Source organism: Canis lupus, chromosome 9 (genome assembly GCF_048164855.1).
Source record: "Canis lupus baileyi chromosome 9, mCanLup2.hap1, whole genome shotgun sequence".
NCBI classification, from domain to species: Eukaryota; Metazoa; Chordata; class Mammalia; order Carnivora; family Canidae; genus Canis; species Canis lupus.
In genome coordinates, this window is record NC_132846.1 from 8498727 (window position 1) to 8642905 (window position 144179).

At 34.3% G+C, this 144179-nt stretch overlaps 1 long non-coding RNA gene and 1 pseudogene across 2 annotated transcripts; both read right to left on the reverse strand.

The window, feature by feature from the left end:
* Positions 1-7025: 7025 nt before the first annotated feature.
* LOC140639751 (uncharacterized) lies at positions 7026-102842 on the reverse strand. Of its 2 annotated transcripts, none has more exons than XR_012036367.1 (3): positions 102663-102842; positions 8059-8177; positions 7026-7627 (listed from the first exon to the last, which is right to left on the reverse strand). It is a non-coding gene; the product is annotated as an uncharacterized lncRNA (long non-coding RNA). The 2 variants fall into 2 exon arrangements; XR_012036366.1 differs by lacking the exon at positions 102663-102842 and adding an exon at positions 13509-16679.
* Positions 86955-87894, reverse strand: LOC140639750 (GTP:AMP phosphotransferase AK3, mitochondrial pseudogene; annotated as a pseudogene).
* Positions 102843-144179: the final 41337 nt, after the last annotated feature.

Consider the following 144179-nt stretch of genomic DNA (forward strand, 5'->3'; position numbering starts at 1 on the left):
TCTTTCCAATCCTGAATCTCCATTTTTTAAAACTTTGTAAGATCATCTTTTTTTAGAAACACTTTCCTAAAGGCAGCCAAAGTAACCAACACTTATTATTCTGCCTTTTCCCAATCATTTTCTCTAGAGCAATAGTTTTATTAGGTATATGATTTGCCTTCCAAGTCATGGCAGATGGAAGTTTCATCACAGTGTAACAAATCTCTAGAGTTTTAGACTGTGTTATCTGTTTTCTTGCCTTATACAAAAGCCATGCAGTTTAGTTTTTAATGGCAGCACACTAATTATAGTTAGGTTTTTTTTTTTTGTATTATTTAGGGTATTAATTGTTTAAGGTAAGTATTTTAAAAACACACCTCTGAATTTTAGTGGCTCAGCAGATTATATTCTTTTCTCACTAAAAGTATGGTGTGAATATTTCCAGTGTTTGCATAGCCTTGGACTTGGTCATCTAGACAGACTCCTTTCATATTTGTCTTTGCTATTTTCTTCTAATCACTTGACTGCTTCTGGATGGCAATTAGGGAAAGAGAAGGTATGGAATTACTTGGATACATTTGTTTTCTGGCCTAGTCCTGGAAGTGATGTACTTTTTCAAAGAAAATCCTTTGGTCAGAACTTGGTCATAAAGCCACATTTAAGTGTAAGGGACGCTGGGAAATGTAGTCTGGCTTCTCTAGCAGACAGTAGAAACATATTTCACAAACACAGAATATCTGCTAATAGAGTCTTAGTGTTTATGTATTTTTCACTATGTATTATAAAAACTGTAACAATTATCATGTGACATCATTGCCATTGACAAATTTCATAAGCACCTTAGTTTTATTTCTCTGCTACAATATTCTTATATTTTCAAAATAAGATATGCAATATAGGGGTGCCTAGGTGGCTCAGTTGGTTAAGCATCCAACTTTTGATTTCAGCTTAGGTCTTGATATCAAGGTCATGAGATCAAGCAACGCATCTGACTCTGTGCTAGGCATGGAGCCTACTTAAGATTCTCTCTCTCCCTCTTCCTCTGCCCCTCCCTCCCACTCCCACCCCCATTCTCATGTGCACACGAACACTCACACTCTCTTTCTCTTAAAAACAAATAATAATAGATATGCAATGTATTAAGCAAGTATGTCATATCAAAAAAATTCGGTGGCAACTATATTAACTGGTTAAGGATAGGGACAAGCAGTGTACTCATATCCAAACAAAATGATTTTTGGAAAATAACTATTAACTCCTAGAGTACATATAGAACCAAATTTTACTTTGTTTCTATTCTCCTGAAGTGTACTCTCTAATTACATTTAATAGTCACTAAGTAAATACCATGTGAACTGGAATCTTCTTTAAAGGAGAGAAGCAATCACATATTCACACTGTAATGATGGGGTATTTGTATGGCAATTACCAAGCCATTATATTGCCTTTCCTTTAATCTAGTCAACTTCATCTCCTAAATCTTGTTCAGACAAAGTGGTTAAGCTAAATAACTTTTAACTATCAAGGTGTATATTTCTTAAAGCAGTTGTCATTGGCATTTTTGTAGTTACTCCAGTATTTTTCTTATTTTAATAATTTCGGAAAAGAACATTTTATTTTTTTAAAGATTTTCTTTATTTATTCATAAGAGACACAGAAAGAGAGAGAGAAGCAGATACATAGGCAGAGGGAGAAGCAGGCTCCACGCAGGGAGCCCAATATGGGACTCGATCCTGGGTCTCCAGGATCACGCCCTGGGCTGAAGGTGGCACTAAACCGCTGAGCCACCCAATAATTATCTACATTCACTATGGAAAATTGAATATTAAATTATAGGTAAAGAGTACAATGAAATTATTCTAAAATACAAACTTACTTGAAAGTAAAACCAAAAGTTAAATTATAAAATAGTTCTTTTAGTTATGTGTCTAAGTGTCATGTTACTTTTTAAACTAAATTTCAGGTTGAAATATAACATGTATAGAAAAATACACAATTTATACATTTATAGATTGAAGAATTTCCATAAATTGAATTTACCCATGTAATAATTACTGATATTGTGAATAGAACATCACCGACATCACAGAAACTCCTTTCATGCCCTATTCCAATTATCTTCCTAAAGTTAATTTCTCTCCTGATTTCTAGTGCTATATATTAGTTTTACTTCTTTTAAAATTGTATTAAGTTGGAATTATATGATTGTAATATAGTGGATCCTAAGTTGTACTATCCAAATCCCCTTTGAGGGGATCCCTGGGTGGCGCAGTGGTTTAGCACCTGCCTTTGGCCCAGGGCGCGATCCTGGAGACCCGGGATCGAATCCCACGTCAGGCTCCCGGTGCATGGAGCCTGCTTCTCCCTCTGCCTGTGTCTCTGCCTTTCTCTCACTCTCTCTGTGACTATCATAAATAAATAAATAAAAAAAAAACCAAAAAAAACAAAAAAAACAAAAAAAAACAAATCCCCTTTGAACTTGAGATGCTTAATCTCACGGATGCAAAGAATATTGGCTGCTGACTGTACATATATGTGTCCCTTCAGAGAAATGGAATCATCAGGGACTTCTGTTGCAACATATTATTGTTGAATATCTTCCTGTACTCATATTAGCATCCCTCAGTCCCTTCAAATATTGTTTCTGTTTCATCCTCCAAGAAACCTCTGTCCTGCAAATCTCTACCTCAGAGATTGTTCCAGAGAGTATATCTAAGACATTTAGTAATGGAAGTGTTTCTAGGAAGAAGTCTCTAACATGGGATTTTTAAAACTAATGGTGTAATTGTCAAAACTCTTATTAGTATTGAATGAGATAGAAAATAATGCACTATCTATACAATGTCTAATGTATTAGAGAAGTAGGGGGAAGAACTAAAGTATTGTAGAATTGAGCTGCTACTGATGGGTGCTCTCAAGGCATTGAAGAAAGAGGATAAAAGCGTGAGCTTGATTAATCACCAATTAAGAAAAAGTTTGAAAGCCAGAAGTCCTTTTTGGCAGCTTGAGGCTCTCATTTATTACAGTTGGATGCAGAAAGAGGTTGAGATGAGTTTAATTACAAAGGGAAGCAGAACTTCAGACGGGATGAATTCTCAACTCAAGTAGATCTATTCTAAGAGGGCTTCTTATTGAAAAAATAGGGTTCATCACATTTGGCATGAAAACATCTGGATCAGGTTATTTGAGAACTTTTAAATCCTGAATCCTCATTGTACTTTGGATCGTATCACATTTAATGTCATAACAGGTGATCCAGTTGTGGGGCACAAAAGGAAGGAGTGAGGCTTCAAAGCTATGAGCAAACATGAAAAAATGGAGTCAAGATCCTCATTACAGATATTGAACTTATTGTTGAATATTTGTTATTTTTAATGTCCATGTTAAATATGAATATTTGGGTTCTCCATGGCTCATTACTTGATTTTATAGCCCCAAACTCACTTGTAATCTTAATATAATTTGATCGATGTGAGTTTTGCCCAGTTAAAGGGTTTCTGACTGACCCTATGGTATTTTCAGGGATTGCTTTCTGAATTCCTATTTTGTCACTTCAAAATGGTGAAACTGCTGAAAATCTCCATTGTTTTAGTTTCATTTATATTTAGATTTCGGTTTCTTATTTCTCTGGTTGTTTTTTATATATTTTGAATTTGGAAAAAAAACCAAAATAAAGGATTCATCTTTCTTTCTTTCATTCTTTCTGAACAGGAGAGAAAGAGAATGTGAGCATGCACTTGTCCAAATGGGAAGAGTAGAAGGAGACACAGGCTCCCTACTGAGCAAGGAGCCTGATGCAGGGCTCAATCCCAGCACCCTGGGATCATGACCTGAGCTAGAGGCAGATGCTTAATCAACTGAGCTACCCAGCTGCCCACCATGCTTCTCTTCTCTTTAGGAGCTTGGCCCCATAGGTACTAGGTGCTTTTGTAGCCCAGAACTCTAATTTTTGCCTTCTGAATCTTATAAGTCTGCAAAAAACCTCTGTTGGCCCATCTTTCCCTTAGTCGTAGCCTTTTGCTTAGATTTGCCAAAAACAGATTACAACCCTTATGGCAAAATTGACTTATTTATGGTTGATATCCTATTTTTCTGAGATCTTAGCACTCTAAATCTTTGATGTCATCAGATCTCCAAGCCTTCATTGTATCTTTCTATCTATCTATCTATCTATCTATCTATCTATCTATCTATATCTGTGTATATTCAAATATTAATATGATTGTTTCAGTGAGAGTGTTGGACTTCCATTGTTAATTAGTAATAAGTTATCAATTAGAAATGTTAATTGTTTCATTGTCCATTGTACCTAGAAAGTCTTTCACTGATATTTTATTTTTTTTAAATTCTTTTTTTTTTTTTAAGATTTTTATTTATTTATTCATGAGAGACATAGAGAGAGAGGCAGAGACACAGGCAGAGGGAGAAGCAGGCTCCATGCAGGGAACCCGACGTGGGACTCGATCCTGGATCTCCAGGATCCTGCCCTGGGCTGAAGGCGTCGCTAAACCGCTGAGCCACTAGGGCTGCCCTTTCACTGATATTTTAAAATTAAAATTCCCTGTGTTCTTTTTAAGCCTAGATATAGAGGGAGATATGAAGACAAACATTGTGTCTAAAAAATAAATGGGTGAAGTCAAGTACAATTTATATAAAATACTATGGTAAGTCGGGCAGTTATAAGTTTTGTAAGTTGTTACCATCATTTCTCTATTCTTATATTTGGTACTGTAGTTCTACCTATTTTGTAAATAAATTTCTTTTTCATAACTAAGTGATTTTTTTAAGAAAATACCATGATAATTCAGTTGGTTGAGTTCAGCTCCACACTCTTTCAACGCAAATCTTTCTATTTTAGCACTATCTCTAGTTAGGTAGATTTCATAATTAGGTACTGTATTTTAGCATCCTGAAAGTTAGTGAATGCATTAATCTAACTTTAAAAATAAGTTTTTTTCAATACTACAATACTTTTTATTTACCATTTAGTAAAACATTTTGTAAGTAGAATCTTCTCATGTTTAAACTCAAAATAGCTTTTATATTTATAACACTAATGTACTATATTTCCAACCTACAGAGTCATGTCATTCACTTTCTAAAAACTTTATATGATTTTTTTGTGTATTGTTGTATAAAATGTTTGATCTTGGTCTACATTAGTTATCAATTATCTAGCAGAAAACTAAAAATTTTATTATCTTTTTAAAAAAAGATTTTTATTTATTTATTTGACAGAAAGAGAGTCAGAGGGTACAAGCAGGGGGAATGGCAGAGAGAAAGGGAGAAGCAGGCTTCCTGCTGAACAGGGAGACCAATATGGGGCTTAATCCTGGGACTCTGGGATGATGAACTGAGCCTAAGGCAGACACTTAACTGACTGAGCCACTCAGGTGCCCCTGTCATCTTATTTTATATTGGAAGTCATACTACAATATAGCACTAACTAGGGATGTGGGAATATTATGTATGCCTTATGGGTCTTTGTATCAAGATAAAAATATGCCTCAAATTATCTGAAATGTTTTAGACTTCGTAGCTTTTTTGACATATTTTAGATACTAAGGGTACAAGATATTTTTATTATCTTAAGATCTTAAATTTTTACCTTTTGTAATATTTTGTGGAATTATAGTAAAACTTACTATAATATGGAAAATTTCAGTAAAAGCAGTGAATGAGATTCTAAGGACTTGGTAGAAGGTAATTTGTGGGTTTTTTTTTTTTTGTATTTTCTCTTAAATTATTTTATTTATTATCATTGTTATTTTACTTCATTTTTTTGTTGTTGAATTTGAGGCATAGGTGTTTTGTTCCCTGTTGTTACACATAGAAAATTAAGCTTTGTTTTTAGGCCTTGAAAATAAAGTGGGAATAGAGTAAATTTAAAAGCTGCAGGGTACCATTAGAAATAAACAGAGGAATGTGAAATGTTGATTAAAGATCAAAGGATAGTAGCAGAATTAATTATCTGGAAGCTGTGAAATCACTTATAAACTGCATAAAGCCAAGGCAAGGGAATTGAAAACTTATTACTAATTAATTCTTAAAATACATTAATAAAATGGACAAGGCATATCATGATATTTTGGTGGAAATCTGACTTAGTGTCCACAATCATTTTTGAAAGGTATATGAATCAAGTGATTAAACTATTAAAAAACTAGCTTTAGAACTTGCACATCCAACCGGAAGACAGGTCATAATACAAGTGTAAGTGCTATGGAGTTACTAGGTTTGGGTGTAGAAATTATGAGGGAGTTAAAGTATTTACTATACTTGCATTTTGCTCTTCTTGTCTTCCAGGATACTGAAAATCAAAGTATATTTCCTTAATAATTTATATAGGGCACATCTAAGGAATTGATGGGATAGATTTTTCAGGAATCTTATATGAGGACTTATATGATGGCCTAGAGCCTTGTAAAATATAAATTTATTTAAAAGAAACCGTTCTACACATTTAGAGTATTACTCCAGATTTTTTTCTAATCCTGCATTAATGTTAAGTCATTACTATGATTAGGGATAGTGCTACAGAAAAAAGATGACCTATCTTTTTGGGGGTGTTCTTTAGTGAGTTCTGCTCTACAGTTGCATGTTTTGGAGGTATCTTCCTTATTCCTTATTGTCTCCAGTTTATTCCCCCAATTATCTTTTATCATATTATTCTTAGGCAAATTATTGGTCTTGATGGAACTTACTTCTCCAAATATTAATAATAAGGACAGCACACCATAAAATAGCTCTACTGATAGATAGTAGGCAAGATAAATACAATGGACAAAATGTAGATAAATGGTAAAAATAATATACATAGAATTTTCTATAACACAAGAATCAAATACTACCCCCATCATAAAATAGAAAATATGACTCTTAAGAAAATGAAGGCAATGAGAAATAATTGAGAACCAAGAAGAAAGAATATGATAGTAGGAAATAATAAGTTTTCACTTTAGTGAAAGATATTTAAAATCTAAATAAAGACATAAAATAAATGAAACAAATTAGAGCAATAAGGGTTAGGAAGGAAACACCTTAAAACTGAGTTAAGAAAATGGTTGCCAAGTTTGAAAAATCATATAATTTGCAGTAGATGAAACCTAGATTGATAAGTAAATAAATACATGTAAATAAATACATGTACCATGTAAGAGATGGTGATATATAAAGAAATTAGGCAAAAAATTTTTACAATTTTGGCATCATTGACGTACCTAAAAATTATTAACACTTATAGTGTTAAGGTAAAAATCTTAATCTCCATATCAAATGGCATATTTGTCCAAAGAGAGTAGATAGAATGCTCTGTGCTTTATCTGATATCCTTGTATAGTATTGAACTAATAGAGTAAAAAAGTATGTCCTTGGAAATCTCAGAGATCTCTACTTTCAATTCTCACCAAGGTAAAGCAAAAGTCCTATGAGTATTCAGGCAAAAAAAAAAAAAAAAAAAAAAAGGAAAAGATCTATATTCAATATAAGGTGACTAAGGAGCTTACACGTCTTAAGGGAAAATGATCATGAACCAAGTATTTCTTCTTTTTGAAGGAGTTGAGGGGAGGGCAGCCAAGTTCTCATTTAAGTATAAAGAAGACAGTTGCAAACACATAAAGCCCTCAAAGATGGTATCATCCAAGCATTCCTGAAAAACAAAATGAAAATGTTAAAATTCAGCCAAGTGATGTAATATAAATTTAAAAAAGTCAGAGATGATAAAATTATGGTATAAAAAGAAGTATTTTCAGTAAGCATTGCATATATTTAATATATAGCAGAATGAAATATATTTCTATCAACAGGAAACTAGTGAAATAAAATATAGCAAAATAAAATATTGTACAGCCTTAAGAACAATGAACTATTTTTTTTTCATACTAGTATGGAAAATTATCAAGGATGAATTGTTAAATAAAATTTCATCTTTCCATGAAAGTGTGGGTGTCTGAAATTCTACCATATATAAACTATGGGCATGTGTATTAGATAAAGTGACATAATCTACTTATTGAAATATATTGCCGAGAAAGTGGATAATGAACCAGAATAGACTTTTATGATTTGTGATATAACTACCCAAAGATAGATCAGCGGAAAGAGTCCTCTATGGTCATTCAGGAATGGATGCTGTTGGAGTCTTCTTTGCCTTTCTTAGCATGTGGTCTCTGTGGTCAGCATGAGCATTTCTATGCTACCTTGACAGAGAAAGAATAACACAGAGAAAATCAAATAATTTTATGGTCTAGAGCCTTAAAATGATACACAACACTTTCATTACCATTTCTGGATAGTAATCAAGTCTTATGCCTGCACATACCTGCAAATGAACCTGGGGAATGTATGTTCAAGGAGTAGAGAAAACAGCAGAAGCTGTTGGTTTCTTCCATGACATTCATGAAAAATAAATGAGGAAATATTTGAAAACTAAAAAAAAGTTATTGAAATGTGATCAAATCAAATTAGTTTTCCTTTTATGACTAGAAGGGAAGAGAGTATTAAGGCCATAGGATACAAGGGTACTATTCTGGAAGATGTGATGGAACATGTGGGAAGGAAAAGTTGAATGAAGAGTTCAATTGCAAATTTATCTGTTTTGGGTTTTGCAAATGCTGCTGCCACCCCTAGGAGGCACAACCACACTACTGGGTCACCTAACTTTGATCAACTCCATCATGTTCATCCCCAACATCATAAACAGTGAGTCTTTGGACCATATCTCCTTTGGGCTCAGCTCAAAGTCAGTGTTCTAAAGATAGCAGAAAACTTGTGCTCTGAGTACCAGGAAGAAAAGTTCTAAGGATTCCTGATTTCACAGTAGTATTCTGTGGTTTATGTGCCAAGGTGGTGACTTCTCATACCCTAATGGCACTCTGGTGGCAAATCCACCTGTGGGGAAAAATTTGATGAGAATTTCATCCTGAAGCATGGGGTCCTCCCTGGCATCTTGTCTATGGAAAATGCTGGACCCAACACAGTTTCCAGTTTTTCATCTGCATTGTTAAGACTGAGTGGTTGGAATGGTAAATGTGTTCTTTTGCAAGGTGAAGGAGTACATAAAATGCTGTCGAAGACATGGAGCACATTGGGTGTTACTGAACCCAAGTATGGCTACTGGTTACTTAGAAGATCATTACTCAAGAGACATATTGTGATTGGAAAGGAATTTAAGCTTTATTCAGGATGCTGACCTCCTCGGGAGAATGCAGACTCTTGTCCAAAAGCCATCTCCATCTCAGGTTTGTGCCTGGCCTGGGAGTTTATAAAGGGGTTTAGCCAAGAGACTGCAGTGTCCTATATAACATTTCTTGATCATGTGCAGACTTAATGATGCCAGATACAAACATTATCTCAGTGCTCAAGGGTTGTGAAAGAGGGTTCAATTCTTGTTTTGTGATGTACAGGAATAATCTGTACTTTCTGCAAAAGAGGACAAGGTCTACAGATACACAAAGGGAGGTCAGGAAAATCATTTGTGTCACCTAACAGAAAAAGACATTTTGCTAAAATTTTTTTGCTGGGCTAATCAGAAAGCTGAGGCAAGTTCAAACAGACTTGTTTTCCTCTGTGGTATGCGAAAGTTCTAATTCTTCACTCCTCAAGGCCAGCAGTCTCCAGATCTTAAAGAAAGTTACTCCTGTTATGGATCAAGGGCGTTAAGTCAGCAAGTTAACCCTTAAGATTGGCTAGAATGCTGTCACAAGTTCATGAATGGCAAGATCAGCAAGATCACTGCTGACCACTATGACCATCTCTAAAAAATTTGACTTCTATTTTATCTCAGCCATCAGATTGTTCCTTTTGTGGCTCAGGAGAGCACCCCTCCACCTCTATCTGCTCTCAGTAGTCTATCTTTGTGCTGTCACTGCAGTTCTTTGGGTTCCATATTTTCCTTATTTCCCTCCAAGTCTAGCTAGATTGCAAGAGTTAAGTTTGTAATTAAAAAAGATGAACTAAACAACAGTTTAATTTTTTTAAACTATTCTGCAGTTTATACAAATCTGATCAAAGTACAAAACCATCTTGCAAATACCTCAAGCTATTTTGTAAAACATAAATTTTTGAATGAGTTCAATTATTTTGCTGTATGAAGAGAATTACTTGACCCTTTCCATACTATAAATTCTGAAATAGAGACATTGAAATTTATCTATATGTGTATGGATATTCAAATGATGACTCACTTTTTATTTATAGTTGATTTTCTTCTTGTGGATGGATGGTTTTTCAAATGCTGTATTCAAATATCAGGTTTGATCCCTCACTAAACTGAGAACTTACCTTGTAGGGAAATTATTCTTTCTCTTCAGCAGAATATCAATGTAGACAGTATACCTGCTGTTTAAAATCCCCATTTCTTACTCCTTTTTTTTGTCATTTATATCATATACCCATGAAAGTAAAATTATTGAACAACATAATTTTGAGCCCTGTTTAAATATAAGAAACTTTTTCTGAAAGATAGGATTTAAGGTACAAAACCATCTAGAGACTTAACAAAACATTAACATATTTTACATTATATCATGCTTTATTACTGCCTAGCACCTTATTTACAATAAAAAATAATGAGTTTTAGAGATATCTATTAAGGGATTTCATGAGAAATGACTTCATTCTTACTCTGAGACTAAATGTAGACAGCAGCACAGTATTCTTCAGGATAAATGAGTGTTTGATAGGATGATTATACCAGGAGGGATAACCTTCGCTGTGGTGCACAAAGATTCTTAGGCTCAGAAATCTAGTCAAATACAAATAGAAATATCCCTGAGAGACCTTTTCTGGCAATGGATGAGAGCTCTTTCCTTTAGGACATTCAGAGGTCACTGCTTACAATTTCACCAGCAACCAATGTCTATTTAAAGTGTCCCTTGTTAGAGAAATGATGGGGATATAGATTCTCCTCAAATGTAATTCCAAAAGATAGAAAGCACTGTCCAGAACAAGCAAAAAAGAATGTGGCAAATGTGTCTAACAGTATAAAACTGAGTACTTCTATATACTTGTAAATGAAGACTTCACAAATAAAAATGAATTTGATAGTCAAGCAGAAATGAAGACCTGAAGCTTAAAACCAAAAATATCCTGTGTGCTGAGAATCATCTCCACCCTTTCATTTCTAGAAGTGATCGTATATGTGACTTAAGTCTGAAGGATTATTTTGCAAGCCTTTTGTTGTTCTCTTAATTTTAAATTTTGGAGTATTAATGAATTGAACTGGGGATAAATAAGAGACTGCATATAGTAGCAAACCTAGGTACAATAAACTGTTCTACAATAATTACTTTGAGAAACTTTACTATTCCTAAAATTCACATGTGTATATAACCCCAGATCATTTTTAGAGTCACTTAGCATCCTTATACACCTTGGAGAACTCAGATAAGATTTTTTCCCCTGAAACTCATTAGAAGATATATAATGTGCATTTTGGGAGCTGAAGATCCAGAAGGGGGCTAGGTAAGAAGTGCAGCAAATTTAAAGCTGTTTCTAAAGCACTACTGATATGTGAATTCACTTATTGCAGTAGTGAGTTTACAGGCTATGTTGCAGAAAATTAGGACAATCTCTGGGGAATGTGAAAAGGCTCAGTTGAGGACTCCATTTTTCTTAGTGCCACATAAGTGACATCTCCATTATTTGCATGTAAACTACTGATCTTTTAAATTTTAATCAAATGATAATTGGAAAAAATTAAATGAACAAAAGTTTGTGTGCATGTGTGCGCATACATATATGTGTATGGCAGTGTTGCCAAAACCATTGATGAAAGACTTTTTTAAATTGAATATAGTTATCTGCTGTACTCAATAGAAAAGTGATTTCTTAACAGTCATTCCCTTAAATCCATATTTCTTTCAATGTTGGAATTATTACAAATGAGACATTTTACATCATCTTCCTCCTGCTTCCACACTAGGAATTGAGTAAACATTTGACAGGTAACAGGAGAATCTTGCATTCTTTTCAGTACAGTTATTCTAATACTTGTCTGTGATAATTATAAGTATTTTACCCAGTTTCCTAGACCTAGTTATGAAATCCTTCTTCAGTTGCACATTCTCACTGGTTCTCTTTCTCTCTCATTCTTATGTTGACTTTTTACCGGCTTTACTCTATATTCTCCAAATCCAAATCTAAAATCTATTTAAAATAATTGGGTCGGGCATATTTTCAAACTATTTATTCTCTCTGTACATTTTATGTAGAACTAGCAATATAGACATATTGTCTATGTATACAAAACAGGGTTAAATCAGAATGTTTCTTTTGCTTATAAGACATCTATTCAATGAGGAATGATCTAAGTTGGTCAGAAGGACCCAGAAATCTCAGAGAATGAATAATTCTTCAGAGTATCCTCCTTTACTTGAGAACTCAGCACATGTTTGAGGTCAGGGGCACGTGGATCTCTAGCTCAGGAGAGTTTAGCTCAGACTTAGAATTCTCAATTGATGGTGATCCTTTGAAATAATAAGCATGGGGAAGTAAAAACATTTCCACCTATTTAATTAAGATGCATTTCCTTTACTGCAAAAAGGTAAATTTATATCTAATAAAGACAGGCACTTTCTACTGAGAATTTCAACTATCATTAAATTTCATAAATGCTTTCTAATTATTTTTTCAAATTTGGATTTTCTAAATGCATACCATTTCCCCAAACTGTGTATATTTGTAATTTTTATAAAGTGTTATTATAGGGAACTGAGTGAGGAAAAATTAGAGAGGAGACAAACCATGAGAGACTTCTAACTCTGGGAAACGAGCAAAGGGTTGAGGAAGGGGAGGTGGAGGGGCATTGGGGTAACTGAGTGATGGGCACTGAGGGGGGCACTTGATGGGATAAGCACTGGGTGCTATACTATATGTTGGCAAATTAAACTTCAATAAAAACAAATTTAAAAAATAATAAAATTTTGTACAAAAAATGTTATTATAGGCTTTCTATTTTGTTCTTCACAGATTGGAAGGCAAATGTAATTCTGTTCATTTTACAGGTGAATAAAAAAAGAGAGAGAGAGGGAGACTCAGCTTAAATAGTTGATCATGGGACATACCTAAAAGACACTTAGCCTGATTCCAATTCACTGCTATTTAACTATGTAGTTATTTTCATTTCATATTCTGATGTTTACTCATGGTCAATCATGTATTTTTAAAATAAACTTGTAAAAACATAAAGTAATATAAAAGGTAATGAGTTCCTTAAAAATATCTAAGTTTTCCTATGTATGAGGAAACATGAAGGAATACACGAATAAAACAATATAGATTCATTCTGGGTAGGATATATGTCAGTTTAACATGAGACAGGCCTTTTAGGAAAGTTCTGTTATATTCCTAGTCCACGCCCCCCTAGCAGAGCATTTGATCATTTGCAGTATGAAATATGCCTTCTTTGAGGCCCTACCCGTAGTAAGCAGCAGAACAGGGCGTTGTGGATGCTGGGTTAGTCTCAAACTATTCTTAGAGAGATTCATTTTATCTATTATTTTGTTTGCTTTGTGAACTGTTTGTATTACCTTTTCTTTATCATTTAAAATCTTCAAGGTTCAAAAATATGTGAACCCATTTTGTGCGTTTCAGCATTACTCAAGTTCTGAAGCTTTTAGTCATGTCATGTTGTCCATGAAATATTTGATAGATGTGCTTTTTTCTTGAGCATCATATTTGCTTCTACAAACATATCTGAAAGAATGAGGAAATTGTAATTTTCATCATAACTGACAGGACTGGCAGACACTTCTCTCAATTGACTCCGTGCATATTTTTGATACACATAGTTTACGAAAGCAGCATTTATTTGTTTATAATCTTAAATTCTCAGATCAGCAAAACAGATTATAACAGACTTGTTCAAAATTAAATGAAAGTGGGGCAGCCCGGTGGCTCAGCAGTTTAGCACCTGCCTTCGGCCCAGGGTGTGATCCTGGAGTCCTGGGATTGAGTCCCGCGTCGGGCTCCCTGCATGGAGCCCGCTTCTCCCTCTGCCTGTGTCTCTGCCTCTCTCTCTCTCTTTCTCCCTCAAGAATAAATAAATAAAATCTTTTAAAAAAATTAAATGAAAGTGGCATTCAAATTATTTAAGAATAAAACACTCCGTATTTTATTGTACGAAGTTGAAAGTATTTGAAGCAACAAAAATGATGCAGTTAGAAGAAAGCAAAGCTGATAAACACTGTGAGTTAAACACTGTGTTAATAGTGTACACACTGCTTTAAATACACATTACTAAGCTGCCTTAATATCAAAGACTATTCTGCTTTGTAGGTTCAAGGTAGTATACTGCTTTATGTTTCAAGTTTCAGCTTGGTGAAAATTGAATCAGCAGAGTTGCAAAATCAAATTTATCATAAAAGTGATAACTGACCATTAACTACTATGTAATGCTGTAAACGTGACCCTATCACAAAACTACAAGATGGCCTCTTCTAGAACATGACAAACAGTTAGGAGGAACAGGAAAAGTCAGTGTATTTGTCACTAGGAACAAGAAAGATAAAAGGAACATGATCTTCTGCTGTTTCATTGTTTTCTTCACAATTTTAAGACACGCACTGTGCTCTTAATGGCAAATGCCTAGAGGAATAGTGCCTTCATTTTAAATTACAGCTATGTACGTTTAAGACATTGTATCGGCATTTTAAAGGAGTTACTTTTCTATAGTAGATATTTTGTTTTAAGTGCAGCAAAAGGCCAAGCTCAAATTCATTCCTAATGAGCCATGTGTTAATGTCAAAGTCTCTGCTGTCCACTCAAATGCCAAAGAACACATCTGACTTTATAATGAGCCAAACAGTTGTCTCTTCATAATCTCCGTTAGCCTTCTGTTAGATAGCTGCATCCAAAATTTATAACACAGTGATGGAGATTGTTGCTGTAATGGCTGAAAGCCAATCAAAGATGTAAAACTTCTTATATTATGTCAGTATTACTACCAGGTCTTTACCATTCTATCTCAACATCAAATAAACTGACCCAACAAATTCCAAATGAAATCTTGCCTGCTTTTAATCTACTCTGTATACTAGTGGGGGAGAGATCAAAATCAGATGACAGGCAACAAGGCAGTCAGCCAGTGGCAGGGTGGTTGGAATATAGGTGAAAGTCTGAAATGGCACTTCTAAATCTTTCTTTTCTCTGGAGAACACCCATTCCAACTAACCTCCTAATTTCTTAGACTTTTAGGTCTTAAATTATTTGGTTCCTGATTGGACACTTGCTGACATTCAAAAAGTTTAATGTTTATCTTTTTTATTGTCTAGATAATATGTCACACCTGCTTAACATGAACATAAATGCCTTTACATAGTCATGGATAATGAAAAGGATATCTAAAAATAAGGGGGTTTGAAAGTGTTCTGGGTGACATGTCATACATACACAGAGTTGTGAATTGAAATTAGATATATAATTCAGGCAAATCTATAAAATTGAGGGATATTCACATTTTTGTTTCATTGCCTAGTGAGTCAGTCTTATTGATATAAGTTTCTGGATAGATTTTTCAAGTATTTACCCTTAAGTTTAGTAGGGAAATTAGAGTATTCATACATTAAGTTGAAAAATATTTTACTTTAGTAGTGAAAGAAATACATAGAAACACATCAAAAGAAAACCAAGAGATGAGTAGAAAAACTAACATAAAGATTAAATGCAGTTAAATGTTACTGTCTTTGATTGATGAGACTATAAGAATTTTTACTTGTATTTTCTAAATTGTCTGTAATGAGACTGCATTTTTTAAAAGTTTCAGTTGAAGTAAATGAATGTTCAACCTCTGGCACCACACAAATTAAGCCTGATAGTGGGTTCTACTCAATGAAAAAGGGGGCAAGTATATTAAAATAATGTCACTGAGTACCTTTGCTATGTGTTTCAGAATCTTAGTTTTTAAACAAGATTTTTTAAAACGTGTTTTAGTAAAAAACTTACCAACTAAAATGATAGCTTATATACAATTTCTTTCATGTATATGTTGATAAAATATGTAATTTTAAATAATATCAAATATAACAAGTACTTAAGAATTAATATAACAAAAAATATGCAGAACCTAAATTTGTAGGACAAGCTACTTCTAAAATTGGTATGAAACTGCAAAGGAACAAAATAGCAGAGATGGTTTTGAAAAAGGCAAAAACTAGAGATTTATTTTATCAGCTATCAAAACTAATCACCAAACTATTGTGATTATGGCAGTGTTGGCAAAGAACAGAATGTAATTGTTGAAGAGATCAATTTACTTCAAAGCTGAAATGATACATCTCCAGATGAGGAATAAGGGTGAGTGAAGGGTAAGTGAAGAGTGAGAGAGACTTACTCTCAAATCTGTACCTTTGACTCTGATTGTTCCCTAGAATTACAGATTCATATATCCAGGCTGTATATTAGGCCACATCATTTTGTTATCTAATATTCACCTCAAATTTAGCATGTTCTAAAAAAAGAACTTGATTTCTTATAGTTTTCTTTCACATCTATATTTCTCTCAGTAAATGATTTTACAGTCCCATTCAAACTGTCCCCTTTACAGTCTTATTTCCTTTGTTTTTCTCATTCCATCAGTTTCTATTTCTTTCTTCTCTACCACTGCCAGCTAGTCAGAACTACTACATTTATCTTTTGCATAAAACAAAGCAATTGTTTCCTAATTGATTTCCTGATTCCCCTCTTGCCCATCTTTTTACAATTTGTTCTCAGCATAACAGACTTGCATTTAAAAAACAAAAATCACACTTCTGTACAAAATAATAATAAACCTAAGAAAATAATTATCACCTTTCCAACCTCTACACCCTCTTTCTCTTACCTTTACTGTACTACTAATACCAGATTCAGTATGATTTTTTTATTCTTTTTCTAATTTCATGAATATACATAGCTTCTATCTTAAATCCTTTGAACAAGCTATCCTCTTTACCTGGAATATCCTTTACCTTGATCCTTATTGGCTGTATCCTTATTGTTGTGATTATAGCTGTCATGTTATTCCCTCTACCTGGTTAATCAATTTAAAGTAAAATCCTGTATACCTTGGCAAATAAGAAAAAGAGTCAAACCAAGATAAAATATTAGACCAGGCACACTGAGAAGATACTTTCTCTGAAAAGGCAGATGCCAAAGGGAAAAACTTATTAATAGTAGTATTCCTCTTTTGGAAGTTTGTCTCAGATTGGAATAAAATAATTGCAAGTTTTTCACATATTTTTAGTAGCTGTATTGGCATAGGACCTTGACACCAATACTTTCTATTACCATACTAACCTGAGTCTCTTGTGTTTGGATCTTGATTGTCCTTTTGCCTTTTGTTCAAATTATAATAGTTGTAATGAGTACAACTTTTGATCTTTATTCTAGCTGGAATTTATATAGTCAGAATATTTTGCTTTAATTGAATCTCCTTTGCAACTATATTAATGAAAAATAGTATATAGCAAACACTACTTACTTTTTTTTATTAGGAAAACCACAGCCTATTCAAATAATGTAGATTTATTTACAGCTTATATTGCCACTATTTTTTTAAAATATTTTATTTATTTATGCATGAGAGACAGAGAGAGAGAGGGAGGCAGAGACACAGGCAGAGGGAGAAGCAGGCTCCACGCAGGGATCCTGCAGCAGGCTTCCGGGTCTTCAGGATCATGCCCTGGGCGGAAGGTGGCGCTAAACCACTGAGCTACCGGGGCTCCCCTATTGCCACTATTTAATATATTCTAATAATTGCTAATAAACCAATATTAAAGCAATAGAAGAATAAATGTTTCAGGATAAGCAGCATTCTAATTCTAACTATGATTCAAAATTATAATTCCGTGTTTGTAACTAGTTCCCTCTAGGAAAAAAAAAACGGTTTTTGTTGTGTTATGACAATGCAATGTAAATCATATTAAATCTGTGTTTTAGATTTATGTTCTAATGAATAACTTGTGATAGAAGACAATTAGACAATTCAAGAAAATGCTTAGCATCAATTATAAAAGTGTAGTAAATATAAATAATTATCAAGTACATCTAATATTTTATCCAGCACTACATTTGAGGATACAGTAGAACTATTAATCATAATGAGAAGTTGTAAATTACTATTTGATTTTCTTTCTTTTTCCTTTTTGCTTTTTGCCTAGCAATTGTTTTTGTATTCCCATCCTGAATCATTCTGCATATTCAGACAGTCCAATATGAATTGTTCTTCTTTTTTTTTTTTAATATTTTATTTATTTATTCGAGAGATAGAGAGAGAGAGAGAGGCAGAGACACAGGCAGAGGGAGAAGCAGGCTCCATGCACCAGGAGCCCAACGTGGGATTCGATCCCGGGTCTCCAGGATCGCGCCCTGGGGCCAAAGGCAGGCGCTAAACCGCTGCGCCACCCAGGGATCCCTGAATTGTTCTTCTTATATGAAGATTTAAATATTTAAGAAATGAAGAATGAGATCTTACCAGCTCTCTGTAATACTCATATAAGTATATGCATATGGATCTATTTAATTACCATAAATATTTGTGTATTTACCACATATCTTTAAAACAAGATTATAACACTTTCAAAATATCAGTATTTTTATAAATATTTTCTCTTTAAACTAAGAGCATTTAGGATAACATTCTTAAAATACTCTAATGCAATAATCATGTATTAAGTAACATTACTGAGCAATGTAAATGATATTTGGTAAGTAATTTTGCATTTTATGCTGTTAAAAATTTTCAATGCACTATCCTTTCCAAAAATACCCTAAATCTCATATTTTAAGTTGCGGCTACTTGATGGTATAGCTCATATTTTACATTTAAAAAGCATTAAAGTTCAGTATAACTATTTTATGGGATGGATCAATCACTTAAGAGTTTTGATGTGGATTATCATCCAAATACACTTCTTTAGAATCAAAGGATCAGCCTTGGCAAAAAAGTTGTTTTAAATCATATGCAGCAATTAAAGATACGGTATTTAGATGTATGACTGTCATATATACTTAAAAAATCCTTTTTTAAAAAATATTTTATTTATTTATTCATGAGAGATACAGAGAGAGAGAGAGAGAGAGGCAGAGACACAGGCAGAGAGAGAAGCAGGCTCCATACAGGGAGCCCCATGTGGGACTCGATCCTGGGTCTCCCAGATCATGCCCTGGGCTGAAGGCGGTGCTAAACCGCTGAGCCACCAGGGCTGCCCATATACTGAACAAATCCTAACAAACAGTAAAAATATCAACCTAGATCTATATTAATGATATACAGAGTAACCACTGTAGAAGACTAGAGGAATCCAGTTACATCTGTGCTATATTCTTGAAATCTATCTCAGCTAATTTTCCATCTATTCCCTGAACTATACTGGTTGAAAGCTGAAACCCTGGACTAGGCTTCCCTATTTCAAATCTCTAGTCTATTACTTAATAGTTGTTTTATTTTTGATAATTTACTAATTTTTCTGCAGTTCAACTTTCCATTTATAAGGCAGAAATAACAATGGTGTCTAACTCTGTGGTTTGAATATTTGTGTCCCCCTCAGAATTCTTATATTGAAATATTAACTCCAGAAGATGATGGCATTAGGAGCTGGAGCTTTTGGGAAGTGCTTAGGTTATGAGAATAGCTCCGATTCTTCCATAATGTTGGAAATTTAAGATCATAAGACCCCACAAAGAGAAGATGTTATAATGTCTCACAAAGGATGAAATAATGCAGCTTTTATATCCTGTAATTTTCCTCCATTTGGTGCTGTTTCTTATATTTAGAAAGGGCAGATATCATAGGACTAGGAAACTATCATTTATAGCTTTTAGAAAGCTTATACAATTGAGATTTAGGTCTAGTTATATTGTCATTCGCATAATATTTCTTAGGCCATAAGTCATTCAACTTTTTTAACATTCTGTTAGCTAAACAAACAAACAAAAAAACCCTGTCTTATTTTATTTTTCTCATTGTGATAAGTGTACTCCTCAAATCCCATCACCTATTTCCCAGATCCCTCCATCCACCTCCCTTCTGGTAACCATCAGTTTGTTCTCCATAGTTAAAGTCTGTTTCTTGATTTGTCTCTCCCTCTTTTTTTTCCTTTGCCTATTTCTTGTGTTTCCTAAATTCCACATATGAGTGAATCATATATTCATCATTATCTGACTGGCTTATTTCACTTAGCATTATACTCTCTAGCTTTTTCCATGTTGTTGCAAATCGGAAGATTTTGTTCTTTTTTATGGCTGAATAATATTGCATGAGATAGATAGATAGATAGATAGATAGATAGATAGATAGATCTTACATCTTTTTCCACTCATCAATTGATGGGCTTCTTTCATAGTTTGGCTCTTATAAATAATACTGCAATAAACATAGGGGTGTATGTATCCCTTTGGATTACTGTTTTTATATTTTTGGGGTAAATACCTAGTAGTGCAATTACTGGATCATATGATAGTTCTTTTAACTTTTTGAGGAACCTCTATACCGTTTTCCACATTGGCTGCACCAGTTTTCATTCCTACCAACAGTGCACCAGGGTTCCTTTTCCTCCACATCCTTGCAAACTCTCATTGCTTCTTGTATTGTTGATTTTAGCCATTCTGACACCTCTGATTTGCAGTTCCCTAACGATGAGTGATGTTGAGCATCTTTTCATGTGGCTGTTGGCTTTCTATATGTCTTCTTTGGAGAAATATCTATTCCTGTCTTCTGCCCATTTTTAATCGCATTATTTGATTTTTGAGTGTTGACTTTTACACGTTCTTAATAAATTTTGGATGCTAACCCTTTATTGGATATGTCATTTGCAAATATCTTCTCCCAATTCCATAGGTTTGCCTTTTAGCTTTGTTGATTATTTCCTTTACTGTGCAGAAGCCTTTTGTTTTGATGTAGTCCGAGAGTTTATTTTTACTTTTGTTTCCTTTTTCTCAGGAGACATATCTAAAAAAATGTTGCTACTGCCTGTGCTCTCTTCAAGGATTTTAATGGTTTCAGGTCTCACATTTAGGTCTTTAATCTATTTTGAATTCATTTTTAGTGTATAGCGAAAGAAAGAGGTCCAGTTTCATTCTTTTGCATGTTGTTGCCTATTTTTCTGACTTTTTAAAAATATGTATTTATTTATTTATTCATGAGAGACACAGAGACAGAAGAAGAGACACAAGCAGAGGGAGAAGCAGGCTCCATGCAGGGAGCCTGAAGCAGGACTCGATTCCAGGACCCCAGGATCATGCCCTGAGCCAAAGGCAGATGCTTAACCTTGTTGTCTATTTTTCCTAGCACCATTTGTTGGAGAGACTTTTTTTTTTCCTATTGTATATCCATTCCTCTATTGTCAAAGATTAATTGACCATATAATGATGGGTTTATTTCTGTTTTTTTAATTCTATTCCATTGATCTTTGTGTCTATTTTTATGCATACCAGCATACTGGTTTTTTGTTGTTGTTTTAAGTAGGCAGCATGGTGCCCAACATGGAGCCCAATGTGGGGCTCAAACTCATGACCCTGAGATCAGGACCTGAACTGAGATCAAGAGTCAATGCTTAACCAACTGAGCCACCCAGGTACCCCAGTACCATGCTGTTTTAATTACTCCTGCTTTGTAATATAACTGAAAGTCTGGAATTGTGATATGTCCAGTTTTGTTTTTTAATTCTGTCTTAATTTTTACTACTCTGGGACCTTACAATCTATATTTTGGGTGTGGTAAGTCATTAATTTTTACATCGATGGCATCAGCTGATTGATTTTTTTTTCTTAGCTCATTTATTTCTTAAGTATGCATGGCAATTAGGAGATTCCAAGCTCCATAGAAAATTGCCCGCAACACAAATCTACAATGTTCAAGTTAATAATGTACCTTGTGAGGATATATGCATATAAAGAAGCAGTGTGGTTATCTACTCACAACATTTATTCATATATTCAATGATTGGTTTTTGATAGGCCTATGATAGGCCAAGCACTGTTAGGCATATTGCAGAAACAACTGAAAGCAACAACAGTACAAACAAGCTCCCTGTCTTCTTGAACTAGAGAGAGAAGTATATAAGCAGATGCATAAACAAGATCATTTCAGTGTGATGAGTGGTATGAAAGATACTAGAGAGGGTGACTAGAAAGGGAGAAGAAAGAAAAAAGGAAGGAAAGTTATCTTCAATGAGGTTTAGGTCAGACTTCTTTGAAGAGAGAACATTTGAACTGAGAACTGATTAATGAGATGGATCTAAGTCACATGAAGATTTGGGCAAGAGTGTTCCAAGCTAAGGGAACACTTAGTCATGCTAATAAAATAATAATAATGTGGATAAGGGGTATAAAGAAGCTATTTGTTCATTGTGGCTATAACAGAATGGGGAAGAAAATCTTAACAGGAGATGAAATAAGTGGAGTAGGAAGAACCATATTTTGAAGTCTCCTGAGCTATGATAAGGTCTTTGGATTTATTCCTAATCATAAGAATATTTTAATTTCCTGGAACTAGATAGATAGCTCAATTTTAATTAATTAAAACAAATAGGTAACATGGAACAAAATTGCTTTAAAAAAAAAAAAAAACTTTCTTTCACAGTCACTAACCTTGACATTATCAATGGTCAATGAATTGTGGCCACTTCATATCTTCAAAAATTGCCATGTATTCTGACAACTATTTCTGTACCTTGCCAAATTCAGCGCCAAATGCTTCTGTTTCTCTTACACATTAATAAAATTAAAAACATCTGAACAACTTTTTATCTTGGATTCTTTTTTTTTTTTTAATTTTATTTATTTATTCATGAGAAACACACACACACACACACACACACACACACACACACACACACAGAGACATAGGCAGAGGGAGAAGCAGGGAGACCAATGTGGGACTCATCCTGGGACTCCAGGTTCAAGCCCTGGGCTGAAGGCAGCGCTAAACCGCTGAGCCACCCGGGCTGCCCCTCATTTTTGCCATCATTATTTTTTAATTCCTAACTGCTCCTTTTTGCCCTGTGAATATTACGTTTTTATGTAGCATACTGTTTTAACCTCAGGAATCCAGAAAAGTTGGATTTCTGTATCCCCTTTTCCAATGAGGATGTTGAACGCCTTTCAGAAACATACATACCATAAACCCCCTGCCCCCACCAACTAAGAGCTAAAACACTAGTCTGGGTTACTGGTGAAAGAGAACCTAACTGACTCTTAGTTTGGAATTTCTAAAAATTTGAACAAACCAATCTAGAGAAGTATTATAAAGGTTTTTGTTGGTAGTGGTAGTGGTGTGTGTTTTAAGCTGTTTCAGTGGGTAACTTCCACAAGTAAGGACTCAAACTTAAAAATTTTCATAATAGTATTTTATATAAAGTGTCTTTCATAGAGTACTTGCTCAGTAAATATTTGAATATATAAGAAAATATATTTTAGTTCTTACACTTCTAAGGCGTTCCTGATTCGTTCCTTGCCTGCCTTTTGTAATGCCAAATTATACCTGTAGTTGTAGTGATCAACAACTGTTCATGTAGTTCTTGCTCAGCTGAAAGTCCTTACCTACATTTTTTGGCTGTCTTCTTGATATTGACTTCTATTTTAGTTTATTCATATTCACATTTAATATGCTGATGTGACTGACCATTCAAATTTTAGAGGCATGCTCTTATTTCATACTTTTCTATGGCCAACATTCAACAAATACAGGTATAGTGAAAAGATTTTATATGTTTCCTGTTTGGTCACTAGATGGTTTTGGCTTAGTTCTGTTTTTGCTAGATTCTTATCTTGCTAGGATTAATTGAGGGTACTATGCAAATAACTTTAAAATAAAAGATGTATCTGGGTTTTTTTACCCAAAATGAACACTTGAGAAACATAATGATTTTGATGCATTTGTTAATTACAATATATCTTTTAAGCCATTGTTAACTAGACTACCTTTAAGATTTTCTTCTTTTCTGTCAAAAATTTAGCTGAGCTTATGTAATATATGTAATTCTAGTAGGAAGTGAAGAATTTAATTCTGTAATTATCATTTCCTCTGACATTTTAATAAAAATGTTTCACCTGGGCACTTGTATTTATGGCAATCCTAATTATAGCGCTTAATAACCATTACTCTAAGTAGTCTGTTATATATTAATATTCACTCATAGATTGTGAGCATCTTAATGGTCTTCATCATTTGTCCATTCTAGTTGTGCCAATAAAAGCATTATATTTTTCTGGAACATAAAGTGTGCTCAGTAAATGCTGGTTGAAGATGTGAATGAATGAGAAAACCATATTAAAATTTACATCAATATTGGAGGAAAGTTACATGGCATTCTATCTTTAAAAATAATGAATACTTTTTTTCAGAACTTCAAGGACAGTAACTTTAATCCTTTCTAAAGACAAAGTGCAATATATTGTTTTCTCATCTTTTATGCATACTGATATTTTCAACTATTCATTACATGTCTTTGTCAGTTCTCCACTAGCATTCTAATTCTCATCGATATCGGCCAGGTGACTGGGTGTACCTGGGGAGATACCAACAATGGACACTTCAACCTCGCTGGAAGGGACCTTACATCATGATCCTGACCACTCCCACCACTCTCAAGGTCGACAGGATTACTCCCTGGGTCCACTACACCCACGTCCGGCCAGCTGACCCACACGCTGTTCTCAAGGACTTTGTTCCAGAATGGAAAAGCCAACCGAACAAGGACAATCCCCTAAAGCTAAGACTGCGCCGTTCTCACTTATTTCCCACCTCCGAGACTCCCTAGTCTGAGGTTGTCTTTCAAAATAGAAGGGGATTAGACTTAGTCTTCTTACAACAAAGGGTGTGTGGGGGGGATTATGTGCTGCCTTAAACGTAAGATGTTGCTTCTTACCTGGAATGTAAATGGGAGCGAGAATAGCAACAAGGTTGGTTAGAATCCTGGTTTAATCATTTCCCCTGGCTCACTCTGAGAGCAACCTGGACCCATGATTGGGTCCTTCCTTAGGTTCCTCTGAGAGGGGGAAATGTGGAGGCTGAGAAAATTAAGGCCATTCCACTTTAAGTTCAATGTTATCACAAGTACAGCCATCCCAGGCCCCTGTGAATAAGAGCTGAACTTTACCTTACTTCAGTTACAGGAAGAAAACAGCTTACAGCTTAACGTCCTAGAAAGCCCCTATTAGAATGAGAACAGAGCCCAAGCCAAGGGCAGGAAGCCCCTATTAGAATGAGAACAGAGCCCAAGCCAAGGGCAGGAAGCCCCTATTAGAATAAGAACAGAGCCCAAGCCAAGGGCAGGAAGCCCCTATTAGAATAAGAACAGAGCTCAAGCCCTTGAAAGCCCCATATCAAAATGTAAACAGAACTTGAGAAATTCCTCCACCCCTTCTGAAGATCCCCTAGATCTTCAGCCTATAAAACTAAGCTGAAACCCACCTCGGGGTCCAAGTCCCTGCTCTGCTGTGTTGGGTACACTTGGACCCAACTTGAGCTTGTAAATAAACCCTTGTGTGTTTGAAAAAAAAATTTTTCTGATAAATAATATCTGGTCCTCTTGATTTATTCTAATTTCTCATCTGGCTTTATAGTTTCATTTTTTGAGAATTTTGATTTTGCCAATTAAATATTCAGATTTTTCTTAAAATATACCTTTGGCATAATAATTTCAGTATTTTATACAGTATTTTCAGTATTTATAATTTCAGTGTTATTTGGCATAATAAATTCAGTATTTACAATAAAAGGCATATATGTAACAAGTTTCTTCTATAGTCAACTCTCATCATTTTTCTTTGATGCATTAGGACCTAAATAAAATACTATTTATTATTATTTCCAGTATATGGTAGTCCTTTATGTAATGCTGTTAAAATTCTTTCTGAGCGTTCATTTTTCTTCATTAATTTAACTTTTTTGAATTTTTGTTATGTATTTTTGGTTTTTTTCTTCCAAGTTTTTATTTAAACTCAGGTTAGTTAAAGTACAATGTAATATTAGTTTCAGGTGTAGAATTTAGTGATTCAGCACTTCTATGTAATATGCCTGGTGCTCATCATAAGTGCCCTCCTTAATCCCTATCACCTGTTAACCCATAGGCTGACTACCTCCCCTCTTGCAACCATCAGTTTGTTCCCTATAGTTAAGAGTCTGTTTCATGGTCTTCCTCTTTTTTCCCCTCCTATATTCATTTGTTTTGTTTCTTAAATTCTGCATATGAGTGAAATCATATGGTATTTGTCTTTCTCTGAATGACTTACTCACTTAGCATAATACTCTCTAGCTCTATCCATGCCATTGCAAATGGCAAGATTTCATTCTATTTATGGGTAATACTTCATTTCATATATTTTTATGTATGATTTTTTAATTTTAATTTTAATTTTTTTAATTAATGCCAGATAGTATATGGGGTGTGTGTGTATATATATCTAGATAGATAGATAGAGATATATATATACACCACTTATTCCTTATCCATTCATCAATTGGTAGACATTCGGGCTCTTTGCATAATTTGAGTATTGTAGGTAATGCTGCTATAAACATTGGGGTGCATGTATCCCTTAGAATTAATATTTTTATCTCTTTTAAGTAAATTCTTTGTATTGCAATTGCTGGATCTAGGGTAGTTATATTTTTAACTTTTTGAGGAATATCCATACTGTTTTCCAGAGTGGCTGCACTAGTTTGCATTTGCACTGCAGGGCAAGGACAGTTCCCCTTTCCCACATCCTCCCCAACATTATTGTTTCTTATATTGTTGGTTTTAGCCATTCTGAAAGGTGGGAGGTGATATCTCATTGTACTTTTAATTTGTATCTCTGATTTAATTTGTATTTTAAATTATTTTAAATTATTTTAAATTAAATTTAAATTAAATTGATTTAATTTGATTTTAATTTGTATCTCTGATATTGAGCATCTTTTCAAGTGTCTTCTAGCAATCTGGATGTCTTCTTTGGAAAAATATCTATTTATGTCTTCTGCCCATTTTAAAATTATATTATTTTTGGGAGTGTTGAGCTTGATAAGTTCTTTATATATTTGATATTAACCCTTTGTTGGATAAGTCATTTGGAAATATCTTCTGCAATTCCACAGGTTGCCTTTTAGTTTTGTTGATTATTTCTTTTACTGTGCAAAAGCTTTTTATTTTGATATAGTACCAATAGTTGATTTTTGCTGTTTCCCTAGTCACAGGAGGCCTATCTGGTAAGAAGTTGCTATGGCTGGTGTCAAAGAGGTTGCTGTCTATAATCTCCTCTAGGATTTTAATGGTTTCAGATCTCACATTTAGGCCTTTAGTCAATTTTGAATTTGTTTTTGTGTATGGTGAGAGAAAGTGGTCCAGTTCCATTCTTTTGCATGTTGTTGTCCAGTTTCCTATACACCATTTGTTGAAGAGACTGTCTTTTTCCCATTGGATATTCTTTGTTGAAGATTAATTTACCATAGAGTTCTGGGTTCATTTCTGGGTTTTCTATTCAGTTCTTTTGATCTGTGTGTCTATTTTTGTGCCAGTACTGTACTGTGTTCAGTACTACAATATTATAATATAACTCAAAGTCTGGAATTGTGATGCCTCCAGCTTTGCTTTTCTTTTTCAAAAATGCTTTGACTATTTGAGGTCTTCTGTGGTTCCATACAAATTGTAGGATTGTTTGTTCTAGCTCTGTAAAAACTGCTGTTGGCATTCTAAAATAGATTGAATTAAATGTGTAGATTACTTTGGGTGGTATAAATATTTTAACAGTATTTGTTAATCCAGTCCATGAGCATGGAATGTTTTTCCCTTTCTTTGTGTCATCTTCAATTTCTTTCATAAGTATGTTATAATTTTCAAAGTACAGATCTTTTACCTCTTTGGCTAGGTTTATTCATAGGTATCGTATTCTTTTTGGATCAATTGTAAATGGGACCAATTCCTTCAGTTTTCTTTCTGCTACTTCACAATTGGTATATAGAAATGCAGCAGATTTATGTATGCTGATTTTATATCCTGCTACTTTACTGAATTTGTATATCAGTTCTAGCAATTTTTGGTGGAGTCTTTTGGGTTTTATAGAGAGAATATCATGTTATCTGCAAAGAAAAGAAGTTTGTCTTCTTCCTTCCTGTCTTCTCATCTCTCTCTCAATTTTTTACTCATTTACAACTCATGCCTTTTATTTCTTTGTGTTGTCTGATTACTCTGGTTCGAACTTCCAGTACTGTATCAAATAGTCTTGGTGAGAGTGGACATCCCTGTCTTATTCCTTTCCTCATTAATTTAAATTTTATTCTATGTTTTGTGCTTTTATCTATTTCTGTTTTCTTGATTTATAAATGTCACAAACATGGGTTTGTATATTTGTGTATTTTTAAAACAGTCTTCTTCAAGTTGTTCTCTATCACTTTGTGTAGGAGAACCTTTGTACAATGATGTAATTTTAAGCACCTAAATGCCATGCAATAGCTGTCTATTTCTTACTCTGCCACTCTTTTGATTTCCTCAAAACAAACAAACAAAAACAGAGAAATCCAAAAAACTGGTAGTAGAATTTCTCTACTATCACTAGAGATTCTCAAGGGTACCTTAATCCACAATAACTCATTTTGATCTTGAAATATTTTTAGAGCTAAAAAGGAAGAAAGAGATTTATTTATATTCCTTTCTTGCTGTTGCTTTTTATTGTCATGACAACTAATAGGCTTGTATTTTTTTTGTTCACTCTTTTCTCATTTCAATTTGTACAATTAAAACTCCTATAAAACATATATCTATCAAAGTAATAAACAAAATCCTGATATTGGAAGTTCCGACTCTTGGAATGTTTTAGACTTTAAATACTGAAGTATTTGAGTTTTTCTTTTATTATTTACATGAGGGCAGGCGCAATTTTTAACTCATTTACAACTCATGCCTAGCTTAGGTCTTGTTACATATTAGGTGCTAAATAAAAGTTTTTCAGTAGTGTATACATCTAGATATTAATAAATCATATGACCATCAGAATTCTTGTTTTAATTTCAAGCATTTAATCAGGCTTATAATTATAAGATAACCAATCTGTAAGTCATCTATTGCTGTATCTTCTATGATCTAACATCAATAAATATGAAAACAAATTAAAATTATATGATTTACAGTTACTCTTTAAAATATTTAAGAGATTTAAAGGTCTGTGCTCCTTGGTTAGTCTATTAGGAGTTTAGTAAATACTTTATCAAAGAGAAGCAGCGGGGCATTCCTGGACTTATTTCTCCAGGAGAGAGAGGTTCTCTTTTAACTTCATTTCTTTCAGTTTGCATATTTCAAATGTTCTTCCTTTTTTAGTTGTTTTGTATTAAAATTCCAACTGCTTCTACATGGGGTTACATTTTCAACCTTCACTTAACTAAAAGTTTACTTTCTACAATCTCTATTTCTAATATTTTTTTTTTTTATTTATGACAGTCACACAGAGAGAGAGAGAGAGGCAGAGACACAGGCAGAGGGAGAAGCAGGCTCCATGCACCGGGAGCCCGATGTGGGATTCGATCCCGGGTCTCCAGGATCGCGCCCTGGGCCAAAGGCAGGCGCTAAACCACTGCGCCACCCAGGGATCCCTCTATTTCTAAATATTCACAAAGTTTACTTTGATTTTTCTATACTTATTTTTTTAGTTCACATTTTCAAGGTTTTATTAGGCTCAGGGAGTATGTGAACATTGAATTTTATTTATGTATGTTTTATTTACTTTTATTTTTAACAGACTAGGTTTGATTATAACTCTTTACTATATTTGATCCACATCTCATCAGTCCCTCTTATCTTCTTAAATAGTTACTTTAGTAGAAGTCTACATGAAATAATCTAAAAAACATTCTATAGTATAAGTATAATTAACTAAATGTGATTTTTTTCCATAAGCCCATTCCAAATTTTATATTCCAAAGGAAGAATAAAATTGAACTGAATTTGGAGAAAATTGTAGTCACAAGGCAATTATGTTATAGTAATTTCAATATATGAAAATATTCATTATTATCTATATAAGGCAATATATATAAAGTTAATAATATAATGGAAATTATGCAGTATAATCTAGTAACTCATTTAAGTACAGTGGTATACCGCAGTGTTTTAAAAGCTAAGATCTTTGTTATTTACCTATAGAGTTTGAAACTCAAAGTGAAACATATTTTCTGCATCTTCATGTTAACTGAATTACCACCTCTCCACTAGGAAGATAATGTATAAGTGTAAAAACACATTCCTCTTTAAAAATCCTAAGTTCTAGAACTGTTTTGTGGGCAGCCCGGTGGCTCAGCAGTTTAGCGCAGCCTTTGGCCCAGGGCATGATCCTGGGAGCCCTGCCCATGTCTCTGCTTCTCTCTCTCTCTCTCTCTCTCTCTCTCTGTCTCTCATGAATAAATAAAATCTTAAAAAAAGAAAGAATTGTTTTATTTAATATTGTATCTTTAACTTTGATTTTGTTGAAAACAACTGACTTTTCCAACAACAATAAAATATGTGGATGGAATTATGTTTCAAGCACAAAATGCTAAATATTTGACTGCATTTCTTAAATTCTCTCTCCTCCCCCAAGTGCTTTAAAATAGCGACATTGAATTTAATTCTATAGCTTGATATTTAAACACATGCTCTTTTAGCAAAGACATTGAAGGTTCTGAAAAGAAAATCTGTACTGTTCTTCTCATTCCACTTCCACCCTACCCACTTTCCATCTCCAACCTGCCTTTCTAATGCTGCTAATTGCTGTTTATATGATTCTATACATTTCTTTGATTATATAAACATTTATGTACACAATATTTAATTGATATTATATGCCTGTTTTCAAGCAGTATATGTTATACTCAACTAGAAATAAACACTTATTGCCATGGCAGTAGTTACAACGAAAGTCTGTATTTTCAATTCAAAGAGCAGTTTCCCATTTGCATTCCTGATAGTTCCTCTGAAACAGCCAGTAAGAATACTTACAATTTATTACTTCTGCATAAATGACTGCTTCTGTTAGGGAACATAAAAAATAATATATTGAAATAATAGGTATGCTGGAGCATTGAAGAAAGTTTTAGGCCAAAAGTTAAAATCACAAAGGCAGAAAATAGAAAAATTAAGGCTTAGCTACCAAGGTTATCAACATTGCATGTATTATAAAATGAAGTTCGACCTGAAGATGTGAATTGCTGAACAATTGCATATGCAGGTCTTTCAAATTCAAAGTGACTACATAAAGACAAATCAGTATTTCTTTTAAAAGGTACATGATATATAATTTATATTTTTAAACAATAAAATGCTTATGTTTGTTTTTTGTAGATATTAAGATAATTTTTTTAATGTAGCAAATACATGGAAAATTAATACAATTACCAGCATTTCCTATTATTTCATTTAACATTTTGGAATTTCAAATAGCATTCATGCAGAATAGGAGAAGTCTAATCAACATATAAATGTTTTGAAATGAATAAACATTGAAAATTTGTTTAGGATATACAGTAATGGAGATTTTAAAAAGTAATTATATTGAGAAATTTACCACCCTATTCAAATGAATATCTTCTTTGGAGTAACAAAAATGATTAGTAATAACAAATACCTATTTTCCTGGTTCTATAACTCTAAATTGACTAAAGAAATAACATTGAGAATTCTTACCCCAAAACAGACTATATATATGTCATAAATCTTTAGGAGGCTTCCTTATAGGAAGGGAGCATTCATGGAAAATTATAAAAGCAAAATACACATATGCATATATAAATAACTAAATATGTAATTTTTGAATATATAATTTGTTGGATTTATATTTATTGAATAGTACTATCTGCCAAATATTAAGGAATATACAGGACAAGATAGGGAACAAGGAAAGTCTAAGTTCTGGAATCTTACACATATAGTCAATATTAGGATCTATGGATGGAAATAAAGTATTTAAGAGTTTGAGAGCTCTAATGAATCTAATGAAATGTTATTAATAATATCACATACCACTGGGGGATATTATATGCATTTTTCTTTTTGACTTTTTAGATCTCTTTGTTGGCAGTCAGTTTTTTGAAGGACAAAGTCTGTCCCAAGAACATAATAGAATTGTCTCTCAAAAAAAAAAAAAAAAAAGAGAATTGTCTCTCATATACAGAAACACTGTAGATAGTATGTATACCAATAAAAAATACATTTGACATAAATTTTCCTTTTTCTTATAATTCTTCATATTCGGCATCTTTTCTACTCAATCAGTTGGTACTTTCCAATAAATTCACTTTTGATAAGATGTGATAAATGACATATGCTACCTATCCCAGGGGGATTTTTATTTTTAAAGTAAGAGAAGCTCTTCAATGCCCTGTTGCCCAAATTTTATAAGTTTCTATGTAATTACCTTTCTCGACCAAATTTTGAAGAAACCCAACCAAGTCATTCCTATCAAAGAAACTTAACTAATGCATAAATAAATCACTTAAGGTGAATTTCAAGCTTCTGTGCAGAAATAAATAAATACATTAAATAAATCAACAAACAAATGTATAGGAAGGGCTCTTTGCAAAATCCCTCAAATCAAGCCTGTGAAAGCCTGGCTACTTTATGAACTGATAGAGTCAGTCTATCTTGTTTTCTTCCAAGAGGGAAGTCATAGAAAGGGCATTCTAGTCCAACCAGTGAACCCAAACTGGCTAGACAGAGTTTGAACCAGAGTTCAAATCTATAAACAGAATAGTTAGACCAGAATGGCAAAATTAATGACAGGTCTTCAATACTGAATTTGTTCATTTTGTGTACATTTAACTCCTGGACTACATAAACTGTGGCCATTAGTTTTTTTGTGTTTTTTTGTTTGTTTGTTCATTTGTATGTTTGTTTCAGTTTCTTGCATATGGTCTCATTTTTTAATCATTGAGAATCCATAGCATTTAAAGTTCCATGTTATATAGTGGTGAACACAGCAGACAGTCCCTGCCCTCTAGGAGTTCAGTTTAGGACAAAGCATTAAGAAAGAAATGTACTTGGGACACCTGGGTGGCTCAGAGGTTGAATGTCTACTTTTGGCTCAGGGCATGATCCTGGGGTTTGAGGATCAAGTTCCATATCAGGTACCCTCTGAGGGGCCTGCTTCTCCCTCTACCTGTGTCTCTGCCTTTCTCTGTGTGTCTTTCATGAATAAATAGATGAAATCTTAAAAAAGAAAGAAAGAAATGTACTTAAAAGCCAATTTGCCAAATGCAATGATAGGAGTATAGATCAAGGTTATCAAACCGAGTGTGATTTATTTAATGCTTGATTTAATTTAAAGGAATATTAGTGCTTGACTTTTCCCCCAAAAATGCAGTATTTGAAAAGGTTTCAATGCCTGCGGAATTCCAGTAAGTACAGAGTAGGTGGTATAAAGCAAAATAAGGAGGAAGAAAGTCTAGCAAGAAGAGGGCCATGAGATTTAAGATCTTAGAAATGAGAGAGTGAATATGTGTTCAGAAATTCTGAGGCTTAGGAAGTACATGATAAGCCTTACATGATAAGGAAGTTATTCAAGGTATAAAGAAGTCCTTGAAGAATGGTGGAAGCCTACCTGAAAGTACACAGAAGAGCCAGCTTGAAGGGACCCCCACTGGCCAAATCTGAGACAATTTTGGCAACAGAATGCATAATGAAGTGTAAAGGATTGTAACTATAAGTAAAACAATATTCCATGACTTGGTTATTGATACATGTAAATGAAAAAAGAAAACTCTTCATTGAAGTATCATTTCAAATAAAAATGTAGAAAGCACGATAAAATTAGAAAAATCAGTTTAGAAAGTGCCATAGCAATACTTAATCTCAGGCAAATTTCATCAATGGATATTACATTTAATAAGCAAAAATATCATAATATATTTACATATTATCGAAGTAAATCCTGTAAGTTATTAATTCAAAGAGAAAAATAATGAGGTCTGACAGCACTTCATGCAGTGAAATGAGCAGTGTGTACATCACCTGCAATGTGACAAATCAGTATTTTTTTTTATTGGAGTACAATTTGCCAACATATAACATAACACCCAGTGTTCATCTCATCAAGTGACCCCCCTCAGTGCCTGTCACCCAGTCACCCCCACCCCCTGCCTACTTCCTTTTCCATTACCCCTTGTTTGTTTCCCAGAGTTAGGGGTCTCTCATGTTCTGTCTCCCTCACTGATATTTCCCACTCATTTTCTCTCCTTTCCCCTTTATTCCTTTTCACTATTTTTTATATTCCCCCAAAGAATGAGACCATATAATGTTTGTCCTTCTCTGATTGACTTACTTCAGTCAGCACAATACCTTCCAGTTCCATCCACACTGAAGCAAACGGTGGGTATTTGTTGTTTCTAATGGCTGAGCAATATTCTATTGTATATATAGACCACATCTTCTTTATCCATCCATCTTCTGATGGACACCGAGGTTCCTTCCACAGTTTGGCAAAGATGCAGATGCAGTAAAATGGCAGGACACCTGCAACCCAATGTTTATAGCAGCAATGCCCACAATAGACAAATCAGTATTATATGCCTCTTGATATGGTGCCCCTTGAGGGATACATCATTTCTATGGTATTTCTGCTAAAAGTCCTTAACCTATTTCGAATCATGATGACATCTCAGGCAAATCCAAAATGAGGGACATTGTACAAAATGACTTATCTATACTTGTTAAAAGTATTGAGGTCTTGAAGAATACCTGAGGAAATGTTTCAGATTAAAGGAGAATGATGAGACATGAAAACTATCAGATGTGATTCTGGATTGAATTTTGACTACATCATTATTTCTTTTTTCTTTTGCTATATTAGTTTAAAAATTGTTGGTATTTGACTAAGATTTATATTGCATCGTGGTTAATTTCCTGAGTTTGATAGTTATATTTAGTTATATAAGAGAATGTCATTGCTTTTAGAAAACTCATTTTGAAGTATTTAGAAGCAAAGGAGGATTATATTTAAAACCCATTTTCAAGTATTTCAGGGAAAATAGAATAATAAAGCAAATGTGGCAAAGATTAACACTTGGAGAACCTGGAAAAGGGGTATATAGGAGGATTCTGGCTGGCTCTGTTGGTAGAACATGTGACTCTTGATCTCAAGGTTGTGAGTGTAAGCCCCACATTGGGTGTGGAACTTAGGGGGTAAAAAGATTGTATAGGGAATCCTAGAGCTATTTTTGCTTTACTTTTTTTATAATTCTAAAATTATTTCAAAATAATGGCAATTGTTTTAAAATTTAAAAAGAGAGAGAAGCAAACCATAGAGGCTATTAATTATAGAGAACAAATTAAGGTTGATGAAGGGAGGTGGGGTTGGGCATGGGCAAAATGGGTGTTGAGTATTAAGGAGGGCACTTGTGATGAGCACTGGGTATAAGTGATGATGAATCACTAAAAAATAATAAATAAAAATTAAAGAATAAAATGAGATTAGTTCTAAGCTTAAACTAGTGCCTTTAAGGTCATTTGCATGCCAAATTTTTATGTTATTTTCTATTAAAGGAAAATGAAATATTCATTACTTATTAAAAATCCTGCAATTCCTTATTTCCTTTTTGCTGTCTATTTTTTATTTTCCTATTATTTAATTGTAGTATAGTTGTCATATAATATTATATTAGTTTCAGTCATATAACCTAGTGATTTATCATTTAACACATTATAAAATGCTCACTACAAGTGCAGTTGCTATCTGTCACCATACAAAGTTATTACATTATTACTGACTATATTTCCTATGCTGTACTTTTTGTTTCCATAATTTATTTTTCACTTTTTTAATTTTTATTTTCAAGTTTTTATTTAAATTCTAGTTTGTTAGCATATATGGTAAAATTGGTTTCAGATGTAGAATTTAGTGATTCATCACTTACATGTAACACCCAGTGCTTATAACAAGTGCTATCCTTAGTATCCATCACTCATTTTGCCCAACCTCTATCCATTTTAGTTTTTTTATTGTTTCCTTTGCTGTGCAGAAGCTTTTTATCTTGATAAAGTCCTAATAGTTCGTTTTTGCCTTTGTTTTCCTTGCCTCCAGAGACATATCAAGGAAGAAGTTGCTATGGCTGATGTCAAAGAGGTTGTTGCCTGTGTTCTCCTCTAGGATTTTGATGGTTTCCTATCTCACATTTAGGTCTTTCATACATTTTGAATTTATTTTTGTGTGTGGTGTAACAAAGTTATCTAGTTAACTCTTCTGCAGTTGCTGTTCAGTTTTCCGAACACCATTTATTGAAAAGACTGTCTTTTTCCCCCATTGTATATTCTTGCCTTTCTTGTGGTAGGTTAATTGATCATATAAGCATGATGTATTTCTGGGCTCTCTATTGTGTTCTGTTAATATATATGTCTGTCTGTGTGCCAGTACCATATAGTTTGATTACTGTCACTTTATAGTATATTTAAAATCTGGATTATGATACTTTCAGCTTTGTTCTTTCCCAGGATTGCCTTGGCTATTTGGGGTCTTTTGTAGTTCCACACAAATTTTAGTATTATTTCTTCTAGTTCTATGAAAAACACTGTTGGTATTTCAATAGAAATTGCATTGAATGTGTAGATTACTTTGGGTAGTCTGGATATTTTAATAATATTAATTCTTCCAGTCCATGAGTATAATGTATCTTTCTACTTATTTATGTTGTCTTCAGTTTTTCATTGATCTCTTATATTTTTCAGAGTACAGGTCTTTCATTACATTTTCCTGTAAATTCATGCATTCATAATTATATGTATTATGTATACATGTATACATTATATATCCAAAACTATTGCACATATACATATACACATACAGATTTCTTAGCCAAGTGAGAAGGTAGAAATCTAAAAGGATGACTAACTCAGGTAAATATATAGTAAATTATAATAGGAATATAATGGATGTATAATTTTGGTTGATTGCTTTTGAAAAGAGAATAGAGTCAAGAATAAAAGGCCTTTGTGGCTTGCATCATTAATGAGCTAAGTTCCATTTTAAAATAAACAGATCACAGAGACCTACATCTTGGTTTTCCGTGACCATCTGAGTAGGGAAATAACCTCTTTTGAAGATCAGTACTCTTACATCATTCTTCCCCTTTATTTTTTTTATAAGATTTATGCTTATTTTTATTTTATTTATTCATGATAGACATAGAAAGAGAGAGAGAGAGAGAGGGAGAGGGAGAGGGAGAGGGAGAGACACAGGCAGAGGGAGAAGCAGGCTCCATGCGGGGAGCCCGATGTGGGACTCGATCCCTGGACTCCAGGATTGCGCCCTGGGCCAAAGGCAGGCGCCAAACCGCTGAGCCACTCAGGGATCCCCATTCTTCCCCTTTAATACAACAGTATTATTAGAATAAGAATGCTAGAATTTATACTACAAATAGCATTAGACTACAAATTAATATGTCCTAAGTGCAAGTTCAGGAAGATAAGAATGTACCATCTTATTGACTGTTAACCCCTCTGTAGAAATAGAGGAGTCTGTCAAAGATATTTTATCTTGTGTATATCAAGAGTACTACTTTTCCAGACCAATTGAATATTGTGAGAACTTAAGAAGAATATAACATAAATTAGATAAAAAAGGAAGAGGTATATATATATTTTTTCTGAAACATTACATTGTTTTAAATGTCTACATTTCTCCGAGTTACCACATAGGAATCCCTATGTGCCATTTTAATCTTAGTTTGGACTACATATGAAAAATAACACCTTTAAAAAATGAACTGAATTAATGTAATTGAGTGTATATGTGTATGCATGCATACATTTATGTGTACTGAATATCTTTGACTCTTTATAAGATAAAACAATTCATAATAGAAATTTTTTTGTAACTTGATGTCAGTCTTGAACTGCTCGTATTTGTATGTAATCTTGAAGAATAATAAGTCAGGCCATGTTGAAGACAAAGATGGATAGCTAGATAATAGATACAGACATTGATATATTCTTTCACACTGAAGTAATCCAAACTTTAGAGGGTTTTAATGATTGTGAAAATATAGTATGTCCCATAACATAGACAAAGAATGGCATCTAAAAATTAAAATAACTTATACATTAGTTAATGTATATGAAAGTCTGATGAAGAAGATGTTCTGACTTGCTCTGCAGGAAAACAGAAAAAAAATGATCCATAATTTCAATTGCTTCCATTCTAGTAAAATAAAGATATAGCATAAATATACACACAGACATTGCTTTTAGGTCCTTAAAATTATATAATAATGCTTAACAATTCTTTTTTATATTCATTAAGTCATATCACTTAAACATATCACTTAGAAGCCATATTAATATCCCTTTAAGTAAGTGAATAGAAATGATCAAATGAAGGGAATAGTTAAGCCTGATGAGGATAGTGGGGGAGAGAGACCTCAGATTTTCTTTTGGACTGTAGACTAAAAGAAAACAGTAATTATAGGATTGTAAAAAAATAAAAACATAGTGTGAGTAGGCATTATCTTTAATGAATTAATTGCTTGAACAGTAAGTGTAGTATTCAGCTCTGCTGTATTGGCAAATGGTTTGAATAAGTACTGAGGAAACTAAGTGAAAGGCAACCCGAAAAGAATATAGGAACTCTAAGCCACAAACACCTGTTAACTACTCTGAGCATCTTCAGTGCTGATTATGTCATTTCATTTGGCACCCTTTGAATGCATGGCATTGAAATTGTTTCCTGCCTAGTTAAATGAGTACACTGTGTTTTCTGTCCCAATTAAAAGCAAAGGATTGGTGGCATTTTTATATCCTTATGGAGCACTTCCCTTTTTTTCTTAAATACCTAAAATTGAATCCTGCCTTTCTCTAATCAGAGAAACATCAAATAGAGTATCTTAGGCTAACACCTTTACTTCCTTTGACCACTTGCCTGACCTATTTTCTTATTATTGACTTCTTGTTATTCAGTTAAGGATGATTGTTAGTAGTGAAGCCCAGGAACACTTGGTTCTCTTTAAAACAAAAGCTTACTGTTGAATTCAGTGTCAGAGCTGAGGTTTATAGCATTGAAGAATTGCCTTGATAAATGGCCCTGACATTACAGTTTCCAAGACTCCACCTTCACTGTCATCACAACACAGCGTAAGTGTTAAAGTATGGCCACTGCTGCCTCCCCAAAACATATTAACTTGATGCTTACTCTATCTCTAGATCCCATAGGCACAATAAATGGAGAAAATAACACATTTACAAACTGATAAAACCCAGCAAAGCTAATAAAATGAGACATTTTATAGCTCAGCTAATCGTGTCCTTTGAAGGGCATCAAATAACACATCATGTACTGCTCAGGGGGAAATCAAATTAGGTGCAGCAATGTCCCTTCAGAACTAACATATTTGAATAGACAGAAGCTATTGTAGCTAATCAGCTTGTATTGTGGATGCTTTATCATTAATACAATGTTTATGTTTACTGGGCATTATGCAGTTTTTATATGAAAAGAGAGTAAAGTATTCCTTTACTTGTTCAGTTTGCATTTTGAATCTTTTTTTAATTTTTGTTTTGATTTTATTTTTAATATATGTGTCATAATGTGGTGTACACCCCTGAAAAATGGTGTTTAAAAGTCATTTAGCCTATAAGGAATTGACCAAGTTACTCAATTCAGAGATACCTTGTCTTCCATTTTCCCCTCTTCATATCCTCAACTCCAAATGATCACCATATCCATGGCTTAGGAAAACATAAAGACATGTTTGTAACAAATAGGGCCACATTTCTTGCACCAGAATGTTTTGCTGTGTCTTAAGGCAAAGTCCATGAAGAAAAAGTACAAATATTCTTTCTTCTCCAAATTCTTGAATTCAGGGCTAGTATTCCTTTACTTATGTCCCAATTCTCTTCCATCAAAGGTTTAAATTACATATAAAAATTTAAAAATATATTTTTGCAAGTAAGATGATTAAGAACCTCCACACTCAGAAGTTACTGCTGGAACAAGGTCATTAGAGCATAAAGAGGACCTGGGAGTAAAGGTCTTAGAGACATAAATTAATGTTCTAAGGCAGGGGTCAGCAATCTCTGGCCTCTTACCCAAATCTGTCCCACTTGCTTTTATAATATAAATAAACTTTTATTAGATACAGCCACAGTTAATTATTTATAACATGTTACCTGTGGGTGCTTTTACAAAGTTATAACAGAAACCATAAGGCCCAAATGATCTAATAAAGCCAAAAATATTTAATATCTGACCCCCTGCAGGGAAAAAAAAAAGTCTACTGACCTCAGTTTTAAGGGTATGATGTTTTTAGAGGAGAAAGGATAAGAAGATTCCCAGTGAAAATACAGCCTATATATTTAAGTGAAATCAAATAAAATCTTTGCCACAAAAAGAATAGGGACCAATAAATTCATACATATTAATACATATTAAGAAATAAAATGGAGAGAATAGACAAATCTCCAATGCAGAAAATTCCAAATGGTTCATGTAAATACTCTTCCCTTATGGAGGTGGAACATTTACTTCCTATTCCTTAAAAGTGATGTGTGCATAGAGACTTCCTACCAAAGTGTGCAGTATTGAAAGAAGGGGAAAAAAGTAATTTTATAGTGAGAAACCCAAACAAACACTACCTCATTCAGGTGATGAAGGTCAGTATCAACAATGTTAAGTCATGCCAATAGTATGTACCCTTGATATGATGTGATGAAAGAGACATTTTAGTTTTATGGACTTCCTCTCACAAAATATTTAACCCCACTCTAATCATGAGAAAAAACATCAGATAAATCCTAATTGTGCGACATTCTATAAAATACCTGGCCAGTGTTCCTCAAAACTGTGAACATCATTAAAAATGTGGAAATTCCGAGAAACTTTCACAATTACGAAGAGCTTAAGGAAATATTACAACTAAAGGTAGTGTGGTATCCTGCATGAGATCCTTGAATCAAAAACAGATGAGATGCTAATTAGAGGAGAAACTGGATGTGGCTTACCTGAGAACTCTGTACTATCTTTGTAATTGTTCTGTAAATCTTAACATTGCTATAATTTTTAAAAATATTTTTAGGGGTGCCTAGAGGGCTCAGTCAGTTAAGCATGTATCTACCTTTGGCTCAGGTCATGATACCAGGGTCCTAGGATGGAGCCCCAAGTTGGGTTCCCTGATCAGCAAGGAGCCTGCTTCTCCATCTCCCCACTGCTCATGCTCTTTCCCACTATCTCCCTCCCTCCCTCCCCCCCCCTCAAATAAATAATATCTTTAAAAAATATATTTTTAAATGTCTGAAACTATATTATGATACTATTTTTTTCATTTTCTGGCTCCAGATATTCTCTATGACTTTAAACCCAATAAAAATTCATACTTCTCATACATAATAAAGATTATAAAGTAAATGTAATTCAAGGAATTGCACAAAAGCCTCAATGAATGGGTAATATAAAGCTCCTTCATAAAAATGGTTAATGATTGGGGTGCCTGGATAGCTCAGTTGGGTAAGTATTCAACTTTGGTTTCGGCTCAGATCATGATCTCAGGGTCATGGGATCAAGCCGTGTGTGTGGCTCCATGCTCAGTGCAGAGTTTGGTTGGTATTCTCTCTTCTTCCCACCTTCCCTCTCTCACTCTGCCCCTCTCCCTGCCCACACTCTAAGTAAATAAATAAGTGAAATATTTTTAAAAATGCTTAATAATTGTAAACAGTATAAGCAAAAATTAATTGTATGTAAATTATTGCAAACCTGGACTCCAGAATAAATTTTAGTCTCTATAGTACCATTCTGATATTTTCATGACACCACGTGGTTGCTGATAAGCTTCAAAGACTTGGTCAGCTCCTCACAATTATTTTTTTAAGCACCAATCACTCTTGAGGACCTATATCTTATTATCAAGGATTGGAAGGAAAGTGACTAAATCTCTCCATTTTGTTTCCCTTTACCCTTTCTTCCCTGCGCTTATGTTGTGATTCAAAAGCATTAAGTGACTTGTTGATTACTGTATAACTATCAAATAACAGTATTAACATTGAGCTATTTATTGCCTTTGAAATATCTTCATTCATGCATTTACTTATACATGAAACATGTATTTATTTCCTATTCTTACCATCTGTTGTAGGTCCTGAAACTTCGATTCAAATTCAAAGGTAAGAAGCAATAAAAGAATGATAAAATACATAGAAAATATGTAGTAATTTAAAAAGGAATATGTGTAAGAAGGGTGACATGGAATATGGGTAGCAGAAAAGAAATATGTAGCATCTGAGTAAACTGAGATGGCTCAGTAAAAATAAAGACACACAAGACCAATATAAAAAACAAATTAGAAGCTTTTATTATTGAAGACCTTACATCTTTCATATCTATTTTTTATTTTTTATTTTTATTTTTTTATTTTTAAATAAGGCAGATCAACAGATTTTTTTTAATTTTTTTTATTTTTTTATGATAGTCACACAGAGAGAGAGAGAGGCAGAGACACAGGCAGAGGGAGAAGCAGGCTCCATGCACCGGGAGCCCGATGTGGGACTCGATCCCGGGTCTCCAGGACCACGCCCTGGGCCAAAGGCAGGCGCTAAACCGCTGAGCCACCCAGGAATCCCTCCTATCTATTTTTTAAAAGATTTTATTTATTCATTTATTTATTTTTAGAGATTGTGTGCACGCGTGCATGCACACACACACACACACAAAGAGGGAGAGTCAAAGGGAAAGAAGGAATCTCAAGCCGACTTCCCCCTGAGCTCAGTGCAGGGCTTGATTTCACAACCCTAAGATCATGACTTGAACCGAAATCAAGAGTTGGACGCTTAACCGACTGAGCTACCCAGGTACCCCTTTTTTGTATAAAGAATTTTCTTGCTATATCTACTCCCTTACTTTAGGCAGAAAAGTCTGTCTATACATTTTTAAATTCTAGAGGTGAAGTCACAGCAAATAGAATTGTTATTAGAATGCATCTCTAGGCTAATAGAGGCATAGCTGTAGTCTTTATTGTTTTCTAGAACTTACATAACACCTTTATTTCAAGTAAATAGACAAACTTTTTTGAATAAATTTTGTTTTTATGCTCTGAAACATCTTTCTACCATAACCTTGCCTAGTTGCTAGGTGGTAACATGAAATAAACATCTAAATTATTCAAAACAAGAGTTGAATATTATTGTTTAAAAGGTAGTTGACCATTGGAGGAAAAGGGAGAGGAGAAAAATGGCAAGCAGCTCTTGAATATATTTTTAAAGTATGTGAAAAGATGCATATGAATTAATTTGCAGAAGCTGATTCCTGCTGGTACTAACAGCTCTGAAAAGCAATCAGATCTAGATCTATTAGCATAAAAATTAAAAACAAATAAAAAATTCAGATTTTGCATTTGTGATCAATCAACTGTCATGCATTATGTTACTAAAGATTTTGCCTCTGCCTCTGCTAGCTATACCACTAACCACAGATTCCAAATTTGGAATGCCACTATTTTTAACGTGTGTAATTAGTCTAAGCAAGAATGTGGTCCAGAAAGAGAAATAATTGTTTTGGCATTGGTGATGCACTGATTTCACACATTTGTGTTAATCTCCTTTCCCTGGAAGCACTATTCCCAATTCCTTAGAATAAGAAACAAGAAAAAAAGCAGAAACTCAATTCTAGGGTATAGGAAAATAAATACCTCAAGAGGAGATTATTGAAATCATTACATTCCCCTCAAATAAATAGAATTTTCACCACTTTGCCATAAGGTCCATTATTTCATTAAACTCTACTAAGAATCAGAAAAGCATCCATAAAATACAAAGAATTATTAATACTAACATCTTTTTAATATAGTGCTAAGACGAATTAGGTTTATTTTTCACACAAACATGTAATGATTTTTCTCCCCTTGTAACTAAGGTTCATTGTCATCTCATTTCTCTTAGCAACTCAGTGGACATTACTTGAGGTTAAAATCAAGTCAATTAATCAGGATCTTCAGCTGGTTACAGAGAATGGAAGTTTTCGGCTTGCCAGAACACCTGCACTACTCAAATGGTCTTGGCGCTTAATTGTTTCCAGGTGCAGCACATGCTCATTCTGTGCTAACATCGAATTGTGAATATCTGCTGCCAGAGGACACACTTTGGAAGTTGGAGTTAACTAGAAAGAGAATTAGCCCTCAGTTAGAAAAAGTATATATGCCACTTAATCATTGAAATGGAAATTTGCAGAATATTCTTTAATATTCAATTAAGGAACAGAATTTTTTGTTTAGCTAACAGATCTGACCCTTGCACACCTCAAAGATGTATGTGCATGGTTGGTGATAATTTTGTGAAGTTTACTCAATAAATAATTATTGAGCACCCTCTATGTGTCAGGAACTTGAAATAGAGCAAAACAAAGATCCTCCATGGAGGTCATATTCTACTGAGAGACATTTTGTTTGTCCATTCCTTCTGCCCTTCCTTCCTTTCCCTTCTTCTTTCTTTTTTCTTCCTGCCCACCTTTCATTTTTTCTTTCTTTTTTCCCTACTTTAGAATTCCCTTAAGTAGGATAAACATATCTTTCAGAGTCCAGTTTCCATGAAATAATATGCACCTAGTTTGATGGTGGCTCTTGCTCTTGCTCTGCATTCTAACTTATCTTCAGTTCTGAGTACCAGCGAATAAGAAACTCTACTTTTGAACCTGGTCTTGAAGTGAGAGAGCTAAGTTCTTGTCTCATGGAATCGAAGAATAAATCTCTTGGACAAAAAATGAGTAAAGTGAAATTTATTAAGCAAGGATGCAGAAAAAGATCTCAGGAGTGAGAGGGGTCTGGACAGGTTTGCCACAGGGCCTGTGGGGTTTTGTTTTTTATTGACAGCCAACCAGGGAACCTAAATCTTTTTAACATATCTATTGATTTCACCACTGAATACACTAGTAATAACACCTTCAATGGTTTACTTCCTTTTTAGGGTCCTGTAATTGGTGTTGGTCACAAGTAGCTATTGACACCTTTTGACACCTAGGACAGGATGCCCTGGTTTATCTCAGTTTCCTTTCATCTTTACATTTTTGGGATTTTTGTGAGCCTGATTCCATGGCCCCTTACCTCTCTTTCCCTAACCTAGCCCTGCCTCCCCCTTACTCAGTCTTTCCCATATTTTATCTGATTTTCCGGAAATAAGGCTCATACTCTGTTTTAATAGCCATCTTATATGATCTCCCAATCAGGACATCGGGAAGAGAATGGATTGTCTGTAACTACTCTAGCTTTCTCCCATAGTATTCCACATTTTTTCTGGAAAATACTAGCCAAATTATATTGCGGAAGGTCAAGATTTGTAATCTTCCTCAATGAAGATTCCTACCTGAGAGCAACAGTCACCAACAGAAACTTTGGAGGAATTTTGAGCTCAGTTTCCTATTTTCAGTTTTTACTCTGCTGTGTGATATCTCACTAAGATACATTCTTTGAGGTAGGTTAAACAGGAAGGAAGTGTCATAGATCTAGGCAGTCATGGAGTCCACGTCATCAACATTCATGAGGAGGATTGCTAATAAAAGGTTCTGGTTCTTTGCTCATCTATTTTTCTTTTTTTATTTCTTGTTAGGTGAGTATATGCCATCTAGCTTGTTTATAGCTCAAAGAAATCGGAAACTTGTTAATAAGTCTTATCTCTGATCAAGCCAGAAACAGACATCATAGTATTATTTCCCTTTTGGTTAAAATTTCATTTATGCTGTAACTGTCCCTCTCTTTTTTATTATTATTATTATTTATTCGTGAGAGACACACACACAGAGAGAAAGAGACATAGGCAGAGGGAGAAGCATACTCCTTGCAGGGCACCAGATGCGAAACTCAATCCCTGGACCCAGGATCAAGTCCTGAGCCAAAGACAGATGCTCAACTGCTGGGTCACCCAGGCATCCCTGTTCTTCTCTTTTAGCTAGTTCTGTATGAATTAAGATTTGAGAAGGATGACGGTACAGGCAAATTACATCTCATTGTAAGGCTAAAAACAAATAAATTATTAACTACTTTGGTATGAATCTATGATTATCTTTTTTGCATACTTCAAAAATTGTTATTATTATATTTTTAAAGATTTTATTTACTTATCTGAAAGAGATAGCGAGGAGGAGCAGGGTGAGGGGCAAAGGGAGAAGCAGACTCCCCACTGAGTGGAGAGCCCCACCCAGGATTCAATTCCAGGGCTCCAGGATCATGACCTAAGCTGAAGGCAGATGCATAACAGATTGAGCCACCCAGGCACCTCTGTTATTGTTATTTTAAATAACATGTCAAAGCTGACTGTTTAGGAGTTACTTTCCAAAGGCCATGAAGCTGCTTCTCAGAATAATCTCTGCTATTTTTTAATGTATTTTCTTCCTAGAGCATGTTACTTGTTTTGAGTATTCACTGCATTTTCCATTCTGAATAGTCTCGTGTTTAACTTACACTGATTAGTGTTTAGAGATTTAACCAAGTCATTTATATCTCTTTCTCCCTCATTTTATACTGTGTCATTTCTCTATACTGGCTCTCTCCAAATTGTGTTTCACAGAAAACAAGTGTCTTGTGGTATATTAACTGCTTTTATTCCAAAAAGGAACAAATATCTTATCAGAAATGATGTCCATTCTGGGTTTTCATAGATATCTGATATTTATTGCCTAATTGGCTAGGTCATTGGAAGGACAATGGGTGACACAAACACTGGTAGTTATATATTCAATATCCATCCTTCTATACTAACTAGATTTTCTCCAAATGTCCACTCTCGTTTGCCCACATGAGTCAAACTTCTTTCAGAGAGGCTTACCCAAGATTAGTTTAATACAGTTATGGGGGTCCCTTTGTCATCATTATGTGATGCAATTCTGGAAGTGATGAATGAGGAGAAATGTACTCTTACCTCTAAGACACAGAAGAAAAGATGATCCCTTTGATTTTTGTTATATCTAAGTATCATCTTTACAATTGTTGCAACTCTAAAATAGATTTTTAAATTTTATATTGATATAGGCAGCTCTTTCAAGAATGGCTGCAAAGGAGAACAAAGAAGTGGGTGGAAACTTATAAGAAAAGTGAAGAAGGTGGAAGAAAAAATAGGAAAGCTGATGAGAAAGATCCAGTAGAGAAGGAAAATTAATGGTACAGAAGAGATATGGGGAGGAGTGCTGAAGTAATATCTTTGAACAGGTAAGAATGACTAAGAGATAAGGTATAAATAGTGAGATGGATTTAGATAGGAGCACAAATAATCCATACATGTTGTCAGGTTACTTAGGGTATTGTGGGTATACATGAAGGTAGGTAAGAACATAGAGTTGTGGAAGTCTTGAAATCTTTCATCTAATTGTTTCAATTCCTGAAGTATTCTTATATTTTTTATAATTTGCTCAAGGTTTCATCACTAATAAACTAATAAAGATTATTTATTTGAATGAGAGGGGAGAAGGTGCACATATGCACACAAGTAGGAGGAGGGGCAAAGGAAGAGAATCTTCAAGCGGACTCCTAAGCATGGAGCCCACCCAGTGGGCTCAAATCACATGACTATGAGATCTAGATCTGAGCCAAAACCAAGGGTCCAAGAGTCCGACGTTTAACCAACTGAGCCACCCAGGCACCCCTAGGTCTCATCACTAATAGAGGCAAGAAACAGATTCAAACTCAAAAGTCTATTCATATGTTTTTTCCTATAAGCATCATAGCATCTGAAAGTAGGGAGGTGTTATAATGCTGTCAAGACAAGATCCCCAAATTTCTCCTATCTTGCCAAAACCCTACTTCTCCTTTCTTACCAAAACCCCAATCCTGGACAGTAAAGTACTAGTTTGTTACAAATGTCTCTGGAACTGTTTCTTTCTTAATTAAAAGAGACTAGTGTGGTTAGCACTATCCCTGTCTTACATTCTGCCTTTATATCTGTATCGAACATATATGGTGGATAAATAAATGACAGTTTGATTAAGTTAATATTATTTAGGTACCTGCTGCCTAATGAGGTTCTAAATGATATGGCTAGAATGCCATCATTCTTTAACTTTTTTGAAAAAAATAAATAAAAAGAACCTAAAACTGTCAGTTATGATAGAATTCTCAAAACACAGATATTAATTATGAAGCTATTGATCTCATGGTTCTGCTGTGTTCTAAGAAATGCAAAATTAGTTGTAAATTTTTAATCTAGATAGAAAATAAATCCCACCACTAAATGTTTAAGTAATGCTTGCCCCTTGGTCATTTAGAAATGTTATTCATTTCATGTACTGCTGACATGGTATATTTTAAAATTCTTAAGCAAAATTAACTTTATATTTGCTTGAATTAGGAGAAATTAGAATCATATTAAAAGTTTGAAAATTAAGACGTGTCTAAATGAAGCCCATGTTTTTAAATAGAAAATTTCCTTTAATATCACCTTACAAAGTTACATAGATCAGTTAGCATGCCAGGGAAAGTGTTTCCAAGCATATTTTGATATAAAATTTTATGGTCTGACACTAAAAAAATAATTTAAAAATTGATGCTGGCAGAGTGAAGAGAAGGAAGATCTCCAGAGTGTTTCCTAATTGTATTGACCCATTGAATTATCCAATTCAGAAGCTATTTTACTTATGTTTTCTTGTTATGAGAGATGATAAATGGCCACACTGGTTAAACCACTTTGAGTTGAATTTACTATTACTTCTAGCTAGCATCCTAACTAATGAATAGTCAAACAACTCTGGGAAACACTAGAATTAACAATATTAATATTATTTGTTTGGAGGGTTAATTTTAGCTTGTTTTTGTTTTGTTTACTGCAGAACTTTACTAAGCTTTTAATATGCTAAGGTACATTTTGAATTCCCTAAGCAAAAAACAGTGTAGGCAGTGTTTTGTAAATTTATTTGATCCTGAAAGTTGTTATGTGAGAAGATGCTCTCCCCACAGACACTCCCTAAAACACATGTTAAGTGGATCTAACATTCACAGAATTCTCATTTTAGCCTTGAAATGCAAGAAAGGGAAAAACTTGAAGCATCTAAAAGCCCAGACATATGTGGGTCTGAAACTGGTCTTTCACTGATAGCCAATTAGCTTTAGCCAAGTGGTCTGATTTTTCAGAGGCTTTTTTTTTCTTTTCTTTCTTTCTTTTTTTTTGTGTCTGTTAATTGGAGGAAATAATACTACCATATAATAGTACTGGTTGGAGAATTCAGATGCTGAAATTTATTGAGTGTTGGAACATACTGAGTACCCAATCAGTATTGGTAATCACAATAGTTGTTTTATCATACTACCAGCAATGTTAATGGATATTATTTAATGGATATGATATTTTAGTATTATTATATATTTGATTTATCTGTGTTCTCCCTGACCCTGAGGGGACCATTGAGTGACTCCTGCCTTCTTTGATAATTATTTTGCTAATGCTTTATATTATAAATTTGAGCTTTATTGAACCTATGTCAGGATAGAAACAAACCAATGGACACAGTTCAAAGCTTAATTTTTCTTCTGAAATTATCCAAGTGCTAAGAGTGAGAAATTCCTTGGAACTCTAGATTTATAGAGAATGCCACTTGAGTTAGGGATTATAGTTATTTGTTTATTCAGTGCAGAAATACTTTTTCTTATGTAAATAAAAGGAGATGAATAAATGTCAACTTCTAAGTATATTTATCAACATTTGCCCTCAGAGTGGGAAAGTGGCACACTGGGAAAGTCGTGGATCCAGTGGATGCATTTTATTTTATTTTTTTAAAGATTGTATTTATTTATTCATGAGAGATGCACAGAGAGAGGCAGAAACATAGGCAGAGGGAGAGAAGCAGGCTCAGTGCAGGGAACCTGATCAGGATTTGAACCCAGGACCCCAGGATCATGACCTGAGCCAAAGGCAGATGCTCAACCACTGAGCCACCCAGACATCCCTAGTGGATGCATTTTAAACCAGAGTATAGCTAAGCAAGGCTTAATACTTGCTCCTTTTATTTACCACTAGATTCTGTATGTCCCCATATATGTTCCATTCTAACTGGGGGACACTTCTGGTCTCTGGACACCTGCATCAACTCAGCTACTGAACCCAATAGTCCTCAAAATATCTGAACACTCTCCTTTTTTCTTTTGCACGGTTACCTGAGTAAATGACCATAGATAACTTTGGGAATGAACAGGGAAATATCTATCATGGTGATCTAAATACTGACTCAGATCTGGGAAGTGAGCAGTCTATTATATTTTATCCACACAATTACACATATTCCTACATTTCCATTCTTGCCTTTTATTATGGATGTTAAGCATTCTCACTGGCTAACTGTATTTTTTCCTTAGCATTGTTTATATCTTCCTGAGGATTCATTCCTATTAGCTGCCTTTCCATCCTTGCCCACCTTTCTTTATAGTAACTGTAACCTCCTAGATTCTTATGGTTTAAGAATCACCGTCTGGCCTCTATTATTTCAGTTCCCTAGTGTCCCTGTTTATATTGAGATGTGCTCAGTGATGGCTAAGTTATTCCTGGACTGCAGTGGAAAGGGACCTCTAAATTTACTGATGTAAGTGCTCCTTTCAGTAGCACAGTGCTGATTGTTTTGGGTGGATGATGTGTCCTCTGGGGTCTCCTATGAAACATCATCCTGGGTCTTCTGGCCTTACCATCATGTATCCTTTCCAGTATGCTCACTTCTCTGGATCTTACTTCTTTTTCTACCATCTTGAAGGAAAAAACCTTAGGCATTTCTCTTTCACTTACTGTGGGTCATTCTTACCAGAGGCTTCTAGAGTCATCTAGCAGCAAGTTTGCCCTATTGCTGGAGTCCTTGTCAAGTATTGCATCTTATATCTTCAGAAAATGCCCCCAAATTAATACATTTTTAACATGTAGTATAACTTCTGGCCACTTTGATGAAACACTCCCAAATTTCAATCTTACAGGTAATCCCTAAGCTCCTACCCATATTGCTTAGCTAATGCTTCTGTCATCTTCAGAGTGTGATCTCTTTCTTCTCTATCAGACTATTGAGCTAGAATCAGCAGGACTAGGTAATTATTAGATTTGAAAATCCAATAACAAATGAATGTCTCTTATTATGTCAGTGTAGACTTAAATCCTGGATTGCTTATTAGCTATATGACTTAGATATACTTTAAAAGCTCTAACATAATTTCCACATCCACATACATAAAGGAATATTTATGCTTTCTGTCTCATAGGGCTGATGTGATAATATGAGCTAACTAGTATATTGAAAGTACTAAGCGTAAGACTTGACGTGGAGTAAGCCTTGCTCAACAAGTAGTACCTAGTGGATGATTACAATAAGATGTGGTATCCTTTCTTACTCCCATTTTGGCATATACTATATCATCAAATCTTAGCTCAAATTTTGCTGTATTCATAAAATCAAAATAAAATAATTATAGCTAAAATAATCTTTATTTTGCTGAATTCCAGAGAGATTTTCCTATACTTTTCATAGGGTGTTTGTACACTTTTTTTTTTTTTTTGTATTTTGACATAATATCTTCTATCCTAGAATATCACATACTTTTTAGAACAAGAATCTATTTTGAATATTATTTTATCCTCCCACCCCATTCTCTGTACTGTCTCATATATGCCCAGTGTTCAAACTATATGTTCTAAAAGAAATAAATAGCACTACATCCTAAATAATGTTTATTTTATCAACAATAAAACGGTTATAACTATCCACCCACAGAAGTCTTATAATGAGAGTGAGATATAAATTATAAATGTGAAAAATAAATTGGGGAGAAAAAGCAGATGTAGAAGTTAAGGTAGAATTATCTGCATTTGTCTAAAGTTATCAAATTCTTATATTATTATTTATGTTATGAGTTTCATAACATTCAAGGACAAAGATGTGGGGAGATACACTGTTGAATATTGCTGAAGTCAGCCTTCAGACATGTGTATAATCCATACCAAATCCTTAAGCTTTTGAATGAATCAGGAGAAAGACTATTTTGCAGTTTCATCCCTCCATCTTTCACCATCTTTCTCCTTGCCTTTGTCTTATTTCAAAGCCTAGGTCAATCAAAAGAGAATAAAAATGTGTGTTTTTTTCCCTTACCACTGTAGATCCTTTGCTAAAGCCTTTAATTAACTCCTCCTTCCAAATAACTTATTTGTATCTATAAAATGTGGGATATTTTACTTGTCTAATTTCAAGTGGACAATGTGAACAGAACAGAGTGATTTTACTATTCCTTTTCTCCACACAGCTTAATAAATGCATATCCACATTTAAGTACAAAATGCATACACATTTAAATTATGTATTAAAGGAGCTTGAGAACTATTGCTTTAGACTTTCCTTGGATATTTGTCCTCTTCTAAAAACAACAGTTTTGGGATCCCTGGGTGGCGCAGCGGTTTGGCGCCTGCCTTTGGCCCAGGGCGCGATCCTGGAGTCCCGGGATCGAATCCCGCATCGGGCTCCTGGTGCATGGAGCCTGCTTCTCTCTCTGCCTGTGTCTCTGCCTCTCTCTCTCTCTCTCTGTGTGACTATCATAAGTAAATAAAAATTAAAAAATAAATAAATAAAAACAGTTTTCTCCTCTTCTAAAAACAACAGTTTTCTTTTTGTATTTGCAAGGTATCATGAAGCAGGATGAAACATTTTTATTGACCCCACCTCCCATTTGTTTTTGGAGAAACTAAAAAAAGGTAGTTTTAATTGGTGTTACGGAGCCACATATAGCATTTTCACATTAAAAATGAAATCAGTCACTCACACATATTTCCACTCACACATATACAAACAAAGCATTAACAAAGATTCACTTTTCTATGTATAGTATTTGGATCTATGTTTAATGGTAATTCATAAATAAACTATAGTATAGTTTAGGATTTTGCATTTTATTGGTTAGCAGTACAATCAGTTTATAAAATATATTTTCTTTGGTGTTTCTTTCTGTTCTGATTATAATTCCAAAGATATTTTACCAAGTTTATTAATGATTTATTTCTAATTATTTTGAAACAATAAAGATTTTATTGTATTCTTTATATGAGGAAATACTAAGTTCCAGAAAATTCAAAGAACCACTTAGTCAGTGGGTATAAGTCTTAAAAATATAAACGAGGGGTCACCTTAGTGGTTTAGTCTGTTGAGCATTGGACTCTTGATTTTGGCTCAATTCATGATCTTAGGGTCATGAGATCCAAGCCCCACTTTGGGCTCTGCACTCTCTGTAGAATCTGCTTATCCCTATCCTTCCCTCTCTTCCCCTTCCTTTCTTTTTTTCTCTCAAATAAATAAAATCTTTAAAAAGTATATAAATCATTATCTCCCTATGTTAATAGTTCTGTGAATATATAGTTCCCATTTTGTGGGAACAAACATGTATTAGTTTTACTTTCTGTAGAAAAAAAATGACTGAAAGAATGAATACAAAATTCAACAAAAAAATGTATCTTTAAAATCAGTTAATATAATTGATATATCTATGATCAATAAAAGGAAGCATGACAAGAAGTAAAAGAACAGAATAGAAAAATAGTCATTAGATGACATAGATTCATAATAGTATGTTAGAGGCCATGAATAATTCTGTTAAAATAATTTGTTCTCTGATTATTTTTCTGTTTTGTCAGTACATTTCTAATAAGAAACTGAGGATCTAGGGATCCCTGGGTGGCGCAGCGGTTTGGCGCCTGCCTTTGGCCCAGGGCGTGATCCTGGAGACCCAGGATCGAATCCCACGTCGGGCTCCTGGTGCATGGAGCCTGCTTCTCCCTCTGCCTGTGTCTCTGCCTCTCTCTCTCTCTGTGTGTGACTATCATAAATAAATAAATAAATGTTTAAAAAAAAAAAAAAGATTTGAAACTGAGGATCCAGTTGACTGTCCTAAGCAAATGCAGTACTTTTGGGTTGCAGAACTATCTAGTCACCATTATTGCACTTAGACAGTCCTTACCATGACACTGCTCTAAGACTTATAACAAACTGATATTAATGTAAGTATACATTGAGATCAATGTAAAGAAAGCACACACGTAAACAATTACATATATGGTCAATTGATTTTTTTTTAAATATTTATTTATGTATTTGAGAGAAGGAGAGAGTGCACATGAGCATGGAGTTCGGGAGGGGCAGAAGAAAAGGGAGAGAAAAAGTCTCAAGCAGCTTCCCACTGAGTGCAGCACCCAATGTGGGGCTTGATCTCATGACCCAGAGATAATGACCTGAGCTGAAATCAAGGGTCAAATGCTTACCAGACTGAGCCACGTAGATGTCCCTATGTGATTTTTGACAGAAATGCCAATGTAATTCAGTGAGAGAAGAATAGGTGTGCAGGCTTTGAGAAACCCAGGCCAAGTGGGCACTGTATGCCTACATGACTGACTTTCAATAAAACTTCTGCAAAGCAAGGTTTGAGTAAGTTCCCTGGTTGGCAGAACTACACAACTGTTGTCATACCTCATTGCTAAAAGAGTTAGCAAATCCACATGTGACTCATTAGGAGGAAATACCTGATAAGCTTATGCCTGACTTCTCCTGGATTTTACCCCATGTGCCTTTTCCCTTTGCTAATTTTAATCTGTATCTTTTCACTATTATAAACTATAACCATGAGTAGAACGGCTTTTCCGAGACCTGTGAGTCCTTATAGCAGGTCATGGAGTCTGCTGGTATACCATAGAGATCTTGAACCCAATAGTGTTTTCATCGGATGGTATTGGAATTTTCAGATGTATATGGAACTAAAACCCAAACCCTAATTAAAAATCACCATAATCAAAATCAGTTTGGAATTGGACACACGTTATAAGTATTTAAGCTAAAAGTTTAAAATTTAAGCAGAAATATTAATAGAAAATGTTTATTAAATTAGGATAGGCAGTCATTCCTTATATAAAATGCAAAAAGCAAAAATCACAATAGAAAAATCAACTGAACTGTCACTCCAGATCCATATGTTGAAGCCTTAACTCTCAATATGACTGTATCTAGAGGTAGGGCCTAAAGAAGATAATTGCTAGTTCGTAAACCTGAGGCTTGATCCAATGCATAATTTCTGCTACATCCATTACTTCTGTGACTTTAAATGATACAACCACTTTGGAAAATGTTGGCAATTTCTTACAGAGTTTATTGTATATTTACTATAAGGCTAAGCAGTTCTACTACTATAAATTTATCCAAAGGAGATGAAAACATATTTGTGCAGAAAACTTACAGGCCATTGCTCATGGCAATTTTATTCATAAAAGCCAAAACCCCAAAATAATATGTATATGCATCAGTAGGTGAACAGATAAATAAAATATGTTATATCCATGCAATATAATATAGTTAATAAAAAGGGAATAAATAAACTACCAGTGCATAAAAACTATATAGATAAAGCTCAGAAATATTGTGAAAGCAGAAAAAAAATATCAGGTACATAAGTATGCCTTTTGATTCCATTTATGTGAAATTCTAGAAATGGAAAAGCCAACTCTCATGGCAAAAAAAGATCAGTGATTTCTTGGTATGACGAGAAGGTATAGATATTGATTATAAAAAGATCCAGATACATTTTGGCAGAGACAGAAATATTCTATATGTTGATTTTGGTGGTACTCACACTGTATATTTGTCATATTTAATTAAACTGTATGTTTAACTGGGTGATTTTATTCTTTCTAAATCATACCTCAATAATTAATTTTTTAAAAGATTTATTTATTTATTTATTTATTTATTTATTTATTTATTTATTTATTTATGATAGACATAGAGAAAGAGAGAGAGAGAGGCAGAGACACAGGAGGAGGGAGAAGCAGGCTCCATACTGGGAACCTGCCGTGGGACTCGATCCCGGAACTCCAGGATCGCACCCTGGGCCAAAGGCAGGCGCCAAACCGCTGAGCCACCCACGGATCCCCAATAATTAATTTTTTAAAAAAGGAGTGTAATTTGAAACATATATGCATTTCATTTACATATGCAGTTATTGCCTCTCTTAACAAATGAGACACTGCCAACATTGGCTGTTCCTGTTCAGGGCAATTGTTTGATTGTTTCATGGTGTACCTTAGTGTGTTTTTGAATTTTGAATCAACAAATGTGTTACCTATTTTTTTTAAGATTTTATTTTTTTATTCATGAGAGACACAGAGAAAGAGAGAAAGGCAGACACAGGCAGAGGGAGAAGCAGGCTTCATGTAGGGAGCCCGACGTGGGACTCCATTCTGGGTCTCCAGGATCAGGCCTTGGGCTGAAGGTGGCACTAAACGCTGAGCCACCTGGACTGCCCCCTGAATGTGTTACTATTAAAAAATTATTCTTTTTCCTTATATTATAGAACCTAGCACCATTCCAGGAATAAAGTAGACACTATAAATGTATATTTAGTTAAAACTAAAACTGTGAACTGAATTGTAATTCATTGTTTACCACATATGGAACACTTATTGTAGCGATAACTTTCTACATATATCAGAAGGAAATTATTTACAGATAATATTTCAAACAAGTACTATTTTAGGATAATAATAGAAGAAAAGAAATAAAAAAAGAAAAAGAAATATCATTAGTTCTTTCAGTATTCTTCAAATTGGCTCTAAAGGTCCAATAGTTATGAATCAGTACAATAGAAATGTTTGAAACATTGATGTAGATTCTAGCTGGACAGAAGCTCTTACAATCAATAAAGTTGAACATCCATTTATGTCAAGGGACATAACAGATAGTAGTAAAGATACATTTTTTCATAGAAATCTGTAATAAACAGCATGTAGAATTTTGAGAGCATTTCTGGGAGCTAGTGAATTCCATTATTCCCTTAAGATACATATTTTTATTTTGTTGTGATTTTATTTTCATTTTTTTCTTTGATTATAGAGCATTTATTAAATAATTACTATGTGTGAAGGTAATTTTACATCAATAAAAAATTATCTTGCTCCTATCATTACAGTTATTAGCAAATTAAATGACACTAGAAATAAATTTAATACACAGTTTTATTTCTATATATTTATATATACATATATTTCAAAATTATAATTTGGAGAATTTATTTCAATATTAGATGGTTTAGTTTTGGGGGATCCCTGGGTGGCTCAGTGGTTTAGCACCTGCCTTTGGCCCAGGGCGTGATCCTGGAGACCGGGGATCCAGTCCTGCGTCGGGCTCCTGGCGTGAAGCCTGCTTCTCCTTCTGCCTGTGTCTCTGCCTCTCTGTCATGAATAAATAAATAAATCTTAAAAATAAATAAATAAATAAATAAAATGAACTATTACAAACTATTTGAAGTCTGTGCTAGCTAGATATTCCCTAACAAATTTATATAGAACCTTTTCATCTACACATTTGATATCTGAATAATTATTTTCCATAATTACTGATAATAACTAAAAAGATTACCCTATCTAATATCATAGTGTCTTTGTTTCAATTTTATTCAAAATTATATACAGAGAATTCTTTTAAGTTTTTCATTACAGCCAGTTAACAAAGAGTGTAATATTAGTTTCAATTGTACAATATAGTGATTCAACAGTGCATACAATACCTGGTGCTTGTCATAGCAAGGGGACTCCTTAGTCCCCAACAAGTATCTTACCTATCGCCTCCCCCAACTCCCCTCTGGTAATCATCCTTTGTTCTCTATAGTTAAGAATCTATTTCTTGGTTTGCTACTCTCTTTTTTCCCTTTTGTTCATTTGTTTCTTAAATTCTACATAGGAGTGAAATCATATGATACTTGTCTTTCTCTAACTAACTTATTTCACTTAACATAATACACTCTGGCTTCTTCCACATCCTTGCACATGGCAAGATTTCATTCTTCTTTATGACTAATAGTCCATTTGAATATATATACCAACTCTTTATCCATTTATAGTTGGTGGACATTTGGGCTATTTCCATAATTTGGCTGTTGTAGATAATGCTTCTGTAAATATCTGGGTACATGTATCCCTTTGAGTTAGTATTTTTGTATTCTTTGGGTAAGTACCTAGTAGTGCCATTGCTAGATTGTAGGGTAGCTCTACTTTTAACTTTTGAAGAACCTCCATACTGTTTTCCAGAGTGGCAACAGTTTGCATTCCCACCAATAGTGCAAGAGGGTTTCCCTTTCTCCACATCCTCACAAACATTTGTTGTTTCTTGTATTGTTAATTTTAGTCATTCTAACTATAATATGAGGTGATAGCTCCTTGTAGTTTTGGTTTGTAGTTACCTGATGATGAGTGATGTTCAGCCTCTTTTCCTGTGTCTGTTGGCCATTTCAATGTCTTCTTTGGAAAAATACCTATTCATGTCTTCTGCCCATTTTTTATTTGGATTATTTGCTTTTTGGGTATTGAGTTTAATAAGTTCTTTATAGATTTTAGATACTAACCCTTTATCAGATATGTCATTTGTGAATATCTTCTCCCATTCCATAGATTGCCTTTTAGTTTTGTTGTTTCCTTTCCTGTGCAGAAGCTTTTTATTTGATAAATCCCAATATTTTATTCTTGCTGTTCTTCCCCTTGCCTCAGGAGACATATGTAGAAAGAAATTGCTATGGCTGATATCAAAGTGGTTACTCCCTGTGTTCTCTAGGATTTTTATGGTTTCCTACCTCACATTTAGGTCTTTCGTCCATTTTGAATTTATTTTTGTATATGGTGTAAAAAAGTGGTCCAATTTCATTCTTTTGCATGTTGCTGTGTAGTTTTCCCAACACTATTTGATGAAGAAACTTTTTCCCATTGGATATTCTTTCCTGCTTTGTTGAAGATTCATGGACCATATAGTTGTGGTTTCATTTCTGGGTTTTCTATTCTGTTCTTTTGATCTATGTGTCTATTTTTGTGCCAGTACCATACTGTTTTGATGACTATAGCTTTGTTATATAGGTTGAAGTCTGGAATTGTGTTGCCTCTAACTTTCATATGAATTGTAGGATTGTTTTGTGTATTAATATGTAAAAAATGCTGATAGTATTTTGATAGAAATTCATTAAATGTGTGAATTGCTTTGGGAAGTATAGACATTTTCACAATGTTTGTTCTTTCAATTCATGAGCTTAGAATGCTTTTCCATTTTTTTGTGTCATCTTTGATTTCTTTCATCAGTGTTCTATAGTGTACAGAGTACAGATCTTTTACCTCTTTGGTTAGGTTTTCTGTGTATCTTTCTGGTTTTGGTATAATTGCAAATGGAACTGATGCCTTGATTTCTCCTTCTGCTGATTCATTATTGATGTATAGAAGTGAAAAACACATGGCTAATACCATCCTCAATGGCAAAAAAATGTTGGAAATTTTGGTCTGATACAAAAGTGAATTGTAATGGAAAAAGGAAACACAATGGGGACCCTTTAGTCCTATATACTATTTTCCCTCAGTCCTGGAGCTTTTCAGTGCTTCTTGTTTAGTAAATTTGCTTTTCCCTTGAACTTCCAACAGTTCTTCTGGGGGAGGGGTCTGCTGTCTGATTCTCAGGTGTCTGTGCCTGGGCAGAGATGCCCCACCCCTTGCCAGGTGCTGGGCTCAGTATGAGCTGTTTATCCTGTGAGTTCTTTGTTCCCTAGAGGCCCTGCCTCTCCCAGGTAAAAGGTGAAACAGAGGAATAACAATTGGTGGCAGCCAGATTTCCAGCTCTGGAGTCAAGCTGGAGTAACTAACCACAGTCTACTAGTCCACACTAGCCTAGATGCTCCTGAGGGCAGGCGCAGGTTCACTGAACTGCACAGCTTGCAGGGCACCCAGCAGCAGGAGAGTTCTTGCTTTCCTGTGCCCTCCCCGCTTCCACCTCTCTCAGGGGGCATGGAGGATCACTGGCTTTGTCTGCTTGGGCGCCTTGGGATCTGAGGCCCTGTGCTGGTGGACTCGTGCTCCCAGGGACTGCCTCTCCTGAAGGGAACAGGATACACCCACCTCTGTCTGGATCCGGCCCACCTAACTGATTGGCTTCTCCCAAATACCCCAGAGGGCTGCAGTGCTCCAGCCCTTTACTGATATTGGACCAAGGTTTGTGGTGAGCTTTCCCCCAGGTGCCTCTCCTCTTGTAGTGACTCTGGGAATCTTGAGGCTTCACTGCCCCTACTGCGATTCTGTCCAGTTTCCCTGCTAAGCACTTGTCCATCAGGGAAATCTCCAGCATGGATTTTTAAAGTTCCTGTTTCTCCAGAGCTGGGCTCTCCTGCCCTGGAGGCTTTTGCCACTCCACTTTAGTCTGGTTACTCGCAGTTCCCTTCCCTCACTTTATTCTTTTTTATTTTTATTTTTTTCACCTTCCTACCTTGTTAGAAGTGAATACTTACTTTTCTCTCTGACGCATTCCAGCTGTTGTCTCTTTAAATCTCATGTTGAATTCATAGGTGTTCAGGATGTTTTGAAATTTATATAGGTAAGTTTGTGGAGCCAGGTGAATTGAGGACCCCTACACTTCTGCCATCTTGCCCTTCCCTCCCAGAAGCTTTTTATCTTGATGAAGTCCTAATAATTAATTTTCATCTTTGTTTTCCTTCCCTCCAGAGACATATCTAGGAAGAAGTGTTAGGGCCAATGTCAAAGAGATTTCTTGCCTGTGTTCTCCTCTAGGATTTTGATGGTTTCCTATCACACATTTAGGTCTTTCATCCATTTTGAATTTATTTTTGTGTGTGGTGTAAGAAAGTGGTCCAGTTTCATCCTTTTGCATGTGGCTGTCCGATTTCCCAACACCATTTGTTGAAGAGATTGTCCTTTTTCCATTGTATACTCTTTCCTGCTTTGTTGAAGATTAGTTGACCATATACTTATGGGTCCATTTCTGGGTTTTCTATTCTGTTCCATTAATCTGTGTGTCTCTTTTTGTGCCAGTACCATACTGTCTTGATGACTACAGCTTTGTAATAGAGCTTGAAGTCCAGAATTGTGAGGCCTGCAGCTTTGCTTTTCAAAATTGCTTTGGCTATTTAGGGTCTTTCACAAAAGACCATAAAAATTTCCATAAAAATTTCCATAAAAATTTTTGGATGGTCTGACTTACCAAAAAAACAAAAAACAAACAAACAAAACAAAGGATTTAAAGAGATATTTCTCCAAAGAAGACATACAAGTACTAGCAGGTAAATGAAAAGATGCTCAACATCACTAATCATCAGTGAGACTCAAATTGAAACCAAAATGATATATCATCTTACAATGTTAGGACAATTATTATAAAGAAGACAAAATAAAAAAGCATAAGAGAAGATGTGGCTAAAATGGAACCTTTGTATAGTGTTGGTGGGAATGTAAAGTAGTACAACCACTATAGAAATCAGAATGGATTTTACTTAAAAACAATTCAAAACAGGATGATCATATGATCAATCCCACTTCTGGGTTTAAAACCCAAATAATTGATACCAGGATCCTGAAGAGAGGTATGCATTCCCATATTCATTGAAGCATTAATTCACAATAGCCAAGATATGGAAACAACCTAAATGTCCATTGACTGATGAATAAACAAATGTGATTACACACACCCCCACACACAAAAACAAATAATACATATATACAGAATGGATGATTTTTGAGCCTTAAAAAAATAAAATATTTCCATATGCAAAAACATTAATGAGCCTCAGATACATTATGCTAAGCGAATAAAACCAGCCATAGAAGGACAAATGCTGCATGATTCCACTATATGTGGTATCTAAAACAGTCAAATACATAAACATGAAGAGTGGCATGGTGTCTGCTGGGGGTTAAGGGAGGTGGTTGCTTTACAATGAGCTTAAAGTTTCAGTTACATAAGATTAATAGGTTCTAGGAATCTGCTCTACAAAAATTGTGCCTAGAGTTAACAACACTGTATTAAGAACTTTAAAATTGATTGAGTAGATCTCTCACTATAAACTGTTAGGACAATAATTTTTAAATGCCATAAAATATAGCAAGTATTACTTTATTAATATTAAATAAAATAGTGTTATTTGAGAAAATGAATAAGAGAAAATATAATACTAAAGATAAAAACACATTAATGATATACATGTGAACTTTAATATATTTAACCACTACTTTGAAATATATAAACAAAATTGAAATGATCAAATACATACTTGTATTTGGAAAATTTAACATATTCCTTTTGGAAATAAATAGGACAAATGGAAATCAATAGGACAAATGGAAATAATATTAGTAAGGATACAGACAGGCTGAATAAATTGCCTATCAGTAAACTTGGTCTAATAGATGAATAATGAATACGTACTCTAGTTACATAGATTAATTTTTTCCTAAAACCTATGAAATATTAATAAAAGTAATGGTATATGGATTCATAAAGAGTGTAACAATAAATCCCAAAGAGTAGATTTTTAACATTATATTTTTAAATGCAATAAATGCAATTAGAAAATAATACTGAAGTACTAATCAAAAAATTAAATCTTTTAGTTAAACTTCAAGACTCTTCTGAATAACTCATTGGCAAATGAAAGAATTGTTCAGTCTGCAAACAAGTTTTACACATTATAGATCTAAACATGTATATGTAGGGATATATAGAATTTAAGTTAATTTCTTTTTCAGGTAACCACTAAGTTTATAAACAAAGAAAGGCAACTTTCAAAGAGTTACAAGAATTGGGCTAACAGGCTCTGCACTGTTTTTTTCCAAGTGCTGGAAATTTATACTGAGTAGACATAGATGCGATACAAAAGCCTGTGCTCACATTCTGTTGACCAGAAATAGTCACGAGGCCACCCCCGGAAGAAAAAGGAGTATGAAGGCAATTCCTGGCTGGTGCTCCCTTCCAGTGTCAACTCCACCTATGGGAAATGGTACTTGCATTTAACTTGGTAAACCAGACTTCTCTTTTTCAAAAGACATTGAAAGCACTACACATAAAAATTCCTGGGATGTGACCTTGTTTATTTTCTATGCAAAATAAAAATTAGCAATGCCAACTTTATTAGAAAACAAGATTTAGCTGAATTTACTAGAAATTAAAGCCAGTAATTTAAAAGAGCAATGCAATAAACTAAAATATTGTGGAAGAAAGGATTTAATAAAATTAAAAGCAAAATTCATGACCAAGGACAATTAAAAGATAGATGTTTTGAGCTTCCAGTTGTGGGATAAAATAATGTAGAACCAATTTTCCCTATTCTTCCCTTCTCTTTTTCTTTTCTTTTCTTTTTTTTTTTCTGGTCTTTCTTTCTAAATTCAACTAAATACCATGGAAAATATCCAAAAGACAATAATAAAGGGACTCTAAAGAGTCAAAAGAAAGAAGGTAGATTGGTTAGGGACCATAAGACTAAAAGAGGGACAGCTGTGAAATACCTGGGTTTCATTTTTATAACCCATACATGTCTAATTTGGTTTCAGAAAGTCCTCCAACTCTGAACAGGAAAATAAACAAACAAAAATGAATGATAAAGCAACAACAAAAATGAAAAGAAATTTAAAAAAGCAAGAAAAGCCTGATCTCCTTGACCAAGGGATCTGGAAAAGGGTTGGGCAACAAATACTTGGCATTAAGATCCATACCTAACAGCAGCCTATGCCCATTTTTCTGTGGCAGCATCACCAACGAGGCCCTGCCAGGCTATGCCAGCCCTTCCCCTACAACAGCTGTACCTTATCAACCCACAGCCAGACCTTCACTGCAGCTTCTGAGGGCCGTCAGAATCTATAGGCTATATCTAAGCAGGGTATCTGCTGACCAAAATAAGATTTAAATAAGATAAAAAATAGTATACATATAAATGGAACTCAAGGGTATATTCTAAGTGAAATAAATCAGACAGAGTGAGACAAATACCTTATGATGTCTCTTATATGTGGATCTTAAAAAAAGAATCTCATAATTACAGAAGACATTACAGGAGTGGCCCTGTGAGTATTTCTGGTCAGTAGAATGTGAGCAGAGGCTTTTGTGTCACATCTATGGCCAGGTGCAGGGCATGGAAGGAATAGGTGAACCGATTTTTTTTTGTTTAAATATATTGAATAACATTTTTTGAAGAGTATATAGTATAATCTCTTGTGTAATAAGCAAAATACTTAACATAAGATATTTGCGTATGACCTATGTATATGTGAGTAGGGAATAGAAACACTCTAAATCATTAATAATGACTGTATTTGGGTTGAAACTGGGAGGAGGGGGTAAATGAACTTTAATACTTTACTCTTTAGTTCTATATTTTTGGCATTTTGGCTATATACAAAGCTTGAGGGAGGCAAGCTTCACAGGCAAGGAAGAAAGGGTGCCTACTATCTCATTATATGAGCTGCCAAAGCTAGCACTCTCATTACCTGACTGCTGAGTCAACCAATCCCTCACAACAAATGGGAGGATAGATTTTTGAACTCATACCATGAAATAGACATTCTAATAAGTGATAGGTCTCATGTGGGGCTATGGGAATTGACACTGTTCCATGTTTATGATTAAATAAGCTCACCATTGCCTAATTCAAAGTGTATAGCATTGGATATATTATTTATTTATTCACTTTTTAAAACTTCCCATCTTAAACTAAATACTGATGATAATAATCTCATAGAGTTATTGAGGGGATTTATGAGTTAGTACATTAATTTTAAAACTTTGCCTAGCATATTATATGTGCTCAGTAATAGCATATACTACTATCCTCTCCATTTTACAGATAATGAAGTTGAGGTTAGTAGGTAACAAACAGTTATTCTAGGTCATACATTTACTAGACCATGAAACTAGAAATTAAATGCAGGCAACTGACTCCAACTTATGATATTTATCATTGTATCAAATGGCTCACATCCTACATTCAATAATTTGGCAAAATAAGTTGCAAATGATGATCCCTGCAAATGAAAGATAGGATATAGACTCCAGGAAGAGATGAATGGAATCTTTCATTGCACAAAGAAAAAACATTATCAACACGGCTATTTTTTGAAAGGGACAAAGGAACAATAATAAAAAATTGTACGTGTTTGGATACAGATCTGTGTCTGAATTGACATATGGTAGTCATGGTGAGGTATATTTTAGTTGAACAAATGCAAACCAAGGGAGCTAGTAGTAGAATAGCAAAAATAATTTTATATCAAGTAAATTAAGTCATAACTACTTAATAATTCAAAGCAAGGTGCCTGGGTGGCTTAGTAGGCTAAGCATCTGACTCTTGGTTTCAGCTCAAGTCATGATCTCAGGGTGGTGAGATTGAGCCCTGCATCAGGCTCTGCATTTAGTGGGGAGTCTGTTTCAGGATTCTCCTTTCCCTCTGCTCCTCTGCTCATTCTCTCTCTCTCTCCCCCCCTTCACTAAAATATAAATATATCATTTTAAAAAAATTGAATTTAATATTGACTCCTTAGAACAGTTGTACAAGTATTTTTAATAAACTTAGAATTGTAAATATGTCAAGAAATTGGCAAGAGATGTTTGTCAATGGAGCACAGTTTTCTGATAGAAGAGGATAATTTGCATGGTTGGGTGTGTGTCTTTTCTATTAGCTGTTGCTCTGGCTCTATGATTAATGAATGCCTCCTATTATTTTGCTTGCAGAAAGTATCTGCCACTTCAACAGGCTCAATTTTAGTTTAATGCCATAATAAACATTTTACTTTCTTAAATATAATTGTAATATTTAGTAACTTTAAAAAATTTCTGTGTATTTATTTAACTGCTTATAGGTAAATGATGTGCTTACATATTCTAAATGTTCATATTATGTTCTTTGGTTGCCTTTGAAGTATTCATTCCTTGAGATAGCTGGAGAGTAAAACTATCCTGATCTTCATTTTAATTTCCTATAAAGTATTTTTTTCTTTTGTAGAAAGATAGTTTATTTGAATGTTTGGTAATTCACTTATCCATTAATTTTTTAAAAATGCAGAAGAAGAGCATGAAAGTATATTAAGCTCTGCCCAGCAACTTGATGTGTATGTGTGTGTAGCCAGCTTCTGTATGAAATAAAAAGGACTCCAAATGGAGCCTTTGCATATGGACAAAACAAAGTTTAGTGCATTGTTAGGACCATAGTTAGGAGCATACATGCTATATCCAAGACTTCAGAAGACATCTTAATTATCCTTTACTATTTTTGCTTTCTGAAAGAATAATCTTGCTAATCATAACACACAATTTCCTTATTTTTATATCAATTTCTTATCTATCATCCAGATTCCATGGTCTTCAAATCATGTTGCCAGTCTGTTAACTTCTGTTGATGTTTAGAATATCAGAGATAAAAGTCCAATCATGAATCAATATAATATATTAATATGTTGATTATGCACCAATAGTGAATGAATGAACTACTGGAAAAATTACATAGTGGATCAAACTGGTTCCATTCAAAATCAGTGATCATAAGTGTAGGACTTATGCATTTATAATAAATAGTATCTGGCAAAAAGAAGGCACAGTAAATTATCTGCTGAATCAATGAATAAATCCAAAGTGTGAATAAATCTATCCTTTATCTGCATCCTCTTAGCCATACAAGTAGAAGTTGCAATTCCTGAAAGTCCATTTCTCTTCTCGTTCTTTCAGGTGGCTTGATCTAGATCTATAGTTCAATTACTCCTAAACGCCAATGGCAGGCAGATTCTCTACATGCCTCTTAGTTCCAATCCTATAAATCCATTTATTGCATGACATTTTTACTTGCATATATCAAAGGCACTTCCAACTTAAGTTGGAACTATAGCCCTCTTCCTGCTACTCTCAGCTTTTTTCAGTCTAGTTCTTGCCCAGGGTTTCCTGCTGCAGTGAATGTACCCCCACCCAAGCCAGAAACCTCAGAGTTACTCTTGAAAAACTTCCTATCCATCCTCTTTCACTGTAATTTCCATCATTAAATCCTGTCTCTTTTAAATATCTAAAACTATCCAAATGCATACTGTTCATTCCATCTCCATTGCTGCCATACTGGCCTAACTTACCTTTTATGAAAAATGTATTTAAGTTGAACTTATAGAATGTGTGTGTGGTCACTATATCAGTCAAGATAAGAAAACTTTCCACCCCTCTAAAAAGATCCCCCATGGCTCTTAGTGTTCAATTTCTCAACCCTAACCCTAAGCTAAAACCAGTCCAATTTCTATCACTCTAGATTAGTTTTGTTCATTCTAGAACTTCACATGAATGGTATCAGAGAGTATGCACTCTTTTTTTGATCAAGTTCCTTATTTTTAGCAAAATGGTATTGAAATTCTTTCATGTAGTACATATCAGTTATATGTTCTTATATTTTTCAGTAATAGTGCATTGTACGAATACAGGAAAACCTATTAATACACTCAAGTTTGTTGTGCTTTGGGATTATTTAAAATTGCAGCTATTATAAATAAAGCTACTATGAATATTTGTGTATAGACTGCTTTCCATACATATTATTTAATTTCTCTTTGGTAAATACCTAGGACTGGAATTTTGTTATTTTATATGTTAAACTCATGCTTGATTTCACCAGAAATTGCTAAACTGTTATGTTTCAGCTCATGAATACCTGCCAAAGGAATGTTGTTCTGTTATAAGCAATTAAAAAGCCAGAAGGGGGGAAAATGAAACAATAATTTTTCAGATATTAGAGAGTAGTCATTACAAGACTGTATTCCCGATAGAAGAGAAACAAATGAGATGAAGTCTAAAATTTTGCCATCTTATTGCTATGGGACAGTCTCCAAGGCTCAGTACAGAGAATGAACTCACATCCTTTCACTCTTTTACTTAGTTGAGGAGGTAAAGATCAGAGTTCAAGAAAACTGAGGTGACTAGAATTTGGCAGAGCAGTATAGAATAGGGAGCGGTACAGAGAATGGGGTACTAAGAGGTGCAAAAAAATTTATTTGAGTCTTCGGTTGCATTAAATGTGTACATGCATGGCATGGAAGTCCACAAGCCTGAGGAAAGAGCCAATGGAAAATAAGTCAAACAATTCCCAAGAGTCCATAGTAGGCAGCTTGGAAAGATCTCCTACTAAGGATATTGCACGATGTCCTTAGAAAAGTCTTGCCCCAGAATAAAGGCTGTTTTGTATCTACCATAACAATGCCAGAAAGCAAGCTCCAAATGGACCAAGTTTTTTTTTTTTTTTAATTTAATTGTCAGAATAATGCTTTATGCTTTTCAAAATGGTACAATTGGTTAATGAACAAAAAAGAATACTGAAATAATTCTGTATATTTTCTCTTCCACAAGAAAGGAAATGTGATAGATAATTTAAGCCAATGAGAAATGTTAGAAATTAAATGTAGAACTCAGAATGAACAACTGTCCTTGGGAGCATAAAACATACATACACACCCACCCACACACATAGACATGATTGGAATTATTATTTAGCAAAAGAAGACTCTAAGAATATTAATAGAGGAGTGGAAAATCCCTAGCCTACAACAAAAGGTTGTTATTTCCTGCCAAGTTAGTTAACAGACTTTGAGGACAAGGGTTTATTTGTAGAACTTCACCAGCTCTGATCATAAATTATTACTTGATTCACTCAAATCAAATCTACCCAAGCTGGTCCTACTTTCATAAACTCTTTATAACATGTGTCTGATAAAAATTCTATTTTTGGATTCATTGTGACTTAGTTCAAGACAAGTCAAAAACTTTCCAAATATACGTGACAAAGGAACTGTAAAATCAGAAAAAATTAAATAAGCTTATATACAAATTACAGAAAAAACGTTAATGGGAAGCAGAAGAATAAGAAAATGTGAATTTTATTTTTTAAAATTATCTGAGAAATCATCCTTAGGAAGCAGGAAGCCTTAGGTTTCTTAGACTCCAAAACTTCTTATTTTATATTATTATCCAAAATATATTTTCCCTAAAATTTGATTCTTTATTTATGTTATGAAGATCCAAACAAGTTGAATAATTCTTAATAGATTTTTATTCATGAGTATTAAAATTCTTAAATTTCGGCAAGATGGCAGAAGAGTGGGAACACCAACTCACCTGTCCCCACCAGCTTACCTAGATAACTTTAAATCATCCTGAAAACCTACGAATTTGGCCTGAGATTTAAAGAGAATGGCTGGAACGCTACAGAGAGAAAAGTTTGTGCTTCTGACAAAGTAGGAAGATGGAAATAAATAAATAAATAAATAAATAAATAAGTAAATAAATAAATAATAAGAATCACATGGGGGAGGGACCCCAAGAGGAGCTGGGCTAAGGGGGGCACCAAAAGTTACCAGGACAGGAAAGCCTAGCCCCGGAAAAGCAGGAACGTTAAAAATCCACACTGGATTCTTCCCCGAGGGAAAGGCATTCTCAGGAAGTCAGGCAGGATCCCAGGAGGGGCAGTGGAGCCCCCAGGTTCCTGGGGTCACTAACAGAGTCGGTTACCCCGGGGGGAGAGCACGCCACAGACCACAGGCCTAGTGTGGTAAAGGGCTGGAGTGCCCACCTGGCAGGGCCTCTGGAGAAGCTCCAGACAGAGGGGCTGCACGGCCGGGAGTGCAATTCCAACAGCACAGGCCCCAGATCCCAGGGCACCAGAGGATGCAGCCCAGGATCCTGCACTCCCCTTGGGACAGGTGGAGGCCGTGGGTCCCAGGACACTGAAGATGCTCCTGCTTCACGGCGCCCCTGAGCTGTGCAGATCAGTGCCCCCAGCCGCGGGAGTATCCAGGCCAGTGCAGACTGGGAGCTGTGCTAGTTCCTGCGGGAGCAGATTCTAAGGTTGGAGAGATGGCCGCCACCAGTGGGGTTGTTCCTCCTGGTGTCACTCTATGCCTGGGATGGAGGGGAGCCATCAGGGAACAGACGCCTCACAGGGTAAACAGCTCCCACTGAACCGTGCACCTGGTAGGGGGCAGGGCAGCTCCCCCAGGTACACACACCTGAGAATCAGCACAGCAGGCCCCTTACCCAGAAGACCAGCTGGAAGGACAGGGGAAGAGCAAGTTCTTGACCCAGCAGCGCTGGAAAGCTACAGAGGAAGTCGAGAGATTTACAGTATATAGAACCAGAGGATACCCTGACTTTGTTTTGTTTGTTTGTTTTTTATTTTTTTTATTTTTTTCTTCCTTTTTCCAGTTTCCACAACACATTTTTAGCCATTCTACACTGAGCAAAATGACTAGAAAGAACTCATGACAAAAGAAAGAATCAGAAACCGTGCTCTCTCCCACAGAGTTACAGAATTTGGATTACAATACGATGTCAGAAAGCCAATGCAGAACCACAATTATAAAGCTACTGGTGGCTCTGGAAAAAAGCATAAAGGATTCAAGAGACTTCATGACTACAGAATTTAAATCTAATCAGGCCTAAATTAAAAATTAAATGAGATGCAATCCAAACTGGAGGTCCTAACGATGAGGGTTAATGAGGTAGAAGAACGAGTGAGTGACTTAGAAGACAATCTGATGGCAAGGAAGAAAGCTGAGGAAAGAAGAGAAAACAATTAAAAGATCATGAGGAAAGCTAAAGGGAAATAAATGACATCCTCAAAAGGAAAAATCTAAGTTTAACTGGGGTTCCAGAGTGCGCCAAAAGGGATAGAGGACCAGAAAGCGTATTTGAACAAATCATAGCTGAGAACCTCCCTTACTTGGGGAGGGAAGCAGGCATTCAGATCCAGGGGATAGAGAGATCCCACCCTAAAATCAATAAAAACCATTCAACACCTCAACATTTAATAGTGAAACTTGCAAATTCCAAAGATAAAGAGAAAATCCTTAAAGCAGCAAGAGACAAGAGATCCCTAACTTACATGGGGAGAAATATTAGATTAACAGCTGACCTCTCCACAGAGACCTGGCAGGCCAGAAAGGGCTGGCAGGATATATTCAGGGTCCTAAATGAGAAGAACATGCAGCCAAGAATACTTTATCCAGCAAGGCTCTCATTCAGAATAGGAGAGATAAAGAGCTTCCAAGATAGGCAGAAACTGAAAGAATATGTGACCACCAAACCAGCTCTGCAACAAATATTAAGGGGGACTCCGTAAAAGAAAGAGGAAGTCCAAGGAAACAATCCACAAAAACAGGGACTGAATAGGTATTATGATGACACTAAATTCATATCTTTCAATAGTAACTCTGAATGTGAATGGGCTTAATGATCCCATCAAAAGATGCAGGGTTTCAGACTGGATAAAAAAGAAGACCCATCTATTTGCTGTCTACAAGAGACTCATTTTAGACCTAAGGACACCTACAGCCTGAAACCAAAAGGTTGGAGAACCATTTACCATTCGAATGGTCCTCAAAAGAAAGCAGGGGTAGCAATCCTCATATCAGATAAAGTTTATCCCAACACTGTAGTAAGAGATGAAGAGGGACACTATATCATACTTAAAGGACCTATCCAACAAGAGGACCTAATCATGAATATTTATGCCCCTAATGTGGGAGCTGCCAAGTATATCAATCAATTAATAACCAAGTAAAGACATACTTATAATACACTAATACTGGGAGACTTCAACACGGTGCTTTCTGCAAATGACAGATTTTCTAAGCACCACATCTCCAGAGAAACAAGAGCTTTAAATGATACAATGGATCAGATGGATTTCACAGATATTTACAGAACTTTACATCCAAATGCTACTGACTACACATTCTTCTCAAGTGTACATAGAACTTTCACCATAATAGACTACATATTGGGTCACAAATCAGGTCTCCACTGATACCAAAAGATTGGATTGTCCCCTGCATATTTTCAGATCATAAAGCTTTGAAACTAGAACTCAATCACAAGAAGAAATTTGGAAGAAATTCAAACACGTGGAAGTTAAGGACCATCCTGCTAAAAGATGAAAGGGTCAACCAGGAAATTAGAGAAGAATTAAAAAGATTCATGGAAACTAATGAGAATGAAGATACAACCTTTCAAAATCTTTGGGATACAGCAAAGCAGTCTTGAGAGGGAATAAATCACAATACAAGCCTCCCTCAAAAAACTGGAAAAACTCAAACACCAGCTAACCTTGCACCTAAAGGAACTGGAGAAAGAACAGCAAATAAAACCTACACCAGGCAGAAGAAGGGAGATAATAAAGATCCGAGCAGAACTCAATGAAATAGAGACCAGAAGAACTGTGGAACAGATCAACAAAACCAGGATGTGGTTCTTTGAAAGGATTAATAAGAGAGATAAACCATTAGCCAGCCTTTATTAAAAACATAAGAGAAAATACTCCAATAAAATCATGAATGAAAAAGGAAAGATCACAACCAATACCAAGGAAATACAAACGATTTTAAAAACATATTATGAGCAGCTATATGCCAATAAATTGGGCAATCTAGAAGAAATGGATGCATTTCTGGAAAACCACAAACTACCAAAACTGGAACAGAATAAATAGGAAACCTGAACAGACCAATAGCCAGGGGGGAAATTGAAGCAGTCATCACAAACCTCCCAAGACACAAAAGTCCAGGGCCAGATGGCTTCTCAGGGCAATTCTATCAAATGTTTAAAGAAGAAATAATACCTATTCTACTCAAGCTGTTCCAAGGGTAGAAAGGGACAGAATACTTCCAAACTTATTTTATGAGGCCAGCATCACCTTGATTCCAAAACCAGACAAAGACCCCACCAAAAAGGAAAATTATAGACCAATATCTCTGATGAACATGGGTGCAAATATCAAACCAAGATACTAGCCAATAGGATCCAACAATACATTAAGAAGAGGGCAGCCCCGGTGGCTCAGCGGTTTAGCACCGCCGTCAGCCCAGGGCCTGATCCTGGAGACCCAGGATCAAGTCCCACATCGGGCTCCCTGTATGGAGCCTGCTTCTCCCTCTGCCTGTGTCTCTGCCTCTCTCTCTCTCACTCATGAATAAATAAATAAAATCTTTAAAAAAAAATAAAAAAAAAATACATTAAGAAGATTATTCACCATGACCAAGTGGGATTTATCCCCAGGATGCAAGGTTGGTTCAACACTTGTAAAGCAATCAGCGTGATAGATCATATCAACGAGAGGAAAAACAAGAACCATATGTTCCTCTCAATAGATGCAGAGAAAGCATGTGACAAAATAGCATTCATTCCTGATCAAAACTCTTCAGAGTGTAGGGATAGAGAGAACATTCCTCAACATCTTAAAAGCCATCTACGAAAAGCCCACAGCAAATATCATTCTTAATGGGGAAACATGGGGAGCCTTTCCCCTAAGATCAGGAACACAACAGGGATGTCCACTCTCACCACTGCTATTCAACATAGTACTGGAAGTCCTAGCCTCAGCAATCAGACAACAAAAAGAAATAAAAGTCATTCTAATTGACAAAAAAAGAAGTCAAACTCTCCCTGTTTGCAGATGACATGACACTGTACATAGAAAACCCAAAAGACTCCACCCCAAGATTGCTAGAACTCATACAGCAATTTGGCAGTGTGGCAGGATACAAAATCAATGCCCAGAAATCAGTGGCATTTCCATACAGTAACAATGATACTGAAGAAAGAGAAATTAACGAGTCAATCCCATTTACAATTGCACCCAAAAGCCTAAGATACCTCGGAATAAACCTAACCAAAGAGGTAAGGGATCTATACCCTAAAAACTACAGAACACTTCTGAAAGAAATTGAGGAAGACACAAAGAATGGAAAAATATTCCATGCTCATGGATTGGAAGAATTAACATTGTGAAAATGTCTTTGCTACTCAGGGCAATTTACATGTTCAGTGCAATCCGTATCAAAATACCATGGACTTTCTTCACAGAGTTGGAACAAATCATCTTAAGATTTGTGTGGAATCAGACCCCAAATAGCCAGGGGAATATTGAAAAAAGAAAGCCAAAGCCAGGGGAATCACAATGTTGGATTTCAAGTTGTAATACAAAGCTGTGATCATCAAGACAGTGTGGTACTGGCACAAAAACAGACACATAGATCTATGGAACAGAATAGAGAATCCAGAAGTGGACCTTCAACTGTATGGTCAACTAATACTCGACAAAGCAGGAAAGACTATCCACTGGAGAAAGGACAGTCTCTTCAATAAATGGTGCTGGGAAAATTGGAAAATCATTCACATGCATAAGAATGAAACTAGACCATTCTCTTACACCATACACAAAGATAAACTCAAAATGGATGAAAGATGTAAATGTGAGACAAGAATCTATCAAAATCCTAGAGGAGAACACAGGCAACACCCTTTTTGAACTTGGCCACAGCAAGTTTGTGGAAGATACATCTCTGAAGGCAAGGGTAACAAAAGCAAAAATGAATTTTTGGGACTTAATCAAGATAAAAAGCTTCTGCACAGCAAAGGAAACAGCAAAACCAAAGGCAATGAATGGAAGAAGATATTTGCAAATGACATATCTGATAAAGGGTTAGTGTCCAAAATATTTATATTTTTTATATAAATATATTTTATAGAGCTTATCAAACTCAACACCCAAAAGACAAAGAATCCACTTTAGAATTAGAAGACATGGGATCCCTGGGTGGCGTAGCAGTTTGGCGCCTGCCTTCGGCCCAGGGCGTGATCCTGGAGACCCGGGATCGAATCCCACATCGGGCTCCTGGTGCATGGAGCCTGCTTCTCCCTCTGCCTGTGAATCTGCCTCTCTCTCTCTGTGACTATCATAAATAAATAAAAGAAAAAAAAATATTTAAAAAAAAATAGAATTAGAAGACATGAATAGACATTTTTTCAAAGACATCTAGATGGCCAATAGACACATTAAAAGATGAAGAGATGCTCAATATCACTTGTCATCAGGGAAATACAAATCAAAGCCACAATGAGATACCACTTCTTACTGTCAGAATGCCGAAAGTTAACAGCACGGGAAATAACAGATGTTGGGAAGGATGTGAAGAAAGAGAACCCTCTTACACTTTTGGTTGGAATGCAAACTGGTGCAGCCATTCTGGAAACAGAATGGAAGTTCCTCAAAATGTTAAAAGTAGAGCTACCCTACAGCCTAGCAATTGCATTACTAGGTATTTACTCAAAGGATACAAAAATACTGATTCGAACTGGCTTATGCATACCAATTTTTTTTGTTTTTTGTTTTTTTAAGATTTTACTTATCTATTCATGAGAGACAGAGAGAGAGAGAGAGAGTCAGACACAGGCAGAGGGAGAAGCAGGTTGCATGCAGTGAGCCTGATGTGGGACTCAATCCCAGGTCCTTTGCTCCTGAAACCAATATTACACTATATGTTAACTAACTAGTATTTAAACAAATTCTGAAAAATAAAAAATAAAAATAAGTAAAATCTTGGGAAAGTTTGGGAAAAATTTAAAAGTAAAGAAAATGTGGAGTTTTTGCTTTTGAGTTATAAGTGTACCTTATTGTTTGCAAATATCTTCTCCCATTATGAAGATTGCCTCTTCACTCTTTTGATTGTTTCCTTTGCTGTACACTTTTTTTTTTTAGTTTTATATAGTCTCACTTGTCTATTTTGTTTCTGTTGCTTTTGCTGCATTTCCAGAAAATAGTTGCCTAGAGCAATATCATGAGGCTTTTCCTCTTATGTTTTCTTCCAGGCATTTTAGAGTTTCAGATTTTACATTAAAACTTTTAATCAATTTTGTATTGATTTTTATGTATGGTTGTAAGGGTCCAATTACAATTTTTGCATGTGAATATCCAATATTCCCAACATCATTTGTTGAAGTGACTGTTTTCCCCATTGTGTATTCTTGAAATACTTCTCAAATAACATTTGCCTTCATTACCCTAATATCAAAGTCAGAGATGCTATAAGAAACAAAAGAAAAAAAAAACAATATAGTAAAGGCCAATAGATACAAAACTCCTCAAAAAATACTTGCAAATCAAATTTAACAGCACATTCAAAAGATAGTAGAAGATAATCAAGGGGGATTTATACATAGGATACAAGGATAATTCAGCATGTGCAAATTGGTAAACATGATACACCACATTAACAGAATGGAGGATAGAAATCACATGATCATTTCAAAAGATTCAGAAAAACCATTTGACAAACTTTAAACATCCTTTCGTAATAAAAACATGTGCCAAACTAGGTATAGAGGAATGTACCTCTATACCAGCATAATATAGTCATATATTAAAAGCCTGCAGCTAACATGATACTCAATGGTAAAAAACTGAAAATGTATCCTTTAATATCAGGAACAAGACAAAGATACCCACACTCACCACTTCTATTCAACATAGTACTGGAATTCCTGGAAAGATCACTTTGGTAAGAAAAAGAAATAAAAGGAAAGGAAAGGAAAAATCTAGATTAGAAAGGAAAAAGTATAATTGTTTGTTTGCATATTACCTAATCTTATATGTAGAAAACCTTTAGACATCACCAAACAATGGTTAGAACAAAAGAATTCATCAGAGTTGCAGATACACATAAGGTATTGTACTTCTGTATACTAATAGTGAAGTAGAATTAACAAAAGAATGAAAAAATGGTCCCATTTACGATAGCATATAAAAGAATAAAGTACTTAAGAATAAATTAACCCACAGAAGTGAAAGATATGTACACAGAAAAAGTCAAAGCATTGATGAAAGATGTTGAATATGCTATCTTCATGGCTTGAAGAATTAATACTGTTAAAATATCCATACTGCCCGAAGTGATCTATAGAATCAGTGCGATCTCTATCAAGATTTCAATGTCATTTTTCAGATAAATAGAAGAAAAACAATCCCAAAAGCCCTAGGGAACTACAAAAGACCTTGAATAACCAAAGCAGTTTTGGATAAGAACAAAGCCATAGACATCACCTTTGCTGATTTTGAAATATAAATCTACAGTAATCAAAATGAATGATAGTATGGAAACATATACAGACCAGTGGAACAGAGAGTCCAGAAATAAGTCTACCCATCTATGGTCAACTGATCTTTGACTGTGTTTCCAAGAACATACAATGAGGAAAAAGATAGTCTCTTCAGTAAATGGCATTGGGAAGTAACAAAATGTACATATGGAAGAAAGAAATTGGACCTGTATCTTCTTACACTATATACAAAAATCAACTCAAAATGGATTAAATACTAAAACATAAGACCGAAACAAACTACTAGAAGAAAACATAGGACAAATCTTCTTGACATTTGTTTGGGCCATGATTTATGGATATGACTCCAGAAGCACAGGCAATAAAAGCAAAATTGAACTACATTCATCAAACTGAAAAGCTTCTGCATTAGCAAAGGAAATAATCAACAAAATGAAAAGTCAATATAAAGAATGACAGAAAATATTTGTAAATCATATGTCTGATAAGGGGTTCCAAAATATATATGGAACACAAATGAATCAAAAGCCAAAAAGCAAATAAACTGATTAAAAAATGGGGAAAAAATCTGAATAGACATTACTCCAAAGAAGATGTACAAATGGCCAATACCTCAATAAAAAGATGCTCAACATCACTAGTCTTTAGGAAAATGCAAATGAAAAATGCAAATCAAGATGAAATATTGTTTTGCATCGGTACAATAGTTATCATCAAAATGATAAACTACTACAAGTAATGGCAAGGGTGTGGAGTAAAGGAATCTATGATACTCTGTTGACGATACTGTAAATTGGTACAGCCATTATAGAAATAGTATGGAGATACCCCAATAAATAGAAATAGAACTACCATATGATATAGCAATCCCACTACTGAGTATATACTAAAAATAATTAAAATCATTATCTACAAGATATACCCGTACTTTTGCAGCATTATTCACAATAATCAATATATGGAAACAACCTAAGTGTCCATAAATGAGTGTGGCATCTGGGTGGTTCAGTGGTTGACTGTCTGCATTTGTTCTGGTCTTGACCCCGGGGGCCTGAGATTGAGTCCCTCATCAGATTCCCTGCAGGGATCCTGCTTCTCCTTCTGCCTATGTCTCTGCCTCTCTTTGTGCCTCTCATGAATAAATAAATAATATCTTTAAAAAAAAATGTGTCCAGGGATCCCTGCGTGGCTCAGAGGTTTAGCACCTGCCTTCAGCCCAGGGAGTGATCCTGGAGTCCCAGGATGGAGTCCCCCATCAGGCCGCCTGCATGGAACCTGCTTCTCCCTCTGCCTGTGTCTCTGCCTCTCTCTTTGTGCCTCTCATGAATAAATAAATAATATATTTTTAAAAATGTGTCTAGGGATCCCTGGGTGGCTCACAGGTTTAGCACCTGCCTTCAGCCCAGGGAGTGATCCTGGAGTCCCAGGATGGAGTCCCACTTCGGGCTCCCTGCATGGAGCCTGCTTCTCCCTCTGCCTGTGTCTCTGCCTCTCTCTGTCTCTCTGTGTTTCTTATGAATAAATAAATAAATAAATAAATAAATAAATAAATAAATAAATAAATAAATAAAATGTGTCCATCAAATGAATGAATAGGTAAAGAAACTGTGTGTCTGCATGCATATTGGAATATTATTCAACCTTAGAAAAGGAAATCTTAAGATGTATAACAACATGAATAAAACTGGGGAACATTATACTAAGTGAAATAAATAAGACACAAAAGGACAAATATTGCATGATTTTATTTATATGTAGAATATAAAAAGGAAAAAAGGAAGAATATAAAAAATTGAAAACATAAAAGCAGAGTAGAATGGTAACAATAGTTAATAATACTGAATTTTAGGCTTAAAATTTTCTTAGAGAGTAGATCCTCGGTACTTTCATTACATTTGCACAAAATGCAGCTATTTTAGGAGATGCAAATATTAATTAGCATGTTTGTGGTAATCATTTTACAATATATACATATATCAAAGCATCACATTATATACCAATAAACAAACATATACAGTCAACTGATCTTATACAAGGGTGCCAAGAATACACAATGAATAAAGGATAGCCTCTCTATATCATTTGTTATTAAAATTTACTTTTTTTAAAAAAATTGATGTTTAGCTGTGCAAAAGTACAAGTATATTATGATGAAAATGTTAGCTATTGAAGAAACAGAGCTTAAGGAATGAAGAGTTTTATAAATTTATTTGAATTTCCAATGAATCTATTCTTTTCCCCCTTTCTGTTTCAGTGAAACAAATATCCTGAATTTGGCTGTTATCATCTCCATGAGTTTTAACTACATCCTTAATATATGTATGGTTCTTAGGTAATATATATCATTGATTTGAATATTTCATACTTTTATAAAAGAAACCTACTTTATGTATATTTCAGCAACTTGCTTTTTTTGATAAAAATGAAAGTTGTAGGGGCACCTGGGTAACTCAGAGAGTTAAGTATCTGCCTTTGGCTCAGATCATGATCCCAGAGTCCTGGGATTAAGCCCCACATCCTGGGATTGAGCCCCGCTGAGTAAGGAGCCTGCTTATCCCTTTCTCCCCTATCTCTGCTCACACTCTTTTTCTCTCAGATGAATAAGTAAAATCTTTTTAAAAAATGAATGTTGTAAATTTATTCATATTGTTACTTTTACTACTGTACATGATTATAGTAGATGTCCATGTTGTTGTTTAACCATTCTCCTATTGAAAGATGTTTAGGTAGTTTCTGATTTATTACTATCAGAAACAAGTCTGCTAATTGGTTTGTCCCTCACTACTTTTACACATATATTTCTTGTAGTAGATATACACATGCGCAATCACACACACACACACACACACACACAAATGAGTGGATTTTCTGAATTATAGGTTTCATGCAGCTTTCACTTAAAGTAGTTGTCACAATAGTTTTTGAAGTGTTTGTGTCTATTCATGCCCTAGTTATTAGCACTGTGTATGAATTGGCTTTCCTTTAAATACTTTTAATATTTATTATTTTAAATAAGGATAGAAATACTGGTAAAGATATGAATATATACATATATACATATATGCATATGTTGACAATAATATATATGGAAAAACTTAGTATTTTTAATACTCTTCAGTCAACATTATTTAAAGAATTTATTTATTTGACAGACCGCAAGCAGGGGGAGCAGCAGAGGGAGAGGGAGAAGCAGGCTCCCCACTGAGCAGGGAGCCACATGTGGGCCTCATGCATCTTGATGCCAGGCTCCATCCCAGAACCCCGAGATCATGACCCAAGTCAAAGGCAGAGCTCAACTGACAGCCACCCAGGTGTTCCTTCAGTCTGTATTATACATTATGGCAGTGCAGATCAAAAGCATTAAATTCAAAACATTGGCCCAGGGATCCCTGGGTGGCGCAGCTGTTTGGCGCCTGCCTTTGGCCCAGGGCGTGATCCTGGAGACCCTGGATTGAATCCCACATCGGGCTCCCAGTGCATGGAGCCTGCTTCTTCCTCTGCCTGTGTCTCTGCCTCTCTCTCTCTCTCGGTGACTATCATAAATAAATAAAAATTAAAAAAAAAAAAAATTAAAAAAAAAAAAAAAACATTGGCCCATATTCTAGGTCAGTTCTAAAGAAACATTTAGGCTTATTTGTAATGATTCATCCATAAGATTATTTAATGTGTTCTGTATTTTATACAAAATTTGGAAAAAATGTACCTGAAATTATGTTATTATAGATATAACAACATATGATAACTTGTGGCATATAATAGTAGCATTCTTATAATTTTATTAAGTAGAAACTGGAACTTATAAAGATCGCTTATGAAATAATTCTATTTTCATAAAACATCTATGAGTTCACTGCTAGCTATATCTCTGTTTCCAGGCCTTCCTTAATATTTGGTCTTCTTTAGGCCTGAAATATCTTCTCTGATTTTTTTTTTTAAGATTTTATTTATTTATTCAGGAGAGACAGAGAGAGAGAGGCAGAAACCCAGACCGAGGAGAGGCTCCCTGTGGGGAGCCCGATATGGGACTCAATCCTGGGACCCTGGGGTCATGACCTGAGCCAAAGGCAGACATTCAACCACTGAGCCAGCCAGCTGTCCCGCTTCTCTGATTTTATTTAAAATCATTCAATTATAAATAAATCAATAGATAAATAAATAAATTAATAAATACATTTCCTAACTTTAAAGCAAGTTTAAATTATATGTTTTAAAGTTATTTTTCCTAAATTATTACTTCTATCTTCATAGTATTTTTAATAAAACATACTTTAAAGTGTTGAGTCAGACCAGATTCCCTTTGAATATCTTTCAGCTCTTTATGCCAGAGGCATATTATCTCTTAAATCTTAGATAGTTTATTGATATTGTTAATAATATTAATATAGTTATCCTTCAACTGGGCTGCTTTCCATAGTCAAATAATTTAATAGCACAAAGGAATTAGTTAGCTATAATTGCTCAGAACATTAATTAAATATCTGGCAGAATTTAGATTCTGAAATATTATTTAAAAATCTATTTAGTTTTGGTTGTATTGCAAGTATATTTTCTTATTCCTATATTGCAAATGTTTTTGTCAAATTCATATATACTTAGCACAAGCCAATTATCAATCAAATATTAAAGCAGTTTTAGCTGATAGTTTCAGAATTTGTTGTTTTGATAAGAATAATATAATATAAACAGTTGACCATTGAACTTCTGGAAGAATTATCACAGGTTTTTTTTTTCACCTCCTAATAGTATTTAATCCAAAATGATCAACAACTAGAGACAAATGAAGACAGTCCCTTTCCATTCAAGCTTGTTTATTCAGCACATAAATACATGATGAAATAAACAAAAAGCATCATATTGTTTTTATTGTAGGTAATTTGTTTGAATTTTCTAATTTAAAATATTTTATGACCTATGATCTTCAATTGCAGTACCATTAACTGGATCGAAATGTTACATGTGGCACAAAATGCTATTTGTTTTCTGTTTCATAGATTCTATAATGTTCCTTTGAGACCTATTTTATTGGCTTTTTATTCTTATGCAAAGTCATATGAATGGATCATAAACTACAACAAAATTATCACTGTTTATCTTTAAGACAATCTAGATTTCTAAAAGGCCAGACAACTATTAGAGTTACACATCCTTGATATGCAATCAGATCTTATTTCTACTATTGATATTTGATATGTCCTGGTAGCCCAGGAACCATGGTATTAAAATAGAATTTCAATGGTTTAATTTTTTGTTTCTTAAATTAATTTTTTAGGAAGTGTTTTATGCAGATACTGGGATACAGCATTCTTCTCATTTCTGTGCTTTGCTATTTCCTCTCCTGATTAAAGTACTACTGAACAGTTCAAGCACTTATTTAATTTCCCAAAACAAAACCCTTGAGGCATGGCAACAACTTCTAAATACCATACAGGAAGAGATAAATAGATACAAAAATACACAGTCAAATGTAGAAAGGTGATCAAAGCCTCTACTATCTTTAAATTTTACAGCATATGAAAACACTTTCATAGATAATTGTGAATTTTTAAAAGAGGTTAGTTATGCAACAATAGAATACGGTTTCTCTGAGCAGAACAAAGAAATTTCCAAAAAATTACTGCATAACTACAGATGAAAGAAGGAAGAACACAAGGAAGAAATAATATATTTGACTTAGAAAACTGTTCATAAATGAGAAAAAGAGAACAAATTCGGTGGCTTCAGAACCAAAAGAATTTTTTAATGATTTGTTTACTTATTTTTTTGGAAAGAGAGAGAGCACAAGCAAGAGGGGCAGGGGAAGAGGGAGAGAGAATCTCAAGCAAATTCCACACTGAGCACACAGCATGATCTGGGGATTGATCTCATGACCCTAAAACAGGACCCTGAGATCATAACCTGAGCCCAAACTAATAAGAGTCAGATGTTTAACCAAAAAAACTTTTATCAATGGAAATTATATTGTGTATGTATTCTGTACTTAGAGGGAAAAAAATGGGCACTTAATCTAATACATTATCAAATATCTGGCAACACAGAATAAACTTTCTCATTCATTATAGTACTTTATAATTCCATTTTAAAATCATGTTTTAATTGCCTGTTGCATAAAAATCCTATTCCACACATTGCAGTACATACCAAATTTTCAAGATGTATTGAAACTACCAACTATGTAAAATCAAGTAATGAAAACAAAAAAGAATGCATACAGGTATAATTAAATAGGAATTTGAAGCATAGAAAAAGGCTGTAATATTGCAGAAATAAGGAAACTTTAAAAAGACCTTTTTTTTAAAAAAAGGACAGTTTTAGGTTGACAGAAAAATTAAGCAGAGGTACAGAGATTCCACATATGCTCCCTATCTCCACACTCATACAGCTTCCCTCTCAACATCTGCTACAGTGGTGCATTTGTTATAATTGATGAACCTATATTGACAAACCCTTATAACTCAAAAGCCATAGCTTATATTACCAAGTTTACTTATAGCTTATACCAAGTTTACTCTTGGTATTATATGTTCTGTGGCTTTTGACAAATGTATAATGAAATGTATCCCACATGATAATACCAAACAGATAATTTACACTGCTCTAAAAAGTCTTCTGTGTTTTACCAACCCTTGGCAACCACTGATGTTTTATGATGTCCATAGTTTTGCTTTTTCCAGAATGTCACATGGTTGGAATCATACAAAACCTACTACTCTTCAGATTGGCTTCTGTACTATTTATTTAAGTTTTTTCTATGTCTTTTCAATATTTGATAGCTGATTTCTCTTAGTGCTGAGTAATATTCCATTGTTTGGATATACTATAGTTTATCCCTTCACCATCTAAACAGCATCCTAGTTGTTTCCAAAGTTTGACAATGTCCCTAATAGCATGATGTGCAGCATTCTTTTACATGTTTATTTTCCATGTATATACTTCTTTGGTGAAGTATCTGTTCATATTATTGCCCATTTTTAAATCAGGTGAAGTTAAGAGGGTTTTTTTGTATATTTTGGATGACAGTCCTTTATCAAATATGTCTATTGCAAATATTTTCTTCCAATCTGTGGCTTGTATTTTCATTCTCTTGACAGTATCTCTTGCAGAGCAGAAATTTTTAAATTTTTTAAAAAAGATTTTATTTATTGATTCATGAGAGACACACAGAGAGAGAGAGAAGCAGAGACACAGGCAAAGGGAGAAGCAGGCTCCAGGCAGGGAGCCCAACATGAGACTCCATCCTGGATCTCCAGGATCAGGCCCTGGGTTGAAGGCAGTGCTAGACCACTGAGTCACCCGGGCTGCCCAGAAATTTTTTAATTTTAATGATCTTCAGCTTATCAATATCTTCTTACATAGATCAAGCCCTTGGTGTTGTAGGGAAATGATTTTTTAGATCTCAAAAGTTCAGAAAGAATATGTGAGACAAGGGTAGTAATGTCAGCAAAAGCACAGGGGTGGGTAAATTCATACTTTAGGAAAAAGGAGTAACATTGCGGTACTCAAAAATTAGACATTTAGAGTGATATAGGGTAGGAAATGTTATTGAAAAATAGTATGGCACTGTATTAGAAAATAATATGAATATTAAGGAATTCCTTTATATCATGCAAGCAAAGAGGATCATTAAGTTTTTCATTTCTCCCCCAACCCTCACACCTAGGACAAGGCATAAGCAGAGTTTTTCTTTGTGTTCTAGGAGGTTCATTATGTCAACAACCACTCATTGATAATAACATTAATTAAGTACTAATGTAACAGCATGCTGTAAATGTGTATTAATTCATCTAATCCTTACAAAAATTTCTTTTGCAATGAGCATTAAGTTTTAAAATAATCATTGTAATAGCAAAAAAAAACTAGAAGCAACCAAATAATCATCAGTATATCCATAGAAAAATTAATTGAAGATATATTCATATAATAGAATATTAGCAGTGAAAAAATTTATATAATAGCTATAGACATATAGCTCTAGGGGTACTTGGGTGGCTCAGTCAGTTAAGCCTCCGGCTCTTGGTTTCAGCTCAGGTCATGATCTCATGGATTAGTCTCATGATAATTATTTTATTTCAGGCTTCTGCCCAGCACAGAGTCTACTTCATACTCTTTCTCCCTCTCCCTCCCCCCTCCAATTAAAAAAACAAACATATAGTTCTACCTGGATATATATACTTTTTAACTGGAATTTCTGGACCTTAAGTTATGCATATATTCAAATGTACTAGATAAAAAAAATCATTATTAGAATAGATTTATTTTGTATTGGTTTTCCTATCTATGTATATGACCTGTGTTTCTCCCCTATATGCCTAATACTTGTTACTGTCAGTCTTTTTATTTATTGGTGGTCTACTTTGTATAGAAGAGTATTTTACTTTAGCTTCAGTGTACTTTCCCTGATTAATATTTAGGTTGATATTTATTGATTATTTTATTGGACAACATATTTGTTGAACAAATTCTATGTAAGACACTGTTTAAGGAATTGGGAAAAATTGTGATAATACAAAATAAATAAATAAAAATCCCTGTCCTATATATCTCTTTTTTTTTATTTAAGAAATCTTTAAAAAAAAAAAAAAAAAAAGAAATCTTTGCATACCTCATATTGAGACTATATTCTTCTATGCCTTTCTTTTTATTTGATTATTATACTATGGGCACTTACATCTTAGACTGTTTAGAACTAATATTTGTGTAGGCAAGAAATAGGGATCAAGTTCTGATTTTTTTTAATAGGTATAACCACCTAGGTTCCATAAATAATCCTTCCTTTATGGCATTGCAGTGGCATCAATATTTTTAAAGATCTGTTTCTGGATTTTCTATTTAACTAATCTATCTGTCCTTGTATCAATATCACATTTTATAATTAATATAGTTTTATAATATATCTTGATATCTGATAGTACAAGTACTCTAGCTTTGTTTTCCTTTGTCAAGATTGTGATTGCTACTTTTACATTAGGTATTTCTTTTTTTTTTTTTCTAGAATTTAATTTTATTGTAGTATATTAAGAGTCATGTATGCCAGGAAAGCCAGTAATTATTCATAAGCTTAGTAGTTCACCACAGTTTTAGAAAGCACATAATACATTCAAATAAGGCATTACAGAAAGTTTTGTAAAGAATTAAATGTGTCCTGCAATCCTTTTTAAAAAAAGTCTTGGTCCATTCTGAAAGATCAACATTGAATTTTTAAAAATCAAAAAAGAAGTTTTTTCCCACAAAAATACACGAAGAACCACTTGCTGGCATTTATATTTTGAGTGCCTGGGATAACAGGCCGGTGTTCAAAGGCAGTTCATAACAGGTTGTACCAGGACTCGTTGCATCTGATTTAGCACCAAGTAAGAGTAAATATCCCATTGAAGATGTAGCTGATTTTTTCATCCACCTCTCATCGCCCCACTCTTCCTGCCAGGCCACAGGACATAAGCACGCATCCTTGTTGCCCTACGAAGAAATCAAAATCTCTTCACTTTTAAAGGGCTACTTATTCAGGCTACACACACAGGTGGAGTTCTTGCCCTGCTGACGGTGGCAGGGAAAGCCAGCAGCTGCCCACTGCTTTCACTAGGAATAAAGTCCTTCAACAAACTCAGTTACCTTCCTGGTCCTTTCTAACCTCTCCTGTAAATCCTTTTAATTGCTACTAATTTGATTAGTTTACTAATTTTGATTGTTTACTAATTATGATTGTTAAGCGTGTCAGGGAAATTCTCCCCAGGCATAACTGATCTATTTCTACTTCCTGAGGACCCAGTATGCTTGCTTTTATGTAGGGCCATGGGTTTGCTTTTCTTCTTGTATTTTAATTTGTCACTCATCACAGCAGATTTTACATAGTGATCAAAAAGAGAAACTGGCAAGTAGATCCTAAAGCACATACTTACACTTCTTAACCTGAGCAATAATCTGAAAACACAAGACTAATTACATTTTCTGTTGATAATTCAACCTCAGTGCTTTTGTAAGAACTTCCAATGTCAATTTCTAATAAATCATTTTTTTCAATACACATGTTCTCAAAACCTGTCATAGGAAAGTAATATTTTCCTATATGCTAATTTAACACAATTTTATAGCAGACTGAAAATTCTGAATAAACTGAAAGTTTGTTTAGGACATAATAAATACAGTATATACGGTTAAGTTTTTAAGTTTCTTACTATAAAGGCAACAGTGAATTTGCATCCTGAAACTAATCTGCATATCTGGTTGCTTGTTTTCTAGAATTTGATAGTGTTTCACAAAACCATGTACCACAGTGCTAACGATGCTGGGTTTTGGCATCAGTCTACAACACATTTCTCTGATGAGATACTTTACCGAGTGACATGGAAATGTTTTTAGCTTCTCCAAAGAATAAGAAAATTTTTTATCAACCACTTAGTCTTCTGAACAAAAGTTAATATTAGTACCAATTGCTCTTTTAATTAGGACATCTGATGTTTTTAAATTACATACCCATAGAAGATACCCTGGGTAGACAAAAAGATGAATCTTAGTATCGGACTCATTTGGCCCATTCTTAATTTCCAGAATGAAATCAGTAGAAGTGAAACTAATATAATTTTCAAAGAATTCATACATGCCAGTCTCAGAACACGGAGCTTCTAAATGCACAGGCGAGGAGTCTCTGCTCATCTAACTGGTGATGTACACTTTTCCTCATGGAGTAACTGATGCTTTCTGGTTTATTTGTGGAACTTTTGTTTGTAGGAAAGCATACACATGGGGCCAGATTTTGTTGGTTTCTGTTCCAGAGAAGGTTTCCAATACTCCCTTTTTCCGGTAATATTCCAGGACCGGCTGTGTTTGGACTTCATAAGCCTTGAGTCTCTTGACAACCGTCTCTGGCTGGTCATCATCCCGCTGAATGAGAGGCTCCCCTGTCAGGTCATCAATGCCCACGGCTTTGGGAGGGTTGAATTCGATGTTGTGGACTCGGCCGCTGGCCGGATGAATCCAGCGCGCGGTGAGACGCTGCTTAATGACTTCGAAGGGCACGTTCAGATTAATCGCTGTGTCTATCTGATAAGCTCCGTCCAGGGCTTCTGCCTGTGGAAGTGTCCTTGGAAAACCATCCAATAGCCAGCTATATTGGGTGAGGTTTTTCAGCTCATGAAGGGCCAGCCGAGTCATGACATCATCCGGGATGAGCTTCCCTTGGTCAATGAAAGTCTTGGCTAACACACCGATTTCTGTGCCCCGAAGCATGTCGTCCCGGAGCAGGTCGCCGCTGGAGAGGTGCTTCAGCGCGAAGTGCCCGGTGATGCGCGACGACACGGTGCCCTTGCCGGAGCCCGGCGCCCCCATGATCACGGCGCGCAGCAGCCGCGCGGACGTCCCCCTGGCCGCAGGGAGCCGGGGCGCGGGGGCTCCGGCCTGGCTGCGCGCTCGCGGGGCTGCTCCGTGCAGGGCGCCCCGGCGGGCCGACAGCCTACGTTAGGTATTTCTATAATAATTTTCTAGGTAGCTTGTAAATTTCCACACACACACAAAAATGAAGCAATAATTTTTGTTGGAATAAAAAGTGTTTGGTGTACCTTCACAACCTTTTAACTTTGTTCTGTCAACCATGGACCTGATTTTTCCTTTTGTTTTTGTATGTCTTCTTTCTTTTTTTCTTTTAAGATTTATTCATTTATTCGTGAGAGAGAGGCAGAGACATAGGTAGAAGGAAAAGCAGACTCCCCACAGGGAGCCCAATGCGGGACTTGATCCAGGAGCTCAGGATCATGCCCTGAGCCAAAGGCAGATGCTTAATCAATGAGCCACCCAGGCATCCCTGCTTTTATATATCTTCTTAAACATCTCATGCTATGGGGAGATTTTATTATGAGAGTTTTCTATTTCATCAATTTTATTTGATGTTCTTTACTGCTATTATTTTTTTATTTCAATTAATTTGTTACTAGCACATCAATGTATAATTAATTATTGAATATCAGTCTGGTTTTCAATAATCTTAATATAATTTTGAATATATATAGTCATAAAAGTACTCTTCTCTATTCAATCATAAGAACACTTACAAAATTTAATCATTAACTAAGATAATTGAAGGTTTTTAGAAAAAGCTATTCTCTATAGATATTGCCTTTTGTTCTTAGTTTGCTGTGACTTTTTTAAAATCATGAATAGCTGAATTTATTCAAATGCTTTTCTATTCCTATTGTGAAGATTACATATCATTCTTTATTCTTTGAAATGATTAATTAATTAATTTAATTATTATTCATTAGCTATTAACTAATTATTAATTCTAAGCATCCTTACTAAGATGGCTTCAATCATACATCTGTGGTCAGCTTCTGGTAAGATAAGTGGCTCTATTGACTTGACTCAGTGTTTTTGCATGGTTGACACCTTGCTGAAATGACTCAATTCTTCTCAGTTTGTTCTGAGAATCCATCAAGGAAGATGAAACTTGTCCTTTTGGGGAAGGCAATGTTGAGAGAGACAGAGAGATAGAGACAGAGAAAAAGCCTGTAAAGCCTTTTGAGACTTGGGCCTGGAAGTGGAAAAACTCACTTTATCCATGTTATGTTGTTTTAAAGCAAATAACGAAGCCAGTCTAGTTTCAGAATTTTGGGTGAGACTACTTCTCACTAGAAGTCTCCTTTACTAAGATTATGGATAAGGAGGATCATGAAAGAGTTGGGACACTTTTCCCTCAGGCTACCACATGTTATAAACACTGTCACTACTAATAGCTTTTATTTCATAATTACTGTGTTCTAGATATTGTGCTAAGTATTGTATGCATTATCTGTTTGATTTTTATTATAACTAGAGGCGGTTGTCTTAGCTCAGGCCGCTGTAATAAAATACTATAGATTGGGTGGTTTAAACAATAAGCACTTATTTCTTACAGTTCTGAAGGCTGAGAAGTCTGAGATCAAGGTGATAGCCAATTCGCTTCCTGATTATTTCCTTCTTCCTAGCTTTCAGATAACCATTTTCTCAGTGAGTTCTTGCATGGTAGAAAGAGAGCTCTGGTCTGTCTGATTATTATATAGAAATTAATAAGGACATCTCATCATGGGGGCTCTCTCCACCTGATCCAACTAAACAAAATGAACTCTCAAAGGCCCTAACTCCAAATACCATCACATTGTGTGTTAGGCCTTGCTTCAATATATGAATTTTGAGGAAAATAAACAGTCCATAATAGAAGCAAGTACAACTTTATTCTTCATATGGTATATTTTAAACTAAAATGTTATTATTCATAAATAACTTTACTGTGACTCACTCAAGAAAAGTGGCATGGAGAAATATATATATTATCTAATGATTATAATATGAAATACATATTAATAAATATTCCTTGGACATATGAAAAAAGTGTATTGTTCATAAAACAAAGTAGACAATGAATCATAGTTAATCAATCCAAATAACTATTTTTTTTGCTACCTACATGATCAAAATTTAGTTAGCTTCTATCTAATATTCAATTTTATGGACTTCTCTGCTCCCAAATGTTTATTGCTTTGCTTAACTTTATCCTAAAATGAGAGCAAATAAAAAACAAGTTCTCAGAACAGTAAAAAACTGAGAGATTTTGTCTCACCAGAGACACTGCAATAAATAATAAAAGGAATTTGAATGGGCTGAAAGTAAAGTACCCCAATAGAAGACAGAGAAGAGTAAGAAGGAATGGAGAGTACCAGAAAATAACATAGTTTGGTAAATATAAAAGGCTATCAACAGTTTAAAGAGACAATAATTGCAAAGTTTATAAAATATGTCATAGCAAAATATTTAACAGTAATAGTAAATAAGGTAGGTGTAAAAGAAAAGAAATGGTGAAAAGTTGTTGCATTTAAGGGTAGGATAATTAAGGGAAGGTAATTTAGGTAACTTTCTTGATTTCTAGGCAATTTCTGTGTCTTGATTTGGTAGAGCTTACATATTTGTGTAAATACGTCAAATTCATTGAGCTAAAGTGAGATTTGTATAGTCTTAGTTCATGTGTTATACCATACTAAAATTTGAATAAAAATTTTGTGCTATTAGAATGCTGTTTGTATATGTTATTGCAGTATGTTAAGTGTAACATTCCATAAAGTGTAAAAACTAATCAAATACAAAACAGACTTTTCTTTTTTGTAAAAATAAAAGATACCTCTTATAGGAGGATCAAAAATACCAAACAGCTATGAAAGAATGAAACTATGTATAGTCTTTAGGAATAAACTTAAAAAGGTAAAATACTTTTATCTGAAAACTACTAATCATTGATGAAAGCAATTTAAAGAAACAAATACATAGACACTCTATATTCATGAATTGAAAGACAAAATATCATTAAAATGCCAATACTACCAAAAGTAGTCTACAGATTCAATGCAATCCCTGTCAAAATCCCAGATAGTTTTTTAACAAAAATAGAAAAAAAAATTCCAAAATTCTTGTGGACCACAAATAATGAAATAAATTTTGGGAAAGAAAGACTAAGCATGGAACATCATGCTTCCTTATTTCAAATTATATCACAAAGCTTGCTGTAGTGAAAACAGTATTGGACTAGCAAAAAAAAATAGGCATATGAACAGACCAATGAACCAAATAGAAGGCCAGAAATAAACCTATTCATAAACAGTCAACTGATCTTTGACAAGAGTGCCAAAAATACACAATGAGGAGAGGACAATTACTTCAATAAATTATGTTGGGGAGTATGGTTCCATATACAAAAGGATGAAATTAAAACCTTATCTTACATCATACACAAAAATCAACTCAAAGTGGAGTAAAGATACCTTTTATTTTTAAGATTTTATTTATTTATTTATGAAAGACACAGAGAGAAGGCAGAAACATAGGCACAGGGAGAAGCAGGCTCCTCACAGGGAGCGGGATGTGGGACTTGATCCCGGAACTCTGGGATCACGCCCTAAGTCGAAGGCAAACACTCCTCCGCTGAGCCACCCAGGTGTCCCTGGAGTAAAGATTTCAATGGAAGACCTGATACTATAAAACTACTATAAGAAAAAAAGGGGAAAAGTTTCATAATGTTAGGGTTGACAATGATTTCTTGGATGTGATACCAAAAGCACAAGTAACAACAGCAAAATGAGACAAATGCATTAGATCAAACTAAAAAGTTCCTGCACAGCAAAGGAAACAAGTGTAAAGGCAAAGTATAAAATGAGAGAAAATATTTACAAACCATGTATCTGATAAGGAGTTAATAACCAAAATATATATAAGGATCTTTTATCATTTAATTGTTAAGAAGAAATTGATTTTGAAAATGGGCAAAGAACTTAAATATATGTTCCAAAGAATACTTAAAAATGACCAACAGGTATATGACATGATGCTCAACATCACTAATTATTAGGGGAATGTAAATCAAAGCTATAGAGAGATATCTCATACCTGTTAGGATGGCTATTCAACAACAACTAAAGTATTGACCAAGATGTGGAGAAATTAGAACTTTGCAGACTTTTGGAGGGAATCTAAAATGGGGCAGCTGCTATGGAAAAAAACATGGAGGTTCGTCAAAAATTTAAAGATTGAGTTCATAAGATCCAGCAATCCCACTTCTGGGCATACATTCAAAATAATTGAAATCAGGATTTCAAAGAGATAGATGCACTCAAATATTTATTGAAGTCTCATAGCCACAGTATAGATGCAACCTAAATGTCTATCAACAGATGGGTGAAACTGTGATATAGATATATAATGGAGACTTATCAAGTAAGAAGTTGCTATGGCTGATATCAAAGAGGTTGTTACCTGCGTTCTCCTCTAGGATATTTGTGGTTTCCTGTCCTACATTTAGGTCTTTTTTTAATTTTGAATTTATTTTTAATGTTGCATAAGAAAGTGGGTCCAGTTTCATTCTTTTGCATGTTGTTGTTCAGTTTTCCCAACATTATTTGTTGAAGAGACTTTTTTCCATTGTATATTCTTTCCTGCTTTGTCAAAGGTTAATTGATCACATAGTGGGGTTCATTTCTGGGTTTTCTATTCTGTTCTTTTGATCTATTGTCTGTTTTTGTGCCAGTACCATACTGTTGTGATCACTCCACCTTTGTAGTACAAGTTGAAGTCCAGAATTGTGATGCTTCCAGCTTTGCTTTTGTTTTTGTTTTGTTTTGTTTTTCAAAATTGCTTTGGCTATTCTGGGTCTTTTGTAGTTCCATACGAATTCTAGGGGAAAAAATTGTTATAACTCTGAAAAATATTGGTAGTATTTTGGTAGTATTTTGATAGATATGTAATGAAATATTATTCAGCTCTAAGAAAGAGGGAAGTTCTACCATATGCATCATGGATGAGCCTGGAGAACACTATGCCTATCATGGAAGGATACATACTACATGATTACACTTATGATATATCATAAAATTTATATGAGGAATTCAAAATAGTCAAACTCATAAAAATAGACAGTAGAATGGTGATTGCTAGATGATGGGGGTTAGGAGAAATACAGAATTGCTCTTCAATTGGTATAAAGTTTCAGTTATGAAAGATGAATAAGCTCCAGAGATCTGCAATCCAACATTGTGTATATAGTTAACAATAGTATACTGCTCACCTAAAAATTTGTTGAGGGTGTTCTTACTACAATAATAAATGAAGTACTAAAAACATGACAAGGTAGATGCATTAAGAGTCTAAAATTATAATACATATGTGAAAATAAATTTCCTTTACAATAAATATAAACTATTTTACAATGCTATTTTTTTTAAGATTTATTTATTTATTCATAAAGAGAGAGAAGCAGAGACACAGGCACAGGGAGAAGCAGGGTCCATGCGGGGAGCCTGATGTGGTAGTCGATCCCGGGTCTCCAAGATCACACCCTGGGCTGCAGGCAGCACTAAACCACTGCACCACCAGGGTTGCCCACAATGTTATTATTGAAAATAAATCTTATTTCTGTAACAAAATAATAACCACCACCACAAAATTAAAAGTACAAGATCTCTACAGTGAAAACTGGAAAACATTTATAGTAATGGGAATCTAAGTAAGTGGAGGGATGTATCATGTATATGAATTAGAAGACCTAATACTTTTAGGTATCAATTCTTCCCTAATTGATATATAAACCAAGTGGAGTTCAAATCTGATCAAAATTACAGTGGACTTTGCTAGTTTAGGGAGATAGATAGATGATTCCAAGCTGCATGTAGTAATTCATATGGCAAAAATAAAAGTGATATTGAAAAGATAAAAAATGAAGGATGTATCAAAACAAATCCTATGATAATATTATACTTGTTTATGGAGAGATAAAGTAGTCAATAGAACAGTAGAGAGTCCAGAAACAGTCACACATATAACATAATAAAAATGACTATAAATATGGCATTGCCAGATATTAATAAAAAGATGAGAAAAGGTCTTTTCAAATTTGGTGCTGTTTTAATTCGATATGTGAAAAATTAAATTTTAACCTCTGCTTCACATCACACATAAAAATCAGTTTCAGTCTATATAATAGACCTAATGTAAAAAGTGAGGGAACATATTATTTTCACAACCTTGTGGACAGTATTATTTTTAAAAAGACACAAAAAAGTAAAAATTGGTAAATTGGTTTACATTGAAATTTAAAACTTTCATTTTTCAAAGCACATTACGAACAGCATTAGAAGATAAATCTCACTCTAAAATAAATTATTTGTTGGAATGCCTGGGTGGCTCAGTGGTTAAGCATTTGCCTTTGGCCCAGGGTGTGATCCTTGGAGGCCTGGATTGAGTCCCACGTCGGGCTCCCTGCAGGGAGCCTCCCCCTCTCTCTGCCTGTGTGTGTGTGTGTCTCTCTCTGTTTCTCATGAATCAATCAATAATTTTTTAAAAGTAAATAAAATAAAATACAATGAAATAAAATAATTTGCAATAAAAGAAATTATATCTGGAATATATACAGAAAACCTCAATTAGTGAGGCAGATAAATTGATATAAAAAATGGCCAAAAGGAACTGAAAACTAAACCTCAGAAAAAAAGAATATCCAATACTGGCCAATAAATTTATGAAAAGGTGATCTATGAGATATAAAAGGAATGAAAATTCAAACCACAATTAGAAACTGCTACACATCCGCCAGGATGGCTAAATTGTTTTTAAAAGATAAATAGAAAGAATTAATGATCATCTGGAATAGCTTCAACTCTCCTACATTGCTTATGGAAATGTAAATTGACATACATTGGAAAACTGGCAGTGTACATGTATACCTCAATATAGGCTTATACTCTGCCTCAACGATTCTACTTCTAGGATGTATCCGATATCCATAAATGAACTACATACTCAACAAAAAGTTGTGTGTATAAATGTTAGTTAACAAAATACTAGCCCCTAAGTGGAAATAACTCATCAGAAGTCATATGAATAATTGAGTATATATTCATATAATGAATTATTACAGCACAATGAAAGTAAGAACTAAAGTCTAACCACATGAAGAACAGAGAGGACTCTTAAAAACAGTATTTTCGGAAAGAAGGTGGGCACAAACACAACAGGCTTCCTTATTTCATTTATGGAAATTTCACCAATAGGCAAAACTAATTTACAATGTTAGTGGTCAAGACAGCTGTAAAACTATTTGTATGTGTCAGGGAGAGAGGTGTGGAGTAGGCGGAGGACAGAGGATGGTTGATCTAATGGGACTAAAGGGAACTTCTGTAATATTCTATCTCATCCATGTTAGTTACACAGTTTTATTCATTTTATGAAATGTATTGAGTATATGCTTTTTATTTTTTTGTATATGCTTTTTAATAGAAATTCACAGCATAAGCCATTTTAAAGTATATGATTGAATGGCATTGAACTTTCATATTATTGTCCAATTACTGCGTCTATATAGTTCCAAAACATTTTCATCCACCCAAAAGAAAGTCCCGTACTTATTAAGCAGTCCCTCCCTGCCACCTTTCCATCTAGGCTCTACCAAACACCAGGTTGTTTCCTGTCTCTATGAATTTACCTATACTGGATATTTCATATAAAATGGGATCATACACTATGTGACCATTGTGTCTGGCTTCTTTCACTGAATGTACTTTTTGCCAGGTTCGTCTACATTAGAGCATGAGAATCAGAACTCCATTCCCTTTGTAATGGCTGAATAATATTTCATTGTGTATGTGTTTGTGTGTGTGCATGTAAGTATATACCTTTGACTTTGACACTGAAATTTTTCCTCCTTCTAAATTTACATATTTTAACATTCCATATTCCATTGGAAATTTTAAAACAATTTTTATATTTAATTTTGAGGAAAGCCATTGTTATAGACACACATTTTTAAGTTTTTAAAAATTAGTTTTGGCTTTGAGAAAAAATATTGATGTTTTTATTCCTTCTAAGTAATTTTGATATTAAATAAGAAAAACAGTTTTTCATTGAGAGTATTACAATGTATTTTTTTCATATGAGAGGCACTGTAATAAAAAATATGTCATAAAATTATAATTTAAGACTACCCAGACACAAAATTAAAGAGGGTTTATATTGAATCTTTAAATACTCTTCAAATCTTACTTGATAAATTTATTTATAACAATGCTTCCTGGAGATTTATGCCTTATTTTAGAAAGTTTGACTTGGATCATGATTTTTTGACCAAATGTGTTGTGGAATATCATATATAATGAAATTCTAGCTTACATGTTACTGCAGGTTTTTTTTTTTCCTCCCTCTTCTGCAATAACTTGCCTTATTATAGTTTTCTGTATTTTCAACTTATTGATATACTTTAGATAGTGGAATTGATTTTCAGCAGCCAATCTTTTCCCTCTTACATTATTTATTAGTTCACAAATTCAGTTGAGATGAGACAATGTCTTTTCACTTGACTTGTACATAGACTAACCTCATTTTCATGATATTGTACAGTATAATTCTGCTATTTATTCAGATGACTAAAATATTGAGCAAGAAGAGTACTCCTAATGAAAATGATGAATAAATAAAAACCCTATTTGATGGTACACAATATTGGAACTCTGGGTGCATCTCATTATAAGAAATTAAATCTATCAATAGTCTAGGTTAAAAATTTGATTAATTTTCAAAATAAGAAATACAAAGTTAGTTTCTGCTGACCAGAAAATGTGAATGAAGGTTTTTAAAAACTTTTCTAATAAAAGAACTATTTCTATAGATAAGATGATTAGGAAGAAATGAAGTGAGAATTAACTTTATGACTCAGCAAAATTGTGTTAGTTACAAGAAAAAACCCTCATGACAAGTACACTCCTTAACCCCTAACACCTATTTAACCCATCCCCTCATCTCTCTTTCCACTCTGGAACAAAGCATCAGTTTATTCTCTATATTTTAAAGTCTTTCTTGGTTTGCCTCTCTCTTTCTCCCCCCACCCCCCACACCTTTGCTCACTTGTTTTGTTTCTTAAATTCCACATATGATTGAAATCATCTGATATTTGTCTTTTTCTGACTTATTTCACTTAGCATAACACTCTCTACTTCTGTCCATGTCTTTGTAAATGACAAGATTTCATTCTTTGACTATATTGTACACCTGAAATTACAACTAAACTGTATGTTAACTAACTGGAATCTGATTGAAAACTTAAAAAAAAATCATATGCAGTCATCTTATGCTGCAATAGGTTAAGACTCCTCTAACATTGTTTCCTTAAACAAGCAGTATCATATATAAATTCTTATGTAGTTAGCTCTTTTTGGCCTTTTATAATGAAAAGGGCTTTGGACTTCAATTTGAGAGATACGGTTCAACTCTTTATTCAAATATCAATGGTCTGTATGCTAATAGTCATGACATAAGTCATAGATCATGGCTTTCATCTGTAAATTGGGGCAGCTAATTTCTTTTTAAAGATTGTGTCCCAGTCTATACTTGTATGTTGTATGAGTTTTGGATATGCCACTTACTTTCTGGTATTTCAAACTTCCTCCAGGAATCATATAAGGTTAACAGACAAGTCATAAACCAAGATTGAAAACAAAGGTATATGTGCTTTACTTTTTTTAAGACCCTGAGTGTTGGGATGCCTGAGGGGCTCAGCGGTTGAGCGTCTGCCTTCAGTTCAGGGCATGATCCCAGGATCTGGGATCAAGTCCCACATCAGGCTCCCTGCAGGGAGCTTGCTTCTCCCTCTGCCTCTCTCTCTCTCTCTCTCTCTCTCTCTCTCTGTCTCTCATGAATAAGTAAATAAATCTTTTTAAAAAAAGCCCCTGAATGTTGTCAAATGTTTGCAAATTTAGTATTCTAATCAAGTTGCATTAATCGTATAGTACTATGATAGGGGAACATTCATTTCCGTTTTTGCTATTATATCTATTTATGTGCCACAACTCCATTTGTTGAAAATATTGTCTTTTCTGAATTATTTTAAAACTGAATTTTTTGTTGTCATTCCTTTTGTATGTGTATTGTTTCTTGTTCATTTTTTAAACTGAATCTCTATTAGCTTTTTTACTAAAGCATAATTGACATACAATGTTATATTAGTTTCAGATGTACAACATATTGATTTCACAATTCTGTGCATTACCCAGTGCTCATCATAGACATAGTCACTATCTGCCACCATACAATATTATACAGTATTATTGACTATATTTCCATGCCATACTTTTCATCTCTATGACTTGATGATTTTATAAATAGAAGTTTGCACTTCGGGATCCCTGGGTGGTGCAGCGGTTTAGCGCCTGCCTTTGGCCCAGGGCACGATCCTGGAGACCCGGGATCGAATCCCATGTCAGGCTCCCTGCATGGAGCCTGCTTCTCCCTCTGCCTATGTCTCTGCCTCTCTCTCTCTGTCTCTCTCTGTGACTATCATAAATAAATAAAATTTAAAAAATATTTAAAAAAAAAAAAAAAAGAAGTTTGCACTTCAATCCCTTTTATCTATTTTGTCTATCCCCCACCCCCCATTTGGAACCAACAGTTTGTTCTGTGTATTTAAGATTATGTTTTTTGTTTCTTTGTCCATTTGTTCACTTCTTTTGCTTTTTGGATTGCACATATAAGTGAAATCATATGGTATTTGTCTTTCTTTGACTTTTACTTAGCATAATACCCTCTAGGTCCATCTGCATTATCACAAATGGCAAGATTCCATCTTTTTTATGTCTAATTAGTATTCCAGTGTGTATGTGTGTGTGTGTGTGTGTGTGTGTGCATATATCTTTTATTTTTTTTTAGTTTTTATTTCAATTCCAGTTAACATATAGTGTTATATTGGTTTCAGATTTGCAATATAGTGATTCAACAATTCTATATATCATCCACTGCTCTTTACAACAGGTATATTCCTTAATTCCCATCACCTATTTAAACCATGCCCCACCCACCTCTCCTCTGGTAACCATCAGTTTATTCTCTATAATTAAAAGCCTGTTTAGTGGTTTCTCTCTCTCTTTCCCTCTCTCTCTCCTCTTCTCATTTCTTAAATTACACATATGAGTGAAATCATATGGTATTGGTCTTTCTCCAACTTATTTCATTTAGCATTATACTCTCTAGCTCTCTCATGTTGTTGTAAATGGCAAGATTTCTTTCCTTTTTATGGCTGGATGATGTTCCATCATGTATATATACCACTTCTTTATCCATTCATTAGATAGACACTTGGGTTGCTTCCTAAATTTAGCTATTTTAAATAATGCTGCTTATATTTGTTGCAGATGTACATGGGGTAGTTTTCTTATTTTTTCTTTCTGGTGCTTCATTATTTGTGTATAGAAATGCAACAGATTTATATATTTTGATTTTGTATCCTACAATTTTACTGAATTTATTTATCACTTCTATTTGTTTTGGGGTGGATTCTTTTGGGTTTTCTATGTGTAGTATCATTTCATCTGTAAATAGTGGAAGTTTTATTTCTTCCTTACTGATTTGGATGCCTATTATTTCTTTCTGTTGTCTGATTGCTGTGTCTAAGACTCCCAGTACTATATTGAATAAAAATATTGGGAGTAGGCATCCTTGTCTTCTTCCTAACCTTAGAGGAATAGCTCTGTTTTTCCCCATTAAAGATCATGTGGTTGTGGGTTTTTCATATATGGTCTTTATTATGTTAAGGTATGTTCTCTCTAAATCCACTTTGTTGAGAGTTTTTATCATGATTCGTGATAATGAATAGATGAATGGATGTTGTGCTTTGTCAAATAACTTTTTCTGTGTCTATTGAAATGGTCACAAGGTTCTTATCCTTTCTCTTATTGATGTGATGTATCGCACTGATTGATTTGCAAATATTGGTCCACCATTGCAACCCAGGAATAAATCCCACTTGATTGTGGTGAGTGATTTTTAAAATGTGTTGTTGGATTCAGTTTGCTAGTATTTTTGTTGAGGATTTTTGCATTTACATTCATCAGAGATATTGGCCTGTAGTTGTCCTTTTTTTTGTGGTGTTTTTATCTGGTTTTGATGTTAGGGTAATGCTAGTCTCATAGAATGAATTTTGGAAGTTTTCCTTCCTTTTTTATTTTTTGGAATAGTTTGAGAAAAATAGGTATTAATTTCTTTAAATGTTTGGTAGAATTAACCTGTGAAGACCTTTGGTCCTGAACTTTTGTTTGTTGGGAGTTTTTTGATTAATGATTCAATTTCTTTGCTCATACCAAATCTTCTTTATCCATTCATCTATCAATGGATGCTTAGATTGTTTCCCAATTTTGTCTAGGGCAAATATTTCTGCTATAAACATCATCTCCCTTAGGTAAATGCCCAGAAGTGAAATTACTGAATCATATTGTATTTCTATTTTTAATTTTTTTAAAATATTCGTACTGTATTCTGTGGGAATTGCACCAATATGCACTCCCAGCAATGGTTCATGAGGGTTGTTTTTCCCCACTTCCTCTCCAACACTTGTTATTTCTGGTCTATTTGATATAAGCCATTCTGACTGATGTGAAGTGATATCTCAATGTGGATTTGATTTATTTATCGCTGACTAGTGATTTGAAATTATCCTACCTCAATCTTGATTTTTTCCTTCTTCACTATCATTGGAGTCAGATTAGCATTGTGTCTGAAAGTTTCCCTGTTCAACTGTGATATCTTACTTGTTATGTCACAGGCATACCCTAAAACTGGTTGAGTTGCTAACTCTATCTCAGTTTCAGCTTTTGGAGGACCCAAGTGTCCTAGTAATACTTTACATTTTATCTGACAAATGTCTGTCTTTCTTTGCTAAAATATAAGTCCCAATAAGGCATTTTTTAAAAGATTTTCCTGAGTGGCTAGGATAGTAACTGAACTATAGTAAATATTCAGAAATATGCATCGTATGACATTTACGGAGTATAGCACTAAGACTAAATATTAGCAAGGTTTGATTCCATAGTTGTCCTTTTCCCACATTCTTTACTCCACACACCATATAATTAGAAATGTATTCTGAGAACTCAAGAAATTCTGACTATCTGAGTTTGCCTTGAAAAACAGAAAAGCATAATTTACTGTTGCCGTAAGATGTATTAGTCAGCCACAAACTTAAATACTTTGAGCAGGTAAGTAAGAATTAAGATGGCAATATAATAGCTCTCTTTTTCCATAAAAATAGACCTCTGACACCCTCCCTGTTAAGAACAAGATGAGAACATAAATCAAGAATATGAAAGATATTTCACCATTCTATTGATTTACTAGTTCCAGCTTCATACTAACTTACCCACCAAATGTATATCTAAAATAAAAGGTGTCTGAAAGGTTTTGAAATGAACCAAAGAGAAGAAAAATGAGAACATATTTGTAGCGATATGAAAATCATTTTTATATATGTTAAACATAAATAAATCTTTTCAAGTATCCTATACAGAATGTTTATTGTCTCACTGACCACTAAATATACTTACCTGGATCTTGTACCTATCATAAACATCATATAGTAAACAAAGCCCTATGAGTATACTAAAAATGTGTATACCATTGAGATCAAATTATAAAATATTTGTTAAGCATAATTCCTCAGAGTCCATGTTGTTTATGACTTAGATTTATTAAGATTGAGAGCTATAAAAGTTAACAATGTACAAAAATACCTTTGTACCAGAATCAAAATTTTAGATCTTTATATAGCAGTTTTATGTTTTGTAATATAAAAAATAAGATTGTGTGTAAGAACATAAATAAATACATAGATAGCAAAGAAAATGATAAAGAACAAATGTTAATACTATGCTGATTAAATAATAATATATACCTGCAGTGTCACAGAGGAAAAAGGTATATCAATCTGTATGTAACAAAGTTATAACTTTTCCACAATTAAAAGGTCAAGTTGAAGAAATACATGAAAAAATGTGAAAATATTTGTAAATGGAAAATGCTTCTACTATATCACTTTTATTAACTTTTAACTCACTTAACACACTGAGATAGGTTCTTTTATCACTTCTGTTACATGAAGAAGGGAACTGAAGTACAAAGGAGTGGATATTTTGGAAAGTTTTTTAAATATACCTGATATAACATGTGTTCTTAATAATGATCAATAGATACTATGACATGTTATGTTCTCTTGATGTCTATGCATTCATATTTCTTATATACCCTAGAATATAATTCTTCCCCTCAGGCAGTATCAAGTTTCTGAATAAAAGAAAACATAACTTCTGCCTCCATAGGAGAGTACAGCAAATTTACATATATGAACAGAAATATTTAGAAATCAATTATACTATATTTCCAAGAGAAATACAGAATTTGATTGAAACACAGTAAAACTAACTTGTAATGATTCTTCTTTTCCTCTTTTCCTTGATTTTAGTTTGGGCTCCTATAACAGAATACCATAGACTACATGGATTAACAAACATTTCTTTCTCACAATTCTAGGAATTGGGAAATGTAAAATTAAAGTGCCAGTAGATTCAGTGTCTAGTGATAGCCTGTTTTCTGGCTCACAGATGGCCATCTTCCTACTGTAAATTCACAAGGCACAAAGAAGATGAGAGAGCTTTCTGGGGTCCCTTTTGTAAGAGCACTTATCCCATTCATGAGGGCTCCATCCTCACCACCTAATTACCTCTCAAAGGCCTCACTTGCTAATATCATCACTTTGGGGGTTAGAATTTCAACATGAATTTTGGAGGGACACAAACCTTCAATCCATTCCATTCTGCTTGCCCTCCTTTCCTTCTTTCCTCCCTCCTTCCTTTCTTCCTCCATCCCTCTCTCACTTCCTTCTTCTCTTCTCTTCTTTCTTCTCTTCTCTCTCTCTCTCTCTCTCTCTCTCTCTTTTTTTTTTTTGTTCTACTTTCAGCCTATAGGCCAATTTTTAGTTCATTCTTCTACCCATTCCAACAATCCAAGAGAATTCTGACTTACTGGGCTAAGTCTGGATTCCAGGTGGTTCTCCTCCCTCCTCCCTTTTTGAGTCATAGTAACTTACTTGTGACATAGGAATGTTTAGAAAGCAAGAATTGGTGATGAATATAGAGCTGTTTGATATATGTATAATTTTATCAGAGCATTAAATGTATCCTCCCAAAATCAAGGCCATATAATATTGCATTTTCTAAGAATTTTTTGAGCTATTTATATTAGCTGCTTACAATTCCACTTCTCTGCATAGATAATAAATCTTAATAGTCTATCAATTAAGAGCTGTAGATTCCTTCAAATGTCCTAACCAGGGAAACTGTAAAGTCTTCTGTTTGTCAAGTGAAAATTTAATGTAAAGGATTATACAAGTTTCTCCAGCATTGTTTCAAAAAGAGGCATCAAAGACAAAGAATCTTTCACAGAAAGGAAACTTTTTCTTTTGACCCTGGACACTTTATCCAGATGGTATGTGGAAAACTCTATCTTGAGCTAATAAAGAAACCAAAACAAAACAGGTTTTGATTAGTTGATTAATCACATTGAAGCAATGCTCCCCAAAGACTATATTTAACTATATCATGCTCTGTATTTCAAATGCAAAATTCCTCTTTTGCAATTTTCTTCATTTAGTTTAAAAAAATGGAATTCTTACATTGTTAAATCATTGTATTTAACTTACTAGAGCAAGTGTAAGCTTTGCACTAAAAACTTTAACCTTTAGGTTTGAACTTACTTCTTTTTTTTTTTTTAATTTTTATTTATTTATGATAGTCACACAGAGAGAGAGAGAGACAGAGACATAGGCAGAGGGAGAAACAGGCTCCATGCACTGGGAGCCTGACGTGGGATTTGATCCTGGGTCTCCAGGATCACGCCCTGGGCCAAAGGCAGGCGCCAAACTGCTGCACCACCCAGGGATCCATTATTTCTTGCAGTAATAAAAACTTTTGTTTGTGCTATGAAGGAAATAGTATTACCTAATACAGTATAACTACTATTTTTTTTTTTTTTACTATTTTTTACTTATATTAAAATGCTATTACTGGTTGCCTGAGTGGCTCAGTCAATTAAGCATCTGCCTTCAGCTCAAGTCATAATCCCAGGGTCCTGGGATCAAGTACTGCATTAAGTTCCCTCCTCTATGGGCAGCCTGCTTCTCCCTCTTCTTCTGCTTGCCACTCCCCATGCTTATTCTCTCTCTCTGTCAAATAAATAAATAAAATCTTAAATAAATAAAATGCTATCACCAATAAATCTTTTCTTTTTGTTTACTTTGTTCTTTTAATTATATATTAATTCTGTGAAAAATTCCAAGGTGTGTCCTTCATAAAAGCTGCTGGTTTACAGAAAAATAAATTAATTTTATTTTTAAAAATTTTGAATTTTGATGTATATATCTATTTTGTTATAGATAAAATGACAAAATGATTAATAAGGATTTTCAAGAAAGAAGAGTTGTATTATAGAATTGCCTGGGTTCTTAGAATGAAAAGACAAGCTGAAAGAGAAAAGGAATATTGTTAAATTTCCAATGTTAAAGAAGACCCTGTCAATGCACTATTTCCAAATGGATAAATATATCAGATTGTTATATTGGATATATTGGATTCATTTAAAAAATGATGGCATTGTTTTATTTTAAAATGTGATATTTGAAGTAAACTGAAAATCAAATCGTCTGCAACTTCTTAAATTTAAGATAAAAAAATTAATAGATGTTAATTTGTGTATGGGGGAGTATATAAAATACTTTCCTTAAATAATATATTTTTTGGTCTTTTGTTAACAGTCTGACTTAAAGTCTATTTTAATTAATATTACTATAGCCACCACTGATCTCTTTTGGTTACCATTTGCATGGAATACTTTTTCCCATCCTTTCACTTTCAGCTCATATTGAGTCTTCTAGGGACTGAATATTCCCAATCCTTCTCCCCCTCAAATTCAAATGTTGAAACCCTAACTCCCAATATGATGGTAATTGGTAATGTGGCCTTTGGGAAGTAATTATGTTTAGATAAGGTCATGAAGTTTCCACCTTCATGATGAGATTAGAGACCTTATAAGGGGAGATACCAGAAAGCTTGCTTTCTCTCTGTTTCTTTGTCTCTGTCTCTCTATTTTCACAAACAACTTGGAAAGACCATGTGAGGATATAGCAAGAAGTTGGCTGTCTGGGCAAGAAGATTCTTACCAGGAACAGAATCAGCAGTATTTTGATCTTGGACTCCCCAGCCTTCAGAATTTTGAGAAATAAATGTCTATTTTTTTAAGCTACCCAGTTGACTGTATTTTGTTATGGTAGCCCAAACTGATTCAACCAGTGTCCATAAATCCCAAGTGAGTTTCTTGTGAACAGCATGTAATTGGATCTTGTTTTTTTTTTTAATCTGTTCTGTGTCTTTTAATTGGAGAGTTTAATCCATTTGCATTACATTACATTTAATACATTTACATTACAATTGGATCCTGTTTTTTTTTAATATTCGATCTACGTCTTTTAATTGGGGAGTTTAATCCATTCACATTTAAAATAATTATCCAGATGGAAGGACTTCTTATTGCCATTTTGTTGGTTATTATCTATTTGTCTCATAGTTTTGCCTTGTATCTTTCTTCTTTACTGCTTTCCTTTGTGTTTTATTAATTTTGTTTTTTGGTTTTTGGGTCTTTTTGTTTTTGTTTTTGATAGTGACAGGCTTCATTTCCCCTTTGGGTCCCTTTTGTGTATATTTGATAGATATTTTCTCTGTTGTTACCAATATTTGTTTGTTTTTCTGGCACTAAGTCAAGTTTTTTACTCCCCAGAAGTGATGACTATGGGGTGGAAGAGGGGGATAAAAAGAAGAAGACAGAACAAGCCAGAGAGAGTAAGGCGGTGGGAAGAGAGGAGACAGTAGATCACTGTTTTGTTAAAGGTTTTAGTGTCTGGTCTGGAGTTGTCTTTGGCACAGAATGTGAAGTCATTTCCAATGGTAGATCTCAAAGTCCTGGGCTAGAGTGGTGTCATCTGATGTGATGTCATCTCCAGCACTGAGGTCCTGAGCTGATTGATGTCATCTAGGATATGAGACTGAGGAACCTTTCCCAGGGAGTACCCACTCAAGTTGGCACGGGTTTTGTTTTTTGTTATTTTGTTTTTGGCTCTGTGATATTACCCAAGTTGGAGCTCCAGGATTATTAACCTATAGGCAGGCCCACTAATTTGGCCAATAGTATGGGCCCTTTCCTTGATGTGGTAATTTTGTTGGTGATGCACAAGCCAGAGAGGTCTTGGATTATAGGGCTTGTATTGGCCAAATTCAGTGGCATAAGTATCTCATCATTTGCCATTTTGGCTGAAACAATAGCTTACTTGGAGGGTTTAGGCTTCTGTATTGCAAGCCAATGAAAGCATCCAGATCAATAGTAGTAAGACCAGCAGATAAGCTGCACTTCTTAGGCTTTTGCTGTTTGATGTTGGTGTTCCTTCAGCATGTATTATTGCTAAGGAGGCATTGTCTGCTTTCATCATTATGAGATATGGTATTGATTTTATTATCTCTGAATATGATTTTTTTTTTACTAAGGTTTCTATCTCCCCTTTTGGTAGTCTATACTTTCAGTAGAGATAGCCCTATAGTACCAATTTTAATTTCCTGAAGGGGATTAAAAAGGGAGTTTGAATTAATTATTCATCTCTCATAACCCAAATACCAAGGTTTTTTGTTGTTGTTGTTTGTTTGTTTTTATTTGTTTGCTTGTTTGTTTTTATGAGACCAAGCTTAGGGTCTCATAATAGATAGATAGCTGTCTAGCCTGTGGTGCCATCTATAGTTAAGGGTCTTAGGAGACTATGTACCTAACTGGCCTCTATCCTTTATGGGTTATAGGCAAGATGGCAAATTTATAAAAATAGGAATAGATATTATTTAAAGGCCTACTATATAGTAAGTCTTCATATTACATAGAGGGCAGATGTATTCTTTTTAAATCTAGACAGGAAAGAGCTATGGGAAGACTTTTTACAGTTGGTATGAGGTGTGAGTCCACCAAGGGGCCTTAAATTAAGAAACATTAATGCCTGAGGCAAGATACAGATCCATTTAGGGGTGGATTTGATTGTTCTTTAAAAAGGAGATGTTTTAGGAGACTTACTTTATGTATGAGGCAAGACATTCCTGAGTTCTTTACCCTAAAGGGAAAAACTCTTAGGTAACTCTTAGACCAATAGTTTAGAATAAATGTGAAAGTACAGCCATTTGTTGTCTAGAACATCCAATGCTATGATCACTGCCTAAAGTTTGACCAATTGTTTTGACCCTTGAATCTCATCCCTTACCAGAGACATCGTGGCTAAGGGACAAAAAGGAGCAACATTCCACTGAGCTCCAGTATTTTTTTTTTTTATTTTTTAAAAGATTTTATTTATTTATTTATTTATTTATTTATTTATTTATTTATTTATTTATGAGAGACAGAGAGAGAGAGAGGCAGAGACATAGGCAGAGGGAGAAGCAGTCTCCATGCAGGGAGCCTGATGTGGGACTGGATCCCGGGACTCCAGGATCACACCCCGAGCTGAAGGCAGTTGTTTAACCGCTGAGCCACCCAGGTGTCCCCTGAGCTCTAGTATTAATGATGGTGTCATTGTCAGCAGTATAGACTATGAATTCCCATTGCTGTTAACTCAGTTAATCTCAAGGGGCCCTTTGTAGCCAAAGGCTCTTAGGTGGGGTGATCTTCTCTAGCATATACATATACAACATATGATATATGATATAAACAATATTGTAAATTGCCTATATTATACGTAATTTGTTTTATACACTTACCTTTTATTTTCTCCCCCTATATCTAGTTTTTTTAAGTCTGTTTTTTGTTGTTGTTGCTGTTGTTGTTTTAAGTTACCTGAAGACATGATTTTTAGTTTCTGTTTTTGTCAGACAACTCATAGTGCAGACTTTCTAAATGGCTATAGGTCAAGGTGGCAGTGGGGAGAGGGAAAGGGGCACAATAGCCTACCTTATAGGCAACAGTCTTGCCTTCCAAGCTTTCTCAGTCTACCTCCCAGGGAATGTGATTTGCATTTAGACCACTATAGCAGCCTTTCCTTGAAACAGCACTGTTAGCCCCATGTCTCAAGTATCAGTGCATTTTCATTGTCTTTTTGAACAAATCTTTTTAAAATAGCTTTTCTTTCTTTCCTTCTTTTTCCTTCCTTCCTTCCTTCCTTCCTTCCTTCCTTCCTTCCTTCCTTTGTTTCAAAATCTTTTTTTTTTTTTTAAGATTTTATTTATTCATGAGAGACACAGAGAGAGAGGCAAAGACACAGGCGGAGGGAGAAGCAGGCTCCCTGCAGGGGGCCCGATGTGGGACTCTTTCCTGGGACCCCAGGATCATGCTCTGAGCCAAAGGCAGACACTCAGCCACTGAGCCACCCAGGAGTTCCTCAAGTTCTTATTTATATTCTAGTTAGTTAACATATATTGTAATATTGGATTCAGGAAGAATGGCTTGTATTTCTAGGCCAGTAAAATTTCTACTTTCTGTTTTAGTCTCTTGTCCACCCCTGACTACTTTTATCCTTTGGATGTTTACCAAATAAATTCCTGGTGGTCCGTTATGGGCCTGTTCAAGGGACCTGTCTCTGCTTCCTGGATGTCTTAGTTAACCTGAAGGTGTTGGAGTTAGCATCCAACTCAACAACAATGATAGCTCTGGTTCTAGCAAGGACTACTAGTCCTTTTTATCTCAGTAACAAACTCTTAACCTGACAGTAGGCTGTGGCAACATTAACTCCATACACCATCCTGGGCATATAGATGATCTATGGGCAGTCTTCTACTACCTCACTCCCAGTCAGCAATAAATTAGACTTTGACTCATCTATGCCAAGCAACTTGCTAGAGCCTTAATATAAAACTTTGTATTCATTTTGTATTGCTTCTATTATAGAAAGAATTAGGATTTTCTCACCTCTGTAATCAATTTATCATTGCAGTATAGTACATAAATGTGTAAAATGTCAATTTCTGTGAGTCGTTCCAAATCTATTTACAAATGTTTTTAGATAAAGATATCTGAAGAACTGTATAATAACAACTAAAATATGCAGTTTCCTAAAGGGAAGTGATACAGAGTAATTACATTTGGAATCTTCAATGAAATTTTATGAGTAAATTACTAATGCCATAAGCTTTATTGAGGATACAGGGAAGTCTTTATTTCCTTCATTTTTAATTTTTCTCCCCATATCTAACTTTATATTTATCAGTTTCTTGTGTTTTTAACTGTCATTTTCTTATTTTTTTCTTTTTTTCTTGTTTTTTTCTTTACCAAATTTGTCTTTACCTATTTCTACCTTCTATTTCTTTTTTCTGTAGTCTACATTTTTAATTTATCTTACCATAATTCATATTATTTTTAAATTATCTGTTCATGGTAAAAAGTTAAAGATCCATGTCAAAATATTATTTAAGATAAACATAAATTTTCTATATTAACTGTTTTCCTCATTTGTTCTTTGAGCACACTTTAAAGTCATTACTCAAGTTTCTTATTTTGTGTGGTGTTTGATAGATGTTTTCCTTGTGGATCAGTATCCTTCAATAGAATAATCTGCTGACCTTGTCTTTGTGCAAGTAATATCTCAATTTTATTATAAATGCATAAAATTCATGGCTTAGTCAATAGCCAAATGACAGAGGATATATTGCAGTAATACATTCTCTCATATATAAAAACATGAGTGAAATGACAATCTTTTGGTGATCATGAGAATATACAGCATTAAAATTCATTTCAGAAATTGTAAAGAATGTCATCTAGATCTCTCTCCATTTGTGATAGTGACAGTTATTAACTTTCTTTTTAACAATTTCTAAAATTTCTGAAATTGAACTTGTGATCCTTGGGGCATGAAAGAAAGATTACCACAAATAGGTTTTTTTTTTTTTTTTTTAAGTCCCATCTCGAACTTGCTATTTTATTTTATTGAAGAAATTATATAATGCTTTTCTTTGAAACTGAAAAACAAAAAATGCTTTGATTTTAACTAATGGGTATGTGAAATTTGCAGAATGAGGAAGAGGATATGTATTTACAGTTTTCATTTGTATGTTCTCATTTATAGAAATTTACTATGTTATTTTCCATCATTGCAAATTTTATTATTATTAGGGTTAATACTTTTACAATACGAAGTTTATGTATCTTTAGAAGGCATTTAGCACAGATTCTAACATATGATATTCTTTTTGAGTGAGTAAATGAATGCATGAATAAATTAATAATTTTGGAAATACATTACTCTGATAAGCAGTAAGAGCCACACTCCGTTACAGTTTCAAGACATTTGATATTGAGTAAGTTACCTCAATTTCTAATAATTGGATTCCTCTGCTTAATGGGGATGAAAATGGTACTTAGTTTAAAATTATTTTGAGGATTATTTGGGAAAATTTATGTTGAAATTGTTATCACAATATCTGGCACACAGTGATTCCCACTAAATATTAGCTCTTATTTGAAAGCAATTATAGAAAGAATGTAATATCATTTCACTCCTTTCATATTGACCATTACAGTAGAAGAAATTAACATAATTTAGGACATCATATAAGTGGGAAAATTGGGATTTGAGTCCACATCTATTTGACCTCAGAGCTAATAGTGTTTAACAACCATTTAAAGCAAAACCAAAACATATTAACATACCATAATAAAATTGAAAGAATAGACTAGGGAAAATAAATAGAAAAAGAGAGACTGACACTGACAGTTAGTTATGTAATTCTGTTTTTAAATCTATTATCCTGTTATTTACATGAACCAACAATGTTACTGATACCTTAATGCGGCCTGGAAAGAGCTGGCTTTAAAATAGTCATCTAATACCAGATATTATAAATTAGCATATATTGAGATAGCAACTACCCACAAAGGATTCACTTCTCTTAACAAACTATGGAAAGATTGTAAAGTTCCAAGTGTAGATGCAAAGGAGAAACAATTTATCAATTGTCACAAATTTCTACTGTAGTGAACTATGATAAAATTAACTGTTCTGGGTGACCTACTTTTCCTAAATTTATCAGATTTAAATACCTTCAGAGAAACCCAGGTATTGTTAATACTCTGTGTATTTCACTCTTTTCCCATCCTTTACTTCAAGGGTGTCTGGGATGTAAAGGCACTGCTAATGTTAGAATAGAGAAAGGTATATTCACCTTATGTTGGATTTCATCTGAAATAATCTAGGATCCAACCTCTTCATCCATTACCACACTGACCCTAGAAATTACTGCAATTTTGTATTTCCATAATTTTTCTCCACTGAGTAATAAAATTCTGCAAGCCCCTAATGTATTTATTGTTACACACACACAGAAGAGAAGTTTCTACATCTCATCTGTGTGTATTTGTGTACAAAACCATGAATTCATAATAATTCCAACCATGAATTCAAATAATAATCCAATAAACCCCAGAGTTTATTCTAGTCTTTTCCCCTTCTCTATTTATAACTCCTTTTTCTAACAGTAAGAAATCACATCCTATTATGTATATTATACTTACTTGTGTATACAAGCCTAAAATACACATGAAGTATTTCAAAATTACTAACACATGCCTTTGTGAAAAACAAATTTACTAACTAGAGTACTATATTTGTATATAGTACTTTTTGTGTTGCATCTTAGACAAGATGGCCAAAACACTGTTTTCCAACTTTACTGAGGTTAGTTCTTTTCTACCCAATTCAGTGCTTTCATGTTATTATTTATAATACAGTTGTGTTAGTCTTTTATAGTTTGTATTATATTTGAATTTTTCTTCCCATACTCTGGTTAAATCAGGCCTGTTTTTTTTTTTTTCTTCTCTTATTCATCGACTTGGTCATATGCAAACATCCTTCCCCACTCAAGGCCATAGGTATGAGCTGAGGGAGAGAAGTTGTTGCAGTATTCATAGGTGACAGGAATCTAGGCCATCTATTCATCTAACTCATTTATGACCTGTAAATCTGTTTGAACCTCTCTCCTGAATGCACCATTTAAATCATATGAACAGTGTGCATATTATACCTTATGCCCTGGTAGGTCTGATGATAAACTGTACATGCTAAAATGCTGTGGTAATATAGCCCCTGAATGTCCTATTATCAGGCATGTAGTTTCTACTAGAACATAGTATTATAGCAGCGGCTGTCTTTGGAATAATGAGTAGCTCTTTGCTATAGAAAGTATGGACTTATTATAGAGCCTTAAGAGTCTGCACAGTATTTCCCTTATTGGGCTTGTTGAGGACTCCACAGTGACCCAACTTACTATCAACACTACAAGTACTATAAGACATAATAGGCCATATAGGAAAAGGGGGAGATACTTACACTGCTGCTAAAATCTAATACAGAATATTCTCTTATTCTGAACTCCAATCAAAACTGACATCAGAATTATATAATAAATTGGTAAAATTAGAATTTTCAAATATATTATGTGCTATCTTTAAGATCTAAATAAGCCTACTAAATAAGAGCTGTCACTCTTTCTTAGGGACAGGAACTGAAAGGTTCAATATTGTCTTTTACCATGTTGAGGGTGACTTAGCATACCAGAGTTGTTACTCACCATCAGCAATTGGATTTTGTTGTTTTTTAGCCAATGAGTTATCAATTTTTGCTATCTCATCTTGAAGATCTTCATTTGATAGAAGAGTGGATGTGTATGAAAAGGAAATTGAAGGCATTTTAACAATACTGGTTCTTTCAGTCTGAGTATGGAGTATCTTTCCATTTGTCTGTTTTATCTTCAGTTTCTTTCTGAAGAAACTGTAAAACACTTTTCAAAGGTAAAACGCTCTTTCACCTTGTTGGTTAAGTTTATTCTTTTTGGCGAAATTGTAATTTCTCTTTCTACTACTCCTGGTTAGTGTATAAAAGTGCTGTGGCTTTCTGTATATTAATTTTGTATCCTGCAACTGTACTGAATCCATCCTTTTATTCTGTGAATCCCTTGACTGATTTTTATGGATATAATTGATTTTACTGCTTTTTTGCTTTAACTTCTATACTAGTTTTATAATGATTAATATACTACTTTTATTATATTTAACAGTGAAATTTTTTTCCATAAGGAAAGGCCCAGTTATGGCCTCTCCTTTCTACTCAAAGAATTTACTTTACCCTTTCTTGTAAGGCTGGTTTAGTGGTGATGAGCCCCTTTAACTTTTGTCTAGGAAACTCTTTTATCTCTTTTTCTATTCTGAATGATTGCCTTGCTGGATAGAGTATTCTTTTTTTTTTTTTTTAATTTAAATTCATTTAACCAATGTATAGTACATCATTAGTTTCAATATAGTGTTCAATAATTTTTCAGTTGTGTATAACACCCAGTGCTCATCACATCATGTGCCCTCCTTAATGCCCATCACTCCAATTATCCCATAGCTGTACCCATCTGCCCTCCAACAACCCTCAGTTTGTTTTCTATAGTTAAGAGTCTGTCATGGTTTTTCTTCCTCTCTGATGGCTTCCCATTCAGTATTCCCTTCATATATATATTCATATGAGTATACATATGAATATACATATACCTTATATATACCTGAGTAATATTCTTATATATATATATAAGAATATATATGCTTTATATATACTTGAGTAATATTCATTATATTCATAAATTCAATATATATATCTTATTTTTTTAATTCAATGGACATCTAGGTTCTGTTATACAGTTTGGCAATTATAGACATTGCTGCTATGAAAATTGGGGTGCAGGTTCCCCTTGAGATCACTATATTTGTATCTTTGGGGTAAATACCTAATAGTGCGATTGCTGGGTCATAAGGTGGCTCTATTTTCACTTCTTGAGGATCCTCCATACTGTTTTCCAAAGTGGCTGCACCAGCTTGCATTCTCACCAACAGTGTAAGAGGCTTCCCCTTTCTTCTCATCCTCACCAATATTTATTGTTTCCTATCTTGTTAATTTTAGCCATTCTGACTGGTGTGAGGTGGTTAGAGTATCCTTGGCTGCATTTTATTTTTTCTTTCTTTCTGCATTTTGAATAAATCATGCCATTCTCTTCTGGCCTACAAAGTTTCTGGTGAAAAATCAGTTGATATCCTTATTGTATTTTCCTTGTAAATAACTGTTTTATTTTCTCTTGCTGCTTTTAAAATTGTCTCTTTATCACTACTTTTTTTTGACATTTTAATTACTATGTGTCTTGGTGTGGAATTCCTTGGGGATGATTTTGTTAGGGGCTCTCTGTACCTCCTGGTTCTAGATCTGTTTTCTTCTCCAGATTAGAGAAGTTTTCAGCTAGTATTTCTTCAAGTAAATTTTCTGCCTCCTTTTCTCTTCTTCTTCTGAGATCCTTATAATGCATATATCATTATACTTAATGATGTCATTGATTTCTCTTAACCTATTCTCATTTTTTATTTTATTTCATTTTGCTGTTAAGTTTGGTTGTTTTCCATTACTCTGTCTTCCATCTCACTGATCTGTTCTTCTATCTCCTCTAATCTACTATTGATTCCCTCTGAATTTTTAATTTCAGTTATTAAGTTATTTATTTTTGATTGGTTCTTCTTTATATTTTCTATCTCTTTGTTGAGGGTCTCACTGAGATTATCTACTCATTTCTTTAGTCCAGCATCTTTACGGCCATTATTTTGAATCCTTTATTACATATATTGCTTATCCTGTTTCATTTAGTTCTTTTGCTTTTGTCTTATCCTGTTCTTTCATTTGAAACATATTCCACTGTCTCATTTTATCTAACTCTCTATGTTTGTTTCTGGTTTTAGGAAAGTCAGTTATACCTCCTGATCTTGAAAGTGGTGGCCTTATGAAGAAGCGGTCCTGTGGTGCCCTGTAGTGCAATGCCCACTGTTTGATAGAACCAGGTGCATCAGAGTATCTCCTTATGTAGGATGTGTGAGTCCTACTATTGTGACTGAGTCTAGTTTACCTTCAGTACAGTCAGCCACAATGGCCCACTTTGCTTGTTGTGGCCCAGGTTTGGTTCCTGTGCTTTGAAGAGGCCAGTCTGAGGTCTTTGTAGGCTTGTAGTTAGGCAGCGTTCAGATCAAATCCCTGCCTTTAGCTGGTTTGGCAAGATTGTAATTGCACCAAATTGCAGGACATTCTCCCTGAATTTTCCAGAGAGGCCTTTCTTAGTCAGCAGGAGTATCACTCAGTCCAGGTACCTGCAGATGCACTGATTGGTAGGGTACTCTGCACTGCCAAGGTTTGATGGCTGGGACTGTGAATATACTGTAAGTATACTGGTCTGTGTGGTCATCTTCCCCTTTCCTAAGGGCTGGAGTCACCTTTGAGTGGCGTTGGTCCCTGCTGGGGCTTGCTGACAGGATGAGACATGGCAGGAGCCATTTTGGAGGGACTCCTGCTGAATGGAATAGGTTTAATGGGGTGGATCCAAAGGAGAATACAGGGGTAGGGCATGATATTAGTAAGTTAGTTGGAGAGTGTTTCTGTTGGTTCTTGCAAGTGTCTGTGTAGATAGTCTAGAGTGGGGAATAAGGGACAGAGAAATTGCATATGCCAGCTCTTATTTTTTGGAGAAGTTTCCTAAAGATTCCTGCCAATCCAGCATGCATTCTGAGATTAGTAAATAAATCTCCTTCATATATACCTCAGGCACTTTTCAAACTGCTGCTTATATTCTGTATCTCAGTAGGACTGCTTGTTATGTTGTCTTTTTAAGGGAAGGACTCAGTTTCTTATCACCCTCAGGGTCTCCCAAGCCAAACCCACTGATTTTTAAAGTACTCAGAGTTAAGCTTTGCTAGTTGTGAAAACTCAAGAAGTTAAGACACACACATTTTCAAAGCCCAGTGTTATGGGGACTCATCTTGCTAGTGCAAGTTTCCCATGTCTGGGGTGCCTGTTTTCTCTCTCATCTGTCTGGGGTCTGTTTCTCTCCCATCTCTGTGCTTGTGGTGTCCCTTTACTTCGTGGTTAGTCTCACTGGGAATCTGGTTCCTGACTGCATCTCCATGCCTCCTACTCTTTTTAATGGGTCTTTCTCTCTACAACTGAATGTGGAAAGTCTGTTCTGCCAGTCTTCAGGTAGTTTTCTGGATTGGATGTACTGATATGACTATTAGCAAGGTGTGTCCTTGAAACAAGGTGAGCTTAGGATCCATTTACTCTGCCATCTTCCCAGTAGTTGTCCAACAATTACACCTTAATTCCATTGAGAAAACTTTAGGATGAAATATATAACACATAATTCAATGTTATCTGTGGAGTGGGAAAACTGGTGTAGTTATATGCAGATTCCCATCAATCATTTGTTGAGAGCTCCTCTGGTTAAGGAGTGATACTAGTGGCACTTCTCATCTGCCAGATTGAAAATCTAAATATGAAATTCAGATAAATAGAGGTATAAAATTCAACATGACCTTGAATAGGAAAGATTTCTTAAGGAGAGTCTGAAGTATGCCAGTCATAAAGGAAAACTGGGCAAATTGGATTCCATTAGAATTGAGAACTGTTCTTTATCAATACTCATCGTTAAGAGAATAAAAATTCAGGCCTTAAAGAGACAAAATATGCTTGTAATTCATGTATCTGAAAGAGAAATCATATTCAGTACACACACACACACAAATCAAAAGAAAAATTCATAGGTCAACATCATCCTGATACCAAAGCCAAACAAGAACACTACAAAAAAAAAAAAAACGACAAGCTAATATCCCTGATGATCATAGATGAAAAAATCTTCAATAAAGTATTAGAAAATAGAATTTGATGGTACATTAGGAGGACCATACAACATGTTCAGGCGGGATTTATTCCAGGGATGCAGGGATGGTTCACATCCTCGAATCAATAAATGTGATATACCACATTAACAAAATGAATGATAAAAATCATGGTTATCTCAGTTAATACAGAAATAGCTTTTGGCAAAATCTTTTTTCATGACAAAAGCTCAATAGATAAAGTATAAATGAAATATATCTCAATGTAAAAAAGGCCATATATAACAAACTCATAGCTAACATCATATTCAGTAGTAAAAAGCTGAAAGTCCATTCAAGAGTAATAAAGTGAGAAAAGCAAATAGAAGAAATCTAAATCTGAAAGAAAGAAGTAAAATTTCCTGTTTACAGAGAACATTATTTTATGCATTGAAAGTCCTAACTACCCCACCAATGGGCTGGTAGAACTAGTAAACAAATTCAGTAAGGCTGGAGGATACAGAATCGATCTGCAAAAATCAGTTATGTTTCTATATACTAATGACAAACTTTCAGAAAAAGAAATTAAGAAAACAATCTCATTTATAGTAGCATCAAAAAGAATAAAATATTTAGGAATAAATTTAATTGAGGCAATGGAAATGTGTATACTGAAAGGTGTAAGGACATTGATGAAGAAATTCAAGAATAAATGAATATTCTGTGTTCATGAATTGGAAGAATTATAATGTTGAAATGACCATATTACCCAAAGTGATCTACAGATTCAGTGCAATCCCTATTAACATTCCAATGGCATTTTTTAAGATTTATTTATTCATGAGAGACACAGAGAGAAAGAGAGGCAGAGACACAGGCAGAGGGAGAAACAGACTCCATGCAGGGAGCCTGAATGTGGTACTCAATCCCAGGACTCCAGGATCATGCCCTAGGCCAAAGTCAGGCGCTAAACTGCTGAGCCACCCAGGTATCCCTCCAATAGCATTTTTAACATAAATTTAAAAAACAATATGAATATGGGCCCAAATATCCTAAATAGCTAAAGCAATCTTGAGCATGAAGAGCAAAGCTAGAGATATCACATCACACTTCCTGATTTTAGAAATAAACCCATTCATATATGATCAATTAATTTTTGACAAAGCACAAATAGTACACAATGGGGAAAGGATAGTCTCTTTAATAAATGGTACTAGAAAAACTTGTACTTGCATCCACTCAGTGAAAAACTATCTACTTAAAAAAGAATGGAATTGAACTATGTTATATCATACGTAAAAATAACTTTTTAAAATTTTTTAAAAAGATTTATTTATTCATGAGAGACACACACAGAGAGAGAGGCAGAGACATAAGGCAAAGGGAGAAGCAGGCTCCTCCTCACAAGGAGCCTGATGTGGGACTCAATCCCAGATCCTGGGATCATGTCCTGAGGTGAAGGCAGAATCTCAACCACTGAGCCACCCAGGCATTCCTAACTTTTTTTAATTTAAAAAAAAATGTTGAAAGCCTAAAAGAAAATAAGGATAAGCTCCTTGACACAGGTTTTATCAATGACTTTTTGGATTTGGTAACCAAGTACAGGCAACAAAAGCAAACAAACAAAAATAAGTGAAAATACATCATACTAAAAAGCTTATGTACAGCAAAAGAAAGCCATCAACAAAATGAAAAGGCAACCCATGAAATAGAAGAAAATATTTTCAAACCACATATCCAATATGGGGTTAATATCCAAAATATATAAGGAAATAATACAACTCGATAGCAAAAGAAAAAAATCCAATTAAGAAATGAGCAAAGGACTTGTATAAACATTTTTTTTCCTAAAGGAGACACACAGATGGTCAACAGACACATGAAAAGATGCTCAACATCACTAATCATCAGGGAAATGAGAATCAAAACCACAATGAGACCCCCAACACCTGTTAGGATGTCTGTTATCAAAAAGACAAAAAATAACAAAACCTGGCCAGGATGTGGAGAAAAGGGAACCCTTGTATGCTGTTGATGGGAATATAAACTGGTACAGCCACTATGGAAAACAGTATGGAGGTTCCTGAAGAAATTAAAAATATAGCAGTCAGAAAACCCAGAAATCACACTTCTAGGTATATATATAAAATAAATGAAATCAACATCCTGAAGAGTTATCTGCAAATCCAAGTTCATTGCAGGATCATTCACAATATCAAAGATATGGAAACAACCTAAGTGTTCATTGATGAATGATTTGGTAAAGCAAATCCTATACCTAAAATAGGTTTTTAAGCCTATAGAAGAAAGAAATCCTTATATGTGCAAGAACACGAATGAATCCAGAGTACATTATAATAAGTCAAATAATAAGACACAGAAATATAAATACTGCATTTGTGATATATATTCTAAAAGCCAAACTTACAGAAAGAAAATAGAATGATGGTTTACAGGGGCTATGCGGTGAAGAAAATAGGGAGAAGTTGGCCAAAGGTTACAAGTTTCATTTATGTAGAATGAATAAGTTCTGGCTATCTAAAGTGATTATAGTTGATAATATTGCATTTTGCTAGGAGAATAAATCTTAAGCATTCTCACCAAAAAATGAATGAATGAATGAATGAATAACGATTTGAGGTGATGGATGTGTTACCTTGGTGGAAATCCTTTCACAATGTATACATATATCAATCACATTGTACAGTTTAAATATATTATTTGTCAATTGTACCTCAATCAAGCTAGAAAACCTTAAATGAAAGAAATAAAAATAGTTAAGTTTGTAATTTTATATTATGTGTATTTTGCTGTAATAAAAATGGGGAAAGTGAAAATAAAAGATTGAATTGATAAAAAGTAGATAAAATTGATAAAAGATTGAAATGATAATAAAGTAGAAAGGGCACCTGGCTGGCTCAGTTGGTTACGCATCTGACTTTGGCTCAGGTAATGATCTGGGGATCCACCCCTACATCAGGTTCCACATTCAGCAAGGGAGTGTGCTTGAAGATTCTCTCCTTCTGTCCCTACCCTCATTTGCACTCTCTCTCTCTCTCTCTCTCAAATAAATAAATAAAATCTTTTTTTTTTTAAAAAGTACAGATAAGTGTATCGATGGAGTTGATCAACAAAACCAAACCAAAAACTAGTCCACAAAAGTTGGTTTTTGCCTAGAAATATAGACAAATCTACCTGATTAGAAGAAGAAATAGGTATATTTAAACATTTACAATTCAGACCCAAAATTGAGTGGTGCTATGGCTAGAATCATCTAGAGTTTGCACATGCTGATTTCTTATTAACTGTTTCTCACTTAGGCAAGTCCATGTAGCACAACTCCCCAGCCCCCCACCCTGCCGTGGTGACAGATATCTCAAGATAGTTAATGAGTATCACTGGAATGTAAGCTACTTGAACTTTCATTGTATGTTCATTTTTAAAATACCACCACTTAAAAAAATGGATAGCATATATAACAATCTCAGTACTCATTTGTTGAATCATTGACTTATCCAAATGATCATGAGAAACCTGCTCATAAGTGAGCTTGCCATTGACAATTTGGTTTAGGGCAGGACTGAGTCCTAAATAGAACTTTAAATTGAGAAAAGAGACATTTCTGATAAAACACTGTACACCTTCTCTTAATTTCTTAAAATATTTTATTTATTTATTCATGAGAGAGAGAGAGAGAGGCAGAGACATAGGCAGAGGGAGAAGCAGGCTCCATGCAGAGAGCCTGAGATAGGACTCCATCTTGGGTCTCCAGGATCAGGCCCTGGGCGCAAGGCAGTGCTAAACCACTGAGCCACCCAGGCTGCCCCACCTTCTCTTAATTTATGGATCATTTGAAACTATAGTTTTGAAAAGACTTGATAAATCAACCATTCAAGCAAATGGAGAGGAGAATTGATGGAATAGGAACAGATAATAAACCAAGAAACCATAGGGAATCAGATATTTTTTTTATGTATATTTAGATCAAGCCTCCAATATAACTTTCAGTTATAGGAAATTTGTGGGTTGAAGAAACATGTTAAATAACCATATTTATACCACCAGCAAAATCCAAATTGTAGAGAACCACATGATGAAGGACCTGTTATCTTCAACAACAAAAATTATAAGGAAAAAGAAGTGGTGGAAAGAATATAAAGAATACCTATATTTTCAAAATGATTGGTGAATTTTAAATTTTGAATATGGATGATGGATACATGTGGTTTATTATCCTCTCCTTGGACGTATGTTTGAAATTTCTCTTAATAAAAATTAAAAGAGGGCAGCCCGGGTGGCTCGGCAGTTTGGCACCTGCCTTCGGCCCAGGGCATGATCCTGGAGACCCGGGATCGAGTCCCATGTCGGGCTCCCTGCATGGAGCCTGCTTCTCCCTCTGCCTGTGTCTCTGCCTCTCTCTCTCTCTCTCTCTCTCTCAAATAAAAAATAAAGTCTTTAATTTTTTTTAAAAAATTAAAAAAATAAAAAAAATTAAAAGAATATCTATTAGTGGGTATTTATTAAGAATCTATGCTAAAGCTGTTGACAAAGTAATTTTCATATACTATATCATTAAAGTATCTTGTAAATTAGGAATTTTTCTTCTATTTCAAATAATTAAATTATTTTATCTGTGGTCAAAGCTAATAAGAGATTAAATCCAGACCTGATAAAGTATTTTTAGGTTATTTTTCTTCTATGTAATTAATACTCAATTTTAAGAGAGTTGATTTCTGAGATCGTTTTCTAATTTAAGGAGGAAATAGTATCAGAGACCACCCTTATGCACTACTTTTTCTTTGTCCATATCTTAATACTCAAGGAAGTATGTATGAAAATACCTATCTTGTCTTTTTTTTTAACCAGTTTCTTATGCCGTCCACAAAAATAAATTAAAAATGGAGGGTATTATGCTGAGTGAAATAAGTCAATCGGAGAAGGACAAACACTATATGGTCTCATTCATTTGGGAAATATAAATAATAGTGAAAAGGAATACAGGGGAAGAGAGAAGAAATGGGTAGGAAATATCAGAGCGGGAGACAGAACATGGAAGACTCCTAACTCTGAGAAACTAACTAGGGGTGGTGGAGGGGAGGAGGGCGGGGGGTGGGGGTGACTGGGTGGCAGGCACTGAGGGGGATACTTGATGGGATGAGCACTAGGTGTTATTCTGTATGTTGGCAAATTGAACACCAATAAAAATAAATTTATTATTAAAAAAATACTAGTAAAATAAATAAATAAATAAATAAATAAATAAATAAATAAATAAAATACTAGTAAATTTTCTCCACATTGGTATATGTTAAAAATATCAATAATAAAGAAGTTGAGTTTAAGTTTAAAAAATGGATTAAAGACCTAAATATGAGACAGGAAACCATCAAAATCTTAGAAGAGAAACAGGCAATGCCTCTTTGACATTGGCCATAGCCTCTTCTTACTAGATATACCTCCTGAGGCAAGGGAAACAAAAGCAAAAATAAGCTATTGGGACTTCATCAAAATAAAAAGCTTCTGCACAACAAGGGGAACAATCAACAAAACTGAAAGACAGCCCCCTGAATCAGTGAAGATTCTTGCAAATGACGTATCTGATAAAGGGCTAGTATCCAAAATATATAAAGAACCTATAAAACTCAACACCCAAAATAATAATCCAGTTTAAAAATGGACAGAAGACCTGAATAGACATTTTCCAAAGAAGACATAACAGACACATGAAAAGATGCCTTATCTTGTCTTAAATGCCATATATGTGTGTATTTGTGTATGCGTGTGTGTGTGAGAGAGAGATGTATACATACTCTCTCATTTATATATGAGGGAGGAGAGAAAGGTGGGGAAGTTGATGGACCTTGTTCATCACATTTACCTATGCTTAGGGAACAAGCCTTTTATGTTTTTTACATATCCATAGACATCTATAGGGGACAGTTAAAAGAAGAGTATTGAGGCTTCAAAAATAATAACTTCCAGAATAGTGTCTCTAGTAGGTAAAGATAAAAGAACATGAAATAAATAATTAATTAATATTAAAGGTGCTCTAACCTCTCTTTTTTATTGTGTTCATGTTTAAGCATTAGTTGGTTTCCCATTATATCATTTTGTTATTGGAATGTATTGTTTTTTCCAAAAACTTGCAAGTTTAACCTTGGAGAAGGATACACATAAAACTAGCATCATAAACAACCAAATGTCATACTCCTGTTCATAGTATAAGAAAAAGACAATTCCTCTTATAATTTAGGACTAGACTTCTTAGAAAGAATTCTGAAGGAAAGGTTGAATAATTAACACTGCAAACTAATTCTTTTAGCAAAGCTTATTTTACAGTTTTGCTTCAGTGTTCACCAGCTGTAGAGAAGGCAATTCAAACTCCCTAAATTAATCCCAGCTGCAGTGCTTGCAACACAATTAACACATTTAAAAGTGATAAATATATGTTAAAAAAACAACAATTTGGGGTCAATTTAGAATGAGCTGTCAGAAAGTCGGAGATTGCCTAAATCCTTTTCATTTCTTGTTTGTTAATTGTAAATTTCCATAATTAATTTGGGTGAGGGAAAGTTTTCAAATTACTAAACTACTAATACTATTTTCAAATACGTGTGTACTCTTTAAATTCAAGGTTAAGAATGTGATGAGAAGAACGTTTCATTATTTCAGAGAATTTAGAAGTTACTGGCTTATTCATTTTAACATTTCAGAGAGAAGGGAGAAAAATAATTATTGTGCAGTTATCGAGGGGATACCTCTTGGATAAATAGTTATAAATAATATACATGGCTGCTGTTAGACTGTCTCAGTCATCCACATACCATGTGATTTCCATGCCTTACAACCTTTACAGTGGGAAATAATAAGGAATTACCAGGATTCAGGAAGTGGTAGTTTGATAATCTGTGCACATAGGACTAGTTTGGAGGCTTCCTGCTGCCTTTTCTCACCGCAATCCCACATCCCTGGAATCCATATTCGGAAATACACCCAACTTGGTGAAGATAGTATTTACTTAAAAATAATAATTTTTGTTCCAGGAGCTTTCAGGATTTTAGCTACAGAATAAATTATACTTTTCCTTTTGGAAGCAAATGGAAGGTCTGTTGTATAATTTTTATTTTCCAGTTTATGTTTATTTTATCATTTTATCTTTACAATAACCATTTGAGTATTATCTCCATTTTCATACTTGGAGAAAGTGAACTTCATATTAGAGATTTGCCCAACAATAAAGAACAGTATTCACATGCTAATAAAAACACACACAGTCATTTTTTACTTAAATGTGCACAGCGTTTTTAAACATTTCACAGCTGTATCACTTTATATATTTTGTCTTCATGAAATAAGTGAGAGATATAATACCACCCGTTATTTGAAATAATTTAGCATCTTCATTTGTGGTGGGAGTTATTCAATTAATGGACTTGGCTTAGAGATGTGGCAGAGAGAATAGTTAATAAGACCTGGTGATAAATTGGATACAACAGAAAAGCATAGAAGTAGCAGCTTGGTCACTAAGATTGTGAATTGAGATGCCTGGCAAAGTGTAGAGTTGCTACTAACAGCAGTAGCTAGCTTATAGAAAGACGTTATGTTTTAAATTTTAACAGGTTTTATATTTGGAATGGCTATTAAAGTAAATATTAAGAACATGAATACTTTGCATAAATAAATACTTAGCAAAATAAATTCATATATGTTGGTCAATTTAAATTTAAAATGAAGAATATTTAAAAGAAGGAATTAGAAAAATGAAAAATATTAGCTGGTAAAAAGAAATATAAGAAAAATTGACTAAAATAAAGTCAAAGCTATTTAAACACATAATCGTAGAGATAATTCTTAGGAGATAAATTAAGGAGATATAATACAAAAATCATTTACTGTTTGCAATAGTAAGAAAACAAAAGACAAAAGCTAATGCTGGGTGATTATATTAATTAACTAGAACCCATGGATGAAAGACTGTGATGGAAAACAAAATCTTTAGTAAAAAGAAGTTATATTGTTAAACATACAAAAATAAAATGTATATATTAACAGGAATTTGCTAGCTTATCTGATGAAAATAGAACAATTTCATTTTTGTAGATCTTTGCAATGATTTATGCTGGGCACTTTTCTAACTCCCATGTACAGGATTTTTAGTGCTTCTACAGTGTCAGGAAGTAAATGCTGTTATTTTATTTTACATATCCAGATAAACTAAGTGCCTGGCTAGTGATTGCACACAAGATGATCTGTGGAGCTGGGACTCAAACACGTCATTTCAAAGTTTGTCCAATTCTACTTTATAAGACCTTACACAATATCAGATTTATTTAGAAATAAAGAGATACAGTAAGTAATGTGACCAATTTATGGAAATAAACTAAAAATCTATATAAAAATTAACAAGGAAAACATTCCATCCATAAAATTCTTCCCCCGTAGTTTCTGTGACATTATTTACAACTGTTCTACATACTTCTCCATTCTCAGTTTCTAGCTGGGTTTTTTTCAATCTCTTAATGTTAGAATGCCACATTGTTTCAGCATCTGCTTCTACTTCTTCATTCACACTCAGGATTTCACCAGCTGTTAATTTACACTTACTACCTATAAGACATCTCCAAATGTGTGTCCTCAAGAATTTTACTACTAAAAGACACAAACATTATCTTAGTGACTGTGATTATTTAAAAATTGATTTATTATTCTTTTTATAACTGTGATTATTTAAATATTAAATTAAAATATTGTTAATCCGGCAGCCCGGGTGGCTCAGCGGTTTAGTGCCGCCTTCAGCCCAGGGTGTGATCCTGGAGACCTGGGATCGAGTCCCATGTCCGGCTCCCTGTGTGGAGTCTGCTTCTTCCTGTGCCTGTGTCTCTGCCTCTCTCTCTCTCTGTGTCTCTCATGAATAAATAAAATCTTTAAAAAAATTTAAAGAAAAAAATAAAATAAAATATTGTTACTCTTTAAATTTTGTGTATTATTTTATTTTATCCTAACAGTTTAGTAGCTGTTTGGATACAAATGCCTAATAGGTTACTTATACTTGTCTTAATAAATAAAACTTTAAAAGGTTATGATTATCTATCTTTTTATCATCTTTTTATCTAGTTATTTATTCCCTAGGAGCACTGGGAAACAATTTCTGGGACACTAGTATCAACACAAACTGAGAGTTCAGGAATCTGTGCTTTAGATTTCAAATTGGAAAAGTAAAATTGGCATTATGAAAAACTCTTACAAATCAGAAAATTAGTAAAAAAAAAAAACTTACATGGCATGTTTTGTTTAAAGGGTAGAACTCCATTTAAGACATTTCCATGGAATAAAATATATGGGATATGTTCAATATAATGTAACATTGTGGGTTTTCCAATTATAGGGAATAACCAAATTTTTCTAAGGTGATATTATATTTTGGACAAAATTTTTTGGAGGGAGTGAAGATTGAAGGGGGAATCTAACAGTAAGAAAAATAGCTAGATGCCTATTCCAATTATTGGTTTGAAAAACCATAAAAAGATAAACTAAACCGGTTTGGGAGATGTAGAAAGAAGGACAGATTAAATTTTTTTGAGTTTAATGATAAAGACTAATTTTATGTAAGGAATGAAGAAAAACATGAGTAGTCCAATATTTCTAGCTTTAATGACTGGGATAACAATTACACTATCAGCTGGCTTACTAATACAACTTATTATGGGAGAATTTCTGGCTTAAAACTTCAAACATACAAATATAAGTATTACACACTTCTTAAAGCTTAAGCTCAGATTATCTACCACCACCCTTGTTTTCTGTTTAACATTGATTTTTTTTTTCTTACTAGTTACTTTTTCTTACAACTACCTCCCCAAACCCAACTTTATACAGATACGATGTCACCCAGAGGAAGGCAGTATGATCTAATGGTGAAGTTGTGAACTATCTGGAGATAGTGTTCACACAATGACAAAGATGCCTTAGGATGATTTGGCACACAGTTCAGGAATTATGCAGCAAAAACCAAACAACAAGATTCCCACAGGTCTTTTTTTTTTTTTTTCTTGTAACTACAGTACTTACATGATTTAGATTTAATCAGTAGCACTAACCCAAAAATCTAATTTAAAAGAGAATTTGTATCTTTAGTATACTGACTGGGATCATGGCCAAAACAGGTGATTCTGTTTTTAGCAGTATTTTCTTTTTTTGTAGAATGGCAGTTCTTATCTCTGTCTGTCACAGAGGACAGACACACAGGACCACTGAAACTCAAATAAAGCTTATAAATGCCTTCTCAGAATAATGTTTAATCAAGTAGAATTATAGTGGAAATCCTAGCTCATGCAATAAGATAAGAAAATAAAATAGATCTATTGGGAAGAAAAAATAAAACTTTTTTTTTTGGCATATGATTTATGTAGGAAATAAGCATCAACCAAAAAACTCTTGGAACTAACAAGCAGTAATAGCAAGGTTTTAGGATACAAGCTTAAAACAATTGCTTTCCTATATACCAGCAACAAATGAATAGAATTTGAAATTAAAATCACATTACTATTTACATAGCATCCAAAAAACTGAAATACATAAACATAAATCTAACAAAATATATACAAAATCTGTAAGGGGAAAATTGCAAAACTGTAATGAAAGGAATCAAGGAACTAAATAAATGAGATATATTCCGTGTTCATGGAAGACTTAGCATCAAGATATCAGTTCTTCCCAAATTGATCTATAAATTTCATGTAATTTCAATAAAAATCTCAGCAGTTATTTTATGAATATCAATAAATTGAGTCTAAATTTTCTAAAATAATGTATTCTAAATACTGTAGGTGAACAAAGTTAGATGATTTACCCTACTCAATTCAAAGACTTACTATAGAGCTGCTGTAATCATGACTATGTGTATTGGTAAAAAAATAAACAATTAAATGAATGGAACAAAATAGCCCAGAAATAGACCTACATAAATATAGATGATTGATCTTGACAAAGAAGCAAAAATAATACAATGGGGAAAAGATAGTCTTTTCAATAAATGGTGCTAGAACAACTAGTATCGAAAGAAAGAAAGAAAGAAAGAAAGAAAGAAAGAAAGAAAGAAAGAAAGAAAGAAAGAAAGAAAGAAAAGAAAGAAAGGAAGGAAGAAAGAAAGAAAGGCCAAAAGAGAAAAAAAAATTGAATCCAAAATACAGACCTTAGACCCTTTACAAAAATTAATTCAAAATAGACAAAGGCTGGGAAAAGATATTTGTAAAAGACCTAATTGATAAAGGGCTGTTATCCAAAGTATATCGAAAACTCTGAAAATTCACAATTAAGATAATGAACAACTTGATTAAAAAATGGGTAAAATACCCAGATACAGACACCTCAGCAAAGAATGCATAATGATAGCAAATAAACTTGAAAAGATGTTCAACATCATATATAATTAGGGAATTATAAATGAAAAAAAAAATGAGATACACACCTATTAAAATGATGAAAAGCCAAAAAATTGAAAACATCAATTGCTGTGAAGACCATGAAGCAACAGGAATTCTTATTAATTGCAGATTGGAGTGCAAAGTGATATAGCCAACTATGGAAGACAGTTCGGCAATTTCTTGCAAAACTAAACATCTTCTTTCCATATGGTTCAGTAATCACACTACGTGGCATTTATTTAAAAGAGTTGAAAACTTACATCCAAACAAAATCTTGCTCACAGATGTCTATTACAACTTAATCATAATTGCCAAAATGTGGAAGCAACCAAGATATCTTTAAGTAGGTGAATGTATAAATAAACTGTGGTGCATCCATTATCCACTAAAAACAGATAAGCTATTAAGTCGTGAAAAGACATGGATAAATCTTAAATTCTTATTACTAATTAAATTCTTATTACTAAGTGAAAAGAGCTAATATGAAAAGGCTACGCACTATGATTTCAACTATATGATATTCTGGAAAAGGCAAAACTATGAAGACAAAAAAAAGATCAATGGCTGCCAGAGGTTAGGACAACAGGAAGGAGTGAATTGGTAGATCTCAGAAGATTTTTAGGGCAGTGAAACTATTCTATATAATGTTATAATTGTGAATACATTTCATTATACATTTGTCAAAACCCACAGAATGTACAACACCAAGAATGAACTCTGATATAAACTGTAGTCTTTAGATGATAATGACTTGTCAATGTAGGTAGCGAAATACCACACTAGCATAGGATGTTGATAGTGGGAGAGGCTGTGTGTACAAGGGCAGAGTATATGAACATTCTCTGTACTTTCTACTTAATTTTGCTATAAACCTGAAACTGCTCTAAAAAATAATATACGTGTAAAAGAAAACAAATTCACAAAGAAAAGTTAGAAATAATGCATCAAAATAGTTTTTAAAGTTTTCAATATAATATTTGTGTTTTACAATGAAATAAATAACATGATCAAACAATAGGTCTATGACTTATCAAAATCATGACATAATGATGAAGGTATATACTTCATCTTTAGAAATTTACAACTATAATGATATAAAATATCTCTGCATTTTAGTTTTCATAGTCACACGTGCTGTTAATTGTATTGTCTATTTTTATAATTACAGATGTTAAAAAATAAATATGTAATTGTTTTTCCCAACCGATTTCTCAGGCACTCTGAATTCTACCCAAATATCTCTTGGAGTTTCATAAAACAAGGTTAAGAGTCATAATTCAAAATGTCTTTGTAGGGATCCCTGGGTGGCGCAGTGGTTTAGCGCCTGCCTTTGGCCCAGGGCGCGATCCTGGAGACCCGGGATCGAATCCCATGTCGGGCTCCTGGTGCATGGAGCCTGCTTCTCCCTCTGCCTATGTCTCTGCCTCTCTCTCTGTGTGTGTGACTATAATAAATAAATAAAAAGAAAAATTTTAAAAAAATGTCTTTGTAAGGCAGAGGCAAGTTCTCCTAGAGAGCAGTTCTATAATATGATAATGAGAGTTGATTCTGAAGTCTCAGCCTAGGGTTTCTTTTTCTTTACATTTTTCACAATTAATTTATATCTACACCTCTTAAGAAATTCTTTCTCCTTACTCTAGCAAGACTGGATTATCTTTCTGTAATTAGAAATTTATTATATATAGTAATAAGAATACAAGATGCATGAAGAATTCAGAAATGCAGGTATTCTATAACCTTTCTCCACTAACTCAGTTTAAGTCACAAGAATAGTATCTGTAGAGTTGTACATTTTGAGGTAATAGATGAAATTTCCATTGGGAATTTTAAAAATACATATATAAACAAAACAAAAATATGTGTGTTATCTGAAGTGACTGGTACATCAAAGCTGGCACTCATATCTAGGTATATATTAGATTCCCTGTCTCTTGCATATTATTCATTTCACACCACATTTTTTCCATTTAAATTTCATCCAACAGAAAGAACAAGCTGCAGTGAAGCCCTACTTCTTTAAAAATGACTTTTTGTACAATACTAATTTAGAAAACACAAACTAGGGGCACCTGAGTGACTTAGTCAGTTAAACCTCTGCATTCAACTCAGGTCATGATCCCAGGGTCCTAGGATGAGCCCTTTTGGGCTCCCTGCTCAGTGGGAAGTCTCCTTCACTCCCTGCACCTCCCCCTACTCATACTCGTGTGCTCTTTCTCTCTCTCACCCTCTCTCTCTCCCTTTCTCTACCTCTATTTCTCTCTCAAATAAAGTATTTAAAAAATACAAATAAAAAAGCACAAACTAATTGTTAAGAGACTAATGATATTTTTTTGTAATTCCATTACTTAAACAATTTTGGTGCTTCCCCATTTATACTTAAATATTCTAATGTATATATCAGAATAAATAGAACATGAATAAAGTACTCTAAAAGTCTTAAAAACAGAACACTAAACATGTATAGTGTTTTAGTAGTGATACTACTAGTTTCCTCTATATTCCTTTGCTGAGTTATAGTAGGGAAAAATACTAGAGAGATTATTTTATACATAATTTAAGGTTGGATTCTCTTTTATATGTCAAGCGAACAAGACCAGAATATGTAGGGTGTGCTGGTAAAAGGCAAAGAAACAGCAAGAGAAAAGACTTGGAGAGTTCAAGGTTCATACCCAAATAATACAGTCTGAACTATTATCCAAGGCCAACATCTGAGAGCTATTCAAATCAATTCTGCATTATAAAAGTTTCTGTCCCAAGGATGAGGCTTTTTATGGACTTTTTTTTCCCTTTATGCCAGGAACTTTATTTTGAAGGGAGATTTCAATTGCATTCTGTTGGACCTCAATATATCTGGGCCAACAACTGAACTGCCAGATGGAACGATAAAGCTGAATGAGATCTAAAAAGATTTACTATTAGTGAATGTGCAGAGAGAAATTTATTCAACTATTAAAGATTATATTTTCCAACCAAAAGAAGAAAAAAAAAGAAAATAACATGAGAGTCAGCCTATATCAACAGATTGCAGATGAAACCCAGAGTTGTTAATTCAGTAGAGGTCTATAGCATCGCCTGTATCATCATCTACATCTCACAGCATTCTTTGATTTTCAGAGAAAAAATGAGAGCAACACACATTTTGTGGAATGCATCATCCTTAACAGTACACACAGAGGAAAGCAATTCCCACCAGTTTTAACCTGTGAATTATGTCTGAAAATACAATTTTCCATTTCTGAGCTGATGTCTGGCTCTGCCCACTTTTCCATAAAGTTGAAATGTTTACATGTGAAGCAAGAGGGGAAGCCAATACAAAATAATATAGGAAGTAATCATGAATAAACTCCTAAAGGATTGATCTGATTTTCTTAAGATGGACAACACTTAATGTAATACTTATTTAAATTAACTTTCTTTTTAAAAATATTTTTTCTTTAATTCTATGGATTTTTTAGTAAAGTCATAGAAATATTACCTCATATGTATATAGATGATTTGAGTATTATCACTTTAGCATGTCTCTCTGGAAAAATATTGTTACTTTAAAAATGCTTACTTCAGTGAATGAGAAATCAGAACTTAAAAATAGTTTCTCTAGGCATCTCTATCTTTGCCAGTTTACTTCTAATTTATGTCAGCATGAGTATATACATATCAAGCAATATAGATATATTAGCTCTTAAATATTGTTTTTGACTTGACTAAATCGGAGGGGAAATTTATTTTATGATTAGAATAGGACAAAATCAAATGAGTCATTGATATGGATTAGGTTGGATGGATGGACAGATAGGTAGATAGATAATAATTCACATGCAGAATTCTATCTAATCTTGGCCCATTTATAAAGATTACTGGTAATAATACAATTGTCCAGTGTTTATTTTCCTGAAAATAACTGGAGATTCAATTAATATAATATTGAGTCAACAAGAAAGAACCAGTGCGATATATGGACTATGACAACTTTATCCTCACTTTAAAAAATATAGAGAGCTTTTCTATTTGAATTTTCTCAAAGTTCATTAGGTCTTTACTTGAGGCTGAAAAGACTTAAGTGTTTATGCATTTATGTACATTAGCAAACAGCCTCACCTATCATCAAAGAGACTGCTTATCACAACTGTTTCTTTCTACCTTAGTACCAGAAATGTGGACTTCAAAGAGTGATGCACTTTATTTATATTTTGAAATGAGAATGAAAATTTAAAAAATAGATGGCTAGATGTAACATAAAAGCATGGTAGCAATTAAAGGACAACAATAAAATTCAATTTTCTTCTTATTGTCTCAGTTTCTCCTATCAGTAAATTGAAAATTTAGTACTTTAGTTATATGTCCATTTATTTTAATAAAGATGCATATGAAATATTTGGCAATCCAAGAATAATGGAGTGGTGGTATGGTTCCTAAAAAAACTATTAAAATTTGAAGTTCACTAAATTGCCCTGCTTAAAGTAAAGAAAAAATAAAGGGGAATCCTGATACAGTTAATAATATTAACTATCATTTTTAAAAATTACATACTCATACTTCCGGTAATTTACCTACCAATATGTTGCCATTTATCTAAAAGAAAACTAGCTTTGGTGGGGAATGTAATTATAAACTCAACTTGAAATGTATAAATTTCATTATAAATTACAGGCATGGGATCCCTGGGTGGCTCAGCGGTTTGGTGCCTGCCTTCGGCCCAGGGCATGATCCTGGAGTCCCAGGATCGAGTCCCACATTGGGCTCCCTACATGGAGCCTGCTTCTCCCTCTGCCTGTGTCTCTGCCTCTCTCTCTCTTTCTGTGTCTCTCATGGATAAATAAATATAATATTTAAAAAATATATAAAAAATAAATTATAGGCATATCTTGGAGATATTGCAGGTTCAGTTCCAGATCACTGCAATAAAGTTAATGTCACAACAAAGTAAGTCAAATTAATTTTGGATTTTGCCAGGTAATATAAAAGTTGTGTTTACACTATAGCCTATTAACTGCATAATAGCATTACATCTAAACAAAACAATATACATACTTTACTTCAAAGAGAATGCTTGAGACATCATAATTCCAGACATCAAGTTATATTGCAAAGCTATAGTAGTCAAAATAGTATGGTACTGGCACAAAAATAGACACATATATCAATGGAAAATAAAATAGAAAACCCAGAATTGAACCCACAATTTATATAGTCAATTAATCTTTGACAAAACAGGAAAGAATATTCAATAGGTAAAGAATAGCTTTTGAACAAATGTTATTGGGAAAACTGGATGGCAACACTCAAAGAAATGAACCTGGACCACTTTCTCTACACAAAAAGTAAATTAAAATGGATTAAATAACTAAATTGTGAGACCTGAAACCATTAAAGTCCTGGAAGAGAACACAAGCAGTGACTTCACTGGCATTGGCTATTGCAAATTCTTTCCAGATATATTTCCTGAGGCAAGGGAAAGAGAAGCAAAATAAGCTATTGGGACAGTATCAAAATAAAAAACTTCTACACAATGAAGAAAACAATCAACAAAACTAAAAGGTAACCTTTGGAATAGGAGACAATATTTGCAAATGACATATCTAATAAAGTCTTAGTATCCAAAATATATAAAGAACTTAAAAAACGTAACACTCTAAAAAACAAATAATCCATTTTATTTATTTATTTTTTTTAATGGGATAAGAGTTTTTTTTTTTTTTAATTTATTTATGATAGTCACAGAGAGAGAGAGAGAGAGAGAGAGGCAGAGACACAGGCAGAGGGAGAAGCAGGCTCCATGCACCGGGAGCCCGACGTGGGATTTGATCCCGGGTCTCCAGGATCACGCCCTGGGCCAAAGGCAGGTGCTAAACCGCTGTGCCACCCAGGGATCCAAATAATCCATTTTAAAAATGATAGAAGACATGAACACACAGTTCTCTAAAGAAGATATACAGATGGCCAACAAATGCATGAAAAGATACTCAACATCACTCACTGTCAAGGAAATGCAAATAAAAACAATGAGATATCATCTCACATAAGTCATCATGGCTAAAATCAACAACACAAGAAACAACAGATGTTTGTAAAGATGTGGAGAAAGGGGAATCCTCTTACACTGTTGGTGGGAATGTAAACTGGTGCAACCACTCTGGAAAACAGTATGGAGGTTCCTCAAAAAAAGCTAAAACTAGAACTGCCCAATGAACCAGCAATTAGTCTACTATGTATTTACCCATAGAATACAAAAATACTAATTCAAAGGGATAGAGGCATCCCAATGTTTATAGCAGCATTATCTGCAATAGCCAAATTATAGAAAGATCCAAAATGTCTCAACTATCTACTGACTGATGAATGGATAAAGTAGTGGTGTGTGTGTGTGTGTGTGTGTGTGTATAATAGGATTTTACTCAGCCGTAAAAGTAGAATGAAAACTTGCCATTTGCAATGATGTGGATGGAGCTAGAGTATGTTATGCTAAGTGAAATAAATCAGAGAAAGACAAGTACTATATGATTTTGCTCATATGTGGAATTTAAAAAAAAAAAACAAATGAGCAAAGAGAAAAAATGGAAGAGAGAGGCAGAACAAGACAAAGCCTCTTCACTATAGAGAACAAATTGACAGATGGGAGGTGGGTGGGGAAATGGATTAAATAGTGGATGAGGATTAAGGAACACACTTTTGATGAGCACTGGGTGTTGTTTGTAAGTGTTGAATCACTAAATTGTACACCTGAAACTAATATTACACTGTATAGTAACTAACTGGAATTTAAATAAAAACTTAATAAAAAAGAAAATGATTTCTTGAGGTAGAGTCTACTCCTGCTGTCATGCTGTGAAGATTATTGAAATGGCAATGAAGTGTTCAGAATATTAGATAAACTTGGTTGAGAAAGAAATCGAAGGGTTTGAGAAGATTAACTCCCATTTTGAAAGAAGTTCTGCAGGTAAAATGCTTTTAAACAGCAGCTATCACTTGTTACAGAGAACTCAGTCATGAAAGGAAGAGACAATAGGTGTGGCAAACTTCATTGTTACCTTTTTTCAAAAGATGTATTGATTTGAGAGAGAGCGGGTGTGTGTGTGGGGTGGCGGGGAGATAGAGCCAGGTAGGGTGCACAGAGGGAGAGGTAGAGAGTCTTAAGCATACTCTGAGCTGAGTATGCTTGGAGCCCCACCCAGGGCTCAACCTCATGGGTATGAGATTATGACCTGAGCTGAAACCAAGAGTCAGACGCTTAACTGACTCTGGTGCCTCCATTGTTATCCTAGTGTAAGAAATTGTCAAAAAAATTTTTTAATGAAAATAAATTTGAAAAAAAAAATGCAAAAAAAAAAAGAAGTTATCACAGTTATCACTATCTTGATCAGTCAGCAGCTATCAACATTGAGGCAAGACCCTCTACCAGCAGATTATGACTTACAAAAAGCTCAAGTTAGCTTTTTTAAGTTAGCATTTTTTAGTCATATTTTTTTAAGTTTTAATTGAAATTCTGGTTAGTTCACACAGTGTGTAGTTTCAGGTGTACATATAGTGATTCAACACATCCATACAATACCCAGTGCTCATCACAAGTGCACTCCTATGGGCATTTTAACAATATTTGTTCTTCCAATACATGAGCGTGGAATGCTTTTCCCTTTCTTTGTATCATCTTCAATTTCTTTCATCAATGCTTTATAGTTTTCTGAGTAGAGATATTTTATCTCTTTGGTTAGGCTTGCTCCTATGTCTCTTATGGTTTTTGGTTCAACTGTAAATGGGATTGATTCCTTGATTTCTTTTTCTGCTGCTTCCTTATTGGTAATGTAGAAATGCAACAGAATTTCTGTACCTTGATTTTGTATCCTGCAAATTTACTGAATTTGTATATCAGTTCTGGCAATTTTTTGGTAAACTCTTTCCAGTTTTCTTTTTTTTTTTTTTTTTTAAGATTTTATTTATTTACTCATGAGAGAGAGAAAGAGAGAGAGAGGCAGAGACACAGGCAGAGGGAGAAGCAGGCTCCATGCAGGAAGCCTGACGTGGGACTTGATTCCCTGTCTCCAGGATCATGCCCTGGGCTGAAGGTGGTGTTAAACTGCTGAGCCACCCAGGTTGTCCTCTTTCCAGTTTTCTATACAGAGTATCATGTAGTCTGTAAATACTGAAAGTTTTACTTCTTCCTTACTGGTTTGGGTGCCTATTATTTCTTTCTGTTGTATGATTGCTGAAGCTAGGACTTCCAACACTATGTTAAATAACAGTGATAAGAGTGGACAACCCTATCTTGTTCCTGACAAGAGGAAAAATTCTCAGTTCTTTTCCCCATTTAGGATAATATTAACTGTGGGTTTTTCATATATGTCCTTTCCTACATTGAGGTGTATTTCCTACAACCCTATTTTGTTGAGGTTTTTATCATGAATGGATGTTGTATTTTGTCAAATACTTTTTCTGCATCTATTGAAAGAATCATAGGGTTCTTACCTTTTCTTATATTAATGTGATGTATCACATTACTTGATTTACAAATGTTGAACCAACCCTTGCAGCTCAGGAATAAATCCCAGTTGATCCTGGTGAATGATTCTTTTAACATACTGTTGGATTCAGTTTGCTAGTATCTTATTGAAAAGATGTTCATCAGGGATATTGGCCTATACTTTTCTTTTTTGGTGGAGTTTTTACCTGGATATGACATCAGGGTAATGTTGGTCTCATAAAATGAATTTGGAAATTTTCCTTCCTTTTCTATTTTTGGGATAGTTTGAAAAGAATAAATATTAATTCTTCTGTAAATGTTGGTAAAATTCTGAGTTGCCTTGGTGCCTCAGTCAGTTAACCATCCAACTCTTGGTTTTTGGCTCAAGTTGTGACCTCAGGGTTGTGAAATCAAGCCCTGCATCAGTTCTGCACTCAGCATGTATTATGCTTGAGATTCTTTCCCTATCCCTTCCTTCTGCCCCTCCTCTGACTCAAATAAATAAATAAATAAATTATTATTTTTAATGTGTATCAAATGTTTAGTAAAATTCACCTGTGATATCATCTGGCCCTGAACTTTTGTTTGTTGGGGGATTTTTTATTACTGATTCAGTTTCTTTTCTGGTTAATAGTCTGGTCAAGTTTTCTATTTCTTCCTGTTTCAGTTTTGGTAGTTTATGTGTTTCTAAGAATCTATCCATTTCGTCCAGGTTGTTCAATTTATTGGCATATAGTTTTTATTTTATTTTATTTATTCATTCATGAGAGACAGAGAGAGAGAGGCAGAGACACAGACAGAGGGAGAAGCAGGCTCCATTCAGGGAGCCCGATGTGGGACTGGATCCGGGGTCTCCAGGATCAGGCCTTGGACTGAAGGCAGCACTAAACCGCTGAGCCACCGGGGCTGCCCTGGCATATAGTTTTTCATAAAAATCTCTTATAATTGTTTGTATTCCTGTAGTTGGGTTATTTCTCCTCTCTTATTTGTAATTTTATTCATTTGGATCCTTTCTATTTTTTTTTTGATAAGTCTGTATAGGGGTTTATCAATTTTTATGAGTTTTATTAATTTTTTTCAAATAACCAGCTCCTAGTTTTATCGATCTGTTCTATTTTTTTGTGTGTTTGTTTTTTAGTTTCTATATCATTTATTTCTTCTCTAATCTTTACTATTTTCTTCCTTCTGCTGGCTTTAGGCTTTGTATGTCGTTCTTTTTTTAGGTCCTTGAGTAGGTTGTTTATTTGAGATTTTTCTTACTTCTTGAGTATATTACTATATACTTCCTCTTAGAACTGCTTTTGCTGAATCCCAAAGATATTGAACTGTTATTTTTTCATTTTAATTTGTTTACATATTATTTTCCCTTTGATTTCCTGGTTGACAAGTTCATTGGTTAGGAGCATGTTGTTTAAACTCGTATATTTGTGGTCTTTCCAATTTATTCTTGTGATTGACTTCAAGTTTCATAGTGTTATGGTCAGAGAATATAGATGAAATGATCTCAACCTTTTTGTTCTTGTTGAGGCCTGATTTGTGACTTAGTATATGATCTATTGTAGAGAATATCCCATGGGCACTTGAAAAGAATGTGTATCCTGCTGTTTTGGGATAGAATATTCCAAATATATCTGTGAAGTCCATATGGTCCAGAGTGTCATTCAAAGCCACTGTTTCCCTGTTTTCTTCTGTTTAGGTGACCTGTCCATAGATGTAAGTAGGGTGTTAAAGTCCTCTACTAGTATGGTGTAATTGTCAATGACTTCCTTTATATTTGTCATTAATTAATATATTTGTGTGCTCCCATGTTGGGGGCATAAACATTTACAGTTGTTAGATCTACTTGGATTGTCTCCTTTTTAAAGATATAGTGTCCTTGCTCATCTCTTGTTTTTTGCTGTTGTTTGGTTTAAAGTTTGTCCAATATGAGTGTTGCTATTCTGTCTTTCCTTTGACATTCATTTGCATGATAAATGTTTCTATACTCCCTCACTTTCAATCTGCAGGTCCCTTTAGGTCTAAAATGAATTTCTTGTAGGCAGCATAGAGATTGGTCTTGTTTTTCTCATGCATTCTTGCACCCTATGTTTTTTGATTGAAACATTTATTCCATTTATATTCAGAGTAATTATTGATAGATATGCTTTTAGTGTCATTTTATTGCTTGTTTTGTCATTGTTTCTTGAAGTTTTCTCTGTTCCTTTTTTGTCTTTGTCACTTTAGGTTTTTCCTTTTCACTTCAAGTGTCCCCTTTAATATTTCCTACAGGACTGGTTTAGTGGTCATTAACTCCTTTAGTTTTTGTTTGTCTGGGAAATTATCTCTCTTTCTGTTCTGAACGACAGACTTGCTGGATAGAATATTCTTGGCTGCAGATTTTTCCCATTTAGCACATTGAATATATCATGCTACACCCTTCTTGCTTGTCATGTTTCTCTTTAGAAATCCAGTTGCCTTATGGCTCTTCCCTTGTAAGTTAAGGACTTCTTTTGTCTCGCTGCCTTTAAGATTTTTTTTCTTTGTCACTAATTTGGGCAACCTTAATTTCAAAATGTCTTGGTGTAGGCCGGCTTTTGTTGATTTTGATGGGAGTTCACTGTGCCTCCTGGATCTGGATTTGTTTCCTTCCCCAGATTAGGAGAGTTTTCAGCTATGATTTCCTTAAATAAATATTCTGCATCTTTCTCTTTCTCTTCTTCTTATGAGATTCCTATAATATGAATGCTACTATATTTAATGGAGTCTCTTCAGTTCGCTCAGTCTATTCTTGTACGCATAATTCTTCTTTCTCTCTTTTGTTCAGCTTCATTATTTTGTATTATTTTGTGTTCTATATCACTTATTCATTCCTCTACTTCTTCCAGTATTGTGTTCATTTCATCAAACATGTTTCCAATCTCAGTATTGCATTATTCATTTCTGACTGATTCTTTTTTAACTGTTTTATCTCTGCAGAAGGATTTCCCTGAAGTCTTCCATTCTTTTCTCAAGCCCAGTGAGTATCCTTATAATTGTTGCTTTAAATTCTCCATCAGGCATGTTACTTACATCTGTTTTGCTTCAGTTTCCATTCCTGACTTTATCATGTTCTTTCATTTGGGATGAATTCTTCTATCATGGTCTTTTGTTTAAGTCTCTGCCTTCTTCTGTTTTAGAAAAGCCCATTATGTTTCTTGCTCCTGAGAGTAATGGCTTTATAAAGAAGAGGTCATGTAGTGTCCAGGACCTCATGCCTCAGGGAGTGTCTCTGGTGTGGGCTATGTGTGCTCTGCTATTGTGTTTTGAATGCTCTGTCCAGCAGTTGGCTAGCAGGCTCTCCTTGCCTGCTATGGGCAGTGTTTGGTCCTTGGCCCTAATATGGTGAGTTTTAATTGGGTGTGCTACGGTCTGCTTGTTATACGAGCCTTGACACAAACTCCACCAGTACTGAGCCCCTGTAGAACAATCTGGTCAGGAGAATATAGTGTGGGCAGGGGTATCTGCTGGTCTTCTAGGGGAGGGTCCTGCTGCCCTGGGACTGAGACAAGATTAACTGAGAAGGGCAGTTGCTCCAGAGCACAGTGGGATAGGACTTAGTATAATCAAGTTAGGCAGCCAGTGATGGCACTACCCTGCTTCCAGAAGGTGGCTTTCTGTTTCTGCTGAGGGGCAGGGAAGGAAAGTGGCACCAGCCAACTCGCTTTTTTCCCAAACAGGCATCTCTGTGAACACTGTCTCTCAGGGAGTCACTCCAAAAGAAGCAAATAATCTCCCCTCTGTGTGCCTCAGGCATTCTTCAGATTACTGTTTCCATGCCCTCTTCCTCAAGGTTGCTTGCCTGCCTTCTCTCCAAGAGGAGCACAGTGCCCTCAGAACTCTCTCAGCCAAGCCTACAGACCTTTAAAACTCAGGTCTTTAAGCCCTGCTGATTGCAAGAACTAACAAAAATCAGCTCCCTCATCTTCCCACCCAGTGGCTTAAGGGAAGTGTTCTCCTTTTATGTTCCTCTATGTGCTCCTTTCTCTCTTACTTTTCTCTGTAACAATGGCTCCCTTCCCTCTGCAGCACCCACAATATGTTTCTCCCCTAAATCATGTCACTGCAACTCTTACATTATATTCTCTCCCTTTAATTGTGGAGTTTGTTCTGTCAGCCTTCCAGTTAATTTCTGGGATATTTGGAATGATTTGCTAGTTTTCTAGCTGTGTTAGAGGTATGAGATGAGCGTAGGGTCTTCCTACTCCATTGCTGTCTTAGCTTTCAGGCTCCACTTCTAATTCTAGTTCTCTTGCTATTTCCACCACACTTGTAGTTATGTCCTTCATTGAGGTCTTGAACCCCTCAGAGCCATCCAAACATTTGGAACCAGCTTCTTCCGAATTCCTGTTAATTTTGATATTTTAACCTCTTTCTGTGAATCATGAATGTTCTTAATGGCATCTAGAATAATGAATCTTTTCCAGAAGATTTTCAATTTACCTCGCCCAGATCCATCAGCAGAATCACTATCCATGGCAGTTATTGCTTTGTGAAATGTATTTCTTAAATAAGACTAGAAGTAGAAATTAGTTGTTAACCCAAGCCCTACAAAATGGACATTGTATTAGCAGTCATGAAAACAACATTAATCTCATTGAACACCTCCATCAGAGTTCTTGGGTTACCAGATACATTGTAAATGAGCAATAATTTTTTGAGAGATTTTTTTTTTCTGGGTAGTAGGTCTCAACAGTGGGCCTAAAATATCAGTAAGCCATGCTATAAAAAGATGTATCACCCAGGCTTTATTATTTTATTTATAAGGCAGAGGCAGAGTCCATTTAGCTTAATTCTTAAGGACCCTAGGAATTTTAGAATGGTTAAAGAGCACTGCCTTCAACTTAGTCACCAGCTACATTAGCCCCTAATGAGTCTGTGTATATTTTGAAGCTTTGAAGCAGGTATTGATTTCTATATCACATCTTCTTTCAAAATAAGGCTGTATTGAAAATTGAAAAAAAGTTCCAAAACAACATTGAAAATATATTGTTTAGTGTAGCCCCCACCTTCATTATTATCTTAGCTCAATCTTCTAAGTAATTTGCTGCAGCTTCTTCATCAGCAGTTGCTGTTTCACCTTGCACTATTATGTTATGGAGATGGCCTCTTTCCTTCAACCTCATTAACCAACCTCTTCTAGCTTCAAACTTTTCTTCTGCAGCTTCTTTATCTCTCAGCCTTCATAGACTTGAACAGAGCTAGGACTTTGTTCTGAATAAGCTTTGCCTTAAGGGAATGTTGAAGCTGGTTTGGTCTATCTAGATTACTCAAACTTTCTGCATATTAGCAGTAATGCTGTTCTTTTTGTTTTGTTTTGTTTTAATCATTTGTGTTCACTAGAATAGCACATTTTCTTTGCAATTACAAGTTGGTTGTTTGCCCAAAGAGGCCTACCTTTTGCCCTATCTTGGCCTTTGACATGCCTTACTTACTAAACTTAATAATTTCTATCTATTGATTTAAAGTGAGAGAGCTGTGACTTTTGCTTTTGCTTGAACACTTGGAGGCCATCACAGGGTTATTAATTGGCCTAATTGCAGTGTTGCTATATCTCAGGGAATGGGAATACCCAAAGAGAGGAAAAGAGATGGGGGAACAGCCTGTTGGTGCATGAGTCAGAATCCATACAACATTTATTAATTAAATTCATTGTCTTATATAGGCACAGTTTGTGCACCCCCAAATAATTACAATAGTAACATCAAAGATCACTGATAACAGATCATCATAACAAAGTAATATTAATTTAAGGATAGAAATATTGCAAGAGTGGTGCCTGGATGGTTTAGTCAGCTAAGCATCTGCCTTGGTCTTGGATCACGATCCCAGGGCCCTCCTCACTGGGCTCCTTGCTTGGCAAAGAGCATGCTTCTCCCTCTCCCTCTGCCCTTCTCCCTCCTTGATCCCACACACTCTCTCAAATAAATAAAATCTTTTTAAAAATTAAGAAAAAAAATATTGCAAGAATTACCAAAATGTGACACAAAGACACAAAAACAAAACAAGAAAATCCTTTGGGAATAATGACACCAATAGATTTGCTTGACACATGGTTGCTAAAAACCTTCAATTTGCAAAAAATACAATATCTGCAAAGCACAACAAAATACCCAGGACCTTGGGTATATATTTAGTGTTAGATGAAGATGAAATTCCTTTATGTCTTCATTTAATTAATTTGCAGGGAGAATAATCAATAAACTAAATAAAAATGATATACTACATATTTCACTTAAATATTAAAAAATAATATTATAAAGTATAAGAGAATAGTTATAATAGATAATAATTATAGAGTATAAGATTATAATTATAATAGATAATAATTATATTCTAAACAGTCCATAACATCCATCTGACCAGTAATAGATTTGAGAAATGAGTACTAGAATTCTTAAAATATATTTTTTAAATGGTGTTAGAAGAAAGCACAATGAGACATACAACTATAAGGTTTTAAGATAAAGAAGTCTACTTAGAAAACTCTATAAATATTTAGTAATATTTTCTTTCTCTATAACAAGGGAAGCAAATTCATAATTTGCTAAAGTTTATACTTTGTATCATTAAAAAAGACAAATACATTTTGGATAGAAGTGGTTTTCTACATTTAATACACATCCTTTTTTGTTATCTAGAAATTTGCGGTTCCTTATCTAAAGAATAACATCAAAATATAACTAAGGAATTCTTCACTGAAAAAATGAACTATGATTTACACATTAGGTTTGATGGAAAACACGAGCCAAACAGGGGGAAAGAAAAATTGGAGTGAGGTCACAAATCAGAGGCAATCTTTTAGGAAGATGGATAATATATGAGCAGAAGGGAAAAAATGTGTTTGGAAGTTTTGTAATTTAGCTTAGTATAACACATAATTCATAGACAAATTGGTTTCAATACTTAAAGCTTCATAATGTCCCGATTTCTTTATATTAAAATCATATTTCATTCTGTATTTGCAAATATTCCAATTTTTTAGGCACTATTTATTCACTATGCTTTTATTTGTCTCTCTTCTTCTTTACAATTTAAGCATTAGCATCCTCCATTTCCTTCACATCAGCACATCCCTGGCTTCCTGATATTTGCTTATTATCACCTCCATTGGAGAAAACCAAAAAATAAATCAATAATAAGAAATATATACACTAGTCACTTATTTTAAATGTTAACCATGCTGCTAAAACTTTAAATAAGAAAAGAAGTTTAAAAATATAAGCTCTAATAAAGCTTCAGGATTTTCTGTGAAATTTAACTACCTAAATAGTGACATTTTAGCAAACATCTTTTAGGGGTGAGATTGCAATTTAAAGGAAGGCTATCTTTTAGTTTATTGTCAATAAGTGGAGGAGTATTTGCAAATATTATTTTTCCTACTGATACTATTAAAAACCCCAAAGGAAAAAAAAAAAAAAAAAAACAAAGAAACTGAGATCTTGAGAAAATATAGTATTTATGCCTAGGGTATAACTTTAAAAATTATTCAATGAATTAAATTTTAATATTCTTTTTTTTTAAATATTTTTTTAAGATTTTATTTATTTATCCATGAGAGACACACAGAGAGAGAGACAGAGACAGAGACAGAGACACAGGCAGAAGGAGAAGCAGGCTCCGTGCAAGGAACCCGATGTGGGACTCGATCCTGGATCTCCAGGATCACACACACCCCAGGCTGCAGGCGGTGC